General features: G+C 41.5%; 3 protein-coding genes across 4 annotated transcripts in view; 2 read left to right on the top strand and 1 right to left on the bottom strand.

Annotated features, from left to right (window-relative positions):
• stag1a (STAG1 cohesin complex component a) overlaps positions 1-28,246 on the top strand; it is a 190,770-nt gene extending 162,524 nt beyond the window's left edge. For both annotated transcript variants that reach the window (XM_070883373.1, XM_070883374.1), the window contains 21 exons: positions 600-714; positions 1,527-1,644; positions 2,291-2,394; positions 4,208-4,300; positions 4,434-4,523; positions 5,627-5,830; positions 6,256-6,326; positions 7,439-7,526; positions 7,976-8,056; positions 9,674-9,766; positions 10,092-10,266; positions 10,708-10,847; positions 11,575-11,676; positions 11,763-11,911; positions 12,622-12,750; positions 13,266-13,471; positions 21,875-22,049; positions 22,286-22,396; positions 23,578-23,698; positions 24,839-24,919; positions 26,078-28,246. In XM_070883373.1, the coding sequence (XP_070739474.1) occupies positions 600-714; positions 1,527-1,644; positions 2,291-2,394; positions 4,208-4,300; positions 4,434-4,523; positions 5,627-5,830; positions 6,256-6,326; positions 7,439-7,526; positions 7,976-8,056; positions 9,674-9,766; positions 10,092-10,266; positions 10,708-10,847; positions 11,575-11,676; positions 11,763-11,911; positions 12,622-12,750; positions 13,266-13,471; positions 21,875-22,049; positions 22,286-22,396; positions 23,578-23,698; positions 24,839-24,919; positions 26,078-26,101 (2,470 nt within the window). In that variant the 3' untranslated portion in view covers positions 26,102-28,246. The remainder of the gene's footprint in view (positions 1-599; positions 715-1,526; positions 1,645-2,290; positions 2,395-4,207; positions 4,301-4,433; positions 4,524-5,626; positions 5,831-6,255; positions 6,327-7,438; positions 7,527-7,975; positions 8,057-9,673; positions 9,767-10,091; positions 10,267-10,707; positions 10,848-11,574; positions 11,677-11,762; positions 11,912-12,621; positions 12,751-13,265; positions 13,472-21,874; positions 22,050-22,285; positions 22,397-23,577; positions 23,699-24,838; positions 24,920-26,077) is intronic.
• An 11,463-nt stretch (positions 28,247-39,709) lies between these two features.
• On the bottom strand, positions 39,710-122,982 carry pccb (propionyl-CoA carboxylase subunit beta). Its single transcript, XM_070883372.1, has 15 exons — positions 122,705-122,982; positions 98,753-98,872; positions 90,116-90,184; positions 88,662-88,718; positions 82,638-82,751; positions 76,207-76,317; positions 74,488-74,596; positions 70,840-70,960; positions 64,986-65,067; positions 51,275-51,398; positions 48,102-48,209; positions 46,118-46,218; positions 42,182-42,280; positions 40,806-40,905; positions 39,710-39,984 (listed from the first exon to the last, which is right to left on the bottom strand). Exons 1-15 carry the CDS (start codon positions 122,924-122,926, stop codon positions 39,863-39,865), a joined length of 1,659 nt encoding a protein of 552 aa, XP_070739473.1. The 5' UTR covers positions 122,927-122,982; the 3' UTR covers positions 39,710-39,862.
• A 635-nt stretch (positions 122,983-123,617) lies between these two features.
• Positions 123,618-136,048, top strand: LOC139265856 (E3 ubiquitin-protein ligase MSL2-like). Its single transcript, XM_070883371.1, has 2 exons — positions 123,618-124,559; positions 132,223-136,048. The coding sequence occupies exons 1-2, from the start codon at positions 124,304-124,306 to the stop codon at positions 133,851-133,853; spliced, it is 1,887 nt and encodes a 628-aa protein (XP_070739472.1). The 5' UTR covers positions 123,618-124,303; the 3' UTR covers positions 133,854-136,048.
• Positions 136,049-144,179: the final 8,131 nt, after the last annotated feature.

The raw sequence follows: 144,179 nt of genomic DNA, 5'->3' as shown, positions 1-144,179 counted from the left end.
TATTTTGCATGCACCTATGCAGCATTCCTGGAAGTTTAGCAGCAACACAGAGCACTCATTGATTCCAGCAGCTGATTTCTTCCACAGTACTCCTCACAGCACTCCTTCAGGCACCAAAAATGAATGAGAAGGCTTTCCCTTTAAAAATGACCGATGGCCAATGTTAATCCCCTATTGCAACGCTGCCAGCACTCTTAGACGCTGGGCCCTAGCCCTGCCCTCCCGCCGGCTCGGTTTCAGCAGCACGGCCCTAGCTCTGCCCCCCCACTGTGCTTGCCACGCCACGCCAAGACCTAGGACGGCCCACGGAGTAGGGAGAATACAGAGCTACATTTTCACCGCCGTTTTGGGAGGGAGCAGAAAGTTGGTGTACCTCAGGTAAGTGCGCCGAAAAAACCGGAGGGCCAAATTTGGGCCCAAAAAAGGGCTGTAGTTAAAGCCAAATTTGTCTATGTAGAACAAGGAAAAATATTATTTGAGCTGTTAGAAGCAATGTGCCATAGATCCCTTTAATTGCTTTTTAAATGGACGAATTATAATCTGCCTATTGTGAAGCACATGAGACTAGTTTACGACATCTCAAAATGTTTAATTTTTAGATTGTTCAGCAGACATGATCCACAAGCAGAAGAAGCCTACGCTAAGAGTAGAGGAAGGCATAGTGCAAATGGAAATCTTATTAAAATGCTGGTACTTTTCTTCCTAGAAAGTGAGGTAAGATTCTGAAATTATGGAATAAAATACTCAACAGAAAAGTGACCTATTCATGGCAAGGAATACAGCAGTTGTGAGAAAGTATCCAAAAAATGATGTCACTGCAAAGCTGTGTTTATACTTTGCTTCTCCCATTAGTCGGTAACTTGGTGCCTTTGTGGCTGGAGGATGGGGAGTTTAGGATCAGCCAGCAAAAGGAATAATGGTGGCTAAGATGAACAGAGAGGGGATACCATGAGATAAATACACAACCTGATCACTAATACTGCAGTGATTAAATCCAAAAATGTGTCATAACATCAGGTCTGCAAATTGTTTAAGTACCATGTTATAGTGGACTACGTTCACTGTAAATGCAGAAAAATTTGGACCCTTTTAATTTCTATTTGTTTACTTCAGCAAAGACGATAGAATCTAACGCAATGTCTGACATTAGTTTCATGGAACAAAAACTTGACGAGAAATGTAGTTTTACACAATTCATAGGGACAAAACACTTCGTGTTTCTCAATCTCATTTGCTTGTCCCTCCTGCCCTCCCTGAAATGAATAAACTTTTAGTTTTTGATTACTTATTTGTGTGCATTTAAGGATTATGGAAAATATTGATTATATTTTTTATACATGGAAGTATATATATTGTGTCTATTTAAAAAAAAATATATATGAAATTGTGGTCTCTCCCCAATTTTGCTGCTTAACCCAGATGTAACACCTCTTATTTAAAAGTGGAATTTGGGAACTCGTGTTTTCTAATCCTGCAGTGTAGTCCAATTAATAATGCCCTTTATTTTCCAAATTGTAACATTTCAGTTGCATGAACATGCAGCCTATCTGGTGGATAGTCTGTGGGAAAGTTCCCAAGAACTTCTCAAGGATTGGGAGTGCATGGTAGAACTGCTGCTGGAAGAGTCTATACAAGGAGAGGAAGGTAACTTTAGGAATGCTTAACTATGAAAAAAATGATCTTACTGTATTAGAGTTTAATAGTGCAGTGGACTTTTTAGCTTCTCTCAATACAATATAGAGTTGATTTTCAGTATTCTAATTTGAGAACGCACTTTACAAGTTTTTACTTTCACGTGAATAATCAAGCAGTCTACCAGTGGTTTCTGGAAAATTACAGTACGCAGAACAATTTGAATCCTTATTCATCTAATACTTTGTCAGAAATACTTGGTAGCACTGAGGTGGAGAAACATGAAACCCCTGATTCACAACTCTGAGAGTGATGTGCTCTGCAAGGTACATCAGTCCAAACAGTGATTTACTTCCTGAGATTGAACTGGGAACATTTCTCCAATGATTTGATCTCCATTCCTGGCCTATTGTGCTTGCAAATCCCACCGTATTTATAGTTGTCACATAACCACAAATGCCTCACTAAAAGGTACATAATGGTCACACCAGTTGGAAAAAACCAGCCATTACTAGATAATATATTGAAAGCATAAGATATAATATATTTACAAAATAAAATAGCAATTTTTAATTGTTTCTGTTATGTTTTTAGCTAGTCCCCATCCAGATGATTAACAAGACATTTTGTAATTTTGAAACTGTTTAATCTTTACTAGTTATGACTGACAGGCAGGAGACTGCACTTATAGAGCTTATGGTCTGTACAATTCGACAAGCTGCAGAGGCACACCCTCCAGTTGGAAGAGGAACAGGCAAAAGGGTACGTATTACTACTCTACCAGCTAAAGAGGAACAATTGGGAAAAAAATCAGGTTGATATAAAAAAAAATGTCAGATTACTGTTTCCTATTTATTTAATGCAAAATATCTAATATTTTTATATTATAGAAACTAAGTGAGTTCCATTATTGGTGACTAGCAGTGGTCCTGTTTAAAATAATAAAACTGCATTTCTAAGTTGTAATTAATGAAAAGCAGAACTCTGGGCATAAGCATCTGTTTTAAATCATTTTGTTAGATTAATCATGAATGAGAAGAAAGGATTATACCAATCGAAACAATTTCCTTGCTTTTTGTGTCATACCTCCTGCTACTAAAGTTTGGCATAAAATCTTCGGCCTTTCTTTTGGAGTAGATTAGATTCAACAGAATATCTAAGCAAGCTTGTCTAGGTTTTGGAATTTTTTTTCCTGCATGACAGTTCATCTGCTGCTGAAACCCTCATTTATGCCTTTGTTGCCTCTTGAGGTCATCCAAAACTCTGCTGCCCATGTCCTAACTCGCACCAAGTCCTGTTCACCCATCACCCCTGTGCTCGCTGTTGACTTCCGGTTAAGCAATATGTTGATTTTAAAATTCTCATCCTTGTTTTCAAATCCCTCCACCCCTCCCCATGAGCTCAATTCTTCCCAGAAATTTGTGCTGTTTTTTTGGCGCAGCCTGCTCTTTTTAGCCTAAGTAGGGAAACTGTTTTTTCAAATCAATTTGCACCAGTGTAAATCAGTTAGTTACGATTTTTTTAGGTCAGTTTTTTTTCAGCCAAAGGGGGCGTAATCTGTCACCTACGCCAATTAGGGAAGTCTGGCCACTGAGAGTTACTCCAGTTGTGCGTAGGCCAGTGTATGTGGCCTCTGCTGAAAAACCTTCCGGAGAGTTAAAGAAATCGGCACAGCAGATGCCCGGACACACTAAAAGAATTGAAAAACACATAGCAGCAAATTACCTCCAACCCCACCCGAAGGCTGTCTGTTCCCATTATCGGTCCCTGGTTCTCACACACATACACACGTGTGTGTGTGTATGTATGTGTGTGTCCGGTGATGGAGAACGGGACCGGACCGGCAAGCCTTTCGGATGGGGTTGGAGGTAAGTTGCTGCTATTTGTTTTTCAATTCTTTTAATGTGTTGGGAGCTGACTGTATGCTTCACTTTGCAGCCTCTGCTCGCATTGTGTCCCTGGTTACCATGGCAGCCCGATCTTTTTGGCGCAGATCAAGGCTCCACCCCCAAAACTAAAGGTCGGGATACGCTACGCAAAAATGAAGAAATCCAAAGGGAAAACTTAGAATATTTTTTTTGCCGTACTTAGGCCCCCAAAAATCGGGCGTAACTCTTCAAGTACGCCAAAAAAAATGCTTTGGGAAAAATTGAGCCCCATATCTGTGATCTCTTCCATCCCTATAACCCTCTGAGATATCTGTGCTCCTCCATTCTAGCCTACGCCTCCCTGCCTCTCTTTTGATGCTCCTTAAAACTGACCAAGCTTTTGGTCATCTGCCCCATTATTTCCTTATGTGGCTCGGTGTCAACTTTTGTTTGATAAAACACCTCTGAAGAGCCTTGGGACATTTTACTATGTTAAAGGTGTTATATAAATAGAAGTTGTCATTGTTGTTGATGTATGACTTGCTTGCCCCTCCTACCTCCCTGAAATGAATAAACTTTTAGTTTTTGATTACTTCTCATTTTGATTACTTCATCCTAGACATTTAACTGTGCCACAACTGCCTATGTGAACATAAATTCTTGCTCATGAATTAGATTTGAAATGTTGCAATGCAATCTTGTTACAGGTCTTGACTGCAAAGGAGAGAAAAGTACAGATAGATGACAGGACTAAATTAACAGAACAGTTCATTGTGGCACTTCCTATGATGTTGGGAAAGGTAACTCATTTGTGACATTTTTGTGCAGTGTCCTTGTAGTGAGTGTTCAGATGCGAATTAATATGCTTTATGATGATCATATTATCTTGCAGTGTAAATGGCATTGAATTCAGACATTTATTCTGTGTTCTAGTACTCAGCTGATTCTGAGAAAGTGGCAAACTTATTGCAAATCCCTCAGTTCTTTGACTTGGAACTCTACAGTACAGGAAGAATGGAAAAGGTAAGTGATGACTAGAAATGGCTTGTAATACATTTTGTCTTCTATTTTATCAGAGTCACATATGGAATAATAGCTGCCTGTGAGTGACTTACAAGGCAGCAATTCCATCTCTAGATTCAGGTGAGATATCATAAACTGAGAGTGTGAAGCTAGAACATTTCATTTGTGTTTTCTCAATTCCAAGATAGACTTACAACCTTAAAATCCCCTCCATCTAGTACATTATGTATTGTAAGCTGTTGGTGTTGAGTCAGCACTAGCACAAAATGACTGCTCTGCAGTGGTAGGCACAAAACTTAACAAAAAGATTTCCTTTAGTGTACTGTGAAATTCAGCCAGATATCAAAGTTTTACTTCAGTGTAGGAAAATGTGTACAACATGGAGAGATTGTTTGCAGTTTACTATAAATGAAGCTAGGCAGTAATTTCACTTTTTACATTTCATAGTATGTGCAATGAAGCTGAACATTAAATTTTGAAGATAATGTCTTTGAAAAGAAAAAATGGATAGGTCTCTCTGCTGCAAATGAAGCTTACTGTCTCTCAGTCATTGAATGCTACTTAGAATGTTTGAAGTAATTTCTGGCCCAAAATATCCCATTTACCCAGCTGAAGAAGGTTGTATGGTAAGTGCACGGTTGATGAAGTTTAGGTTATGTTCTTTAAGATGATGTAGCAATGCTGCGCATTGGAGCTGCACTGAGTGGCAGGATGCGGTTTCACTTCTCAACCATACCAGCAGAGGGAGATGCTGAATAGAGGCCAGGCATTTCCTCAAAGAGGGGGAGTCACAGAGAGTGAGTGAGGCAGACATGTTATCCCGGGAAAAGTACTTCCAGAGAACTTGAAAGAAAAGAAGGATTTGCATTTATATAGCACCTTTCACAACCACTGGACGTCTCAAAGCGCTTTACAGCCAGTGAAGTGCTTTTTGGATTGCAGGCACTGTCTAAACTTGCTACCAAAGCAGAAGAAATGTGATAACTGTGAGTCCTGCATGAGAACTTGAATAACTAGATGGGTGGAAAGAAAACGTACCTTATTAAGAACAAATTGAATTTTAATGAAAAATGACTGTTTATTTAACTTTTTTCTCCTCCCAGCACCTAGATGCATTGTTGAAACAAACCAAGTTTGTTGTTGAAAAACACATAGAGTCAGATGTCTTAGAATCATGCAGCAAAACATATAACATCCTGTGCAGTGAAGAATACACAATCCAGAACCGCGTTAACATTGCACGCAGTCAGATGATTGATGAGCTGGTAGATCGATTTAGCCAATCAGTTGAAGACTTATTACAGGAGGTTAGTGCAAACCGTATCAATAAATAAATCACCTGCTTAGAGTGGTAAAAATGTAAAGACTACCACCTGTATCCAATCCATTGTAGAGGTTTGCTTTACATGCCTGCGTTTTTACCAGTAATGTGCAATGATCTTGCTTGATATGACCATATGTTATGTAAGTAAAAGTAGTACATTGACAGTATATTGATTGTAACAAACTATTCTAACGGATGATGATTAAAAATTCTGTGAAGGTTTTCACCTCATAATTACATTTTCTTCTAATTTAATAAAAACTCCTTTGTATCGATATGAACTTGAAATATGACTTTAGTATCTGTTAAATTATAGTATGATTTTATTTTACTGTCGTTCTTGTTTTTTGTTTGGCTATATTATATAAGATATTTTTAATACTGCATCAATTTTATCTATCTTCATAGGGAGAAGAAGCAGATGATGATGACATTTATAATGTTCTCTCTACTTTGAAGAGGTTAACCGCCTTCCACAAGTATGCAAAAATCAGTTTCTTCTACATATTAAGCCCTTTGTTTTTTAGGATGACATGGTGCCACAGTGCATTGGAGCTGTTTTGCACTATGCTGTAGAGTGGTAGAATGTAGGTTTGTTCATACGGTTCTCCAAATGGTGAGCACTCATCTTAACTGTATTGCCTTGGAGAGGTGTTGGGCAAAAGCTAGGTTCCCCACAGAAAGGGAAGAAAAATTGGAGGGGCAAATGTTAGGGGCTGCTTTCAGACCACTTGGTATCTGGCACCAGAATGGTATTACTTGGACCCCCGAAAGAAAGATCTTAGCCCAGAATTTCAGCTGGAGAAGATAGGTGGTGTGGGAAGGTTTTAATAAAATAAGTGGAAATCTGGAGTATTCAGTGTTGGGGTAAAAGGATGACTTCCATAAGTGAGTTTTACATAATCGGTCAATATTACAATTCATACCATAACACAGAGAAACTCCCGATTCCTCAGAATCTCCTAATTCCTTTATGCTTCTTACTCAAGTAGACTTTTTACCCCCTTACATTCAGTAACAAAATTAACATTAAGGACATAGTTGTCTGAAACACTTAGTCTGAAATGAGCAAATATTTAGAGACAATTTTATATAGAAGGAGTATTCAAATAATGAAGTTGCAGGTTATAGAGGTCTGAAATAAATGGAATAAATTATACATTTTACACTTACTCATTCTGAGATTTGTTTGTACTTCGTTTGGAGTAAGTATGTCTTGTGTGTTTACTTCCTAAAGCACTGATTTGAAAATGTACGGCCGCATTTTGTGATGGAAGTAGTTCAGCGTGATTTTATTTCCCTTTTGTTTATGTTAATTGATGTAATTTGTAGTTTATTAGAAGTGAAATGGCTAGTAAGTTACTTACATGTTTGGTGTTTTTTTAACTCCAACCCTGGTATATTGAATGACAGATCACAATTGATATTTGTAAGCTGCAAAAGCCTAGAGATGAGATTTTTCCATTGTAAAATAGTGTGTGTTTATTTTTAACCTTTTTTGTTGCATGAAACATTAATAGAGAACTACTGAACCTGAAAACCCTGTTTCAAGAGAGAATTTTGTCATAACTTAAAATTCTCTTTTTATTAGTGCTCATGATCTTACAAAATGGGAACTGTTTGGAAACTGCTACAGGCTTCTAAAAAGTGGGATCGAACTTGGATCTATGCCAGAACAGGTAAGAATTTTTCCAAAACATTTTTTTTTTTAAATTACCCTTGCTCTTAATTTATCAAAGTTAATGTATTTTCCCCTTGCACATTTATTTCAGATCATTTAAAATAGTTCAATGTTTATCTGCTGATTGTTTTTCATAAGCTTAAAAAATGTTCAAGTGTAAAGACATATGCAGCATCTCATTTGACTAATCGTCAGCAAAAAAAATAGCAGAAATGTTCTTGTAACACTTTTAAACAGTATGCCTTTTTGTTCATCCTTTAAGACGCTGAGTTTAATGAGTCCTCTGTTTATATAGACTTCTATGCCCCCATATATTTTTCCTATGTAGTCCATCATTCAATTTTTTAATGGGGAAATTCTTAAGATGTTCTTGATGCTGTTTTGCTTCCTGTCCATTGGGCTGCGAATATTCAAGCATAATTGCTACTCGTTATTTTACTGGTCTAGATAGTGGTCCAGGCACTCCAATGCTGTCACTACTCAATTCTGTGGCAGCTCGTTAAGACAGCAGAAGGTTCTCCAACTAAGGTGAGAAACAATCTAATGGTCAGCAATATTAATGCTGTTTTAAAAAAAATCTTTGCAAATTTAAAAGAATTGGAATTGTGCCAAAAATAAGAGCTTGGAAGGTATGGCAAATTTTTCAATTAAGTTTAGCCTGTCAAAAGTTATCTCTGGTAATTAAAATTTGCACATGTGCCCCACTTACACAGGGTCTTAACCAGGTAACTTCTTAAAATGTAGCACTAATCATGCTCAAGTCATATTGGGACAAAAGCAGTTTTAGAAGTGACTATAGCCATACAGTGATAGTCTGCAATTTATGTTATTCCGTTATGTTATGGCAGAGTCACTGAGATTCTTCCTTTAGAGGATAACAAGTCATTACAGTCTTCTTTGTGTTGAGAATTCAGCCATAAGAGAACACCTGAAGGATTAGGGATTTTTTTTGAGAAATCAATATTAAGGGGCAAGACCCAAAGAGCAACACACCACCAAGATTGAAAACAGTAAAAAGCAAGATAGTCTAAGTCAAGAAATAGCAATTAAGCGGTTGAGGGCTTGCGTTTTAAAAGCCGAATGAAGGAAAGACTGGGTGCTGGGAAGGAAAGTAATTCCTAATTTGTGTCTGTTCTTTTTTCATTGCCTTCTACTTGCTCAAGGAATGGAAAACTTAGACCCTGTTTCACTGGAGTTCAACTGTGGTATAAGTCGATTGTGGTCAGTGGTGTACCTGACTTCCTGCACATGTGCACGGTTAAAGTTTTAAATTATATGCTCCCTGTGACTCCAAAGCTGTAATATTTATATGGCAGCACTGCAGTCCCTTCTTCCATCGCAGGCTTAAATTCTTCTCTTCCTGTGTCTCTTTGTGCTTGACTATTTCAAGTTTAAGTCAACAGCTGGAGCCTGGACTGAAGTTGGAAGCAAGAGATTCCATTTAAATACCACAACGCTGGAAGAGCAGAGTGGAACAATACCAAGTACAACAGCTGGTACTAAATGCAGTCTGCTTCTCCAGTGCCGTGATTAGTTAAATAGCAATTCTCATTGCCGGCTTCAGTCCTGGCTGTCGTTGCTGATTTAAAATGGGAGACAGACCAGCAGGATAGACAGGAGATTTAAAATCAGGAGGGAGTGATTTAAAACTAGCAGGGAGAGCGCTAGAGGAGCAGAATGAACAGCAACTAACAGAAATATGTTCTGGGATGCATATGCTTCAGGAGAGAGGGGAAACACAGCACTTTTTTGTTCCTGTAACTGTTGAGCAATTTTTTTTGTGGTAGTTTTTCTTAATTATTTGGTATGCCCTGCCAAGGCATTCTCATACTTGTGCTACTGGAGGATAAAATGGAAACAGACGGAGGAGTGGGGGAGGTAAGCAAGAACGGAATATAAGAGGAGAAATCTTTGAATAAAATGTTTAGTTGCTAACAATTTGTGTTTTCTGTATTGGTAGGGACTTGACAGTCATGTGGAATATGAAATTTCAATGTAATATAACTAGCAAAATAGAAAGAATAGACTTAATGTTATTTTTGTTGGTCTTTAGCTGTAGCTGTTTTGCACAAATGAATATCTCTACATTTCATTAGAAATTAATAAATACAGCTGTTTAAAAAAAAAAAAAATTATCTCTTTCAGGATGAACTACTCAGTTTGAGAAAAACACTGAAAGCATTTTGTATTGTCTGTCAGCACTGTTTGACAAATGTCAACCCTTCTGTCAAAGAGCAGGTAGATAATTCCATTAAATACTTGTGTGCAAGACATTTTATCAGTCGGTAATAATAATAGTAAATTGGTGGATGATTCAACATAGATCAAATCACACTTCCCCTGAAGTTCTCTAGCAAAAAGTAAAATAAGTGCTTAGAAAACGACTTCAGTTTTAAATTGTGAAGACTTTTGTTTAAGTTAACTCTTTTGCCGAAATTTTCAACAGAAATCAATGAAGTTTTGAGATGTGTTGAATCTAGCAAAAATGTTGATTCCAAACAATATCATTTGAACAGGAACTATACAACTCTGTATTTTCAAGATTTATTTTGTTACATTCTAGGCATTCATGTTGCTTTGTGATCTCCTAATGATATTCAGTCACCAATTGACCACTGGTGGTAGGGATGGGCTCAAGCCACTTGTTTACAGCCCTGACACTGGACTACAATCAGAGTTGCTCAGCTTTGTAATGGATCACGTATTTATTGATCAAGATGAGGAGAACCAGAGCATGGGTAAGGCTGTCCGCGTGAAAGTAAATTTCTGCACTCACCTAAAGTAAGTAAGTTAATTTGGTGTGTTGGAAGTGTTCAGGGTTTTATGGTAGTCAGTTACCCAAATCAGCATACTTTAGGTATACTTCAATCTCTCTAATCTCAATTCAGCAGTATTTAGATTATAACGTTGTGTGGGTGCCAGTATTTTATTTTTTAACATAGATGACATTTAAAAAATAATCTGCATCAACAACATTAGCAGTGGGAGTGTTGCAATAGATTTCAAGTGAGTTAAAATTTTAATTTGGGAAGGTCTATGGTGGCTGTACTGTTAACTGTGTGGTTGTAATAGGTGGCTCCTCTCCAGCAATGATGAGGCTGCAGCCCTAATGAAGACTATTTTTGAAGGCACCATTATAAATACAATGTCAATTTTAATCATGCTTTTCTTATGTACAGAAGGAGATGAGGAGGATGAAGCCAATAAGATTGAGGCCCTCCACAAAAGAAGAAACCTCCTGGCAGGTTTTTGCAAGCTTATAATTTATGATGTTGTGGATATGAATGCTGCTGCAGATATTTTCAAGCACTATATGAAGGTAATTTCAGAGAAAATTACTTTTTTTCCCCAAAGTAGAATTAAATGAATTTAACTTAATTTTTTTCAGCTTCACTGCATGCTGAGTTGTGAAGAACGATTTTTCTTTTTTATTCCCTTTTGCTCCCTTGTAGGCATTTATTTCTGCTTGGGGTATGTTCCAAGGCAATGGATACCCTCCTGTGCCTTGCCCAAGCACCATTCTTCATATGCGAGCCTAGACAATGGGTGTTTTCAGGACCTTCAACCATGAGGGCATCACAGCTATCCTGATCCTGGCCTAACCTCTCATCGCCTATGCGCATTTTCCAACAGAACTCACTGGATAGCAGGCAGGAGCAGGAACTCTGACTGTTCCCTCTCTAGCCCAGGAACATTGAGGCCAATTGCTACCCTGATTGAGATCAACTAACACTGCACAGACTGAGAATAGACCCTGTGGCCACTTAGTCTCACACTGTGCCTTTACCCAGTAGACTTCAGGGGGGCTATCTTGTACAATTGTACAATTTATACAACTTGTACAATTTATACAAAGCATGTTGCATTAACAGTCAGATCCACTTGGTAATGCAATATTAGTCTATGAGATGCTATTGAAGAAAGGTAAGTGCTGGGTTTATTGAAATTTTGAAATTAAATATATCCCAGAGAAAAATTTAGTAATAATTAAAGGACTGCATTCAAGAAAACAGCATGTCATCATGTTTATGTATTTCTTAAAACAGTATTACAATGACTACGGTGACATCATAAAGGAGACATTAAGTAAAACCAGACAAATTGACAAAATTCAGTGTGCCAAGACACTTATTCTCAGCTTACAGCAGGTGAGAAATTTCTGATGTTCAACAATAGCAACTTATTTTTGAGCAAAATTGAGTTGTGAAATTCTAATGTTCCATTTTTTTTTAAGCTCTTTAATGAGCTTGTCCAGGAGCAAGGTCCTAATCTTGATAGGTCATCAGCCCATGTCAGTGGTATTAAAGAGCTTGCTCGTCGATTTGCTCTTACGTTTGGTCTGGATCAGATCAAGACAAGAGAAGCTGTTGCTACCTTACACAAGTGAGTAGCAGCACAACATTACAAGTACTGTAATTATCGACAAGAGTCATACATCACAAAAACACTGCCAGAATGTGACATTTTTGAAGCTATTTGTAGCAAGTTTAGTTTTCTATGTGATCCTGAATCTGCATCCCCTTCATTCTGATTTGCCAACTAGTGGAAACAGTCTTTCACTGTTTATTTTCTTATTCATACTTTGAAAATCCCCTTTAAGCCCTGGTTTTGAGCCTTTCTTCATAACCTCTTATTCCTGGTTTAATTTTGATAAATCTTCCCTGTTCACATTGCATGCTGTAATATCTTTCCTATAATGGGGTGCATGATACGCCAAAAATGACAAGTGTTTTGCAAATTCAACATCTCTTCCTTTTTAAAATTGCATTCCCCGATGTATAAAACCCAGAATCCCATTTGACTTTTTAAAATGCCCTTTTTTACCTGAACTGCCACCTTTTAAAGATCTGTGTATCTGCAGCCCGAAAACACTCAATAATTTTATCCATTAGGGTATACTTCTTTTCAATGTTCTTTTTCCCCAAAATGTACTCTGCATACTTTGCAAAATGGGCATTTGGTGGAAAGCAGAAAAGTCCTCTAACGGTTTCTCATAGAGGTGATTTGCTTGAATTATGGGACCTGGTTTTAATTGCTTCAAAACTGAGTCCTGTGCAGTGTCTCTAACACGTGTTTGTGTATTCTTATAACAGGGATGGCATAGAATTTGCTTTTAAATATCAAAACCCAAATGGACCAGAATATCCTCCGCCAAATCTTGCCTTCCTTGAGATTCTCGGTGAATTCTCGTCTAAGCTTCTGCGACAAGACAAAAAAACTGTGTAAGTAAATATTGATAAAATTCTAAACTAGTCCAATAGATAACTTGCATTTAGTTTCTGTAATCTTGTTTTTAATTTTTTTAAGAATAAAAAAGTTTGAGAAATCAAGGTGCCACAAATGCATTATTTCAAGTAAAATTATTATTTTTTCTGTCAAAATTATATACTGAGTTATATATTCATAGATACTGCATAGTATTCATATACCTGTACAACAAACATGGAATAGCAACATTAATATTTCAGTTGTGAAGGTTATAGCAGGGAATGTTTTGACTAGATGGGAAGAGTGGTTGGCCAGGAGGTTTGAGAATAGTCCAGAGTCTGTGTGGAGATCAGAGAGTCCAGAGTCTGTGTAGTAGAGTAGATCAGGGTCTGCATGAAGATAATACTAAGGAAATTTATTCTCGGTGTCCTTCTGCATGGATGTGCAATATTGTCAGAAATAGAATTTTTCATGTTTTCCTTATTTAGTTGTGTGATCAGTTGTTACAGTATTGTTTGTTTTTCTTTAGTCATGCATACCTGGAGAAATTCATGACTGAACAAATGATGGAGCGAAGAGAAGATATCTGGCTGCCCCTGATCTCCTATCGCAACTCGTTGCTTACTGGTGGTGATGATGATAGGATGTCAGTGATCAGTGGAGGCAGCAGCAGCAAAGCTTCCACGATACGTAGTAAGAAAGGGCGTCCACCACTTAATAAGAGGCGGACAGAAGGTAAGTAACAAACCTGTTTAGCATTGGCACTCTTAGTCCAATTATTGAGGAAATTTACTTTATATATTCTAAATGGAAAGTGATCTCAGTGTAGTTTTAATAGTTTATTTCTTTATTATAATCTCTACATAGCCGAGAAGGCAGCTTCACAATACTTTTGTAGTCTGTGTATATACTGCACAGTTGACTGTCCAGCTCCAACTCTCTCATTAAGGCTACCAATGAGCACACATTTTGCAAATGCTAAACAAGACAATTTATGCATATTTTGTAAACATTTTTTGAAGTTTTGGCTTTGTATTTTGACTTATTCTGGGGAAAAAATTATTTAGAGCAGTAATTTTTTTTAACTAATATATAGACTGCAGCAATCAGTCATATTGTGTTCCTAACACAGATGAGGTTGCACACAGGGAGGTTAAAGTAACAGTGACCTCAGTCTTTAATAAGACACTCCAGAGCGAGGTACAGGCCTTAGGGGCTGGCTTATATACATTGCTCCCAAGAGATGCTGGGATCCCTTGGGACTTCAGGGGATGAGCTTCCCTGGTGGCGGAACATGGGAGTGCATGCTTTACAGATACACATCATTCCCCCGCCCAAAGTCAAAGTGAAAACTATTTACAAGGTAAGGCGGTCAGGAGCCTTTCTTTCCCTGGTGGACCGCCTTGGTACAAATGTCTGTTCTGGTGTGTTGGCTGTGCCTTTGCTGGGCTGGCGTGTTGTTGGCCCTGCAGGGCTGCTAGGTGAGCCTGGTCTTGCTGGGCTGTTGGGCGTGATGGGTTCGATTTCCTGGTCTGGCAGGGTGTCGATTCTTTGGGTGTGTGTTGTGGGCTCGAAAAAGGTGGTGTCTGCTGTGGGTTGTTCAGGGCAGTCTGTGAACCGCAGCCTCGTTTGGTCCAGGTGCTTTCTGCAAATTTTTCCATTGTCTAGTTTGACTACAAACACCCTATTCCCTTCTTTAGCTATCACCGTGCCCGCGATCCACTTGGGATCATGTCCATAGTTTAGCACATACATGGGGTCATTCAGATCAATTTCCCGTGACACAGTGGAGCGACCATCGTTTACATTTTGTTGCTGCTGCCTGCTCTCTACCTGATCATGCAGGTTGGGGTGAACCAGCGAGAGTCTGGTTTTAAGTGCCCTTTTTATGAGTAGCTCAGCCGGAGGCACCCTTGCGAGCTCGTGCGGTAGCTGAGCAGTACTCGGGACAGGCGAGTTTGGAGTGAGCCTTCTGTGACTCGTTTAAGACTCTGTGTGATGGTTTGTGCTGCCCGCTCTGCCTGCCCATTGGAGACTGGTTTAAACGGGGCCGAGGTGACATGTTTGATCCCATTGCGGGTCATGAATTCTTTAAATTCGGCACTGGTGAAACATGGCCTGTTGTCACTGACCAGTACGTCAGGCACGCCATGGGTGGCAAACATGGCCCTCAGGCTTTCAATGGTGGCGGTGGCAGTGCTTCCCGACATTATTTCACATTCAATCCATTTTGAAAAAGCATCCACCACCACCAGGAACATTTTACCGAGAAACGAGCCCGCATAGTCGACATGGATCCTCGACCATGGTCTGGAGGGCCAGGACCACAAACTTAGTGGTGCCTCTCTGGGCGCGTTGCTCAACTGAGCACATACGCTGCATTGCCGTACACGGGACTCTTTAAGTCAGAGTCAATACCGGGCCACCACACGTGGATCTGGCTATCGCTTTCATCATTACTATACCCGGGTGTGTGCTGTGGAGATCCGAGATGAACGTCTCCCTGCCCTTTTTTGGTAGCACTACGCGGTTACCCCACAACAGGCAGTCTGCCTGAATGGACAGCTCGTCCTTTCGCCGCTGGAATGGCTTGATTGGCTCTTGCATTTCAACGGGGATGCTGGCCCAGCTCCCATGCAGTACACAGTTTTTTACTCGGGACAGCAGAGGATCTTGGCTGGTCCAAGTCCTAATCTGGTGGACTGTGACAGGTGATTTATCATTTTCAAACGTTTCCATGACCATCAACAAGTCTGCGGGCTGCGCCACCATCAACAAGTTTGCAGGCTGCGCCATTTCCACCCCCGTGGTGGGCAATGGTAACCGACTGAGTGCATCTGCACAGTTCTCGGTGCCTGGCCTGTGGCGGATGGTATAGTTATACGCTGATAGCGCGAGTGCCCATATTTGTATGCGGGCTGAGGCATTGGTATTTATCACCTTGTTTTCAGCGAACAGGGATATGAGGGGCTTGTGATCGGTTTCCAACTCAAATTTGAGGCCAAACAGGTACTGATGCATTTTCTTTACCCCGAACACACACGCTAATGCCTCTTTCTCAATCATGTTGTAGGCCGTCTCGGCCTTAGACAAGCTCCTGGAGGCATAGGCGACAGGTTGCAACTTCCCCACAACGTTAGCTGCTTGTAATACACACCCGACTCCGTACGACGACGCGTCACGTGCTAGCACAAGTCTTTTACACGGGTTATACAATACAAGCAGCTTGTTGGAGCATAAAATGTTTCTGGCTTTCTCAAAAGCAATTACTTGTTTTTTTCCCCATACCCAGTTCTCACCTTTGCGCAATAGCACATGTAGGGGCTCTAAAAGGGTGCTTAACCCTGGTCGGAAGTTACCAAAATAGTTGAGGAGTCCGAGGAACAACCGCAGCTCCGTGACGTTCTGTGGCCTGGGCGCGTTCCTGATAGCCTCTGTCTTGGAATCTGTGGGCCGAATGCCATCTGCCGCGATCTTTCTCCCCAAAAACTCCACTTCTGTTGCCATGAAGACGCATTTCGACCTCTTCAGCCGCAGCCCTACGCGATCCAGTCACTGGAGGACCTCCTCCAGGTTTTGTAGGTGCTCGGCGGTGTCCCGACCCGTGACCAATATGTCGTCCTGAAAAACCACCGTGCGTGGTACTGACTTGAGTCGGCTCTCCATGTTTCTCTGGAAGATCGCTGCAGCCGACCGAATTCTGTTGTAGATGAACAGTCCCTTGTACGTGTTGATACAGGTGAGGTCCTTCGAAGACTCCTCCACCCCCTGCGTCATGTAAGCCGAAGTCAGGTCGAGCTTGGTGAACGTCTTGCCTCCTGCCAGCGTCGCAAATAGGTCGTCTGCCTTAGGTAGCGGGTATTGGTCCTGTAGCGAGAAACGATTAAAAGTTACTTTATAATCGCCGCAAATCCTGACCGTGCCATCACTTTTGAGTACTGGAACAATCGGGCTGGCCCACTCGCTGAATTCCACTGGGGAGATGATACCCTCGCGTTGCAGCCTGTCCAACTCGATTTCCACTCTCTCTCATCATGTGAGGTACCGCTCGCGCCTTGTGGTGAATGGGTCGTGCCTCTGGGACCAAGTGGATCCACACCTTCGCCCTGGAAAAGTTTCCAATGCCTAGCTCAAAAAGGGAAGGAAATTTGTTAAGAACCTGGGTACATGAAGCCTCATCGACATGTGATAGCGCTCGGATATCATCCCAGTTCCAGCGGATTTTGCCCAGCCAGTTCCTTCCGAGCAGTGTGGGGCCATCGCCAGGGACAATCCAGAGTGGCAGTTCGTGCACCGTGCCCTCGTAGGTGACCTTGACCATGGCGCTGACCAGGACAGTGATAAGCTCTTTGGTGTACGTTCTCAGTTTTGTGTGGATGGGGTTCAGGGCTGGTCTGAATGCCTTGTTGCACCACAGTCTCTCAAACATCTTTTTACTCATGATGGATTGGCTAGCGCCAGTGTCCAGTTCCATGGCTACGGGTAAGCCATTCAATGTTACGTTTAGCATTATAGGTGGACATTTCGTTGAAAATGTGTGCACCCCATGTATTTCAGCATCTGCCTCCTCTCGGGTTCGAAATTGCTTTGATCCACCATGGACCGATTTTCCTCTGCCACATGGTGGTTAGCAGATTTTGCAGAGCTTGCAGCTCGTTGGAGGTGCCCCATTGTTCCACAGCTGTTGCAAACATACCCTTTGAAGCGGCATGAATAGGCTGAATGGAAGCCTCCACAACACCAACAAGGTGTGAATTGCCATGGTCTCGTGGCCAATGCCCAGTACAAAAAAAGTCTCGTCGCCAGTTATTGTGTTCCTAACGCAGATGAGGCTGCACACAGTTTGCTGCATCTTTGCGAAGGAGCGGCAAGAGTTTGTAGAGGGAAGTGACTGGGGCCCAGGAGAGGCGTGAGTTTGGGGGCCCAGAAGAGGCAAGGGCCCAGGGGCAGCACGGGGCCAGCCACACTGCGATATGTGTGCGCGCTAGGTCCATGCAGCAGAGCTGGTCTCCAGTCGTCTTGGGTAATCCTTGTCATTGGACCAAGACCTAGCTCTGTTAAGCCCGTGTGGTGGCTGATGTGCAACGGCCACCACACATTTTTTTTTAAATCCACGCACAGGCATTTTTCACCTATGGAAGGCATGTTTGCGTATGAACACCTGAGGAATCAGGATCAGGCTTGGCTGTGATGATTTTAACAAGATGTAGTTCGGGATCTGGAGTATTCGGTCCTTCATTGAAACACCTGTGAACTCATCCCTTTTTGGTGTGGAAGCAAGACATCCTCGCTTTGAGGGACTGCCTATGATGATGATATTCTCAATATACACATACGTTATCTAGACTTAAGTATAGGAGACACAATATTCAAATTATCAGACAATACAAAAAAGGCAAAGTGTGGTGGACTGTAAGTGACGTCAAAGGATATGGTCATGTTTGCAGATTGAGCGCAAAAATCTCAGAAGAAATCTGATGTAGGCGAATTTTAGGTTGTACATTTTTGGAGGTAGAGTTAAGAGAGGACACAAACTAAATAGTAAACCTTTAAAAGGAGTAGAGGAGCAGAGAGACTTTGGATACACATCTTTAATAATGGGAAAAATATTTAATAAACATGTAGAAAAAGCATACAATCCTAGATTTTCTAAATAAGGGTAGAAAAACAACGGTAATGCTAAACCTAAAGAAATCATTTGTCATGTCACTGTTGGAATATTATATCTAGCTTTGTTCACCTTACTTTAGGTATTTCAGACTTTTGCCTCCGCCAAAAGCTCTTGACATGATTTAGATTAGGAAACTTAAATGTGCAGGGAATGGCAGGCACGTCTTTAGTTCCATTAAATAAAGAAGGGTGCAATATTTTTATACTATTGATGTTCTTGCTCTTTATATGTAACATTGTGCTTTGCATTTCAAAACATATTGTTGTGGAGCATGAAATTTCAGACTGCTGTCAACTTAGCTGAACATTTAACATTGAAATGACCTGTACAATATCAGCTTCCCCAGTTGGTAGAAGCAGCATGTAACATTTATGCAGGCCAGAATGTCTTGAGTTTGATTCCCAATCTGCTGTATTAGTTGATTTCAGCCAAAGCCACAGATGGTGCGTGCTCAGTGCTCCTGGCCTGGGAAGGGGGGCCGAAAGACAGCCAAAGTTCCTGCGCATAATTGCTTTCAAGTAGCCCTTATTGAAAAGTGCACACCTGTTGATTTTGAATGAGGACATAAAGTTCAGCTCTGATTTTCCCCCCTCCCCTTGCTTCACCTCCATAGTTAGATAGTCTGCTAACACACTATTAGCTCACAGATGAAGAATGGACACTGCGGCAAACTATTAGAGAGCGCCTATAGAATCGTATATCAGCCTTAGAAGAGGTAAACAGAAACAAAGCAGACATTTAGCATTTAAGGAATTAATACATAATTGACCACAAACATACATTTCTTTAAGGCACAAAAAACCCACAGGAAAAGTGGTCCAACCGTGGCTAACAAGAGAAGTTACAGATAGTATTGGATCAAAGGAAGAGGATTATAATGTTGTCAAAAAGAGGATTGGCAGGATTTTAGAATTCAGCAAAGGAGGACCAAGAAATGAATAAAGAAAGGGAAAACAGAATATGAGTGTAAATGAGTGAGAGACATAAAAACAGACTGTAAAAGCTTCCATTGGTATGCAAAAAGGAAAAGATTAGGGAAAGTAAATGTGGATCCCTTACAGGCTGAGACAGGAGAAATTATAATGGGGAATAAGGAAATGGCAGCGAAATTAAACAAATATTTTGTGTCTATCTTCACGGAAGAAGACATAAAAAAACTCCCAGAAATAGTGGAGAACCAAGGGTCTAGCGAGAATGAGGTACTGAAAGACATTAGTATTAGTAAAAAAATAATACAGGAGCAACAAATGGGACTGAAAGCCGATAAACCCCCTGGACCTGATGGCCTACATCCAAGGGTTTAGAAAGAGGTGGCTATAGAGAAAGTGGATGCATTGGTTGTCATCTTCCAAAATTCCATAGATTCTAGAAAAGTTCCCGTGGATTGAAAGGTAGAAAATGTAACCCCACAATTTAAAAAAGGAGGGAGAGAATTATTTTGGCCAGTTAGCCTGACATCAGTAGTAGGGAAAATGCTAGAATCTATTATTAAGGATGTGGTAACAGGGCACTTAGAAAAGAATAATGGCCCTGAAATTCCATGTTGGCCTTCCCACCGGGTATTTTAGAGAGAAAATACGCACCTACCTTAAGCTGCTGCCCACCGTACGATTTTCCAATGCTGTAGCCTGAGCTGACTGCGCATCGCAGCGCGTGCACGTCGGGATGTGCACAGGCCTGGAGCTGGAGTCACATGGCTCTGGGCAGCCAATCGGGTAAAGTATATACTCATTCATAGTAATAGGAGTTCCGTAGGGTCCTAAACTCCTATTACTATGAATGAGAAACAACCTCCCCCCCCCCCCCCCACCCCCCCCCCAAACACCCAAAACAGTAATAAAAAATATACACTACATTCATTTAAATTAGTTATTAATGTCTTAAAAATATATATATAATCCCGATTTTTTAAATAAGTTTTTAAAAATAAGCTTACCGTTGTGGGGAGGGTTTTTAATAAAATATATTTTAATAACTTTATTTTTATGTTTTTGTTTTTTTAAAACACTTGCGCATGTAAAAGTAGGCTATGCTCTTGCTTTTTCAGGCGCAAGATTTTTGAGGACATTTGTACGTGTAAACATTTGCACTTACAAATGTCCTCGCTCCCGACCTGCGGATGATCTGTCAAGCCAGAAACTTGACAGATCAGAAAAGCCGTTTTTCAGCGCATGCACATTGCGTGCCGAAAACCGACTTTTCCAATGCCTTCCTGGGTCTGTACAAACATCATACGGACCCGGGGAGGCCGGAATTTCAAGGCCAATAGGTTTTTAAGGTTCTAACTAGCAGAATAGATAAGGGGGAACCAGTGGATGTGGTGTATTTGGATTTTCAGAAGGCATTCGATAAGTTACCACACGAGGTTATTAAACAACATTAGGGTTCATGGGATTGGGGGTAATATATGAGCATGGATTGAGGATTGGTTAATGGACAGAAAACAGAGTAGGAATAACTGGATCATTTTCGGGTTGGCAGGTTGTAACTAGTGGGGCACCGCAAGGTTTGGTGCTTGGGCCCTAGCTGTTCATAATCTATATCAATGATTTGGATGAGGGGACCAAATGTAATATATCCAAGTTTGCTGATGATACAAAGTTAGGTGGGGATGCAAGTTGTGAGGAGGATGCAAAGAGGCTTCAAGGGGATATAGATAGTGGGCAAGAACATAGCAAATGGAATATAATGTGGAGAAATGTGAAGTTACCCATTTTGGTAGGAAAAATAGAAAAGCAGAGTATTGTTTAAATGGTGAGAGATTGGGGAATGTTGATGTTCAGAGGGACCTGGGTGTCCTTGTACACAAATCTTGTCCTTGTACACTATATTATCTAGTGTTTAGAAGAATGAGAGGTGATCTCATTGAAACATACAAAATTCTTACAGGGCTTGATAGGGTAGATGCAGGGTGGTTGTTTCATCTGGCTGGGGAGTCGAGAACCAGGAGTCAGAGTCTCAGAATAAGAGGGCGGCCATTTAGGACTGAGATGAGAAATTTCTTCACTCAGCAGATGGTAAATCTTTGTAATTCTCTACCCCAGAGGGCTGTGGATGATCAGTCATTGAGTATATTCAAGATAGAGATCGATAGATTTTTGTACTCTAGGGGAATTGAGGGCTATGGTGATAGTGCAGTTGAGTTAGAAGACCAGCCATATTATTGAATGACGAAACAGGCTCAAGAGGCCGAATGGCCTCCTCCTGCTCCTATTTCTCATGTTCTTACATACACAACATTTCTAGTACATTTTCTTAAAAATGATCTCTGTTGAAATATACCACTTCACTAAAAGCCTCTTGTAATCATCCCATGCACAATTTGTTCCCATGGCAATGTGTTTAACTTGCACTCCAAGTTGGCCTCCACAGTATTAATTCAGAATTGGACTATTCAAGACCAGAATACAGCAGAAACTTTAACTTTATTTCTTCATGGCAACATGTTCTTTTGCTTGGTTTTGTAGAAGAGAATGTGGACAGTTCATGGTTGAACAGGAATGACACCATTCAGACTCCAGGAGTCCTGCTTGCTCCACAATTAACTTCCACAGTCATGCGGGAAAACCCTCGGCAAGCAGCAGAACACAACATAGAAGATCAGGAATCTGAACGGGGATCTGAATCTGATTTTGTGCAAAAGTAAGTAAACTTTGCTTTTGTCCAAAACTAGTTCATCAGCAATATAGAGCACTAGAGGGGAAAGAATGATGCTGAGTGGTTCTAGTTCATGCTTTTAACAATTTGAATATAACTTAATGTTCTTGTTTTTCAATCCATCTGTAAATGATTTGGGAGATTATGTATTGGTATAGAATCTGACGGGTTTGGAACAGAATGTCAGTTTATTTTTTCAAGTAAAGCTCTTTTCTGTTTAGCCCTCAAATGCAAATGTCTTGGTTGGGCCAACACAAGCTGGAGGAAGCGCACCGAAAAGACAGAGTGGCCATGAACTACATGAAAGCGAGAGGTGGTGTAAGGCAATCAGTGTAAGTTCATAGACTGTATTTCGGCAAAGTTTACTTGCCATGTTGAGGTATGCAGGTATATGTTAATGGTGATCCCACAATGCCAGATGAATTGTGGTAATATCTGACAGTAACTATTGATACATTTTTCTTGTATTTGAACTGTTGCAATTAAGATTTTAATGAAATTCTGGTGTGATGTAAAATCAGGTGATTCCTTTTAAGTTGCAGTTTGAAGCTATGTGGGACAGTTGGGTGTCCTTTACACCAGCAAAGTCTCTAACATGGTCAATATATTTACCACAGTGGGTATATTAAACTAGACAGTATTCTGTAGAATCAGTCTCTGATTGAAGCTGTATTTATCATTGGTAGAAAACTGCTGGCAAATTGTTTGAATTTGGTAAGAAATACATGTGTATGGCAGCTCTTTAGAACAGCTGAAAAACTGACTCCTGACTAGAAAGTCATGACGTGTTTGAATGCCTGTCACTTGAATATGCTTGGCTCTGTTGCGTTTTATCTGTTCTCTGGCTCCTTGATAAGCAGAACTGGTAATTTCAACCATGAATGATAAATAATACAGTGGCAAAATGGTATCACTGAACTGACCCTTTGTGAATCTCTGAACCCCGCACTCAGCGTGGCTTACAGGTGACCTTTGAGAAATTCATACAGTATTTCCTTTCTTCTTGAAGAGGATCACATGGGGAGACCCCCATTAAAGAGAGATGTAACAGTATCTTGAAGTGGTGCAATTGTGTTCCTTGAGTTGTTGAGACATGTGAGATTTTAATTCAGTAGTCAAGTTTGTTTTTCCTAATTGTTTTTACATTTGCCACTATTATGGGAATTCCACTCGAAGATTAAAGCAAATATTAAGATAAGGAGTGGACTACTTTCAGTCACAGGTTCAAGACCTGAGGCTACCTGTTAATTTAAAAGAGGAACTTTCGGAATTAGTGCAGCAGTCCTTTCAAGAGCTATTTAAAATCAGTTACAAGGCTCATGGAATGTGTTGTGTTATAGGTTCTTTCATGGATTAGGGGCATGAGGATGACACCAAGCTTTGGGGTTTGCTGAAAATAATAATCCTTTTTTAAAATGGTTACGGCCATTGAATCTAAAAGGGAACGGTTGGACGTAGCCTGCCATTCTAACCTCTTGCTTAACTATTTAATCATCTTTGCCTGCCTCTACAGCCGCAGCCACAGTTTAATGGAGGATGACGCTGAACCAATTTTTGAAGATGTAATGATGTCATCGAGGGGTCAGTTGGAGGACATGAATGAAGAATTTGAAGACACTATGGTTATTGATCTGGTCAGTGGTCACATATATTCATCGTAAATTGGTGTGCGTTAAATATCTAATCGGGGAATAATATCGCATTGGGAATAGCCCATTTGAGGATTTCAGTGAGGAATGTAAGAAACCTTTAAGTCAATTTATGAGGAGTGGCTTATCGTTTGCTTTTGACAATTGAAAATGGCGTCATAACACAGTATCAGTGTTTTGATTTGTTACGGAGATTTGTATTTACACAGCATCTATATTAACTGCTTATAAGTGTAACAGCTATATACAAGTAATGTACATCCTTTTGCCAAATTGTGAAAATACTAATTGATTGTTTAATAGTGATTGTCTTAACTTTTATGATCAACTAGATAGCAATTTCAACTTGCATCACTATGAAGCTCAACTTTAAGACACTTTTGAAAGGTTTACAGTTAATTAATGTTGGCAGTGATACACTATCACACTGAGTTCACTGGAATATATTGGGAGCGAGGGAAACATTACTGGGAATTCACTAGGGTGGTGAGATTGAGTTCAAAACTATCATCGTTTATATGGTGGGATTGTTGCATAAATATGCTTGCCATTCTTGGAGGTGAAAATACACTTCAGTTTTAGCAAAAGCCATACTTGGCGATAGGACTATGCTTTGCTTCATAACCAGTCTTGCCTGTGAAGCATTGGAATTGTCCAAATTTTATGCAATTTTAATGAATTAAGATATTAATAATGTTGTTTGACTAAACAGCTGAATAGCTGTCATGGCAGAAAAAGCTTTTGTTGCTTTCTGCTAATTTATGTGGATGACATCAGGCATACAAATAAGTTTGTTGCTGGTGAAGGTGACAAAACCAAACACTGGATCATGCACTCAGCAGAATTGAACATCAATTTCCTATTCTCATTTAATTTGATCTACAGGATATAGTAAACTAAATATTGATGGAAATCTGACTATCATTGGTTAATTGTCCCCAGTCTTTAAGAAGTGTCTATACCATTACTCTTCCCAAATGTGCTCAATGTTTATGTTCTCTTGTTACAACTGAAGCGATTTGCATCTGCTTGTGTTTACGTTCTTGATCTCAAAGCGGGTTCATAGATTTTGAGAGTAGAAGTATTTGAGCAGCGATTACAATAACTAAGTGTATTGTTTTACAGCCTCCATCACGAAACAGACGTGAACGAGCTGAACTCAGACCAGATTTCTTCGACTCCACTGCCATAATGGAAGATGATTCGGTGTGTATCAAGGAATACTTCAGTCTATGATACATCCTCCAATAACCGCGATGAATTAAGCTTTTGAGTACTCATGCTCTTGTAGCTGTCAAAATATTTGTAACAGCTACAAAAAATTCTGAATACATAATATAATTGGAAAAGGTTAAAAATCTCAGGAATTTTTTTAATTCACATTACTTCTCAACTAAACTAAAAAGGTCAATTTTTTCTGATTTGGTGGTGAAATGCAATTGCAGTCCTCAAAGGATTAAATATTTAACAGCTGCAGCTGTCTAACAATGAATTAGTGAAGAGTTAGGCTTTTTGTAATATTTTCCTTTAACATTTCCTGTCACAATGTTAATATATTAAAGTGACTGAAACTGTTTTCTTAACTAATACTGTACACCATTTAAGTATATATTGTAATAATCCTGGGGGACAGGGCTATGAGAATCTGGATTTGTGCCTCTTCCCCTCCCCTTCCCCAGGGGTGGGAAGTGCCATAATTCCATCTTCCCAGAGCCAAGCATCTTGGAATCATTATGTTTTGTATATTCTATTTAAGTATGACGCAAGTCAGAATTCTTTCCTCTCCTCACTGTCTTTTAAAACTTGATTTTAACACCAGTTATGTAAACCAATAACAATTATTTCTGTGTTCACTGTGTACTTTTTTTTTTTAAATCTTAAATTTTACCATCTCTCTTTATTCCTCTGGTAGTCTATTCTGTAAAAAAAAAATAATCCTCGTGCACTCTTAAATGTACTTTGTCCAACTGTGGAGCTTCTTTCTTATATATAAACTTTAAACATCTTTATGTACTGTTTTGTTACGTATCGTGAAGATTTCTAAACATGGAGCTATTATATGGATCACATTTGAAACGCTAACATGTTAAATTGATGTGCTCAAGATTAACACTTCATTATTAACCAGCAATGGGGGTACAGTTAGTTATCCTGCATTGGAGGTTTATTATCTGTCCTGTATTAAATGTTGTAAATTTATAAGTGCATTTGTAAATTTAGTTTTTGTACTACATACTTCACTTGTACATGGATTATCACATCAAATGTTTTGAATTGATATGTTTGTGAAATGTTCTGTACTGCTTAGATATATTTCCTCCCACAAGTCTGAAGATGGATTTTTTTTTATTTTTTTTCCTTTAGGGCTTTGGAATGCCTATGTTCTGAGAGACTGCTGGAAGTTTTATATTTTTAACAACTCCATCGTCTAAAGAGAATCCAAGATCTAAATACTGTGACAGCAACTTTTAAATTAAATTTTACATATTCAAGATCTGATTTATTTTTTATCAAAGGATAAACTTGATGAAGATTTGATTATGATAAATGGGGAAGCCTGAAGGAGGAAGCACTATAATGTCTGTTACTGAGACAGATTATTCTTATGGACCGAAAAACGTGGCATCTTCTTGGGAAGAATTACCCCCGCCCCTAAAATTGATCTGACTCACAGACTGTACCACTGCTGAGGAGTGCAAACAGTAGGATTTTAAAAAATATTATATATATCAACCAGGAATAAATTGTATTAAAATCATGAAGGCATATTTAAAAAGATAGGGTGGCACACACAGCAGATGACACCAAAAGTACAGATTAGTTCCCTATGAGTTTTTGTAATTTTTTTCTGCTGTACAGTTTAATATAAAGAAGAACTTTTGAGATCAGCAGTTTATGTTATGTTTTTTAATTCAAGCTTATAAATTTTTCAGAAGGCAGCGATGCTGAAAAACTAGGTTAGGAGCAAGGCAATTTTCTCACACTGGAGTTTGGTTTCTTTGTGGTACGCATTTATTTTATTGAGGGGGTGGGGTGGGTAACTGGAAATCAATTGCAAAAACTTATATACAGTACATGTATAAATGGGTAGTAGGTTCTGCGGGGGCTTTTTAGAAATGTGAAATATTGCTGCCGCAAATCACAGGTAACAGTGATCCAGAGGTTTCCTTTTTATTACTAAGGTCTTATACGTACATCTACAGCAAGCTACTTCCTTTCATAATAAAAGCTGCCTTATTTACTGTGAAGACTACTCGTTAGCTGCTTTAAGTTTGACTTCAGCAGAGAGTTGAGATGTACACTCTTATCATAGTCCTGTGCATTTTGCTTTTAGTTTTAATGCTCAGAACCCAACAGGTGAAATTTAGAAGCTTTCTAAAATTCAGTTGGTTGAGAGGTGTTCGTTTTTAGACGACACTTCACAATACAGTGCATTTTATTGAAAATAAGTTGTATAAATCAATGCTGTACACTCCCAGAAGTGTAAAAATTAGGTCGAGAGCACATTTCATAGTTAAATTTTGGTGCGCAGTTGCCCTTGATTCCAGATTTACTGTATACAGTAGTAAGGAATGCCCACTTTTGACTTTCACAATTGTCTAAATGTACTTTTACAGATAATGTTAATTTTATACAAAACAGAGTTCAGTAATTGACTAATTGGAGGATTAGCCCAGTGCTAGAATGTGTGTTCCATCTGTCTTGCTTCTGATTAGTTACCTGCAGAACTGAAATGTTCTTTTAATGCCATTTTTTTCCATCTAATCATATATTTAAGATAATATCAGAAACATTAATTTCATAAACTACAATTTTAACATTTTAACCATCTTAATTTAGCTGTTCAACGGACAGTTTCCAATGTAAAAATTGACAATTTGACACCTGAAATTTCACAAAACAAAAACTAATCAAAAAATGTTGCGTGAAATTGTTCGCAGAAAATATTTGAAAGCTACTGTAGTAAATGGAAATAATATTGCATTATAAATTTTAACTTTTGCTCACATTTTGAAAGTAGTAATAACTTTAGATTTTAAGTTCTACGGTCATACGAGTCATTTACTAATCTACCAATAAGTAACTTAGATGAACGGAAAATCTGATTTTAAAGGTCTTGACTTTTTGGTAGTGCGAGTAAGCAGTTGTGAAAATATGCGATATTGGTTAGTTTTGTACAATTTTCAGACTAAATTGTCAATGATCTGAAAATCGTTCTGTGGACTGAGTGGCGCGACGATAGGTACTGCATGGTTCGAACCATCTCTGCATCATCTTACGCTGTGCAGTCTACTATTTCAATCTGAATTCTTCGGCAGTATTGTAGCAGAATGTGAAACGATGGTTTCATGTCTGGGTACCTCCACGCTGGGCTTGAAATTGAGTTTGAAGTTAATAAGTTTTATATTTTGAGTGTTACCTTGATCGGTTTTACTAGTAATACTGTAAATTGTACATTTTCAGTATAAAATTTCTTTTTGTACATTTTAAAGCTGATGCTTCACCTTTCCTTTAATAAACTGTTTGAAAGAATTGGTTGCAAACCTTCTATGTTCTTTAAAACTGAAATATCTTTATATAGATTGATTCCCGACTGCTAATAATGGGTTCTTTAAACCGATAATTTGATTCACCTTTTTGAACCTCAGTTAGTGAAGGCCCGAGCTTCTTTTAAGTACAATATAAATGGATCCCCCAATTTTTCATAACAGTGGATTGGAGAATATCCCGCAAGAAGATCCATCCTTTTTTTAAAAATCTGAGTCTTAGCGCTACAATGTGTTGTTAATGGGTGAATGATCATTGGCAATGCAGCTTCCTTTTTTAAAGTAGTTTTCATTACACCAGACATAAGGAGGAACACACTATTACCTCCCACACCATTACCTCCCACACCATTACTTCTGGAGACCTTAGCCCCCTCTTATTTCTCATCTACATGCTTCCCCTCACGACATCATCCATAAACACGACGTCTGTTGCCACATGTGTGCTGATGACGCCCAGCTCTACCTCACCATCACTTCTCTTGATCTTCCACTGTCTCTAATTTGTCATGCTTGTCTGACATCCAGTACTGGACAAGCAGCAATTTCCTTTGACTATTGGGAAGACTGAAGCCATTGGGGCTAAAATTCCGGTCGGAGGCTTCCTTCGGACGAACGCCTTCAACCTGAACATTTTTTGCGAAAGTGCCTGGTGATCCCGGAGGCGCCTTCGATTCCGGTCGGACGCCCTATTTCGATGCGTAGCATACAGGGAGATGACTTCCCTGTACGCACGAAAAAGCTCGTGTCAAGTGGGCCTGGACCACCAATCACTCTGCAGCATTCTCATTGATAATAATGGAAACTCCATTTTTACGAGTTCCCATTATTATCAATGAGAATAAACCTCTAAGACAAGAAACACAACATCATAAATATATAAAAACCCTCACATATTTAAAATTAATTGAAATTAAAGTTAATTAAATGTTTTAGAGAAAAAAATGGAATTTTTTTAATGGACAGGGTTTTTAAACAAATGTGTTTTTAAATTTAATTTTTATATTTTAAAACTTACGCCGGTATAAGTAGGCTATTCGCCTGCTTTCACCAGGCGTAAGAGTTTGAAGGACTTTGTACAGACCCAGTAAGGCCAGAATTTTAGCTTCATTGTCTTCGGTCCCTGCCACAAATTGGCCAGCGACTCCATCCCTCTCCCTGGCAACTATTTAAGGCTGAACCAGACCACTCTCAACCTTAGTGACTTAGCTGACAGAGAAGAGCTTCCAACGACATATCCACCCCTTCACCAAGTCCGCCTACTTCCACCTCTAATATTGCCCAACTCCGCCCCTGTCTTGGCTCATCTGCTGAAACCCTCATCCATGTCTTTGTTACCTCTAGAATTGACTGTTTCAATGTTCTCCTGGCTGGCCTCCCATCTTCCATCCTACATAAACTTGAGCACTTCCAAATCTCTGCTGCCTGTATCGAACTTCCAAATCTCTGCTGCCTGTATCAAAACCCCTGTGCTTGCTGGCTCCAGGTTCAGCAACGCCTTGATTTTAAAATTCACATTCTTGTTTTCAAATCCTCCTCCCTATCTCTAACCTTCTCCAGCCCTATAAGCCTTTGAGATCTCTGCGCTCGTCCAAATCTGGCCTCTTGAGCATCCCCGATTGTAATTGCACCACAATTGGCATTGGCTGCCAATGGCCCTAAGCTCTGGAATTCCCTCCCTAAACCTCTGCCTCTCTATCCTTTAAGTCGCTCCTTAAAATCTATCTCTGACCAAGCTTTTGGTCATTTGTGCTAATATCTCCTTATGTGGCTTGGTGTCACTTTTTTGTCTGATAATTGCTCCTGTAAAGTCCCTTGGAATGTTTATCTACATTAAAGGCGCTATATAAATGCAAGTTGTTTTGATGCAGCTGTTAAATATTCCAGTCACTTTAAACCTACAGATTGCTTAATTTGGAAATCCCTATTACATGTTATTTGGGCAAATTGATAATAGATATTAAAGTACTTCAGTTAATATCAAGTAAATCTTTCAATAACTTTGTGTCAGAACTGAATTTAAACTTAAGTTCAATTTTGCCAAATCTACAGAAGATATGACTATATTTTTTAAATAAAAAATCACTGCCTAATTTAACCTGATTCATGCCATTTATATGGGCTGGCCTTTAATACAAAAATATGTAAAAGGACAGAAAAAGACCAGCTGGTCCATCCCAACCCAATATGATGCAACTTACACCACCAGCGCATTCCCCCAATCCACAGTCATCATCTTTTGGGAGAGGTAAACAAAAAATAACAGCGGAAAAATCTTAGGGCAATTTAGGAAGAGAGTCAGGAAATTCCTCTCCAACCCCTTAAGACAGTCATGTCCACTCCAGGAGATCAAGGTGACTGATATCACTAGTAAACTTTGGAATGAAATTTCATTTTTTATTCTGGCAACCAACATTTGACTTCAATTACTCTTTTATTTCTAAAATCTTTAGTAAAATATTTCCAAAATAAGCAGGTTTTTAATTGCAGAATTACACAACCTATCATATGGATACAACTCTCAGATGTGGCAGGTAAGTGACTCTCAGATTTACCTGAAAATGATTTGTGTGTTATTAAGCTATGACATCTTTTACATATCTAAAGTTACTCAGGAAAAATAGCATGGTTCAGTTTGGATATGCTTTGTACCTCCTGGGAGCCAGTAGCTGTGGAGTTTTGAAGCAGTGTGCATTATGCAGCTGTAAATCCTTACGATGTGGGAAAGAAAGTGAAAGCAGTCAGGGGTTAGAGTCGGAAAAGACAAACTGAATTGTAATGAAGTTTTCTTTAACTTTGTAATAGGCCAACTAGGAATGAGTGCTCAGAAGGAACAGTACAAAGGCCGGAAAGATGGCAGTATTCCTGTTATGTCAAGCAAGTTTTTCAATGCTGCTATCAGTGTGGATTAACTTCACTTAACAGTTATAGCAGATATTTATTAAAAATAAATGAATGAATTTGTTGAGTAAATGTACTGTGTCTCCCCTGGAATCGAACTGTAAAACTTATAGCACTGAGAGAAGCCATTCGGCCCATTGTACCTGTGCTGGTACTAGCTCATCACTGCAGCTGCCTAATGAAATATTATTTCTCTGTCCTTCCCCTGTATCCTTTTATCTACTTCCCAAATATTTCTTTAATTCCCATTTAAATTATGTATTGTCTCTGCCTCAGTAGCCACTTGTGGCAAGAAATTTCATGGTCTATTAATTCTCTGTTTTAAAATATTCTTGGTATCAATTTAGTGATTCTTCACCGTACTTTCTTCATTAATAATATCCTTTCTATAGTGAGGCACAGACTATCGGTTGCTGTTACTGTTAGCATACAGAAATATTACATGGTTGTAAGACTGTTCTTAAATCTCTGCTTAAATCTGTTAATATATTTTATAAAATTTTCACAATTCCTCCCTGCCCCCAACTTCCCAGCTTCATATTTCACACCAAGGAAAACAACTGAATAAATGCCACAAGTGAAAATAAGGTAGCTCAATAACATGCCAACAGTCGGGCAGTAAAGCTGAAGGTCACAGGATACATCCTACATTGAAGACGATGGGGATTCTTGCTGAGAAGTGGTTTCACAGGTACTATCAGATCTTGCCCAACTGTGTAATTGAACTGTATGTTCCAATTCCTCTCAATAACTGCCTCAGTAAACCCTCTGACCATTGCTCTGAAAAGAATGTCGGTGTTGTCAGCTATGGCTCAGTGGGTAGCACCCTCACCTCTTAGTCAAGGTTGTGGGTTCAAGTCCTGCTCCAGAGAATTGAGCACAAAAAAATCTAGGCTGACACTCCAGTGCAGTACAGAGGGAATGCTGCACTGTCAGAGGTGCCGACTTTCAGATGAGATGTTAAACCAAGGCCCTTGCTGCCCTCTCGGGTGAATGTAAAAATCCCATGGCACTATTCGAAGAAGAGCAGGGGTATTCTCCCCGGTGTCTTGGCCAATATTTATCCCTCAATCAACATCACTTTAAAAAAAAACATCTGGTCATTATCACATTACTGTTCGTGGGAGCTTGCTGAGTGCAAATTGACTGCCATGTTGCCTACATTACAACAGTGACTACACTTCAAAAAGTACTTCATTGGCTGTAACGTGCTTTGGGAAATCCGGTGGTCATGAAAGGCACTATATAAATGCAAGTCTTTTTCTTTCTGACATTCAAACTCAGCTCAACTCTTAATAAAATCAAATTCCACTTTATGGGAGTCTCCTCATGTATTCCTACCAAGTTAAATTAAGATAATGTATTAACTTTACTGGTTTTTTTCTATTTCAGTTGATTTATTGGAGAAAGAAATAATGAAGCATTGAGCCTGACGTCATCCAGAGAAGTAACTTGGAAATATTGTGCAGCAGTGCATTGCCCATGGAAATGAGAAAGATAAGTGCTAAAAAAAAATCTCCTGACCTCAAACATGTCTGTTGCATAATTGAAAGTGATTGAAACTCGTGACAATTCATAGAGCTTTTCTAAACCAGGAGTGGCCAACCCACAAGCAGCGTGTGGTTGCTGCATTTCTGAGGTTTTTTCCCTTTGTATTCAAATTGCCTAATTAGTTGAATGGGTTAATGTGACCTGTGGTTTGACTGGACGAAGAACTGACGGCAGTGGCTGGGAAAAAGTGGCATGGAGAGAGCAGCGGGAAATGGTGTCCAGTGTGCAGGTAGCAGTTAGCGTTTGGTCCACCAACGAGCCAACTAATGAGTAAGAGACACACACAGTTTAAAAAAACATGTTGACAAGTAACGAGGGAAAGCAAATATTTATTGACAATTTTATTAATTAAAAATGCAGAACTGATCGAATAGAAAGATTAAAAACAGAAAAATAACTGACTTCAAGGTGAGTCCCAGGCCCCTGCAAAGGCTGTCCATGCAGGTGATTTAAATAGAACCTTTAAGTCCATTTTTCTTCTGGTTTAGACACTATGTACAGTCTCTCTCTGCTAGTACATTCTAGTGATGTGAATTATGGGGAGTACTCAAAGGCTCCAATGTAAACACCAGGTGGCATGACTTCAATTTGGCCCGAGGGCTGCTGTGGAACTGCTCAATCATTGGAAGTTTTTCTTTTTGATCTATTTAATTATTTGCTTCTCTCTATTTAGCAGCATATGGGGTTAAAACCAGATTCAGTTTGAAGAAATGATCCCGTCTAGCTGGAACAGAGATGATATATCTGTGTATAGGTTGCTGCAATATAACAAAATGTGGGTTTTTATGGGCCCAAGTTTCCACATGATTTGCGGCTGATTTTTAGGAGCAACTGGTGGAGAACGGACTATCTTAGAAATCGCAATTCTCCACATTTTTTTTTCTGCAGTTCTAGTCAGGTAGAACAGTTCTACTTTGGAACAGAATTTTTTCTTCAAAAGGGGGCGTGTCCGGCCACTGACGCCTGATTTCAAAGTTTCCACAGTGAAAACGTACTCCAAACTAAAGTAGAATGGAGCAAGTGAAGATTTTTGTAGAACTGAAAAAACTTGTTCTACACATTAAAAAATCAGGCGCAGGTTACAAATTAGGCGTCCAGAACGAGGTGGGGTGGGGGAGGGGGGGGAAGGGAAGTCATTAAATTCTACAATCAATCCTTATTTATACTTCTACAAATATACAAATAAATCCAACCTGAATAAACATTTATAAGCAAAGAAAAGATTAAATAAACCATCTTCCTATCTGTGTGAAAATGCTTCAGCCATCGTTCGTTCCCGCGGGAGGAAACCGCCGTTTGTTGCCGCGGAGGGGAGGGAGGGGAAGGAGACAGCGGTTTGTTGCCGGGGAGGGAGGGGGAGGAAACCGCCGTTTGTTGCCGTGGAGGGGAGGGAGGGGAAGGAGACAGCGGTTTGTTGCTGCCGTGGAGGGGAGGGAGGGGGAGGAAACCGCCGTTTGTTGCCGTGGAGGGGAGGGAGGGGGAGGAAACCGCCGTTTGTTGCCGTGGAGGGAAGGGAGAGGAAGGAAACCGCCGTTTGTTGCCGTGGAGGGTGGGGAGGGGAAGGAGACAGTGAGAAGGGTAGCCTCAGTGCTGATGGCAATGTGCTTTTATTAAAAAATGTGCAAAAATTAAACAGATACAAAGAACTACAAAAATGGCCGAGTGCCAATGTTTCCTTCACACTGCGCGTGCGCGAACGCTCCAACGCGCACGCGCAGCGTTGCCGGCAGGAAAAAAACTAATTTAAATAGTACCCGCCCCCTCCCACTTACAAAATTGTCGCGAGTGTAGGCTCCGCCCCCCTGGGCACCGCGCCAAACAGACAAGGAGCTGCAAAGTGCTCGAGAATAGCGCGTTTTTTTTCTGGCGCTGTTTTAGGCGCGAAAAACGGGCGCCCAGCTCGGAGGGGCGCCTGTTTTTTTATCCTGTGGAAACTTGGGCCCTATATGCTAATGCCCATTAAGTGCAAAACCATTGGTGTTCTGTTCAGAAGCACCGCTCATATCTATTGGCACAGGTATTGGTATCTGGCATTGTAGGCATGAGTTCAGAGAGGGGCTGCTACAACTGGGTGACAATTTGATTGTTGCAGCCGCTGTTAGCTGGATGATGGTCCATCCTGGCTCTTTTAATTAAGTGACATTTGTATGCATTTTTGGTTGTCTGTTTACAAGCAGGCTGTCACATTTCAGCACTTGAGTTATCAACTTGGAGACATGTTCCTCGGAAGCTTAGCCCCATTTAGCTTTTTAACACTGTTGATATTTGTCAGTCTGACATAATCATGAGAAATACATGTTTGAATTGCTTTGTTCCGGTCAGAATGAAACTTCAAAAACAGTGTCTGAGTTTGACTTGCTCCAATTCAGCAGTCTTTCTGAAGCCATTAGAGAAAAAGGACACGAGGCTCTGTGGAAGGTGAGCAGGAAACCGCCAGCCAACATTATGATTAAGATCCAGTAGTGCTGAGTTTTAGTGGAGAAGGCATAACTGTTTTCCATATCCCAAGGTGGAATAGCTATATTTTGTACATTTATGTAAATCTGTTTTGTTTGCTTATATATCTATTCTGGGGGTGTCAAGACACACTCCAGGCCAGTCCATAATGCTGATTAGGTGAAAAATATGATGTAAATGTGCAAAAAATTAACAGCCATGGAAATTCAAGGCATTTTTATCTTGGCGTGTTGTTAGCTGACGTGCTTCTTGTGCCATAGGCTGCATCATTCCTGAACAGAAATGACCTGGCTTATTCCTTGCTAGATACAATTTATTTTTCTGACTCTTCGACTTTGAAAGGTTGCCACCCCCAATGTGAATAATATTGTGAGTGCTCAAAGATAATGCGGTCTTTAACTCAAATCAGCACTTTTCAAGACCAACTGGCTATTTTTATTATGCATTTATATGGGAGACAGCAGTTAATTACATTTGGTGAACCTGAGGGATGTTTCTGACTTTAATATTGTTTTTATAATCGTTGACTGGAAGAAAAATCACAGAAACCTAGAAAATAGGTGCAGGAGTAGGCCATTCGGCCCTTCGAGCCTGCACCACCATTCAATAAGATCATGGCTGATCATTCCTTCAGTACCCCTTTCCTGCTTTCTCTCCATACCCCTTGATCCCCTTAACCGTAAAGGCCATATCTAACTCCCTCTTGAATATATCCAATGAACTGGCATCAACAACTCTCTGCGGCAGGGAATTCCACAGGTCAACAACTTTCTGAGTGAAGAAGCTTCTCCTCATCTCAGTCCTAAATGGCCTACCCCTTATCCTAAGACTATGTCCCCTGGTTCTGGACTTCCCCAACATCGAGAACATTCTTCCCGCATCTAACCTGTCCAGTCCCGTCAGAATCTTATATGTTTCTATGAGATCCCCTCTCATCCTTTTAAACGCCAGTGAATAAAGGCCCAGTTGATCCAGTCTCTCCTCATATGACAGCCCAGCCATCCCTGGAATCAGTCTGGTGAACCTTCGCTGTACTCCCTCAATAGCAAGAACGTCCTTCCTAAGACTAGGAGACCAAAACTGAACACACTATTCCAGGTGAGGCCTCACTAAGGCCCTGTACAACTGCAGTAAGGCCCTGCTCCTATATTCAAATCCCCTAGCTATGAAGGCCAACATACCATTTGCCTTCTTTACTGCCTGCTGTACCTGCGTGCCCACTTTCAGTGACTGATGAACCGTGACACCCAGGTCTCGTTGCACCTCCCGTTTTTCTTGTCTGCCGCCATTCAGATAATATTCTTCCTTCGTGTTTTTGCCCCCAAAACAGATAACCTCACATTTATCCACATTATACTGCATCTGTTATTTGCCCACTCACCTAATCTGTCCAAGTCACCCTGCAGCCTCTTAGCGTCCTTCTCACAGCTCACACCGCCACCCAATTTAGTGTCATCCGCAAACTTGGAGATATTACACTCTACAATATACATTAACGATTTGGATGAAGGAATAAAGAGCTGGGGTCCCAGCACTGAGCCCTGCGGCACCCCACTAGTAACTGCCTGCCATTCTGAAAAGGACCCGTTTATCCCGATTCTCTGCTTCCTGTCTGCTAACCAGTTCTCTATCCACGTCAGTACATTACCACCAATCTCTTGTGCAGGACCTTGTCAAAAGCCTTTTGAAAGTCCAAATACACCACATCCACTGGTTCTCCCTTGTCCACTCTACTAGTTACATCCTCAAAAAATTTCAGAAGATTCGTCAAGCATGATTTCCCTTTCATAAATCCATGCTGACTCGGTCTGATCCTGTCACTGCTTTCCAAATGGGCTGCTATTTCATCCTTAATGATTGATTCCAACATTTTCCCCACTACTGATGTCAGGCTAACCGGCCTATAATTACCCGCTTTTTTTCTCCCTCCTTTTTTAAAAAAGTGGCGTTACATTAGCTACCCTCTAGTCCATAGGAATTGATCCAGAGTTGATAGATTGTTGGAAAATGATCACCAATGCATCCACTATTTTTAGGGCCACTTCCTTAAGTACTCTGGGATGCAGACTATCAGGACCCAGGGATTTATCGTTCTTTAATCCCATCAATTTCCCGCCTAATAAGGATATCTTTCAGTTCCTCATTCTTACTCGACCCACTGTCCCCTAGTACATTCGGAAGGTTATTTGTATCTTCCTTTGTGAAGACAGAACCGAAGTATTGGTTCAATTAGTCTGCCATTTCTTTGTTCCCCATTATAAATTCACTTGAATCCGACTGCAAGGGACCTACGTTTGCCTTTACTAATCTTTTTCTCTAATGTTGCCTACTTAATGTGACAAGACTGGGACCCCATACTCTGACTATACATATTTAATATTTTGTTGAGTACTTGCAGCATAACATGGCCATAATGACTGAACATCAGTCACCATACCACACTACTCAAATCAAATGGTTTATGAACAACTTCCAGTGACCACCAACAGGCTGAGATTATTATCTGAATCTATCGGTATCCTAACTGAGATGTCCTTGTGTCTTCCCTTAAATCTCTGCACCAATTGACTTCTTATCCTGTGATTTCAACCTACACTTAATCAACTCCTTTTATCCCCCTCATCTGCCCTGAGGACATTTCTGCTCTCTACTCTTACCTTCACGTAAACCCTCCTACGCAAATTCAGTCACATCCTTGAGCTCGAACCTTTCGTGGCTCACGCTGTTGAGGTCTCGATCACTGAGGCTATCTCTGACCATTTCCAGATCCTCTTACCTTCCCATGACTACTTCTGTGCTGTCAGGTTGCTTGTCCAAAATTGTCGTGATGAGTTGAAATTCTCCGAGAAGGGGCAGAGAGAATGGTTATGTTAAGTAGCTTTTGGGAAAGTGATGTATTAGACCTATTGAATATTGATAACCCCTAATTGTCACTTATTTTTCCCATTAATGTATTTTAGGTTAAAAGTTTTTCTAAAATTGATCAGTGCACCATTTTAATGTAAAATGTTGGAAATTTTCCCTTGATGGGTGCTCCCAGACCAACTCCCTTAGAAGGCGATAATAGGTTTTGGAGGGGGAATAGAGACAGCATTTGGAAGTGTATTCGGTTCTAAATTTGCTACTTTCATCCCTCAGTGCAGGTGTGAGAGATATAATTTAAAACTTTTATTAATTTCCTGAGTTAATTTTCATTCTCCAGGTCTAATTATTGGCATCTAATAGGAAAATGCTCTATTGAGGCTCTCTGTATTCACCAGGCTGTCTCATTGAGGAACCAATATACAGAATGGTCAGCAGTTTGTAGGTCAATATGTAGAGCCCCTGAAATTCCTTTCACCTCCACAATGGACTGCAGAACAGAGGAATAACTTTCATTGTAGCGCCTTTCGAGAACTCAGGATGTCCCAAAGTGCTTACACTTTTGAAGTATCATTGTTGCAATGTAGGGGAAACACGCAGCCAATTTGCACACAGAAATAAGATAACAATCAGTTAATCTGTTTGTGATGTTGGTTGAGGGATAAATATCGGCCAGGAGAACTCCACTGCTCTTTGAATAGTGGCATGGGGATCTTTTACATTAGAGGGCAAAAAGAGCCTTGGTTCAATGTTTCATCCTAAATAGGGCACCTGTAAAGCACTTCCCTGAAGTGTCAGCCTGGCTTATGCACCAATGTCTCTGAACTGGGATTTCAACCTACAACCCATGAAATGAGAATGCTGCCACTGAGCCAAGGCTGACTGCTTGGTACAGAAAAGATAAACGAAACTTGAAAATGTAGTATTAAGATTAAAAGAATTAATGTTTAATCTGTTTTCAATTAAAATTTTAGTTTTACAGCTTGGGGCTACTGTCAGCTGCTCCAGTTATCTGTGCTTATTTAATACTACAATGTTAGTACGGGGTTTTTTTTGTAGCATCATACTGACCTGAAACTGTCTGGGCCAGGGAGACAGTTATTTTTCTGGAGCTACTGGCAGTTTTAAGTATAATCGGACAAATTGAAAGCGAATGCTGTGATTTGAAAAGGCATAAAAGCACTTGAGGTGAACATTGCTATTTTGAACTGTTTAATAAAAAGTAAAATTCCCATTAACTGCATAATAATAGTGACAAAATTGATGAATGGACCTTTCAGAATAATGGTATGGTGTGTTGCTACCTAATTTAGCCTAACTCACGTGACGGGAACAGGATTTAGGTCGGATGTCTATTTTACACCGCGCCTGAAGTCAATGAAGTGTAAAACGGACGTCCCGTCAGATGGGTTAGGTTAAAATTGGGGCTTAAATATCTGCATTCAAGACTTTAGTCAAATTTACTGGCGTCTCCTCCTTGTCACCATTCTCGTAATATTTTGTCTATCCCCCTATTGATCATGATTTATTCCTGGAGGTGGTTAGATAGAGATTTTAGTAAAGTGTTAATCAATGAACTAAAATGGCTTTGACAATGGTGTAATTACATTTTTAGTACTGCAGATATTTACCATACATTCTCAATGAAATGCAGCTCTATCAATGAAGGCAAGGAAAATAAAGACTTCACAAAAGATTTTAATACTCAGTAATTTGCAAATTTAATCCTAAAATAAATCTTTATAGTTCTTGCTGAGCAATGTGAGGATGGCATTGTGATTTGTTTAGAGTGAAAAAAAAATTTTTCCAAGTCTTTTGAAAGGTTTGTGTTTTACAGGGGAATATTGCCGTGTTTTTTCCAAGGATTAGTCTGTTTCTTGTTTGCCAGCATCTCTAGGTCTCGACAAATACGCATTCTAGTGGTTGCCGGTTCGATTATGTCATCAACAAAACCTGCGTGGAACAGAGAAGCAGGTTAGATCAGTCTTGAAGTATATGCAGGCTGAAGCCACCTCATTCAAGTACAACAGCTTCCTGATACATTAACTGTCAAAAACCTGGGAAGGGGAGAAAACTATGGTAAAGTAACTAATGACGATATGATTAGTACTGTTTTTTTAATAAGAGTAATTTAGCTTTGGTTTCTTTTAGGAGTTGTGAACCATTGCTGGATACTGCACATTAACACTAGACAGAATACATGGAGGAAAACAAAAAATGGATTACAGCAGAAACTTAAGCAATATAAAAGGTATTTATTTACAGTAGCTCGGTGTAAAGGTTAGTGTTGTACATTTAGTTTTGACTCTTAGTGATCAGTGCTCCAAATCCAGGTTCAGGCCATGGTGCGAATCCCCATTTACCCTGCCTTATATTATTAGCTTTCTGGTTTTATGTTTAATCTTTTCCCAATAAGGTAAAGCTTACCCATGCGCTTGAGCATTGAGAAAAGTGCTCTATAAAATTGATAGTTCCTGTAATGCTACAATCAAACATTTCCTACCATTACTGGATCTCAAGCTCTCCTCCCATCAACAACAGAGCTCGGCCTTAGCTCAGACAAGTGACGAAACATGGGGCGTCGTAGGTGTAATTATTGCATTGTGCCACAGTACTGCTGCTTCTAATTGTCTATTATGCTTAAGATCCTGAATTTTAAATGAGGCTTCATAGTGCTCAGCAGAATAAGTAATTTTAAAAATTGATACTCCAGAACTTAAAAGGAAACAATAAAAAATAATTATTTTAGAAAATGCACAACATTTGCCACTTGCCTCTCACAGCTGCTGGGAATGGATTTGCAAAGGTCTCCACATATTCTGCCTCTGCCTCGACCTCATTCCCCTTCCCTTTAAATATAATCTGCACAGCACCCTTTAAAAGAAAAATGTGAAACAATGATAAAGATCCAAATTTACAATAATATCGGCCTATATGGGAATGTTTGACCAATTTCACAGAACCAAAAGACTAATTATAATCAGTCGAAGGGATCCTTCTCTTTGTGGGTATCCAAGTAGTTCTTTATAAAATAAGAGACTACTAAAAAAAACTCAAAATAAATCTGTAATCCCTTATCTTTTGTGAAATCCTTTGGTATTCACATTTTTTCTACTTAAATGCCAGGAGCTTCAAGAAAGATATAATCACTCTCTCAAAACCCTCAATGAAAACCAGTAACTCCCAATTCTGGACATGTCACAGGACATATTTCCAGCTTCTTGGGATAAAAATTATAAACTTGAGTCCTCCCGAGCGTAAGCTAACTAATTGTACAATGTATCTAAACAATTCATCTTTCACAGTATGTTATCATCATAGGCAGTCTCTCGGAATCGAGGAAGACTTGCTTCCATTCTTAACATGAGTTTTAAGGTGGCTGAACAGTCCAATACGTGAACAACAGTCCCTGTCACAGGTAGGACAGATAGTCATTGAGGTGATGGGTTTGCCACATGCTCTCGGCGATGAGACTCAAGTTGGTCAGCACCCTCCCATATGGTATATTGCTCATTTAAACACTGTTCCCTGGCTGATGAATACATGGTCATGTAGGCCTGAGTTGGTATGATGCACTTTTTAAATAAAATTTAACAAAAGTAATCCAACAGAGAGCTGACCAGGTCGGGGATCAAATCTGCACCTGCTGCAGTGCTGGTAAGGAAAACAGAGGGCCGAGGTATGGAGCCTGAAGGGGAATCTTTTCCTAACATTTCTTTATTGGCCACCATAGAACTGAGAAAAAAAATAGTTGGGGCTTGGCTGGCCCTTGCTCCACCTTGATTTTCACACATTTTGAAGAAAGAACCTGAATTCCGATTTAGATTGATCAAATGCCAATTACCTTCAGGATAATGATGGGGGGAGGAAATCTACCATCTAGAGTAGAAGATAAGTCATTAGTAGTTCATGCCACTATCATGGGTTTGTCCCAACTTCAACTGATTTAAATTTCGCATCACTAAGCCACACAGTCTCTGCAAATTGCTCTCTTTCCTGTTCCTTTCCTCCCTCAAAAAAAGCTTGCTTGTGTACAGGAGAACTGGTTGATCTCATGTAAAGAAAGACCAGTCAGTTATCGAACATCTAGAATGTACATTCATCTCGTTAGAAATATGAATATGATCAGTAATGCAGAGGTGTCACTTGCCTTAGCCCCCATAACTGCAACCTCAGCTGTTGGCCAAGCATAGTTCAAATCTCCTCTTAAGTGTTTGGAGCTCATCACATCATATGCACCGCCATAGGCCTACCAAAGAAAGCACATTACGTACAACAGTCAATAGAAGTCAGTAATTTTCTTCACTATAACTATAACCATCCAAAAATAATATGCAGTGCCAAGTACTTTGTTACTGTGTCGGGCTGGCTTGGAAAGGACAAGTGGCAGTAAGCCCAATATATAATATATATATATATATATTCATAGTGAATATTATCCACAGGTTAGAGTAGCAATCTCCAGCTGAGATAGTCAGACAATTATAAGAAATAGGAGCAGAAGTAGGCCACCTGGCCCCTCGAGTCTGCTCCGCCATTTATTAAGATCATGGACTCAGGCCCGCTCCCCCATAACCCTTCACTCCCTTATCGCTCAAAAATCTGTATCTCCACCTTAAATATATTCAGTGACCCAGCCTCCACAACTCTCTGGGGCAGAGAATTCCACAGATTTACAACCCTCAAAAGAAATTCCTCCTCCTCCTCAGTTTTAAATGGGCGGCTCCTTATTCTGTGACTGTTTCCCCTATGAGTGGAAATATCCTCTCTGCATCCACTTTGTTGAGCCCCCTCATTATCTTATATGTTTCGATAAGATCACCTCTCATTCTTCTGAACTCCAATGAGTAGAGGCCCAACCAACTCAACTTTTCCTCATAAGTCAACCCCCCTCATCTCTAGAATCAACCTAGTGAACCTTCTCTGAACAGCCTCCAATGCAAGTATATCCTTCCTTAAATATGGAGACCAAAACTGTACACAGTACTCTCGGTGTGGCCTCACCAATACCCTGTACAGTTGTAGCAGGACTTCTCTGCTTTTATATTCTCTCCCCTTTGCAATAAAGGCCAACATTCCATTTGCCTTCTGATTACTTGTGTTTCATGCATCTATGGCATTCTCTACCCCAGAGAGTTGTGGAGGCAGAGATAGACAGATTTTTGAGCGATAAGGGAATAAAGGGAACGGACAGGGAAGTGGAGCTAAGTCTATGATCAGATCATATTAAATGGCGGGGCAAAGTGGCCTACTCCTGTTCTTACAAGGACCCCTTGGGTCCCTCTGTACTGAAGCACTTTGCAATTTTTCTCCACCTCTAACAATGTTCAAAATTTAAATGATGTGTTTGATTACTTTACAGCATTTGTATTAATTTTATATTTTTTTCAGGGTGAAGGTATTAATGCTGAAGAAGGCACGTTGAAGAGTAAAGTTGCACCTACTCTGCCTCAGCAATGTACATCAGCCCCAACTTAAAGAAAAACCCTCTACTGCAGAGGTCCAGCTTTCTGGAGGAAGGAGCCATGTATCATAACTAGTGAATGGACCACAAATAATTAGATACTGCAATTGGATTAAAAAGAAAGACTTACATTTATATAGTGCCTTTCACGACCACCGGATGTCTCAAAGCACTTTACGGCCAATGAAGTACTTTTTGGACACTTGTAATGTAGGAAACGCAGCAGCCAATTTGCGCACAAAAATGTGATAATGACCAGATAATCTGTTTTTGCTATGTTGATTGAGGGATAAATATTTGCCAGGATACCAGGGATAGCTCCCCTTTGAAATAGTGCCATGGAATCTTTTACATCCACCTGAGATGGCAGACGGGGCCTCCGTTTAACGTCTGATCCAAAAGATGGCACCTCCAACAGTGCAGTACTCCCTCAGCACTGCATTGGAGTGTCAGCCTAGATTTGTGTGATTGGAGTGGGACTTGAACCTACAGCCTTTGACTCCGAGGTGAGTGTGCTACCCACTGAGCCACAGCTGACACTACCAGAATCAGTGTTAAACATGTTTAGAGTAGGATGTTTTTACAGGAACATTTCCTTGCAAGATTTGTGCAGACAGGTCAGAAATCCTCTTTCCATGGCACTTCTATTGAGAATGCAAAATTATATGGAACCAATCTTGCTTCAGCTTTTCCAGCATTTGCGCTCTATGCAAGAATTACATTTTTCATTTGTTTAAAAAAACATTCACATATGTAGAAAACCAAGTTTCAATTTCTAGCTTGTGAGCATTCAAATTTTTTTTTTGCACATTAGTAACACACATTTTAACTATATAAGGACAAAGATTACAACTGCTGTAAAAGTGTACGTTATGTTATTACTATTTGGCAGCTAAAAGCCCAAACCAAGACAGAGTATAGTGTTATTTTTACCATCTTAAGACAAGAAGAATAATCGAGGAAGGGCTTTCTGTTTCGTACTTGGAATTTATGTAACTATTAGGTTAAATAGAAGCCTACTTTAGCATATGAGGCTCACATGAGCGTTTGGTAGCCAAAAATATTCAAAAGGCAGAAGAAACCCACACCATGACATTGATACTTGTAAGGAACACAGATGGAAAATAAATTGGGCGATTGTATTCACACAGACATACTGGTAAATAATTCACAGTGTTGCTTTATTTACTGACATTAAGCTAGCCAATGTGGGTGCATGGAACACTCCCGGTTCCAATTTGATCCATTCCCTGCACTCACTGTGCCAAACTCCATCTAAATATACCAGATTTTAAATTACTTTGCAGGGATCGCTGAATACGGTAACAGAACTGTCACTATAAGCTTGCTTTGCCTTTTTCCATGGCAACCACATACTGGAAGGGCACTGAGCACCAAATGAAATCCCAATTTGGACCCCATCCATGTGGACGCTCCAATGTGAAATTCTTCCTTTTTTCCCAAATGGGGTAGTTTTCTGTTTGGGGCTAATGCCCACTTAACGTCACATAGAAAATAGGTGCAGGAGTAGGCCCTTCGAGCCTGCACCACATTCAATAAGATCATGGCTGATCATTCCCTCAGTACCCCTTGATTCCCTTAGCCGTATGGGCCATATCTAACTCCCTCTTGAATATATCCAATGAACTGGCATCAATAACTCTCTGCAGCAGGGAATTCCACAGGTTAACAACTCTCTGAGTGAAGAAGTTTCTCCTCATCTTAGTCCTAAATGGCTTACCCCTTATCCTAAGAGTATGTTCCCTGGTTCTGGACTTCCCCAACATCGGGAACATTCTTCCCGCATCTCCTGTCTAGTCCCGACAGAATCTTATACGTTTCTATGAGATCCCCTCTCATCCTTCCAAACTCCAGTGAATAAATGCCCAGTTGATCCAGCTTCTCCTCATATGACAGTCCAGCCATCCCTGGAATTAGTCTGATGAACCTTCGCTGCACTCCCTTAATAGCAAATTAGAAGACCAAAGCTTGAACACACTATTCCAGGTGAGGCCTCACTAAGGCACTGTACAACAGCAGTAAGACCTCCCCTGCTCCTGTACTCAAATCCCCTAGCTATGAAGGCCAACATACCATTTTCCGCCTTCAGCGTCTATTGTACCTACATGCCAACCTTCAATGACTGATGAACGATGAGACCTAGGTCTCGTTGCACCTCCCCCTTTTCCTAATCTGCCGCCATTCAGATAATATTCTGCCTTCGTGTTTTTTCCCCCAAAATGGATAACCTCACATTTATCCACATTATACTGCATCGGCCATGCATTTGCCCACTCACCTAACCTGTCCAAGTTCCCCTCACAGCTCACCGCCACCCAGTTTAGTGTCATCTGCAAACTTGGAGGTATTACACTTAATTCAATCATCCAAATCGTTAATCTACCCACCTGATTTGAACCCAAGCCCCAGAGGTATGGGGGGAAAGGTCTAACTCACCCCCACCTAGTCTATTTTATTGCATTTCTATAGGAATGATACAGAAACACAGCATTCTTTCAGACTTCACTTAAAACTCTTGGGATTGCACTTCTGCTTTGGCGCAGTAACTGCAGCCTAGACTGACCAGGCTGGGTTTATTTCAAGGAGTCCCACTTCTCTTACCTTTCGTGTGATGATTGTAATTTTGGGTACCGTAGCCTCAGCGAAGGCATAGAGCAACTTTGCACCATGTCTGATGATTCCACCGTATTCCTGGCTAGTTCCTGTATTCAAATAAAATACATCAGAAAAATAAATTACAGTTGTTATAACTTAAGAACAAATACAGCAGATAATTCGTCTAATAGAGAAAGGATAATGGCGTGGATTTGCGGTCAGCGGTGAAGGAACAGCGCCGGCTTTTGCACTGTAACTTGCGGTTATTAGAAATCCATTTCGGCACAGCGCCTTCTACGAACAGGGCAAGCAACTGTGTATCTCCTAACCAATCAGACTGAGGCGTGTAAGTTTGAATTAAATATTCTATGCCAAATCATGTACAGAAAGCAAAATAAAGGGAAAGGTAAAGAAAACAATTTTTAAAATCAGATGAGACTACCCTTTTAATTTTCAGTGCCAGAAAGGTTATTTAGCAATAATTAAGACATCTCACAGCACTAAAATGGATAAACCATAACTTTTTCTGGCAAGTTTAGTGTATCTAGTGAGTAAATACAGCAACTTTACAGGTTCCATGTATTTCAATGGGGAGCAACTTCCTGATTTCCATGTTTAACTGCGCATGTGCGGTCATCGGATGTTGCTGTCCAATTAACAGTGAGCCTCACCTTTACTTTTACTACAGAATCCAGGCCAATGTTTCAGGTAAAGAACCTTATTCAGAAGTGCCAAAGGATTTCACCCAAAAATATTCATCCTTTTCTCTCTCTCATTCAGATGCTGATGGGCAGGCTGTGCATTTCCACTTTATAATATAAGAAAAAAATACCAGGCAAGTGGGGGAAGAAAAATTCCAAAGACAAGAGGAAGGGCTCCATGTGAACCAGTTGCAAAGTAGATAGATCTCCATACATAGACTTGCTGCAAGTTTGACCAGCACACTTGCACCAAATATTGATGTCACAACGGGGATTGAGCTGCCACCAGAACAGCAGATTTAAAGAGTGGTCCTGACTAAGAGTTAGAAAAAAAAATCTGACAGCATATGACCTGGCATACAAGAGGATAGGAGCAGTTTAACTTCAAGTTGGTCCAGTACAAATGGTGTAGTAATATAGAACTTTTTTTTTTACTGGAATAAGTTTTATTTACACATTTCCATCATAAACTGTTTACTTCAGAGGGATGAACCTGGAGGAGTGAGTGGCACCGATACCAAGTCTGCCGTGCTTGTAGGTGATGGAAAACTCGCCAAAATAATGGCCACTAATTTCAGGCTTGATTTCAACCTGTTTAAAAGGTTTTGCCATTGTACACACCAACCATACTGCTAACCATCTCAGGGAGGATGACCATGTAATGTAGTACCTTACTGGTATGTTAGGCCATGGGTTCATACACATTAATTCTACAGATAGTGAGTTGCCCAGGGCTGTTGTGTTACTGCAGGTAAGCAACCCATGACCGGTGTGGGACTAGTGCAGGCTGCCCAATGGCAGCCGCTGGCCTGCAGCCTGGGGAGAAAGGTACCTTTGAATAAAAAAATCTTTGTACAATCTGTCCACAATTCTTCGAGGTTACATTGTCTAAGCATAACAATAACACAACTTACTGGAGCAGTGCTCAAAGTAAAGTTACTACATGTCCAAATTATTTCTAACTGAAAAGTAAAATTAGTTACCTCCTCAAGTGCTACAATACAAGCAAGGTAGTTCTTCCCAAACTTGTAATTACAACAAAAAGTCATTGCTGAGAAGCCAGAGCTTTTATGCTGGGTAATAAAACTGGGCTATGTAATTAGCTAATTATCAAGTACAAAAAGTGTTGCGCTCTGACTCGCCCCAACAAATGCATGTGCACAAATTAGAATTTAAATACTGCAGCACATTACGATTTTGGCATTTACAGAATGCAAGTGTGCTCATTTGTAACCACTGTTGAATACGGACTCTTAACAATTTAAACTGCTGCCATTTTTGGGTTCTACCTGGCAAGAATCCAGGCACATCCACGAATGTAATGATAGGAATATTAAATGCATCGCAGAATCTGACAAACCGAGCTCCTTTTACTGAAGAGTTGATGTCCAGACAACCTAAAAAAGGCAAAATAAAATTGCAACTCAGTCCTACATGAATCAGATTATTCTCATTACTTTTGTATTCGTTAAAATTGAAAATCCTTGGTGAAGGGCAGGAATAGCACCAAGACTGAAAGGAGTTCACAAAAGAGTAAAACAGGAAGCAATGATAAGCTTGGGTTTTAAAGCCCAATGGATATGGTAGACAAGACTGAGGGAAGCTCCAGCTTTGTGCCCTTCGTTGAATTTGTTTCAATGTATTACAACAGTGTTACTGTATGAATATTGTACTCGGCCCCTTGAAGGGTAACTACACTGAAGTTACTGAAAATCAAATATTCTTCAAAGTAACCTAAATAAGTAGCGCCTTCCCACAGCACTTGGTTACAAGAAGTCCTCACCTTATATAAAAACACTATTCATCAGATTTTCACTGGAGTCCTCAGAGGACAAAATATTCTCCAGCCCATTGTCAGACACACAAGGTCTAAAGAGTCATAATCGTAACCCCCACTGATCTGCATGTATCCAAGGTATGACATCTCTTAGCTCGGCCCCATTTTTTTCTTCCAATGCAGTACCTGCATCTGCTGCAACTGAGTATGCAAGAAAGCAACCTGCCCTCAAGCCTCTCTTAATAATGCTCTTTAGCCTGCTGCAAGGAAGCATGCAACAGTAGCTGAGCTTCCTCCCCGCTGAAATGCAGCCAAGATTGGGAACTCGAAGGAATAAAAAACCAAAATAAACCTTGATGCTTTAAACAGTGCCATGCCATACTGTTTTACAGAACTGATCATTTTTTTCTTTATCAGTGTCCACAATTCAGACTCCCATCCATCCCCTCACCCTCAATCAGTTCCACAATACATGCTTGTGTTCTTTCAGCTGGTGCTGGCACAAAGATACTTGAAAACAAATACAATTTTAAAGAACTTGCCCCATACTGCAAAAGGCAACAAAAGCTGCTATCAGAGCGGCCAAAGGTCAGTGGAGAAGATGATGGTGGATAACTGCAGTAGCAATTGTAAAATTGTCTTAGCTATGATCGGAGTCAGAGGGTGATCGAGAACATTAAAGGATTCCTCAGGACAGATTCGGGTGTACTCCCAGGACATGGCAGAAGTTTTAAATGGCTAATTTGCATCAGTCTTCACTCCAGTAGACTGCTCAGTTACCATTAATGCAGTGTAAAGTTGACTGTTAAAGTAGATGCAAATGTAATCCTAGAAAGAATAAGGGCCCACAAATCAGATGGAGCTACTGGTTCTGACAGCATTCAGCTGAGCTACTTAAAGAAATGGGATCTGTGCTAAGTGCTTATATATTTACTAACTCGTTTGAGTCAAGGATTGTTCCCATGGACTGGAGGGAGGCTCCTGTGCAGATACTCAAAACAAGTCGAAACTGGGAAATTATAGGACCATTAGCTTGAACTTCAGTTCTAGTCAAGTTGCTAGAATGGATCATTAGAGACACTCTGTATGACCACCTAGGCAGAGGTGGTGTTATTAGAGACTCTCGATATGGCTTCTGGAAAAGGTCACGTTTCCTGTTGCATTTCTTGAGGAAGTTACTATTATACATCGTATACTTGGATTTTCAAAAAGTTTTTGACAAGGTGCCACACAATAGGCTACCTTTTAAGATCCTGTGAGATTAGAGGGTAGATCCAGGGTGGGATAAGGAATTGTTTGCATTCTCATAGACATAGGGCTGTTAGTGATGGTAGTAGTTCTGAGTGGAGACCAGCTACAATAGAGTCTCTCAGGGATTGTTGTTGGGACCATTCACAATCTACATTTATCAATCAAATCTCCCTGAAGTCAATGCTTCTGGAGTATGAAGACCAGTTCTCTTAAGCCTTTTGTAGTCTAACCTTGCTTGGTATACATATGCGGGTGGTGGTGGGAGAACTGTCCACAAGTTTGCGTTTGACACACAGATTTGCGCCAGTGTTAGAACCTTACAAAAATGATTATGATCATATCTAGATGCGAAAGGAGAACAGGCAGCAACTGCCATCTAATGTAAATAAATGTAGTGTAATACACGTGGGTAGTGCTAAATGCCAAGCATATGTATACCATGTAGGGCGCCAAACTAAAGTCTGTTGAGTGGGAAAGAGATCTTGGTATTACAGTGCATGGGTCTCTAAAAGGCTCATGACTAATGTCACAAGGCTATAGCAAAGGCAAAAAGTATTAGAAGTCATTGCTAGGGTGATTCAGTATAAAGTGAACAGCACTATAGTATTTTTATTGTAGATGAGGCCTAACCACGGTCTTGTATACTGTGTCCAGCTTTAGTCCCCTCACATGGCAGGTGAGAGGCCTTGGAAAAGGTTCAGAGAAGGGCCACGAGATAGATACCTACTTTAAAAGACATCAATTACCACAAAAGGCTTAAGAGAGCTGGTCTTCATACTCCAGAAGCATGGACTTCAGGGAGATTTGACTGACTGGTTTAAAATAATATAGGGACTAGACTGTCTCCATTTGGATAGACTATTTGAATTTGATAGGTTAAAGAGAACCACGGGACATGCATACAAGTTACGCAAGACAAGAACTAGGTTAGATGTCAGGAAGGATTTATTTTTGCAGAGAAGATCATCAACTTTTGGAACAAGTTGCTTAGCTCAAGTAGAGAGTGCGGGTTCCCTACAACCGTTCAAAAGGGAGCTGAACAAGTTGCTGGCTGTGGTGAATACATGTACAAAAGGTAGCTGAGATGGTAGATCATGTGTCTCATGGGCACTGGTCTCTTGGAATTTGTTTTGATAACCTTCAGGGGCCAGACAGGGATTTTCCTGAGAATTGGCCTAGTTTTTTTTTTTACTGCTCCCAGGAGCTGCTGGTGGATAGGGAGCATTGGGATTTGATGCAGTTACAACATGACTGTAGGGGACAGGCTCAATGGACCAACCATTCCTTTCCATCCATCATCCTGTTATGTTTGTATGTCTTAAATTAATTGAGATGCAGGATATATTCGCTTTGGTCTAGCCTTATGTGTTTTATTTGACAATATTGTAATCTCATCACTATGAATTTTCTGGAACAGTGAAATTAAACACTCACCTGAAGCCACTTTAGGTTGATTACCCACAATTCCCACTGTGCAGCCATTCATCCTGGCAAATCCAATAATGATGTTCTTCGCATAATTAGGCATGAGTTCAAAAAATTCCCTTTCATCCACAATCTAAAACAGAGTTTCGAAGGCATTTTTTGAAATGTGCTATATAAAGTCAAATGGATCTACATTAACTGGCTCACTTTGGCTCTGTAGAAAGAGCCTCAAATTACAAGTGAATCCCAAAATAAGGCCATGTGTTGAGAACAGAATGGTTCATCACAGGGATTACCCTAAACACTCAAGGGATAATTCAATGGGAGCGGTAGCCAAGAAATTGTAGACCACAAAGCCTGATTAAACGTCCATTTAAATTAATGTCCAATGCTCTTCCAAAATTCTAAAAGGACCACCCAATGTGAAACATAGAAAGTAGGTGCAGGAGTACACCATTCGGCCCTTCGAGTCTGCACCACCATTCAATATGATCATGGCTGATCATGCAACTTCAGTACCCCATTCCTGCTTTCTCTCCATACCCCTTGATCCCTTTAGCCGTAAGGGCCACATCTAACTCCCTTTTAAATATATAACGAACTGGCTTCAACAACTTTCTGTGGTAGAGAATTCCACAGGTTCACAATTCTCCCTGAAGTCTGAAAAACAGTGACGAGTTCCATTATAAATAGATTTAGAAATATCTATTTGCTAAATGGCTTAAAGCTAGGAACTGTGGATGAGCAGAGTCTCTTATCCGGCACCCTCTGGACCTGGCCTGTGCCGAATAAGGGATTTTGCCGGATGAGGGGAGGTCAGCGGCCCGGGGGCGGGGGGGGCCTGAAATGTCGGCACCGCCCTAAAGTCGGGGCGGAGGTCGGCCGCGTTCTGCGCATGCACCCCGGGCCGCTGGAATCATGCCGGATGAGGGGTGGTGCCGGATAAGGGAGGTCCAATCTGTACAACAATCACTAAAAGCTAGTGAGCAGGTACAAAAATTAATTAAAAACGCTAATGGAATGTTGCCCTTTATCTCATGAGGACTAGAAGTTATGTTACAGCTGTACAGAGCTCTGGTTAGACCCCATCTGATGTACTGTTTTCAGTTCTCAGGAAAGATACAGTGGCCTTAGAAGCAAGTACAGCACAGATACACCAGAATACAAGCAGGGCTAAAAAGGTTCATAGAATGATACATCACAGAAGGCAGCCATTCGGCCCACCGTGCCTGTGCCAGCTCTTTGAAAGAGCTATCCAGCTCTCTTTTACTGTAGCCTTGCAAATTCTTGCAAGTATTTATCCAATTCCCTTTTGAAAGTTATTATTGAATCTGCTTCCTCCACCCGTTCAGGCAGTGCATTCCAGATCATCATAACTCATTAAAAGAAATCCTCGTCGCCGCTGGTTCTTTTACCAATTGCTGTGTCCTCTGGTTACTGACCCTTCTGCCACTGGAAATAGTTTCTCCTTATTTACTCTCAGAACTCTTCTTAATTTTGAACACCTCGATCAAATCTCCCCTTAACACAGAAATATAGAAAATAGGTGCAGGAGCAGGCCATTCGGTCCTTCGAGCCTGCACCATCATTCAATATGATCATGGCTGAACATGCAACTTCAGTACCCCACTCCTGCTTTCTCTCCATACCCCTGATCCCTTTAGCCATAAGGGCCACATCTAACTCCCTTTTGAATATATCTAACGAACTGGACTCAACAACTTTCTGTGGCAGGGAATTCCACAGGTTAACCTTCCCTTCTCCAACGAGAGCCACCCCAGATTCTCTAGTCTCTCCACAGAACTGAAGTATTGCATCCATGGTGATGTTCTAGTAAATATCCTTTGCATCCTCTTTAAGGCCTGGACATCCCTCCTAAAGTGCAGTGCCCAGAATTGGACACAGTCCTGCAGCTGGGGGCAAACCAGTGTTTTATAAAGGTTCAGCATAACTTCCTTGCTTTTGAACTCTATGCCCCTATTTATAAAGCCAGGGATCCCATATGCCTTTTTTAAAAAGCCTTCTCAACTTCTCCTGCCACAGTCAAAGACTTATGTATATAATACCTCCAGGTCCCTCTGTTTCCACACCCGCTTTAAAATTTGTACCATTTAGTTCATATTCCTCTCATTATACCTACCAAAATAAATCACTTCACACTTCTCAGTTTTGAATTTCATCTGCCATGTGTCTGCCCATTTCACCGGTATGTCTATATCCTCCTGAAGTTTGTTACTATCCTTCTCACTGTTTACTACATTTCCGAGTCCCATGCCATCTGCAAACTTTAAAATTATGCCCACGTTATTAATATATTTCAAAAACAGCAGTGGTCCCAACCCTTGGGGGACATCAGTGCACACATCTCCAACATGAAAAACCGTTCACCACTAATCTGCTCTCTTTTGCCAATTTTGTATCCATGCTGCCACTGTCCCTTTAATCCCTTGGGCTTCATTTTCATTAGCAAGTCTATTATGTGGTACTTTACTAAGCACCTTTTGAAAGTCCATGTGCACATCAACTGCACTACCCTCATCAACCCTCTCAGTCGTCAAAGAACTCAATCAAGTTAGTCAAACAGGACTTGCCTTTAACAAATCCGTGTTATCTTTCATTTATTAACCTATATTTTTCCAAGTGCCAATTAATTTTGTCCCACATTGATCATCGAAATTTATGGCACAGAAGGAGAAGATTTCACCAATCATGTCTGTATCTCTAAAAAAAATTTTCGCCACTTTAGACTGACTGGCCTGTAGTTGCCGGGTTTATCCCTCTCCCATTTTTCTGAACGGGTGTATTTCAATCCTCTAGTCGTCTGGCACCACTCCCATACCCAAGGAGGATTGGAAGATAGTGGCCAGAGCCTCTGCAATTTCCACCTTTACTTCTCTCAGTAACCTAGGATGCATCTCATCCAGACCGGGTGACTTTCTGATTTGAGCACTGCCAACCTTTTAAGTATCTCCTCTATCCATTTTTATCCTATCCAATTTCTCTACTACACCCTCCTTTATGGTGACATGGGCAGCATTCTCTTTAGTGAAGACAGATGCAAAGTGCTCATTTAGTACTTCAGCTATGCCCTGTGCCTCCACAAGATCTCCTTTTTGGTCCATAAGTGGCCCCACCCTTCCTTTGATGACCGTTTTACTATTTATATGTTTATAAAAGACTTGGGTTGCCTTTTATGTTACCCACTAATCTATTCTCATACACGCTCTTTGCCCCTCTTATTTCCTTTTTCAGTTCTCCCTTGTACTTTTTGTATTCAGCTTAGTTCTCTACTGAATTATGAGCCTGTAATTTATCATAAACCTTTTTGTTTCATTTTAATCTTTATATCTTTATTCATCCAGGGAGCTCTAGCTTTGGATGCCTTTCCTTTCCTCCTTATGGGAATGTGTCTAGTCTGTATTCAAACTATCTCCTCTTTGAAGGCCTCCCAGCGCTCACTTATTGTTTGACCTGCCAATCTTTGATTCCGATCCACCTGCGCCAGATCCCTTTTCAACTCACTATTAGCCTTCCTCCAGTTGTGCATTTCCATATTTGAATTTTCCTCATCCTTTTCCATAACTACTCTAAACCCAACGGCCCGGATTTTGCTGTGAGTGGCGAAGGAATGGCTTTCACCGTTCACCTAGCATGTAGTCGGCCAGAGACTTTTCACAGGTTTGTCATTGGGAGACTTCTAGTAAACGGGAGTCTAATCCAGTGCAGCGCCCTCTACAGGAGATCTGAGAGCAGGAAAAACAGCAGGGAGGCTCTTCAACTAATCAGAATGAAGAATCCTCAGACATGCAGACTGCAAAGCAGGAAGTAAAATATAAATTACATTTAAATCCTTGTACAGGAAATGAAATGAAGATTCGGACATACAAATGGAATTATGGGAGACTCGGAAGAAAAATATATCCCAATGAGAAGGAAAGACCGTAACAGAAGGGATAACCATCCGTGGCTAACAAAGGAAATAAGGGATGGTATCAAATTGAAAACAAGGGCATACAATGGGGCCAAGATTAGTGGGAAGCCAGAGGATTGGTAAACTTTTAAAAGCCAGCAAAGAATGACATTTTTTTTTTAAAAGGGAAGATAAATTATGAAAGTAAACTAGCACGAAATATAAAAGAGTTTCTACAGGTAAATAAAAAGAAAAAGAGTGGCTAAAATAAATGTTGGTCCCGTCGAGGATGAGACTGGGGAATTAATAATGGAGAACAGGGAAATGGCAGAGATGTTGAACAAATATTTTGTATTGGTCTTCACCGTAGAAGACACTAAAAACATCCCAATTGTGGATAATCAAGGGGCTATAGGGAGGGAGGAACTTAATACAATCACTAATGAAGTCGTACTCGGTAAAATAGTGGGACTAAAGGTGGATAAATCCGCTGGACCTGATGGCTTACATCCTAGAGTCTTAAAAGTGGCTTCAAAGATAGTGGATGCATAAGTTGTAATTCCCTGGATTCTGGGGCGGTCCCAGCGGATTGGAAAACTGCAAATGTAACACTCCTATTTAAAAAAGGAGGCAGACAAAAAGCAGGAAACTATAAACCAGTTAGCATAACATCTGTCATTGGGAAAATGCTGGAGTCCATGATTTATCATAGGCAGTCCCTCGAAACGAGAATAACGGATGAGTTCACGGGTGTTTCAATAATATTCCGGATCCCGAACTTCATCCTGAAGGGTGAAAGACGCTTGTGCATGGATTTAAAAAAAAAAGTGTGGCGGCCGTTGCACCCCAACCGCCACACGGGCTTGACAGAACTAGGTCTTGCGCCAGTGGCAAGGATTAACCAAGATGGCTGGAGACCAGCTCTGCTGCATGGACCTAGTGCGCAATCGCAGTGTGGGCTAACCCATGCTGCCCCTGGGCCCCAATCACATCCCTCTACGAACTTTTGCCGCTCCTTCGCTCCGACCTCGCCGCTCCTGCTGTACCTGCCCACACTGCAATCAGCCGTCACCCTCCTGCAGCAGCATGCGCTGCTCCCTGCAGTGGCATGCCGCCGCACGCTGCTTCCTCTAATGGCCCCAGCCTGCTGATTATTAAGTCCATTATTAAGGAAGCATTAGGGGGACATTTGGAAAAGCATAATTCAATCAAGCTGAGCCAGCATGGTTTTATGTAAGGGAAATCATGTTTGACAAATTTGCTGGAGTTCTTTGAGGGTGGATATGTGAGGTTATCCACTTTGGTAGAAAAAAATAGAAAAGCAAATTATAATTTAAATGGAGAAAAATTGCAAAGTGCTGCAATACAGAGGGACCTAGGGGTCACGAAACACAAAAAGTTAGTATGCAGGTACAGCAAGTAATCAGGAAGGCAAATGGAATGTTGGCCTTTATTGCAAGGGGGATAGAGTATAGAAGCACAGAAATCTTGCTACAACTGTACAGGGTATTGGTGAGGCCACATCTGGAGTACTGCGTACAGTTTTGGTCTCTATATTTAAGGAAGGATATACTTGCATTGGAGACTGTTCAGAGAAGGTTCACTAGGTGGATTCCAGAGACAAGTTGGGCTAGACTTTCCACTAGGTGGCTAAGGCCCAAAAAATGGGCCACGTCCCAGCGATGTGGGACGTCTCAGCCGTGCTGATCGGCAGCACATCGCCCATTTTTATTTTTTGCGATTTTCCACTCTGCCTTACCCCGGCGATGTCAAATGGGCGATCTGATTTTTCGGCGATCTCACGATCGCCCAAAGAAACCAGAAATCAAACAGAAGCCATAGGGAAAAAAAAGCTTCCCTAGCAACGCTATTGTGCGCATGTGTGGGATTTTTTTTTGGTTGCGTTTTTGCCGCGTTTTGAGAGGTCAGGGGTCATCGCACATGCTCAGAAGCACAGGGAGGGTCAGAGAGCGCGGGAGAGAGAGAAGGAGAGAGGCTTGTGTGTTTCTTCTGTGGTTAGTAGTTATATTTGAAGGAAAAAATCTGAGAAATCTGATAGATCTTTTCATTTCATTTCTTAAAATGGCAAAGCAGGGAGAAAGTGAAAGGAGAAGGGCCAAAGCCTTTAGCGAGGAGGCCAACGAGGCCCTTGTAAATGTTCTAAGTACAAGGTGGGAGGACTTGACACTGGTTGGGCATGGGAAACCTTCACCCCGGGCATATCGGAGAATATGGATTGAGATTGCCAATGTAGTAACATCAGCATCAAATGAAGTGCAAACTCCAGACCAGTGCTGTAAGAGATGGAATAGCCTGCTGGCAGCAGCCAGACTTAAGTTGCATTTTATATTTAAAATCATGTATTATTTAAATGATAAATTTTAATTAGAATCTTCAATGACATTTCTTTATAATATAAAATCATTAAATTAGTAATTAATTTATGCATCCTAACACTAAGTTGAATCTTATAGTATGAAAAATTATTCATATGCAATACAATGTTAATTATTGAACATTTAAATCTGTCAGTCTTAAATGTTTGTTGTCAAGTCCATTAGCTTATGCCGTGCAATGTTATCTTATCATTTACAGAAGATGATATCTATCAACCGTGCGGAGCAAAGGAGGACGGGCAGGGGCTCCGCTACGGTACATGTGCTGAATCAATATGAGGAGCTTGTGGTGGCCTTGGAGGGGCCTGAAAGCCGTTCGGTCATGACCCGTGGTGTGGCCGAACCCACCCTTGAGTCTCGTGAGTAATGGGAACTGTGCACTCTGCAATGTGTCATACATTACTAAATACACACTCAAAATATCGTAGTTATGCATGTAATGTTATGCAATTATAATTCAATAATTTTGATGTACTCTTGATCTATGAATGAGGCCATATTAGCCCTGGTGAACCTTTGCAATACTTTTCAAAACCCCATATGCACAATGTTTTGGGTTATTGAAATAGTGATCTGTATTGTTATAAGTTGTTTTGAAATTTCATTCGTCTTTCTAAGGTCAAGTGTCCGTTGAAAAGACGGAAGAGGAGGAAGTTATTACTCAAGTTGAGCAGGAAGACGATGAGATTGTTTTTGGTGGGTGGGGAAGAAACAACCTGCAGCCATCTCTATTGAGATGGATGATGCACCGGATCCAAGTGGTGTGCAGGTGGTGACGCCAAGGCGCGTAATGTTGCAAACGCCGACCCCACGGAGGTCCGGTCAGCGGGGTGAACAATCGCCTACCATGGAGGGCCAGACTGAGAGCTGCTTATCCCTGTGCAAGGAGATGGTCGCGACCTTATCCAGGGTTTCGCGAGATTCTCTGCAACCTGGAGCGAGTTCTGCACGAACTTCTCCAACTGGTCTTCTGAGCAAGCACAGACTGCAAGGAAGACGTTGGAGGGAATTCGGCAGCAGACAGCTGCAACCAATGCCCTACGGCATGCGTTGTTGGCTGGACACGGCGCTGCACCCCAAGGTGTCGTGTCAGCTCGTAGCGAGACCCCTAGCACGCAAGTGAATAACACAGTTAGTACACAGTTCCTCCTGACTCGGAAGTGGAGCCTCAGGCTTGTGCTTCCACTCCGTCCCACACTGCACGACGTCTTGGCGTCGGTCTGCGTAGACCAAAACGGGCGGGTGGGGTACGAACACTGGGTGGGACAGGACCTGGAGGGAAACAGGACCACAGGTGGGAGTGTTTCCAAAAGTTTATTCGTTCAAAGTTCAATGTTCTTATTTTGTTAATTGGTTAACGTTTTGGGGATTTGAGGGAAGGGTGGGTTGGTGCGGGGGTTTAGGGGGAGGGTATAGTTAAAAAGTTTATTAAAAATTCATTTTTTTTATCTTTTAATAAAAAATCTTTAATTCAACAAATTTTGTGTCTTTGTTACATTAGTTATCAACTTTACAGTTGTTAATCCATATTTGTTCTTTTACTATACCAGTACTTTACTTAAACTTAAACTTTATTTAAACTGCATAAATTCTGATGATGGGCAAGTGCAGGCAAGACACCAAGACGCAAATGAAACTTTTGATTAACCCTAATTGTAAATCAACATTTGAATATCCACATTTAGTGAGTGGAACCCTTTTCTGTTACAAAAGACCTCTGCATTCTTTAAGGGTGCTTTGAGGACAATGTGCATACAGTCTATTGCTCCCTGCACCTTGGGGAAGTTTGCTATTCTTGAGAAACCCAAAGTCCTCTCGGTCTGTGCCTCTCTGGTCATTGTGAAGCTTATGAAGTCCCTCCACAAGCATAAAGAGCTTCAGTCACCTGTCAAATGCAGCAGTGTGTAGCGTGCTGAGAGATATGGCAGATGTCAACAGCTGAAGCCTGAAAAGATCCTGATGCGTAGAAGGCTAGGGCAGCAGTAACTTTCACCTCAACGGACAGTGCAGTTCTGATGGTGCTGGAAGGCTGCAGATCACCCTCGACGAGTTGACACATCTCATCGATGACCTCCTTCCAGAATCGCAGCCTCCTAAGACAAGCTTAGGTAAGATAGCTTTTCCTAGTATCTTCGTTGGCTATACGGTCTCCTCCTCTCGTCTTCGTCTCCATCTACATATTACTGTGCCAGCTCTTGGATTGATCTTTTCAGTAACCAGTGTGTGAGCAGTTGCAATTAAAGGCAGGGAAAGCATAGGCCCCATATCACTATTAATAATTACTTTCACTAATTTTAATAATCTCTCTACTCTATACTCTCATCACTGTACTCTGCATTCTCTACGCTGTATACCAATCAGTTTGATAGGCCCCAACAATATCAGTAAAAACTTGACTATGTAAAAGCTATTTATAAAATAATTTCAATATATAAATGGATAATACCTCTTTATATTCCCTGTTCCAATATTCTGAGTACAATTATCTCTAAATTAAATCTCTAAATAACTCACAACTAATCCTCCACCCTTCCTCCTACGTTCAAAATGGCGTCCTTAGTGCTCATTATCCTTCTCTTAGGCCCAGAAAAAGCAACCATTTCTCAGCACTCTTTTGGGCCTTGCATCGGCCCAGCGAAGTGCACGCTAGGTGCTGAAACTTGGGATGGGCCTTGTTTGGGCTATCGTTTCGGCGATCAAAGTAAAAACTGAGGCACCTGTGATGTTTTGGGCCTAGTTTCCACTTTTTGCTCAAAATGGGCAATAGAAATCCGTTTTGGGCCATAGAGGGGCGATGTGAAGTGGAAAGTCTAGCCCAAGGGGTTTGACTTATGAAGGAGGTTGAGTAGGTTGGGCCTATACACATTAGAGTTCAGAAGAATGAGAGGTGATCTTATCAAAACATATAAGATAATGAGGGGGCTCGACAAGGTGGATGCAGAGAGGATATTTCCACTCAGGGGAAACTAAAACTAGGGGACATCGTCTCAGAATAAGGGGCCGCCCATTTAAACCTGAGATGAGGAATTTCTTCTCTGAGGGTTGTAAATCTATAGAATTCTCTGCCCCAGAGAGCTGTGGAGGCTGGGTCATTGAATAAATTTAATGCTGAGATAGACAGATTTTTGAGTGATAAGGGAGTAAAGGGTTATGAGGAGCGGGCAGGGAAGTGGAGCTGAGTCCATAATCAGATCAGCCATGATCTTATTAAACGGCGGAACAGGCTCGAGGGGCCAGGTGGCCGACTCCTGCTCCTAGTTCTTATGTTGACATAAAAGAAAAACAAAAACTAAAAACAATCTTTTTATATAAATCTGCAGCATTACTTTTCTTCTGAGGGAATAAGATTTCACACTTTTAAAATTATTTTTTCAGGGCCAGGCAGTAATTATCACTTATTACGCTGTTAAAAACAGTTACTCCCGACTGCTCTAGCCAAAACATTTTTTGGCCATCTTTAGTACCAGACTAGTGGGTAATTATCCTTCGTTCATACCATTAGTGATATCTGTGCAGATTCCATCGGCGAAGACTACAACCACGCAGCCTGTGGAGGAGCAGGGTTTCACTGACAGCAATTTCCAAGTTTAACTGCACATGTGTGGAGGCCACAGGTTGCTGTCACTCTTACCCAGTAATAACGGTGAGCGCCAATTGCCTCGCCAATATTAGTACAGCAAAATCCGGGCCAATGATATGGTGATCACTGGTTCCCAAATGCCCTCCCATTGAAACATGCTCCACTTCATTCCCCATAACCAGATCCAGCACTGCTTCCTTCCTCATTGGGCTGGAAACATACACATCAAGGAAGTTCTCTTGTACATGTTTCAGGAATTCCTTCCCCTCTTTGCCCTTTACACTGTTATTTTTCCAGTCTATATTAAGATAATTAAAGCCCCTATTCTAAAGTTCTTGCATTTTTCGACAATTTGCATGGAAATTTGCTCCTCCTATCTCCTTCCCACTATTGGGTAGCCTTATACACGCAGCAGCATAGTAGCTCCTCTATTGTTTCTTAATTCTAACCAAATAGATCTGTCTTTAAACTCAAATACATCATTCCCTTCTGCTGTAATAGTATCTTTGATCAATACTGTCACCCACCACCTCATCTTTTTTCCTTCCCCATCTTTCCTGAATACATTGTTGCCAGGAATATTAAGTGCCCATTCGTCCCCTTGTTTGAGTCAATATATCATAATCCCATGTGGCTACTTGTGCCTGCAGCTACTAAGAGAGTCTCATTTACCATATTCTGCACTTACACACTAAGTTAAATCATGAGGTCAGGTTACAAAGACTCGGCTTGTATTCCCTTAAATAGAGAAGATTAAGGGGTGATTGAAGTGTTTAAGATGACGAAAGGATTTGATCGAGTAGATAGAAACTATTTCCTCTGGTGGGTGCATTTTGAACAAGGAGGCATAACCTTAAAATTAGAGCTAGGCCGTATAGGGGCGAGGTCAGGAAGCACTGCTTCATACAAAAGGTCGTGGAAATCCGTCCCCTAAAAAGCAGTTGAGCTTAATTGAAAATTTCAAAACCGAGGCAGATAGATTTTTGTTAGGCAAGGGTATTAAGTCTATAGAACCAAGGCGGCTAGATGGAGTTAAGATACAGATCAGCCGTGATCAAATTGAAAAGCAGAACAGGCTCGAGAGGCTGAATGGCCCATACACCAGCACCTGTTTTACAAAGTGCATCCTCTCGAAAACCAAGTTTGACAGTTTTCTGAAATAAGCTAATGTGAAGAAATGGTAGTGGCTGTGCACTTCCCTCTCTCTCGGTTTGAAGTGTTTCTGGCAATGTGTCCAATCACATCAACAAACAGCCCTGCACGCTGCTTTCAGTGTAGATTCTGTGGGCCCAAATTTGGCCCACCCGTTTTTTCGGCACACTCAGCGGAGATGCGCCGACTTCCTCGGGTGAAAATGGCACCGAAAAGATCTCTCTGGATTCTGGCCACTCTGTAGCCCCTACCATGGCTTGGCACGTAGTTGTCAGTCCATTAGGGAGCGGAGCTAGGGCCCTATGCGAAAAACAGTGCTGGCAGCTCAACGCATGTGCACTGGAGGTTTCGAGCATGCGCAGTAGCCCCTGCCCCCAGCCGTGCTGCAGCGTGGGACCCGATGTGTCCCGCCCCATCCCAGGCCGAGTGGCCTCCCAACGCGCGCCGGGAGGGTCGAGTCGGAGGGTCGGGTCGAGTCGGAGGGAGGGAGAGTCGGGTCGAGTCGGAGGGAGGGAGAGTCGGGTCGAGTCGGAGGGAGGGAGAGTCGGGTCGAGTCGGAGGGAGGGAGAGTCGGGTCGAGTCGGAGGGAGGGACAGTCGGGTCGAGTCGGAGGGAGGGACAGTCGGGTCGAGTCGGAGGGAGGGACAAGTCGGAGGGAGGGAGGGAGGGAGGGAGGGTCGAGTCGAGAGGGAGAGTCGGAGGCGGCCTTCTGACTTCCCGACCGAGTTAAGAAGGTAGGACTTAAGTTTTATTTTTTATTGATGGTTTTTATGCTTCTTGAATGTTGTTGTGAAGGTGTTTAGTGCTTTGCAAGGTCCCCGCCGCTTCCCTTCCCTCCCCCCCGAGGAACTGAGCAGCTCCTGGGCAATTTTGGGCCCATAGAGACATAGAAAATAGGTGCAGGAGCAGGCCATTCGGCCCCTCGAGCCTGCACCACCATTCAATATGATCATGACTGATCATGCAGCTTCAGTACCCCATTCCTGCCTTTTCTCCATAACCCCTGATCCTTTTAGCCGTAAGGGCCATATCTAACTCCCTTTTGAATATATCCAACAAACTGGACTCAACTTTCTGTGGTAGAGAATTCCATAGGTTCACAATTCTCTGGGTGAAAAAGTTTCTCTTCATCTCGGTTCTATATGGCTTACCCCTTATCCTTAAGACTGCGACCCCTGGTTCTGGACTTCCCCAACATCGGGAACATTCTCCCTGCATCTAACCTGTCCAATCCCGTCAGAATTTTATAAGCTTCTATGAGATACCCTCTCATTCTTCTAAATTCCAGTGAATATAAGTCTAGTCGATCCAGTCTTTCTTCATATGTCAGTCCTGCTATCCCGGGAATCAGTCTGGTAAACCTTTGTTACACTCCCTTAACAGCAAAAATGTACTTACTCAGATTGGGAGACCAAAACTGCACACAATGCTCAAGGTGTGGTCTCACCAAGGCCCTGTATAACTGCAGCATAACCTCCCTGCTCCTATACTCAAATCCTCTCGCTATGAATGCCAACATGCCATTTGTTTTCCTAAATGCCTACTTTCAATGACTAATGTACCAGGATTAACCAGGTCTTGTTGCACCTCCCCTTTTACTAATCTGTCACCATTCAGATAATCTGCCTTCCTGTTTTTGCCACCAAAGTGGATAACCCCACACTTATCCACATTATACTGCATCTGCCATGCATTTGCCCACTCATCTAACCTGTCCAAATCACCCTGCACTCTCTTGGCATCCTCCTCACAGCTCACACCACCACCCAGCTTAGTGTCCTCTGCAAACTTGGAGATATTATATTCAATTCCTTCGTCTAAATCATTAATATATATTGTAAATAGCTGGGGTCCCAGAACTGAACCTTGTGGTACTCCACTCGTCACAGCCTGCCATTCTGAAAAGGACCCGTTTATTCCCACTCTTTGCCTCCTGTCTGCCAACCAGTTCTCTATCCACGTCAATACATTACCCCCAATACCATGTGCCTTAATTTTGCACACCAATCTCTTGTGTGGGACCTTGTCAAAAGCCTTTTGAAAGTCCAAATACACCACATCCACTGATTCTCCCTTATCCACTCTACTAGTTACATCCTCAAAAAATTCTAGAAAATTTGTCAAGAATGATTTCCCTTTCATAAATCCATGCTGACTTGGACCAATCCTGTCACTGCTTTCCAAATGCGCTGCTATTACATCTTTAATAACTGATTTCAGCATTTTCCCCACTACTGATGACAGGCTAACGGGTCTATAATTCCGTTTTCTCTCTCCATCCTTTTTTTAAAAAGTGGGGTTACATTAGCTACCCTCCAATCCATAGGAACTGATCCAGGTCCATGGAAAATGACCACCAATGCATCTACTATTTCTAGGGCCACTTCCTTAAGTACTCTGGGATGCAGACTATCAGGCCCTGGGGATTTATCAGCCTTCAATCCCATCAATTTTCCTAACACCATTTCCTGACTAATAAGGATTTCCCTCAGTTCCTCCTTCTCGCTAGACCCTCGGTCCCCTAGTATTTTCGGGAGGTTATTTGTGTCTTCCTTAGTGAAGACAGAACCAAAGTAGTTGTTCAAATGGTCTGCCATCTCCTTGTTCCCCATTATGAATTCCCCTGATTCTGACTGCATAGTCAGGGAAATATCAAGAAATTAAAACCATACATCTCCTTACCGCATTGATAATATCCAACATATCATACGCTTTTGTGGATTCCAGAGGAACCATTGTATCCAGGCTCGGCACCAACCGGTCACTTTATAAACAGAAAAAGGACAAAAGTTGAATTTTACTTTTTTTATAATTTGTCAATCATTTGTGTAGACAGTGAAATGTTAATTATTCATTCTCCGTTTATCCACCACAATTTTCACAGGACAAAGTCTTGTATTAGGGTTTTTCTCATTGCACAGCGTGCCAACAGCAATCTTGTCCTCGAGTCAGAGGTTTATATAGAAGGCCATTCAATCATGGCTGTACCGGCTCTTTGCTACAGCAATCTAAAACTAATCACCCCCTCACACCCACCGTCCCAGTATCTTGGTCTGTCAAATATTTTTCCAATTTTCCCTCAAAAGTTGCAATGATCTCTGACTGAACCACTCCGTGGCAAGTATTTCATGCTCCAACAATACTGTAAATAAAACTTCTAACCCCCCTCCCCGCAACCCCCCCTCAATCTCTTAGGGGTCATTTTGAATTAATGACCCTCCTGCCACCCTAACCAGAGAAATTATGTTTCCCCATTCACTATTATAATCCTTTATAGCCACCTAAAAACTCATGCTAAGTCTTCCTTGATTCCGAGGGACTGCCTATGATGATGATGATAATCCTTTATAATTTTTTTTAAAACTCCGCTCAATTTTCTCATTGACTTCTCTGTTCCAATAGAAATAGTTCCAGTATCTCTTTTCATAGTGTACCACCCTGCTGGATCTACACTGTACACTCTATTCGCCTGTAATCAGCTTTAATCACTTTTCTACAAGGGGCAGCCAAAACTGCACACAGTACTCTAACTGGCCTAACCGATGGTTTGTATAAATTTGCCATTACTTCTTCACTCTTGGACTCGATGTGAATCCCAAAATGTTGTTGGTCTTTTTTTAATAAATAGCTTTATCTATCTACACTTCCACTTTCAGAAAATTATGTACTTTAACCCCAGGTCTCGCTGTAAAGTGGGTTTCCATTGTCGAATCCCAATCCTCGTTTTTCCCTCAGGCTTATCTACATTAAATTGCATCGTCCACCTGTTTGCCCATTCTACTAACCTGTCCACGTCTTTCAGCGTTCTTGCTGTTTTCCAAATCTCCTATTTTTGTGTTGGCAGCAGATTTCAAGATTGTGTTATCTATACCAAAGTCCAAATGATCTATATATACGAAGAACAAACGTGGACCCAGTATTTATTCCTGAGGTACAGCACTTCCAACCCTTCTCCAATCCGACCAACACCGTAACGCTTTTCCTTTCTGTTAACCAACTTTCTAACCATGCTGATAGATTTCCTATTACACCATGCGTCTGAATTTTTCTAACAGGCTTTTTAACACACACCTTATCGAATGCCTTCTAAACATCCATTTTAACCTTTATCTATCCGATTGGTAATTTCTTTTTTTTTTAAAGTGTCAACACAACTTTTAACAAATCCATGCTGGCTGTTCTTGATTGGCCCATGCATTTTTATATTGAATTATGGATTCTAAGAGTTTGCCTTCAACAACAATTTTTATAAAAACAAATTCAGATCTTTAAAAAGTGGTCAGGGAAAGCTCAAGATAATGATTTTTGCTAATTCGTTCTTCATTTGTTTCATCAAGACATTCAATGTTCCCCTCCAAAATTGAACTACATATTAGATTCAACTAGAAAAGGGAAAGATCGGATTTGACACTGATGATGCTACATTTCTCACTTCATTCAAAAACAAGAGAAGCACCGCAACTTAGGAAGCACAGTAAAAGCAAACAGTGGTTCAATTATCACCCTGAACAAGCATTGTTGGATTAGGATTTAGAATGATTCTAGACCGTATCACATTTAGTGGAGACAATATATATTTGTTATATACACAAAAAAATATTTAAAAGAAAACACTTCAAAAAAAAAATTTTTACCACCTTACTTGCTTCATTGACACTTTAGTACCACAACATATTTACCAAATGGGAATAAAGTAGGTAATGGGCTTTGCATATATTTTTTACGGCAACTGTCACTCGATGTCTTTCAAAAGGGATCTACCAGATCAGGTTAAATCACATGCACAGTCAGAGCATTAACCTGTTCTAAAGGTTTTCCATTTCTCAAACTCGTTCTGGTTACAGGTTTTAAACAGCATAGCTGGTTGTGCCAGAATTCCAACAAGATTTGAAAACGAATGTATTTGTAAAGCTGAACAAATTACTCCTGAAGTTTACTGTCAGCATTACATTTTAAGGAGGGAATACTGTAATTGGGGAGAAATCACAGTATCTTGGTGACAAATTGAAATTTGTAAGCCTTACACATGGAAATACAGGTTCAAGAGTTTCTCCAAAACCATTTCACTGCCTGTATAAAAATGAGAGCTGTTACAACTAGCAAATGACCAGTCAAAATATGTATTCCTTTTATGTGAATAATTATTTTGCATCTATAGAACATCGAGGTTACAAAATCTTGTTTGTTTTTCATATGGAATGTTAAAAAGGATTCTCTACACAAATTCCAGCTACAACCTTTCAACAGTGTATAACTCAATATGGCCACGAGATGGCATCCTTTCCCTTTCAACTGGTGGGGAAGCACCACACCATCACATACCAGGGATATATTTTCCGCAGCAGCCACTAGAGGGCAACCTTTCACCATGGACCAGTCAGTTTCTAAAAAAAATACTCAAGTGCAGGACTTCTAACATGTTAACGTGAGTAAACATCAAGCGAAATCAGAGACAGTTAGGCACAGACCCACAGTGTTATACAAAATTTACTGGAATCATATAATTAATGAGTTACATAGAGCAGGACTAGACCATTCAACCCTTCGAGCCTGTTCTGCCATTTGGTTAGATCACAGGCAATCTGTGTCTCAATTCCATTTACCTGCCTTTCCTCCATATCCCTTACCTAACAAAAATCTATTGAGATTAGTCTTGAAAATTTCAACTGATCTGGTCATGTGGCGCAGTCCCTTATTATGATGAAGATCCAATCAGTGCTCGGATGTGTATTTATAAGTAACAAGAGATTTTAGTGGTAGAAACATAAAAAATAGGTGTACGAGTAGGCCATTCGGCCCTTCGAGCCTGCACCGCCATTCACTGAGTTCATGGCTGAACATGCAACTTCAGTACCCCATTCCTGCTTTCTCGCCATACCCCTTGATCCCCCTAGTAGTAAGGACTACATCGAACTTCTTTTTGAATATATTTAGTAAATTGGCCTCAACAACTTTCTGTGGCAGAGAATTCCACAGGTTCACCACTCTCTGGGTGAAGAAGTTTCTCCTCATCTCGGTCCTAAATGGCTTACCCTTTATCCTTAGACTGTGACCCCTGGTTCTGAACATTCTTCCTGCATCTAACCTGTCTAAACCCATCAGAATTTTAAACGTTTCTATGAGATCCCCTCTCATTCTTCTGAACTCCAGTGAATACAAGCCCAGTTGATCCAGTCTTTCTTGATAGGTCAGTCCCGCCATCCCAGGAATCAGTCTGGTGAACCTTCGCTGCACTCCCTCAATAGCAAGAATGTCCTTCCTCAAGTTAGGAGACCAAAACTGTACACAATACTCCAGGTGTGACCTCACCAATGCCCTGTACAACTGTAGTAACACCTCCCTGCCCCTGTACTCAAATCCCCTTGCTATGAAGGCCAACATGCCTTTTGCTTTCTTAACCGCCTGCTGTACCTGCATGCCAACCTTCAATGACTGATGTACCATGACACCCAGGTCTCGTTGCACCTCCCCTTTTCCTAATCTGTCACCGTTCAGATAATAGTCTGTGTCTCTGTTTTTGCCACCAAAGTGGATAACCTCACATTTATCCACATTATACTTCATCTGCCATGCATTTGCCCACTCACCTAACCTATCCAAGTCACTCTGCAGCCTCACAGCATCCTCCTCGCAGCTCACACTGCCACCCAACTTAGTGTCAATCGCAAATTTGGAGATACTACATTTAATCCCCTCGTCTAAATCATTAATGTATAATGTAAACAGCTGGGGCCCCAGAACAGAACCTTGTGGTACCCCACTAGTCACTGCCTGCCATTCTGAAAAGTACCCATTTACTCCTACTCTTTGCTTCCTGTCTGCCAACCAGTTCTCAATCCACGTCAGCACACTACCCCTAATCCCATGTGCTTTTACTTTGCACATTAATCCCTTGTGTGGGACCTTGTCGAAAGCCTTCTGAAAGTCCAAATATACCACATCAACTGGTGCTCCCTTGTCCACTCTACTGGAAACATCCTCAAAAAATTCCAGAAGATTTGTCAAGCATGATTTTCCTTTCAGAAATCCATGCTGTTTTGGACCTATCATGTCACCTCTTTCCAAATGCGCTGCTCTGACATCCTTAATAATTGATTCCATCATTTTACCCGCTACCGATGTCAGGCTGACCGGTCTATAATTCCGTTTTCTCTCTCCCTCCTCTTTTTAAAAAGTGGGGTTACTTTGGCTACCCTCCACTCCATAGGAACTGATCCAGAGTCTATGGAATGTTGGAAAATGACTTTCAATGCATCCGCTATTTCCAAGGCCACCTCCTTAAGTACTCTGGGATGAAGTACATCAGGCCCTGGGGATTTATCGGCCTTCAATCCCATCAATTTCCCCAACACAATTTCCCAACTAATAAGGATTTCCCTCAGTTCCTCCTTCTTACTGGACCCTCTGACCCCTTTTATATCCGGAAGGTTGTTTGTGTCCTCCTCAGTGAATGCCGAACCAAAGTACTTGTTCAATTGGTCAGCCATTTCTTTGTTCCCCGTTATGACTTCCCCTGATTCTGACTGCAGAGGACCTACGTTTGTCTTTACTAACCTTTTTCTCTTTACATATCTATAGAAACTTTTGCAGTCCGTCTTAATGTTCCCTGCAAGCTTCCTCTCATACTCTATTTTCCCTGCCCTAATCAAACTCTTTGTCCTCCTCTGCTGAGTTCTAAATTTCTCCCAGTCCCCGGGTTCACTGCTATTTCTGGCCAATTTGTATGCCACTTCCTTGGCTTTGGTGACTGAATAGGTAAGAGATAGTAGAATTGCTGTGCTATTAGTGACCTCTGCAGCCAGCCTCCCCGACTCAACATTTTTATTTTCCATATCTCACTTGAAATCTATTTTCTCTTTGGTCAGTCACATAGTTTACATCCTGGACAAAAACCTACACTAATGGCATTCCATGCCACATTAATGTGCTGAGGCCGGCCACCACAATGCTGCTTCCATTCTAATTTCACTGTGTGCATCATCTCATGGAGCTCTGAACATTGGTAAACAATATTAATATAGTGGCAAATCTCCCTATGGTGTTGCTCTCAGAGGAGTTGGATGATATGCTATTTTATTTTATAAAGGGCATAAGCATTATACCATGTAATGAACTATTCTGTTGCTAAAGGCCAATTGCTGTTTATATCTGAAACAAGTGTGGCATCTGGAAGGTGCAAAACCTTTATATATACTGTATATGCAAAGTAGTTAATAGAGGCGATATATGCAAATTGTATGGGCCGTGTGGAAGGAACCACTTGGAAGGTCTGTCAAAGGAAGGATATTTCTGCTCCGTGACAGCACAGCAGATCAAAGCTATAGTGTAAGGTTTAGTATAACTTGTATTCAGTGAGGGGCATTTTGTAGAGTCGCCATCAGAAAATGAGCCATAATCAATATTCAGGACATCAGAGAATTATGTGGAGAATTGTTGTAATTAAAATGCTGGGAAATCAGTTTGAGAAACCAATATAATGTGCTAAATCTTATACTGGAGCATAGGGTATCTTGTGAAGCTTGAATCGTTTACTTACCCTGGATCCTGACATTCCCTGATAGGAGCTGGGTCTTTGTTATTCAGCGGTATGTAATTAAAGAAGTCTCTCAGGTTCAATAAGGCATCAATATCATTTTCAAAAGCCTTGTGTGCAACACCTGCAGCATAAACACACCTCAACATTATTAAGAATCCAGTATCTTCAAACTAAAGAATTAGTAATGATGACTACAAAGTTGAATTAAATAGTTACAGGAATTAAATCATATAATATGGTTTTTGTGATACTTCATACAGGTTATTACTGTACCATCAAGATATTCTAGCACAGATACAATAATGCCAGAGTTTGTAATTGAACATTTCATCTATTACTGACCAACCTAACCAGTTACATCAAACCAGGACAAAATTGATGCTGCATCAATCCCACTGATTCTTTAGGAATCACCATCTGTTAATTTTGAGGCGCACATTATGTGGATGTGTGTTTTACATTGTTTCTCAATTACAGAAAGAGCTATGATCAGCATGTGTGATGGTTCACAGAATGCTTCATCAGTTCAATGAATCAGGTCAGTGTACCTTTCGGCTCTGAAATTGTTGAGCTCAGTGTTGAGTCTGGAAGGATGCTGCCCAACCTGGTGAGTATTTCCAGCACTATTTTTTTTAAATAACTGATAAGAACTGCTTTTACTATTAATGAAATAATCTAAATCTTGCCATTCTTTTTTGGCAATGATTATAACACAGGGTAATTAAACCCAGTTTGGATATATCATACAGAACTATGAAAGTACAGCTATTTTCATTTTTAATGCCTGTAATTTTTCCAGTCTCACACTCTATTTTATTTGAAAGAAAAACCTAAGTAAAAAATTATACACCTCCATCCCGAACAGTTTTCTCCCCTGCTTTAGACCAGTGTTGTTTGATACATTAGCCACTGGCTAAGTGGGAGTCCAAATTACATTTTTGATTAGTAAATAGATTGATTATGTACAGAGTCAAATATGACAAACAATAACATTTTCATAGATTAAAAGTAGGGAATTCCCAGGAAGCCAAAGCCATGGAACATGCACAATTATAGGTATGAAAAGAGGATGGTGGACAATTGTGGTAGCCATGGGAAAAGCCTTTTTCACTATGATAGGAGTCAAAGGGACAAAGACTATTAGGCCATTGAAAGATTAGCATCTGCTTCGAAAGAATTCAGGTATGGCAGAGATACTAAACGAGCACTTTGCATCAGTCTCTCAACTGACAGCAATAAATTATGCTATTAACAGTACAACTGTAATAATATAGATGATACTGTTCTGATCAAATAAGGAACATTAAAATAGATCAGATTGCCAGCCCAGATAATATCCACCCAAGGGTCCTTAAAAAAAAAAACAAACATGTGCTATGCAAACCTCTTGCCCCTATCTTTAATAGCTCGGAGTTGGGGACTATTCTCTGACTGCAAGGATGTGATTATAGTTCACATTTTTCTGGGCAATAAGGCAGTGCCAGGTAACTATAAGCCCATTAGTTTGACTTCAGTAATACAAAAGACGCTCGAAGGCATCATTAGAAATACCCTACATGACCACTTAGATAGAGGGCGTCAACATGGTTTCTGCAAAAGTAGGTGATTTACTAATTTTATCAAATTGTTTGCAGAAGTTACTAAGTTAATGGATATAGGTAACCTCACTCATCGTCTACCTGGACCTTCAGAAAGCTTCTGATTAGGTACCTCACAAGAGGCTACTCTACACGATTGAATGGTATGGAATTAGTAGTAATCTACTACGATATATTAAGAATTGGCTGAATGCCCGCAGGCAAAAAGCTGTCAATGGATTTGGATCTGCTTGCAGAGCGGTTACCAGTGGTGTCCCGCAGTAATCAACGTTATGATCTTTGCTCTTTACTATCTTCATTGATGACCTAAATTTAGTCGTTGGGGGAAATAATCCACAAGTTTGCAGATAATACAAAACTATGTTTGACTGTAGAGGAAGCTAAACTACTGCAAGCAGATCTCAAGGTGTTGGGGAAAAGGACCCATGTTTGCCAAATGATGTTTATCTTCGGAAAGTGTAGTGTTATGCATTTGGGCAGGTCTAATGCTAAATATACATACACCCTGCAGGAGCAGAACTGAAGCCAATGGTGAAAGATGAGGTTTTGGGTGTTATAGTGCTTCACTCTCTAAAGGTTCATGACCACTGCTGAAAAGTTATACCTCAATCAGCGTACTAGACTGCATTCAGAGGTCACGACAAAATAAAACATACTATTTTGTCCTTGTACAAGACCTTGCTTAGGCCTTATTTAGAATTGTGTATCCAGTTTTGGTCCCTTCAAATGGTAGGGGATACTGAGACTTTGGAAAAGGTATAGACGAGCACTGCAGAATTGAGTCCTAGTTTAAAACACCTAAGTTACCCAGAAAGGCTGAAAGGGCTGGTTCTCTATACTTTAAAGTGTAGGCTCGGGCAATTTGATCGAGATTTGTAAAATAATGAAGGGACTAGATTGTGTTTATGTGGACAAATTATTTCAACTGGATAGGTAAAGGAGAACCAGAAATCATGCTTCCATGTTCCGCAAGGGCAGGACTAGGTTGGATATTAATCGAATCATCTTTTCCCAGAGAATAGTAGACCTGTGGAACAGATTGCCGGCTTATGCGCTGATTCATTGTATATATTCACAAGAGCTAAATATGTTTCTGGCTGGGGCAGAGATCACAAAGAGGTAGGGACCTTGTAACACAAGTCAGGGTTAAATGTGGGGTCTCGGATTAATTTTGATCTCCCAGAAGTCAGAGAGGAATTTTCCAGATTTGTTCCCCATAGATATTTTCACCTGTTTTTTCACCTCTCTCAAGAGATTACATGGCTCCGGGTGGATTGGGCTGGCTGTATTGTGATGCACAAGGCATCATGACTGTATGGGACAGGCTAGATGGACCAGCTGGTCTTTTCCAATCTGACATGTTTGTGAATAAAAAAATGAATAGACACAGTCGTTGAGCATGTGATCATGTTGGAGACCCCTACAAATGCTGACACACTCCTGTAGTCACTCATCATAAGGTCCAAACGACAATAGCAGCTACTCAAGGGAAAACTGTGCTATTATTATAGAAAAAAAGTGACTAGTTTGCAGTAACATGCTTGTAAGACAACAAATATCGAAATCTGACATCCTTATGATTCTCCTCGTGGATGCCTAAAATCAGAAAGCCCCAGTTTGAAAACCTATTGCAATCAGCAGTAGCTGAATGCCCCACCCACTAAAATCCAGTGACAAAGGCTAATTATAACAATACCACCACCATCCTCCTGAGATTGCAGGACCTTTGTGATTTGTATGATTCAATACCATATCATATGGTCTATTTATTCACTGGGCAAATTGTATCAAAATCAAAACCAGATTCTAAATCCAGCTGAAATAAAATCAAATAGTTTCTTCATGTATGATTTTACTTCTATAGAGGCACTGTACCCGGCAACATGGCAGCGGATGTGACAACCCCAACACCCGAGTGAAATAAATGATAACCAAGAATTCAGCATATTTCAGATCCAAAATATAGATCACCCAGTGTCAGGTTGACACTTTACAGAGAACACTATACACCCGGTAAAAATATTTCCTTTGTAAATGAATGGCATCTAACCTGAGATTGCAGTGTGCGTCTTAGCACCACCGAGATCTTCCTGAGTCACATCCTCATTTGTAACAGATTTCACCACATCAGGGCCGGTGATGAACAAGTAAGAGGTATCCTGCAACATGAAACCACAACACATTATTAGCAACTCTGATAAAGGGAAAAGTAGCATGAATATACCGACAGTTTTTAAAAACAGAGGCAAGGGGTAACAGCACCTTCTTCTCACACAGTATTATCAAACGTTTTACTTTCTGCTCAAAAAAGCACTTCTGATTTGGCAACACAAAACAATCTTGGAGGGTAGACTCAAACTGTAAACTAATAACTCAGCACCACCAGACCGTAAATGCAGCAAACCCATATTAACATTTATGTGGAAATCAGCATTCTAAGAGGATTCTGGAGTCTAAATATAAAAAGCTGGGAGAAGCATTTCACTAATGCAAGTCGGTAGAGGCAGGAATAACCCCAGATCCTGCTTTTGCTCTCGATCAAATACTATGGCAATTGTTGAAAGGGGATTGCAAGTTTTTCTGCATCTTCACAAAACATTGCTGGTCCTTGTATCTCTTTGCTTCATCTGCTATTTAAACTAGATTCTTGTTGGATTAATTAAATTATGCAAACATAGGAAAACCAGTACTTTACCCAAGATTTTTTTGTATCTGTTGAAACCGTTCAAGATCGATTTATAAATCTCTGAAACTGGGAAAATACAAGTAATTTATTTATATTAACCTTTCATGCTTTTATTTCATAAAAAAAAAGAGTTGAGGTAGGAGCTGAGGCAATTTTATCTGTGACCCTTAACTCGCCTGTTCCTCCACTCTTCATCCCTTCTCATCTTAGGGCAGTGTTTCATGCTGGACTACAGCTGCACAGGCAGCAGCAGCGTGTAACCTAGCCCAGTAATAACTATTCTTCACGTGTGAACGTGGACATTGTTAAGTCAAGGCTGTGTTTGCTAATTTAATTCAGCTCCTTCACCAACATTATCCTCACGTGAAAGTTTGGTACAAATAAATTATTTGTATTTTCTTTGGCATCAAAGATTTACAAAGGTTTTGAATAGTTTTAGCAAATACAAATAATTACTGACCGTTTAAATAAAGCTATACACCCATCTGAAGGGAGGGGGGAAATCAGCTACATTTTCTTCACTGGCTCTCCACTGATTTTTTTGTTAAGTCTTTTTCTTGCTCCGACATGAGTTTCCACCAATTCAAATAACTTCGTCTTTCTTTCAAAGGGTAATGTGATGGAGGGCTACTGCAGATAATTTCTTGATCTAAAGTACACTTATTTCAACAATCCTTCCTTTGAACCACTTAGCATGTTCTAGCACACACAATGGAGCCAGCGCAGTTTACAGAAAAATAAAATCAGCTACAATGCAGATATTCTTTTCCCTTCAGACTGCTGAGCTGCATGCTCAATATCATTGTGGTTCATTGTTGGGCATAATTTCACACAAAAAGACATTTTTTAAATTGCATATCCCAAACTGACTCTCTGTAATCATCTTGGCATGCCTTGAAAATACATTGTAGCAAGGAGTGTGTTCTACAAATATCTGATGATTTCTTAGCTACTAGGAACATTAGGAGCAGGAATTAGGCCATTTGGCCCCTCAAGCCTGCTCCGCCATTCAATACGAAAATGGCTAAAAGGCACATTAAACAATTGATTTCTGTAGTTCAATCACCAACGAATGCACATTACCTTCACCATGAACGTAAAGTCTGTTAAAGCAGGTGAATAGACAGCACCACCAGCACAAGGACCCATAATAAGGGAGATCTGAGGAATGACTCCTGAGGTCAGTACGTTTCTCTGTAACATGTTAAAAACACACACATTACTATTGTGCTACAATAGGAAACATGTCCAAAAATAAGCCAAGCCATCTTTCTTGCAGGAAGATAAACTAAGCACTACCCATCCCACAGCCATTAACACTTCTGGAAAAAATATTTCACTGCTGCAGTTGATAAATCAATTTTATCTATCCATAAACTTTATTATGTTAAATGCACCCACCAGCACATGAAAAGTAACCAATCAGAACTGCTGTCTTATTTGTGTTTTAAAAAAAATGGTTGCAAATTCTAACGTGATACTTTTTATAAATTGAATAAATCAAAAAAGTGTCGTAATTTCATAGACACCAAAGACAGGCGAGTATGGTGTAGGTCAAAGCTCATCAAAACCAAACCATGACCATACATTACTGTACATGGTCAGTTTGTCAGCCTCATCAGTCACTTGACAGAGGGAAAGAGAATGGTCAAAAGAAAGTCCCTTCTTGCAAGATCAACCATGGAGCAGCACTGGCAATCGCCTCCGCAGACAGGCTGCGCCACTCCACACACAATTTTGTGTGGGGGGGGAAGAAGAAAGAAGGAAGAGCGACAGGCTAAAATTATTATAACGTGTGGAGAGGTCGGTAGTTCGAGAGGTCGGTGAGTCAAGAGTTCAGAGGCCCCCGAGGCCGGTGGGTTGTGAGGCCCCAGAGGCCGGTGGGTAGGGAGGTCGGTGAGGTGAGTTGAGTTGGTAAGTATCTCTCTTTTCTTTATTTCTTTTTAAGTACGTCGGGAGTTCGGAGGCCGGCAGCTCGGAGGTAGGGAGGCCACAGAGGCCGGTGAGGTGAGTTGGTGAGTAGCTCTCTCTTCTCTCTTTCTTTTTAAGTAGATTTTAAACTAGATAAGGCTAACTAGAGGGATGGTAGTGCAGCTCAGTCCTGTGGAGTGCACATCCTGCAGCATGTGGGAAGTCCTGGACGCTTCGCGCAGCCGAGACAACCACGTGTGTAGATGACGACTCGAGCTTCAACTGCTCGAGCTCCGCGGTTTGGAGCTGGAGCAGCTGGTGGAGTCAATAAGATGCATCCGCGAGACTGAGAACTACATGGATAGCATGTTTCAGGAGATGGTCACCTCGCAGCTTAAAGGCGTGCAGGTGGAGAAGTGGGTGACCACCAGACGTAGTAAGTGTGCTAGGCAGGTAGTGCAGGAGTCCCCCCATGAGTACATCTCGCTTTCAAACCAATATTCAATTCTGAATATTGGTAAGGACGATGGTGCCTCTGGGGAGTGCGCCAGAGCCAATTCCAAGGCACCACGGGTGGCTCAGCTGCACAGGGGGGAGGGATGAAGAACAAAAGAGCCCTAGTGATAGGGGATTCTATAGTTAGGGGAACAGACAGGCATTTCTGCAGCCGTAGACGTAACTCCCGAATGGTTTTGTGCCTCCCTGGTGCCAGGGTCAAGGATGTCACAGAGCGGACGCAGCGAATCCTGGGGGTGGGGGGGTGGGGGGGTGGGAGGAGAGGGTAAACAGCTAGAGGTTGTGGTCCATATTGGGACGAACGACATAGGTAAAACGAGGGATGAGGTCCTACAGGAAGAATTTAGGGAGCTAAGAAGAAAATTAAAGGGTAGGACCTCAAAGGTAGTAATTTCCGAGTTACTACCGGTGCCACATGCGAATGAGTATAAGAATAGAAGGATAGAGAGGATGAACACGTGGCTGGAAAATTGGTGTAGGAGGGAGGGCTTTAAATTCTTGAGGCATTGGGACCGCTTCTGGGAGAGATGGAACCTGTACAAACCGGACGAGTTGCACCTGAACAGCGCCGGGACCAATATCCTCGCGGGGAGTTTTGCTGGTGCTGTTGGAGAGAGTTTAAACTAGCTTGGCAGGGGGATGGGAACCTGAACGAATTCAAAAGGGAGGGAAGAAAAGCAGAAGTTGGATAGCAAAAATGTAGAAAACGAATCTGTAAGACAGAGGAAATGGGGCTTAGTGTGTAGTGAGCAAGGAGGTCTTCCTCTGCTGAATGGTATATCCTTTAATGTAAGGAGTATAGCGAATAAGGTGGATGAGCTAAGAGCACAGGTAGACACTTGGGAGTATGACATTATCGCCATTACAGAAACATGGCTGAAAGAGGGCAGGTTTGGCAGATCAATATTCCTGGCTACAGAATTTTTAGACAAGATAGAGAGGGGGGCGGGGTTGCGGTACTGATTACAGAAACTATTACAGCAGTGAGGAGGGATGATATATGTTAAAGGGATCATCAAATGAGGCCATGTGAGTCGAATTGAAAAATAAAAAAGGGGCGATCACACTGCTGGGCATGTATTACAGACCCCCAAACAGTGGGAGGGAGATAGAGGAGCAAATATGTAGCAAATTGCTGTGAAGTCTAAAAACCATCGGGTTGTAATAGTAGGGGATTTTAACTATCCAAATATTGATTGGGACGAATTTAATGTGAGGGGTATCGAGGGTGCGGAATTCTTGAGATGCATTCAAGAGAATTTTTTTTAATCAGTATGTAGTACGCCCAACATGAGAGGGGGCGGTCTTGGATTTAGTTTTGGGGAATGAAGCTGGGCAAGTTGAAGGGGTATTAGTGGGGGAGCACTTGAGTGCCAGTGACCATAATTCAGTCAGATTCAAGTTGGTTATGGATAAGGACAATAGGCCTGGAATAAAAGTTCTGAATTGGGGAAAAGCTAATTTTGCTAAGTTAAGGAATGATTTGGCCATAGTGGACTGGAAACAGCTACTTGTTGGTAAATCAGTGTCGGAACAATGGGAGGCATTCAAGGAGGAGATCCAGAATGCTCAGGCCAAACATGTGCTCTTAAAGAAAAAAGGCTGGGAAAAATAATTCTAGAGCCCCTGGATGTCTAGGGACTTACAGGGGAGGATAAAGAAAAAAGGACGCTTATGTCATATATCAACGGCTAAATACTTTAGAATCTTTAGAGGAATATAGAAAGTTAAGAGGCAAAATTATAAAGGATATTAGGAATGCTAAGAGAGAGCACGAGAAATTCTTGGCCAGTAAAATTAAGGAAAACCCTTAGATGTTCTATAAATATATTAAGAGTAAGAGGGTAACTAAAGAAAGGGTAGGGCCTATTAAAGACCATGAGGGTAATCTTTGTGTGGAGGTGGAAGATGTTGGTAGGGTTCTTAACGAATATTTTGCATCTGTTTTCACAAAGGAAAGAGGTAATGCAGATACTGCTATAGAGGAGGAGTGTGATATTCTGGATGAACTAAATATATAGAGAGGGGAAGTATTAAGGGGTTTAGCAGCTTTGAAAGTAGATAAGTCCCCAGGCCCGGATGAAATTCATCCCAGGCTGTTGAGCAAAGTAAGTGTGGAAATAGCAGAGGCCTTGATCATCATTTTCCAGTCCTCTTTGAATATGGGCATGGAGGATTGGAGGACTGTTAATGTAGTACCCTTGTTTAAGAAGGAAAAAAGGGATAGGCCGAGTAATTACAGGCCTATCAGCTTAACCTCAGTGGTGGGAAAACTATTGGGATAAATCTGTATTTGAATAGGCAAGGATTAATTGGAGACAGTCAGCATGGATTTGTTAAGGAAAGATCGTGTTTGACAAACCGGATTGAATTTTTTGAGGAGGTAATCAAGAGGGTCGATGAGGGTAGTGCGTACGATGTAGTATATATGGACTTTAGCAAGGCTTTTGATAAGGACCCGCATGGTAGACTGGTCATGAAGGTTAAAGTCCATGGGATCCAGCACAAAGTGGCAAGTTGGATCCAAAATTGGCTCGGAGGTAGGAAGCAAAGGGTAATGATTGATGGATGTTTTTGTGACTGGAAAGATGCTTCCAGTGGGGTTCCACAGGGCTCAGTACTGGGTCCCTTGCTTTTTGTGGTATATATCAACGATTTAAATTTGCATATAGGAAGTATGATTAAGAAGTTTGCAGACGACACTAAAATTGGCTGTGTGGTTGATAATGAAGAAGAGGAAAGTCATGGGCTGCAGAAGGATATCAATCTACTGGTCAGGTGGGCAGAGCAGTGGCAAATGGAATTTAATTCAGAGAAGTGCGAGGTGATGCACTTTGGGAGGACTTAATAAGGAAAGGATATACACATTAAGCGATAGGCCACTTAATAGTGTAAATGAACAAAGGGACCCTGGAGTGCTTGTCCACAATTCCCGCAAAGTAGCCGGCCAGGTAGATAAGGTGGTTAAGAAGGCATAAGGAATGCAAGAGCAGGGAGGTTATGCTTAAACTGTAAAATACTTTGGTTAGGCCACAGTTGGAGTACTGCGTGCAGTTCTGGTCGCCATATTATAGGAAGGACGTGATTGCACGAGAGAGGATGCAGAGCAGATTTACTAGGATGCTGCCTGGAATGGAGAATCTTAGTTATGAGGACAGATTGGATAGGCTGGGTTTGTTCTCATTGGAACAGAAGAGGTTACGAGGAGACCTCATTGAAGTGTACAAAATATTGAGGGGCCTGGACATAGTGGATAGTAAGGATCTATTGCCATTGGTGGAGGGGTCTATTACGAGGGGGCATAGTTTTAAGGTAGTTGGTGGAAGGTTTACAGGGGATTTGAGGGGGTCTTTATGCAGAGGGTTGTGGGGATCTGGAACTCGCTGCGTCGAAGAGTGGTGGATGCAGAAACCCTCACCACTTTTCAGAGATGGTTGGATGGGCACTTGAAGTGCCGTAACCTGTAGGGTTACGGACCTAGAGCTGGTAATTGGGATTGGACTGGATGACCTTTTGTTGGACAGCGTAGATATAATGGTACGTACTGCAGGGAATACAATACAGCCAAGGTGATCTCCTAGACTAGTTTCGATCATCTAGATAGGTCGGAGAGGAATTTTCCCAGATCTTTTTTTTCCCCTAAATTGGCCTGGGTCTTTACCTAGTTTTTGCCTCTCCCAGGATATCACATGGCTCCGGTTGGGGTGGAGTATAGATGTTTTCAGTATACGGGGTGTCGCAGTTGTGTGGGCTGGGTGCTCTTTGCCTTTCTGTCATTGTTCATAGGTTTATATGTAACCTTTAGGGCTGCTGACCAAGGGCCGTGCGGCTCTTTGTCGGCCGGCGCGGACACGATGGGCCGAAATGGCCTCCTTCTGCACTGTAAATTTCTATGTTTCTATTATTACAGAATTAAGTATATTCATTTATATTTTGAAAGTTATATGTCGGCATATGTAGGCATCACACTTTGTTGGAGACAAGACAATCTTAAAATACTCGACTTCTTACCTGGAGCCTGAATGTTACAAGCACATTCCAATTTGCAAAGTTCCTGGACCAAACCGGCTCTGTAATTTTCTGACTTAATAATTAAATTCTAAATCGCCCAAGGCTCTATTTTTTAAAATTTAACATTTGGACTTTATAGTGTAAAGGGACATAGATCCACATTACTAGCAGTATACATTCTATATTACATTACAGAACATAACATTTCTGTCCTTATTGAACCGCATATCTAACTTAGTGCAAACAATGCCATGGGGCATACACTGCTGAGCGCTAAATTTCACACCCTAAAATAACTCTGCACTAGTAGCAGAGTAGTCCTCATTACAATATTTGCAAAAAGATTCTGAAAATATGACATGCAGAGATATCAAAGTGGTAGTATTCCCACGTCACCATTCCCTCCCGGCCATTTCGCGTAGGCTTGGCTTTTATTCATAGGAACAAAAAGCAAAAGTCACCCAGGCCACTCTTGTGGCAAGAAACCTGCAAGCACATCACCTACTTATCCTTAGCAAGGGACTTCAACAAGAAACGAGCAGTAGCATTTAAAAATGCCCACCATCTTTTCAAGGGCAATTAGGGATGGTTTTGCCAATGACGACCACATCCTGAGAATTAATTTTTTTTTTTAAATGAGCTCAGAGAATGGGAACTGAAAGTAGGTTATTAGCTCTAAATACAAGGCTGCTATTTGATCAATGGGTATGGAGTGAAAGCAGGAAAGGGGTACTGAGGTGAATGATCAGCCATGATCTTACTGAATGGTGGTGCAGGCTCGAGGAGCCGAATGGCCTACTCCTGCACCTATTTTCTAAGAAGCTATCAGAACTGTCGGTAAACACAACCTGCATGCACATGCCTTCTATTGTACACTTAAAATGGTTCAAAGTGTATTTTTCAAGGTGGAAAAACCAATCAAAAAAGCACCTAGCTTCTTAGAAATATAATAAATACAAGTTATTTTTCTTTTTCCCCCCCTCTAAGTAAAAGTGGAAACCAGATTAAAAACCTAGAAAAGTACAACAATGGGACTTCTCCATCTTCAAAATATTTTTTCATACTCGTAATCTCACCAGAAAAATGTCAGCATAACCAGCCAAGGACTCCACACCTTCCTGAATACGTGCTCCTCCTGAATCATTCAGGCCGATAACAGGAGCTCCCACCAACAGAGCCTGGTCCATAATCTAGAAAGTCACATACATAACACTGAATAAATCAGTATGTTTAAAATTGGTAGTCAAATATTCCCATCCTCTTGTATTCAATGGTTATACCAGAGCAATGTATTTATTAATCTAGGTACAAGAAATCTCAGTAGGAGACAATTCCCATGGAACTTTCCTGCTTCCCTCCCATATTACATAGGACAGCTTAACTACATCAAGCCTTTTAAAAACAAAGTGTAGAAATGTGTTGCAGCTATATTAAGTAAGTGGATGTGGGCTACCTTAGAGAATGGTGGTTGGGAACAGGAAGGAACTGTAAATAAGACAACTAAAGAATGAGGCTAAAAGATCAAGGGGGAGAAATGTGTTAATCGAGGTGCAGCGATACTTTTAGCGCCTTGAAAATGTTTGCGCCTCTCGCCCAGAAATTAGTCAGAATCGGTCGAAGTGCTGACAGGAGCGCTAAGTCAACTGTTGCACACCAGAGCTGGGGGGACACTAACAAAAATGCTGCCACTAAATTTAACCGAGCCACTGCGCATGCGCCAAACTCCAATTCAGATCCTCTCCCGTCCTGTGACAGTTTGAACTGGTGCTCTCCACTCTCCGTCCTGTGACAGTTTGAACTGGTGCTCTCCACTCTCTCTCCTGTGACAGTTGGAACTGGTGCTCTCCACTCTCCCGTCCTGTGACAGTTGGAACTGGTGCTCTCCACTCTCTCTCCTGTGACAGTTGGAGCTGGTACTCTCCACTCTCTCTCCTGTGACAGTTTGAACTGGTGCTCTCCACTCTCTGTCCTGTGACAGTTGGAACTGGTGCTCTCCACTCTCCCGTTGGTGTAGGAGGGAGGGCTTTCGTTTCTTGAACAATTGGGACCGCTTCTGGGGTAGGTGGAACCTGTACAAGTCGGACAGGTTACACCTCAACAGAGACGGGACCAATGTTCTCGCGGGTGATTTTGATAGTACAGTTGGGAGGGCTTTAAACTAGTTTGGCAGGGGGATGGGAACCCAGGAGAGGGCTCGGAGCTAGTCAGAGTGGGTGAGCGCTCAGATGAACAGAACCCCAAGAAAGAATGCAAAAGGCAGGAGGCAACAGAGCAGAGTAGCACTGGGGCAATATGTATGAATATAAAAGGGCTGCAGGAGGGGTCAAAACTAAAAATCATGGTTTAAAAACTAGTATTAAAACACTTTACCTAAACGCTGCAGCATTCAAAACAAAGTAAATGAGTTGATGGCACAAATCATTACAAATGGGTATGATTTGGTGGCCATTACTGAAACGTGGTTGCAGGGTGGCCAAGACTGGGAATTAAACATACAGGGGTATCTGACAATTCGGAAAGATAGACAAGAAGGGAAAGGAGGTGGGGTAGCTCTGTTAATAAAGGATGATATCAGGGCAGTTGTGAGAGACAATATTGGCTCTAATGAACAAAATGTTGAATCATTGTGGGTGGAGATTAGAGATAGTAAGGGGAAAAAGTCACTGGTGGGCGTAGTTTATAGGCCCCCAAATAATAACTTCACGGTGGGGCGGACAATAATCAGGGGAATAATGGAGGCATGTGAAAAAGGAACGGCAGTAATCATGGGGGATTTTAACCTACATATCGATTGGTCAAATCAAATTGCACGGGATAGCCTGGAGGAGGAATTCAAAGAATGCATACGGGATTGTTTCTTAGAACAGTATGTTACAGAACCTACAAGGGAGCAAGCTATCTTAGATCTGGTCCTGTGTAATGAGACAGGAATAATAAACGATCTCCTAGTAAAAGATCCTCTCAATGAGTGATCGCAGTATGGTTGAATTTGTAACAGATTGAGGGTGAGGAAGTAGTGTCTCAAACGAGCGTACTATGCTTAAACAAAGGGGACTACAGTGGGATGAGGGCAGAATTGGCTAAAGTAGACTGGGAACACAGACTAAAGAGTGGCACAATTGAGGAACAGTGGAGGACTTTTACGGAGCTCTTTCATAGTGCTCAACAAAAATATATTCCAGTGAAAAAGAAGGACGGTAAGAGAAGGGATAACCAGCCGTGGATAACCAAGGAAATAAAGGAGAGTATCAAATTAAAAACCAATGCGTATAAGGTGGCCAAGGTTAGTGGGAAACTAGAAGATTGGGAACATTTTAAACAACAGCAAAGAATGACTAAGAAAGCAATAAAGAAAGGATAGATAGATTACGAAAGTAAACTTGTGCAAAACATAAAAACAGATAGTAAAAGCTTTTACAGATATATAAAACGGAAAGGAGTGACTAAAGTAAATGTTGGTCCCTTAGAAGATGAGAAAGGGGATTTAATAATGGGAAATGTGGAAATGGCTGAGACCTTAAACAATTATTTTGCTTCCGTCTTCACAGTGGAAGACACAAAAACCATGCCAAAAATTGCTGGTCACGGGAATGTGGGAAGGGAAGACCTTGAGATAATCACTATCACTAGGGGGGTAGTGCTGGACAGGCTAATGGGACTCAAGGTAGACAAGTCCCCTGGTCCGGATGAAATGCATCCTAGAGTATTAAAAGAGATGGCGGAAGTTATAGCAGATGCATTCGTTATAATCTACCAAAATTCTCTGGACTCTAGGGAGGTACCATCAGATTGGAAAGCAGCTAATGTAACGCCTCTGTTTAAAAAAAGGGGGCAGACAAAAGGCAGGTAACTATAGGCCGGTTAGTTTAACATCTGTAGTGGGGAAAATGCTTGAAGCTATCATTAAGGAAGAAATAGCGGGACATTTAGATAGAAATAGTGCAATCAAGCAGACGCAACATGGATTCATGAAGGGGAAATCATGTTTAACTAATTTACTGGAATTCTTTGAGGATATAACGAGCATGGTGGATAGAGGTGTACTGATGGATGTGGTGTATTTAGATTTCGATAAGGTGCCACACAAAAGGTTACTGCAGAAGATAGAGGTACATGGGGTCAGAGGAAATGTATTAGCATGGATAGAGAATTGGCTGGCTAACAGAAATCAGAGAGTCGGGATAAATGGGTCCTTTTCAGGTTGGAAATCGGTGATCAGTGGTGTGCCACAGGGTTTGGTGCTGGGACCACAACTGTTTACAATATACATAGATGACCTGGAAGAGGGGACAGAGTAGATTATAACAAAATTTGCAGATGACACAAAGATTAGTGGGAAAGCGGATTGTGTAGAGGACACAGAGGGGCTGCAAAGAGATTTAGATAGGTTAAGTGAATGGGCTACGGTTTGGCAGATGGAATACAATGTCGGAAAATGTGAGGTCATCCACCTTGGGGAAAAAAAAACATTAAAATGGAGTATTATTTGAATGGGGAGAAATTACAACATGCTGCGGTGCAGAGGGACCTGGGGGTCCTTGTGCATGAAACCCAAAAAGTTAGTTTGCAGGTGCAGCAGTTAATCAGGAAGGTGAATGGAATGTTGGCCTTCATTGCGAGAGGGATGGAATACAAAAGCAGGGAGGTCCTGCTGCAACTGTACAGGGTATTGGTGAGGCCGCACCTGGAGTACTGCATGCAGTTTTGGTCACCTTAAGGAAGGATATACTAGCTTTGGAGGGGGTACAGAGACGATTCACTCGGCTGATTCCGGAGATGAGGGGGTTACCTTATGATGATAGATTGAGTAGACTGGGTCTTTACTCGTTGGAGTTCAGAAGGATGAGGGGTAATCTTATAGAAACATTTAAAATAATGAAAGGGATAGACGGGATAGATAGAGGTAGAGAGATTGTTTCCACTGGTCAGGGAGACTAGAACTAGGGGACACAGCCTCAAAATACAGGGGAGCCAATTTAAAACCGAGTTGAGAGGAAATTTCTTCTCCCAGAGGGATGTGAATCTGTGGAATGCTCTGCCCAAGGAAGCAGTTGAGGCTAGCTCATTTAATGTATTCAAGTCACAGATAGATAGATTTTTAACCAATAGGGAATTAAGGGTTATGGGGAGCGGGCGGGTAAGTGGAGCTGAGTCCACGGCCAGATCAGCCATGATCTTGTTGAATGGCGGAGCAGGCTCGAGGGGCTGGATGGCCTACTCCTGTTCCTAATTCTTATGTTCTTACGGCTAAGGGGATCAAGGGCCATGGAGAGAAAGCAGGAAATGGGTACTGAGGGAATGATCAGCCTTGATCTTATTGAATGGCGGTGCAGGCTCGAAGGGCCGAATGGCCTACTCCTGCACCTATTTTCTATGGCCCCAAGTTTCCACATGATTTGCTCCTGATTTTTAGGAGCAACTGGTGGAGAACGGAGTATCTTAGAAATCGGAATTCTCCACATTTAAGTTTTCTGCAGTTCTAGTCAGGTAGAACAGTTTTACTTTTGAACAGAATTTTTTTTTCAAAAGGGGGCATGTCCGGCCACTGGCGCCTGATTTGAAAGTTTCCACAGTGAAAACCTACTCCAAACTAACTTAGAATGGAGCAAGTGAAGATTTTTGTAGGCTTGAAAAAACCTTGTCTACACATTAAAAATCAGACGCAGGTTACAAATTAGGCGTCGGGAACGAGGTGGGGGGGGGAAAGGGTTCATTAAATTCTACAATAAATCCTTAGTTATACTTATACAAATATTATATAAATAAATCCAACCTGAATAAAAATTTATAAGCAAAGAAAAGATTAAATAAACCATCTTCCTACTTGTGTGAAAGTGCTTCAGGCAGGCCTTTCAGGCCCGACCGACGGCAGGGGGAGAAAGCTGCAAGAAGCCTCAGTGCTGATCATGGAAGGGCAGTGTGGTTTTATTAAAAAATGTTAAAAATTGAACAGCTACAAAGAATTTGAATAGTCTCAAACAAGTGCATGTGTCCCGTTTATCACAGTCTATCTTTAATTACAGAATGCACTCCTTCACCCTCACACACAGAAATATCAAGAAAATTAAAATGCAAGCATTTGCAAGGGTTCAATAAACAAATTTTCACTTTTTCTGCAGCACTTTTTAAAATGGCCGAGTGCCAATGTTTACTTCAGACTGCGCGTGCACGAACGCTCCAACGCGCACGCGCAGGGTTGCCGGCACGAAAAAAACTCATTTAAATTGTACCCGCCTCCTCCTACTTACAAAATCGGCGCGAGTGGTAGGCTCCGCCCTCTGTGCGCCGCGCCAAGCAGACATCGAACTGCAAAGTGCTCGAGAATAGTGCGTTTTTTTCAGGCGCGAAAAACGGGCGCCCAGCTCGGAGGGGCGCCCGTTTTGCCGCATGTGGAAACTTGGGCCTAGGTTTCTATGAAAAGCAGAGTCATAGAAATGCACCCATTAAAGTTTTCAAAATCACTTTTTCTCAAGCTGAACTTTTTTATTTCTGTCTGCCGCTGCAAACTCAGAGGCTCACACTCAGTGCAACGCTTACACAGAGCACGAACTGTGACCTCCGAGGGAAGCGCTTCCTCATCCTTTTAAATAGCCACCGGTTAACGACTCTGCAAGCCTGTACCGACTGTCTTTCCCCCAGACATTATTGGTGGGCGATCAATGAGGCACACGCACTGAATTTAGCGACTGGGGCACAAGCGTGGTCAATGCACCAGGAATAAGTCATGATCAGCAGCCAGGCACTACTGATTTGCGCCTCATGAGCCTCTAATGAATTTTCGATCGGGGCACAAAACACTGTGCTCCCGGTCAGTAACCTCTTATGCTCCCATTACCGCCCCCTCTGGCCGTTATGCAACTGAAAATCCAGCCCCATATCTGCTACGCCACCCTTAATTTAACAAGACTGCTATCCTATTAAACCATAAAGCATTAGTGTATTTTGCTCTGATAAGTCTAACTACTAAGTTTAAAAGATAACCATCCTGTATGTGTAGCACCTCTACCCTCCATTCAAATGCAGCTCTAAGTTACGTTTCCATCAACAAGGGCCCACACTCGGGCATGACTGAATGTCACCTCCACACATTTATCCTTTACCTTACAGATCTTCTGTGCATGAGCTCCTGATAAGCTTCCCCCAAACACTGTAAAATCCTGCAAAAAGGAAACAAAATCATACTGTGAACAACATGCAATATGTATCAGCTTTGTGCAAAAATCTGAAGTTGCTTTGTTTTTCACATTGTATAACTAGCCGGTCTGGATACTGCAGCACTTTCACCCCACATTTAAAAAGAAAAACACTACTTTAAAAAAAAAAATCGCCCTTATGCAGTAGCTTCCATAACCTAAAAAGCGTACCAAGGCACTTCATAAGTGGAGGTCAGATCCAAACAGGGGCAAGGAAGAGGTTAAGGATGCATCAGTAAGGCAGAACGGTTTAAGAGTCATAATTTATCTGTGTGGGGGCATGATGGGTTAATGTATTTTAAAATAAACAGATCATTATTCCACAATATATATTTTGGTTGCCAATCTATCTTTTCCATTGGAAGCTGGCAACAGAAAAGTTTCACCAGCGGATTAACTGGTCAATTTTCAAAATACTTCAGCAAAATGTACATTTCTCTCATTTGTCATATATCCTCTACTCTTACTCAAACTTATTGAATTCTCAGAGAAGAATTTTCATTTATTTTGAATCTGCAAGGTTCAAGATGTCAAAAAGGTCAAAGCTTTGTGATCTAAAATCAGAAAATGCTGGAAATACTCAGATCAGGCAGTATCTGGAGAGAGAAACAGAGTTAACATTTCAGGTCGATGACCTTTCGCCAAAACCTTTCTTTCAGCATCTGCAGTATTTTGCTTTTGTGTAAGCTTTGAGATCATTCAGGTCCAGGTTAGAGAAATTAGCCTAAAGTACTGGAAGAATATTAAAATCTTAACAATAAGGTACCGGATGTTTTCAATTATCTCAATTCAAAGGAAATGAAGGCAGACAAAAAGGAGAAACAGTGATCACCTTGATCTCCAAACAAAAGCGAGACACTTTTGCTGACCTTTCCAATTGAGATCCAATGGTAACATTGAGATTATTTATTTTAGGTCTATCCATTGTCATTCTTCAAATTAAGTTAAATGCGACATTCCATGTCACTGATGCAACCAAAAAATAAAGGATTACCAGTCTTTGCTTTGAGATTTAAAGCAAAAATTTTGTGGAGGTTCTCTATTTTGAATTATACTGCGAATTGCTGCGAATGGAATACATTTTCTATTATACATTATGTGGCAACAATTCCCATTTCTTCATGACCCCCAGATATATTATTGTGAAGAAAGGTCACCGAGGAGCGGGGCCACCCTGAAATGGACAGTGCCTCCTGGTAGGGCAACCAGGCAACTGGTTGGTATGTTCCACCGGCCAACTGCCCATATACTGTTCTGGGGGGAAATCCACCCCCAGTGTTTTGGCCCATAAGGGAGTGGTACTTCCAGTAACTCAATCCTTTAAGTAGAGAAACTTCAAATTCAAACATAAATCTTATTACCTGGCTGAAGACATAAACGAGTCGCCCATTAATTCGGCCCTGGCCAGTCACCACACTGTCACCGGGAAACTATGAAATGGTTTCAAAGCAACAAGAAATGAATAAACAGTGAAGTCACATTCAAAACATGCATCATGAATTTAGAAGTTTGACAACCAAACTATCTTGTAAAGGCTCATGGGGTTCAGGCTGAGCTGAGATAGCACCCACCCTGATTCTTCAATCCTCCAGATCCTGTTTCGGGATCTGATTGGCCATGGTAAAGAAAAGAATAAAAACAATTACACATTACAAAGAGCTCCTGCAGAGTGATGGATTTATTAATTATTATACACTACACTGCATTTTGTGTTCACCAAGCTGAAGGATGTCATTGCTGCGAATGGAATACATTTTCTATATGCTCGCCCTACATCAGCATTAAGCAATTCAATTTCAGGAAAAGGACTGTTGGATGCAGAAATAAAATTCCCTTCTACTTTACCCCAATAACAGGTCATAAGCCCAGCATCAGAAGAGCACCCCCTATCAATGTCACTTTAAAAAAAATTCTCATGCCAGTCATATATTTCAGTGTTAATTTGTGGGCAACTTTGTGTTTTATGGCCCTGCCACCCAGATGCTGGATTGATCCTGCTTGAACTGATTCTCCAGAGGAGCCTTATCCACTAGTCACAGTTTGAGAAGAGAGAGAGCATTATATTAACTCATTATAACCTCCCCCCACAACTTTTTTTGTTGAAGAAGTGCAGGTCTTCCTTCAAAGATACTGGGAATTGGGAAAAGCACTTAAGAAAGTTCTTTTGTCGACCCATCGAAGATGTATTTCAATCTTCACGTATTTGGTTGCACTTTAAAATTTCTTACAATTACAGTGAACAAAGGCTTTGAATGTCCTATTTTATCCAACTGTAATGGGTATCTTAATTTACATTAATGTATTCAGCCATTAAAAAGTTTTTTTTTTAAATGCAGTCGAGCATTAAATTATCATTTTAAACCTAAACTTTTAAAAATATTCAAACGGGAAGTTCCTACTTGTATGCAAGGAGAACCATCACTAACTTTCACAATGACTGCTTTGAGTTAGAATGTTTAGACGTAATAATTAAAATGAATTGGTGTTGAATGTATTTTTTTTTTTAAGAATGGTCAAAAGATTCCCCCACAGTTACCCATAATGCATGATATCTCAGAAGATGAGATATTAAAAAACAGAATACAAGTTTAGAAAAAAAAATAAATTAGATAAAGGATGGGGCTTTTAATTAAATGCCAAGTTTCCCCACAATAGCACACACTGTTCTTAGCTCCAAAAGATAAACGATAAACCATAAACTTTGGTAGAATATGATTTTTGTATAGCTCCAAAATGCAGCTTTACAGAAAAAGGCTAGTGAATTATTCAATTCTCAGTTTTCAGTAATCATTGCTTTACTGTCAGTCATTGATGGTAAAGAAAATCAATGTAAATACGATGAGAATCTCAAGTGCCAGTGCTCCGTCCTCCCAAGTAGAATGTGGAGCCATTCTGTTCTGAAATACCCCGTAAACACACGCTAACGCTTCTTTATCGATCATATTGTATGCCCTCTCGGCCTTAGACAGACTTCTGGATGCATAAGCAACCGGTTGCAATTTCCCAAATTCATTAGCTTGTTGCAATACACACCCAACCCTGTACGACGACACATCACATGCTAGTACCAAACGTTTACATGGATTGTACAACAAGCAATTTGTTTGAACACAACTGCTTCCTAGCTTTATCAAAAGCATTTTCTTGGCTTTTACCCCATACCCATTCATCAACTTTACGCAGTAAAGAGTGCAGGGGTTCTAACAATGTGCTAAGACCTGGTAAGAAGTTCCCAAAATAGTTCAAGAATCATCGAAACAACCGCAGCTCCGTCACGTTCTGTGGTCTTGGTGCGTTTTTGATTGCCTCCGTCTTCGAATCGGTGGGACTGATGCCGTCCGCCACAATTCTTCTTCCCAGGAACTCCATTTCAGGCGCTAGGAAAACACACTTCGAGCGTATTAACCTGAGCCCTACACGATTAAGCCGACTAAGAACCTCCACCAGGTTCTGCAGGTGCTCGACGGTGTCCCGATCTGTAACCAAGATGTCGTCCTGGAAGACCATGGTGCGCGGGACAAACTTCAGCAAGCTTTCCATGTTCCTCTGGAATATCGCCGCAGCCAATCGAATCCCAAACGGGCATTTGTTGTAAATGAAAAGACCTTTGTGGGTGTTGATGCAAGTGAGGCCTTTCGAAGATTCCTCCAGCTTCTGCGTCATATAGGCCAAGATCAAGTCCAGCTTCGTGAATGTTTTCCCTTACGCCAGCGTCACAAATAGGTCGTCTGCCTTTGGTAGCGGGTATTGATCCTGCAGTGAGAAACGATTTATAGTTACTTTGTAATCACCAGATTCTTACGGTACCGTCTCCCTTGAGGACTGGAACAATCGGACTGGCCCACTCATTGAATTCGATCGGCGAAATGATACCCTCTCGTTGCAGCCTGTCCAGTTCGATCTCCACCCACTCTCTCATCATGTAAGGTACCGCTCTCGCCCCCGGAATCAAATGGATCTGCACTTTTGCTCCTTGAAACTTCCCGATGCCTGGTTCGAACAGCGAGGGGATCTTGCTTAAGACCTGGGCACGAGGGGTCGTCGACTGACGAAAGCGTTCGGATGTCATCCCAGTTCCAGCGTATCTTTCCCAGCCAGGTCCCGGTACCACCCAGAGTGGCAAATCGTGCATCGCTCCATCGTAGGAGACCTTTATGGTAGCACTGCCAACTACGGGAATCAGTGCCTTTGTGTACGTTCTCAGTTTGGTAGTCAGGACTGGCCTTGAAGCCTCGTTGCACCACAACTTATCGGAAGTCTTTTTACTCATTAGGGACTGGCTTGCGCCAGTGTCCAGCTCCATGGACATCGGGAGTCCATTTAATTCAACCTTCAGCATTATCAGGGGACACTCTGTGGTAAATGTGTGCACCCCATATACCTCTGCCTCCTCGGTCTGAGGCTCTGGCTCATCATGATCCACCGTGGATCTGTCCTCCTCTGCAACATGGTAGTTTGCAGGATTAGCAGGGTTTGCAGCTCGCCTGCACATACGTTGGAGGTGTCCCATTGTTCCACAGCCCTTGCAAACGTATCCTTTGAAGCGGCATGAATAAAATCGATGATCACCCCCGCAGTGCCAACAAGGTGTTAATTGCCTTGTATTCACCACCCTTGATGGCAGACTCTGAGCCATCTGCGGATGTACAAGCCCTGCGATGCACATTTTGATTCGAAAACAACGTTACTTTGTTCACAGTACTTGCAGCAGCACTAGTGTGCTAGGAAATTTGTTTGGTATTGTCACTGGTGGAGATAAACACCTGGGTTATCGCTATGGTTTTACTAAAGGTTGGGGTCTCTACAGTCAAAAGTTTGCGAAGTATTACTTCATGGCCAATGCCAAGTACAAAGAAGTCCCTGAGCATATGCTCCAAGTGTCCTTCAAATTTGCAATGTCCTGCAAGGTGCCTTAGCTCGGCGACGTAGCTCGCCACTTCTTGGCCTTCAGACCTCTTGTACGTGTAGAACCGATACCTCACCATCAGAACGCTTTCCTTCGGGTTTAGATGCTCCTGGACCAGTGTGCACAACTCATCGTATGACTTGTCTGTGGGTTTTTCTGGAGTGAGCAGGTTTTTCATGAGGCCATACGTTGGTGCCCCGCAAACGATGAGGAGGATCGCCCTTCGTTTGGCAGCGTTCCCTTCTCCTTCCAGCTCATTGACCACGAAGTATTGGTCAAGTCGCTCCATGAAAGTTTCCCAATCATCTCCCTCCAAAAATTTCTCCAGGATGCCCACAGTTCTCTGCATTGTTGCATTGGGGTTCGTCATCTGTATCTCGTCTTGGATAAGGAGTCAGACTAGATACTGCAAGCTCAAAGTAAGTGTGACTGTAGTCCTTTACTACAGATCTCAGAGTGCCTCTCCAGCCTGTGGGGCCTCCTTATATACAGGTGCTGCCAAGGGATTGTGGGATCTTTTGGGACTCCAGGGGATAAGCCCTCTGGTGGTTAGACATGGTAATTACAGGTTTACATGCACAACAGTGACATTGCAGGAAAGCAAGAAAGTGATTGGTCAGTATTTCTCTTTGTTGGGCATTGATTTAAATGAAGAGCCGGGATTAAAAACTGAATATTAGTAACTTCAAAACTTACTTAATTAAATAAAATATCTTTGAGCTGGCAGAGCAGGCGATGTGTTACTGCTGCAACATGTGGGAGCTGGTGGACACCTTTTAAGGTCCATCGCGACCACACCTGCAGCAAGTGTCTACAGCTCGAGGAACTGCGGCTCTGTGTTGATGAGCTGGAGTCCGAGCTTCAGGGAGGGGGAAGAGTTACCCTGGATGCTGTGTTCCTGCAGACAGTCACACCTCTGAAGTTAAATAATTCAAATTTGGTCCATGGTCAGGGACAGGAGGGTGTGACTACGAGCTAGGCAGGTATGGGGACCCAGGACATAGTGATAGAGGAGCCTCAGCCAACAGGTTCGAGGCTCTAACTCCCTGTGTGGACGAGAGCAGGGACTGCAGGGAGGATGAGCAAACTGACCACAGCACCGTGGTACAGGGGGCCATTCAAGTTGGGGAGTAAAAATAAATGTGGTAGTGGTCGGGGACAGTATAGTTAGGGGGATAGATACTGTTCTCTGCAGCCGAGAGCGTGAGTCCCGAAGGCTATGTTGCCTGCCCGGTGCCAGGTTAAGGACATCTCCTCTGGGCTGGAGAGGAAGTTGAAGTGGGAGGGGAAAGATCCAGTTGTTGTGGTCCACGTAGGTACCAATGACAAACAAAGCGGTTCTGCTGAGGGAGTATGAGCAGCTAGGGACTAAATTTAAAAGCAGGACCATAAAGATAATCATCTCTGGATTGCTAACTGAGCCACGAGCAAAGTTGCATAGGGTAAATAGGATCAGAGAAATGAACGTGTGGCTCAAAGATTGGTGTGGGATGAATAGGTTTCAATTCATGGGGCATTGGCACTAGTACTGGGATGGGAGGGAGCTGTTCCATCGGGATGGACTTCATTTGAACCAGGCTGGGCCAGTGTCCCGGCGAATCGAATAACTCGGACTTTAAACTAAATAGTAGGAGGGGACGGGCGGGGAAGGGATCCGGAGAGCGTAAATTTAAAACGTCAAAGGGAAAGACAACAAAAATGCAATAGGGGTAATGACAATCAGAGTATGACAGAAAGGGACAAAGCGTGTACACACAAGACAAAATTAAAAGCTATATATCCGAATGCACGATGCATTCGTAATAAGACAGATGATATGATGGCACAAATAGAAATCAATGGGTATGATCTGATTGCCATTCCAGAGATGTGGTTGCAAGGTGACCAAGGCTGAGAACTGAATATTCAGGGGTATCTGCCATTTCGTAAGGATAGGCAGAAAGGAAAAGGAGGTGGGGTAGCTCTGTTAATAAGGGATGAGATCAATGCAGTCGTGAGAAATGATATTGGTTCAGAAGATCAAGATGTAGAATCAGTTTGGGTAGAATTAAGAAATAATAAGGGAAAGAAGTCACTGGTAGGAGTGGTCTACAGGCCCTCAAACAGTAGCCACACTGTAGGACAGTATAAAGCAAGAAATAATGGAGGCTTGTAAGAAAGGTATGGCAATAATCATATTGATTGGACAAATCAAATTGGCAAAGGTAGCCTTGAGGAAGAGTTCAGAGAGTGTATGTGGGATGGTTTCTTGGGACAATACGTTGTAGAACCAACCAGGGAGCAGACTATTCTCGATCTGGTTGTGTGTAATGAGTCTGGATTAATTAATGATTTCTTAGTGAAGGATCCTCTTGGGAAGAGTGATCATAGCACAGTAGAATTTCAAATTCAGTTTGTGGGTAAGAAAGCCAGGTCTCAAACTAGTGTCCTGAACTTAAATAAAGGTAAATACAAAGATCTGAAGGCAGAGTTATTTAAAGTGGACTGGGAAAATATATTAAACGGTAAGCCTGTAGAAGGGATGTGGCAAACATTGAAGGAGATATTTCATAACCCTCAGCAAAGATATATTCCAGTGAGAAACAAAGACTAAGAGAAGGATGGATCATTCCTGGCTAACTAAGGAAGCAAAGAAAACAAAGGCATACAATGTTGCGAAGAACAGTGGAAGGCTAGAGGATTGGGAAATTTTTAGAAACCAGCAAAGGACGACAAAAAAAATGGTAAAGGCAGAGAAGATAGCAAGAAACATAAAAACAGATAGTAAGAACTTCAACAGGTATATAAAAAGGAAGCAAGTAGCTAAAGTAAATGTTGGTCCCTTAGAGGATGAGACTGGGGAATTAATAATGGGTAACAAGGAAATGGCGGAGACTTTGAACAAATATTTTGTATCGGTCTTCACGGTAGAAGACACTAAAAACATCCCAATCACTGATAATCAAGGAGCTAGTAGTGGGGGCATTAAAACAATCACTATCACTAGAGATAAAGTACTAGGCAAACTAATGGGACTAAAGGTGGACATGTCTCCTGGACCTGATGGCTGCAGAGATAGTAGATGCATTGGTTGTAATCTACCAAAAGTCCGTGGGTTGGAAAACCGCAAAGTATTGCTCCTATTTAAAAAAGGAGGCAGACAGAAAGCAGGAAAATATAGACCGGTTAGCCTAACATCTGTCATTGCAAAAATGCTGGAATCCATCATTAAGGAAGTAGTAGCAGGACATTTAGAAAATCAAAATGCAGTCAAGCAGAGTAAGCATGGGTTTATGAAAGGGAAATCATGTTTGACAAATTTGCTGGCATTCTTTGAGGATGTAACGAGCAGGGTGGATAAAGGGGGAACCAGTAGCTGTCATGTATTTGGATTTCCAGAAAGTCTTTGATAAGGTGCCACATAAAAGGTTACTGCACAAGATAAGAGCTCACGGGTTTGGAGTAATATATTCGCGTGGAGAGAGGATTGGCTAACTAACAGAAAACAGAGTATCGGGATAAATGGGTCATTTTCAGGTTGCCAAATTATAACTAGTGGGGTGCCACAGGGATCAGTGCTGGGGCCTCAACTATTTACAATTTATATTAAATGATTTTTCTGAAGTGACCGAGTGTAACGTAGCCAAATTTGCTGATGATACAAAGATAGGTGGGAAAGCAAGTTGTGAGGATGCTGTAAAGAATCTACAAAGGGATATAGATAGGCTCAGTGAGTGGGCAAAAATTTGGAAGATGGAGTATAATGTGGGAAATGTGAGGTTATCCACTTTGGTAGGAAAAATAAAAAAGCAAATTACTATTTAAATGGGGAGAGATTACAAAATGCTGCAGTACAGAGGGATCTACATGAAACACAAAATGTTAGCATGCAAGTACAGCAAGTAATTAGGAAGGTAAATGGAATGTTGGCCTTTATTGCAAGGGGGATCGAGTATAAAAGCAGGGATATCGTGCTCCAACCGTACAGGGTGTTGGGAAGACCACATCTGGAGTTCTGCATACAGTTTTGGTCTCCTTATTTAAGGAAGAATATACTTGCATTGGAGGCAGTTCAGAGAACGTTCACGAGGTTGATTCCTCAGATGAAGGGGTTGTCATATGAAGAAAGGTTGAGCAGGTTGGGCCTATACTCATTGGAGTTTAGAAGAATGAGAGGTGATCTTATTGAAACATATAAGGTTCTGAGGGGGCTTGACAGGGTAGATGTAGAGAGGATGTTTCTCCTCATGGGGGAATCTAGAACTAGGGGGCATAGTGTCAGAATAAGAGGTCGCCCATTTAAAACGGAAATGAGGAGGAATTTCTTCTCTGAGGGTCGTGAATCTTTGGAATTCTCTACTCCAGGGAGCTATGGAGACTGGTCATTGAATATATTTGCGGTGGAGATAGACAGATTTTTGAATGGTAAGGGAGTCAGGGGTTATGGAGAGCGGGCAGGGAAGTGGAGTTGAGGCCAGGATCAGATCAGCCGTGATCTTATTAATTGGTGGAGCAGGCTCAAGGGGCCAAATGGCTGACTCCTATTTCTTATGTTCGAATTCATTTGCCAAAGCGACATTTTAGAAGGGGATTGTTTCAGCACTTTTCATAAGTGCAGTTCCCTCTTGCTCTCCAAGGAGATAACAAATGGAATTTTAAAAATAAAGCCTGAATCAACAGGTTTACATTAACTTAAAGCAGAAAGAAAGTCTGGAGGGAGTTGGAGGAGGGGCAGGAGTACTTTTTTGTTCAAGGTATTCAAATTTTTTTTGAAGAAGAAAATTATATTCTTGCCATGAATGTGATTTTTTTTTTTTTAAATCCTCAATTTTTCTGATGCTCTGAAGACAGGACTGTGAAAAATCTGCATCTTCAGGCCAGTTTGAAGTTTTCCTGGGGCCAGGCAGCTCGTGGACAACCTTCAGGCCAGTTTGAAGCTATAGCCACTGCTTCTTTTGGACCGAATCTGTAATTGGCATCACCCAAGTGGCCAGGTGGGGAAGAGGACGCTACTTAATGTTAGCAAGAAGACTGTTTAAAACCAAAATTTATGGCTGGACTGTTGTTTCTGCTATAAAAAAGGCCATGCCATATCCACACACCCTGATGTTACCTTATTGTCTTCTGTGCCCATACCAAAATCCGAACATCTATGTTCCACAAACTTGTCATATTCTACAAAGGAGTCAGAATCCAGGAGCAGCTGGACACGTTCCCTGGCAGTCAGCTTTCCCTAGGTAGACACAAACATAGATATCAATGACAGTCATTCGTCTAGATTAATTAAAGTCATGACTATTTCCAGGAATGCAAAAAAGGGGAAGAGGAAAAGAAAAGAAAGAACTACTGTATCCAATGGGCTTTTAATGAGCAACAAAAAGTTACATGTGTTTGTTGTATATATAGAAGCTACAAAGAATTTGGCATGTCTTAAGATCCACTTTGAAGCCTTTTTAAAAGTACTGTAATATTTGTAATATTTTTCCCAAGCTTCCTAAACAGAAAAGGTACAGTTTATCAGCTCACATTCGGTACTATTGGCAACTAAATGCTACTCCTGAAGCCCTTCCTCCACAGAAGTGTCTGCAACAGTTTCATGAACTACTGTATCTATCTTTCAGATGAGACATTAATCTCAGGTGGACGTAAAAGATCCTATGGCAGCACTAGTTTGAAGAGCAGGGTAGTTCTCTTCGGTGTCCTGGCCAATATTTATCCCTCAAATCAGCATTACAAAAACAGATGATCTGGTCATCATCACATTGTTGTTTGTGAGAGCTTGCTATGCACAAATTGGTTGCCACGTTTCCCACAGCGATCACACTCCAAAAGTACTTTATTGGTTGTAAAACGCTTTGAGACGTCCAGTGGTCGTGAAAGGCACTATCTAAATGCAAGTCTTTCTTTCTAACCTTCATGTATTCCGAAAACTGCCCATCTAATTTAACTAGACAATTGAACAGTAAAACTTACAGAATTATTAGTATGTTTTATGAATTACATGGCTTTGGATAACAATACGACAACAACAATTTCTATTTATATAGCACCTTTAACGTAGTGAAACGTCCCAAGACACTTCACATGAGTTTTATGAGATAAAAAATTTGACACTGAGCCGCACAAAGAGAAATTAGGGCAGGTGACCAAAAGCTTGGCCAAAGAGGTAGGTTTTAAGGAGCGCCTTGAAGGATGACGAGAGATAAGAGAAGCGGAGCGGTTTACATAAGAACATAAATAGGAGCAGCAGGCCATTTGGCCCCTCAAGCCTGCTCCGCCATTCAATAAGATCATGGCTGATCTGATCTTGGCCTTAACTCCGCTCCTAGGCCTAGACTCCCTTGTCGTTCAAAAATCTGTCTATCTCCATCTTAAATATACTCAATGACCCAGCCTCCACAGCTCTCTGGAGCAGAGAATTCCAAAGATTCACGACCCTCAGAGAAGAAATTCCTCATTTCTGTTTTAAATGGACGAACCCTTATTCTGAAACTATGCCCCCTAGTTCTAGATTCCCCCAGAAGGTGAAACATCCTCTCTGCATCTACCCTGTCAAGCCCCCTCATAATCTTATACGTTTCAATAAGATCACCTCACATTCTTCTAAACGGCAATGCATATAGGCCCAACCTTTCTTCATAAGACAACCCATTCTTCTCAGGAATCAACCTAGTGAACCTTCTCTGAACTGTCTCCAATGCAAGTATATCCTTCCTTAAATGAGACCAAAACTGTATGCAGTACTCTACGTATAGTCTCACCAACACCCTTTACAGTTGGAGCAAGACTTCCCTACTTTTATACTCTATTCCCCTTGCAATAAAGACCAACATTCCATTTGCCTTCCTAATTACTTGCTATACTGGCATGCTAACATTTTGTGTTTCATGTACAAGGACCCCCAGGTCCCTCTGTACTACAGCATTTTTGTAATCTCTCCATTTAAATAATAATTTGCTTTATTATTTTTAAAGCAGATAACCTCACATTTTCCCACATTATACTCCATCTGCCAAATTTTTGCCCACTCACTTAGGCTATCTATATCCCTTTGCAGGTTCTTTGTCTCCTCTTCACAACTTGCTTTCCCACCTATCTTTGTATCCGCAACTTTTTCTACATTACTCTCGGTCCCTTCATCCAAGTCATTAATTATAGACTGTAAATAGTTGAGGCCACAGCACTGTGGCACCCCCACTAGTTACAGTTTACCAACTTCAAAATAACCCATTCATCCCGAATATCTCTTTTCTGCTTGTTAGCCAATCTTCTAGCCATGCATATTACCCCCAATTCCGTGAGCTCTTATCTTGCACAGTAAACTTTTATGTGGCACCTTATCGAATGCTTTCTGGAAATCCAAATGTACTACATCTGCTGGTTCTCCCTTATCCATCCTGCTCGTTATATCCTCAAAGAACTCCAGCAAATTGTCAAACATGATTTCCCTTTCAAAAAGCCATGCTGATGCTGCTTGACTGTATTATGATTTTCTAAATGTACTGCTACAATTTCCTTAATAATGGACTCCAGCATTTTCTCAACAAGAGATGTTAGGCTAACTGGTCTATAGTTTCCTGCTTTCTGTCTCCCTCCTTTCTTAAATAGGAGGCAATACATTTGCAGTTTTCCAATCCACTGAGATCGCTCCAGAATCCAGGGAATGTTGGTAGATTACAACCAATGCATCTACTATCTCTGCAGCCATTTCTTTTAAGATCCCAGGATGCAGGCCATCAGGTCCAGGGGACTTGTCCACCTTTAGTCCCATTAATTTGCCTAGTACTTTTTCTCAAGTGATAATGATTTGTTTTAAGTTCCCTCCCTCCCTATAGCCCCTTGATTATTGGGATGCTTATAATGTCTTCTACCGTGAAGACCGATACAAGGGAGTTTCAGAGCTTGGGGCCTAGACAACCAAGCATGGCCACCAATGGTTAAGCAATTATAATCAGGACTACTCAAGAAGGCAGAATTAGAGGAGCGGGTTGGAAGATTAGACATAGGGAGGGACGAGGCCATGGAGGGATTTGAAAACAAGGATGAGATTTTTGAAATCGAGGCATTGCTTAACCCGGAGTCAATGCAAGTCAATGAGCACAGGGGTGATGGGTGAGTGGGACTTGGTGCGAGTTAGGACATGCGCAGTCGAGTTTTGGATGATCTCAAGTTTACACAGGGTAGGATGTGGGAGGCCAGCCAGGAGTGCGTTGGAATAGTCAAGTCTAAAGGCATGGATGAGGGCTTCAACAGCGGATGAGCTGAGGCAAGGGCGGAGACAGGCGATGTAATGGAGGTGGAAATAGGTAGTCTTAGTTATGCTGCGGATATGTGGTCGCAAGCTCATTTTGGGATCAAATATGACACCAAGATTGTGAACTGAATGATTCAGCCTCACAGAAGTTGGGGAGATGGATGGAGTCAGTGGCTAGGGAACAGAGTTTGTGGCGGGGACCGAAAACAATGGCTTCGGTCTTCCCAATATTCAATTGAAGAAAATGTCTGCTCATTCAGAACTGGATGTCGGACAAGCAGTCTGATCATTTAGAAACCGTGGAGGGGTCGAGAGAAGTGGTAGTGAGGTAGAGCAGGGTGTCATCAGCATACATGTGGAAACTGACGCAGTGTTTTCAGATAATAATCGCCAAGGGGCAACATGTAGATGAGAAACAGAAGGGGGCCAAGGATAAATCCTTAGGGGCATCATAGAAAATTACGACACAGAAGGAGGCCATTCAGCCCATCGTGTCTGTGCCAGTCAAAAAAGGTTACCCAGCTTAATCCCACCTTCCAGCACTAAGTCCGTAGGTCTGTAGGTTACGACTCGTCAAGTGCACATCTAAGTACCTTGTAAATGTGATCAGCGTTTCTGCCTCTACCTCCTTTTCAGGCAGTGAGTTCCAGACTGGATGAAGAAATATTTCCTTATCTCCCCTCTAATCCTTCTACCAACTACTTTAAATCTATGCCCCCTGGTTATTGACCCTTCCTATACACTCTATCTAGGCCCCTCATAATTTTATACACCTCAATTAAATCTCCCCTCCGCCTCCTCTGTTCTAAGGAAAACAGCCCCAGCCTATCCAATCTTTCCACATAGCTAAAGTTTTCCAGTCCTGGCAACATCCTCGTAAATCTCCTCTGCACCCTTTCTACTGCAATCACATCCTTCCTGTAATGTGACCAGAACTGCTGCAGTACTACAGCTGTGGCTTAACTCTGTTCCTCCACAGGTAAAGCGGTGAGCGGTGGGGGGTGGGGGCGCGGAAAAGAGAAGCCGTTGCAGATGATTCTCTGGCTAGGATTAGATAGATAAGAATGGAACCAGGTGAGTGCAGTCCCACCCAGCTCAACAACGATGGAGAAGGATGGAGTGGTGAATTATGTCTAAGGCTGCAGACAAGTCAAGAAGGACGAGGAGAATAGTTTGCCTCTGTCACAGTCACAAAGGATGTCATTTGTGACTTTGATGAGAGCCGTTTCGGTACTGTGGCAGGGGCGGAAACTGGATTGGAGGGTTTCAAACATGGAATACAAGTATAAACATGCTAAACAACAACTTGCATTCATAAAGTGCTTTTAACAGAGACTTCTCAAGGCGCTTCAAAGACGTAATCAGACAAAAATGGATGCCAAAACAAAGAAGCAGATACTAGGAGGATGGCCAAAAGCTTGGTAAAGTGGCAGATTTTAAAGAAGACTTTAAAGGAGAGGACGGTGGAAAGGTGGAGAGCGTGGAGCCTGAAATACTAAAAGCATAGTCACGAAAGTTGTGTGTTGGGGGGGGGGGGGGGGCGGCGGGCGGAAGGCATGCAGAAAAAGTCACTGAAACAGTAAGGATGTAACTACACCAACTTTGAAATTTACAGCACAGAAGGAAGCCATTCGGCCCATCGTGTCTGTGGCGGCTGAAGCAGAGCTATCCAGCCTAATCCCACTTTCCAGCTCTTGGTCCGTAGTCCTGCAGTGCATATCCAAGTACTTTTTAAACACGTTGACGGTTTCTGCTTCTACCACCCTTTCAGGCAGTAAGTTCCAGACCCCCACCACCCTCTGGATGAAAAAAGTTCTCAACTCCACTCGAATCCTTCGATCAATTACTTTAAATCTATGCCCCCTGGTTATTGATGTCTCAGCTGAGGGAAATAGGTCCTTCCTGTCCACTCTATCTAAACCCTTAATTTTCTCCCCCCTCAGCTTCCTCTGTTCCAAAGAAAACAACCCCAGCCTATACAATCTTTCCTCAGCTAAAATTCTCCAGTCCAGGTAACATCCTCGTAAATCTCTTCTGTACCCAAGTGCAATCACAAATCATTAAAACGTTGGGAGTGCTCACAGAAAAGGGCATACAATGGCAAATGCTATTCTAGATTGTAAACATGGGGCATTGAAAATAAAAGACCTGGACGCCCGTTTTCGCGCCACAAAGTGCGCCTAAAAAAATTCTCGGTATTCTCCACCTCCCTGCAGGTCCTCTGGCCCTCAGCGCAGCACGAGCTGTGGGTGGGGGGGGGGGGGGCGGAGCCAGGTCCCTGCGCTGAAAACAGTGCCGGGACCTCTGCACATGCGCGCTACAGTGGGCACGCAAGTGCAGTAGCTCCAGGCGCCCAAAACTGTGTGGGAGGGGCCCGAAGCACGCAGCCCCTAGCCCTGGCCGAATGGCCTCACTGGGACTGCGTGAATAAGGCTCCTCCCACGGCCAGCTCCTGCTTCCCACCCCCCCAACCAGACCCGACACCCGCTTCCCCCCCCCCCCCCCCCGGACCCGACCTCCGCTCCCCCTCCGGATTGGACCCGACCCCTGTTCCCGCTCCGCCCCCCGACTGGACCCGACTCCTGCTCCCGCTCCTCTCCTCCCACCCCAACTGGACCCGACCCGCGCTCCCGACTCCCGCTCCGCCCGCCCCCCCTCCGACTGGACCCGACCCGACTCGACTCCCGCTCCCCCGGACTGGATCCGACCTGACCCTCCCCCTCTCCCTCTCCCTCTCCCTCTCCCTCTCCCTCTCCCTCTCTCCGACCCGAACCGAACCTCCCGACCCGACCCAACGCCACCTACCTGTAAATCTGGTGCTGGGGACGGGCCCTGCCCGAAGTCTCGGGCCGGCCCGTTCAGCCTTCGGTCCCGAAAGGCCTGCCTGAAGCACTTTCACACAGGTAGGAAGATGGTTTATTTAATCTTTTCTTTGCTTATAAATGTTTATTCAGGTTGGATTTATTTGTATAAGTATAAATAAGGATTTATTATAGAATTTAATGACTTCCCTTCCTCCCACCCACCTCATTCTGGACACCTAATTTGTAACCTGCGCCTGATTTTTTTTAATGTGTAGAACAGGTTTTTTCAGTTGTACAAAAATCTTCACTTGCTCCATTCTAAGTTAGTTTGGAGTACGTTTTCACTGTGGAAACTTTGAAATCAGGCGTCAGTGGCCGGACACGCCCCCTGTTGAAGAAAAAATTCTGTTCCAAAGTAGAACTGTTCTACCTGACTAGAACTGCAGAAAAAAAAATGTGGAGAATTGCGATTTCTAAGATAGTCCGTTCTCCACCAGTTGCTCCTAAAAATCAGGCGCAAATCATGTGGAAACTTGGGCCTATAGAAAGGGCACAGTGATGATTTCTGTTAGATGAAGTGTGCGCGTCTCTTGTGTTTCACACCCGATAAGCAGTACTTTACACCTACACTCCAATGGCTTAAATGTTCATAAAACAACAAACCACAACTGCAAGGGGAAGGGCACATGCTAATAAGCAATTAGCAAGCAGGAACAAATATCATCAATCAAAAATAGGCAGTCAACAAAGGGCTACCAATAGTAAGGGGCATAAGAGGAAACCAATGAAGTTGCTCCAAATTCTTTTTGAAAGTGCCTTCAATTGTTATCTTAGTTTCTCACTAAGATGAACAGCTTCATACTGGAAATAAGATTTATTACACAATAAAGACACAAATGAACAAAAAAAATATGAAATTATAACAGTAGTATTTTGTCTGTAATGTGTTCCACTGAAAGTTTGTCTCCATATAAGAAACCCAAAACTTGAGTTGAATGAAAAGGATCCACAAGATAATAAACTCCTAAAATTCTCTGCAAGCCATCTGCACCTAGAGATTTATTTTAATGATTTTACAGCAAAACTGGTCATTTATAGCCAGAATACGCTATTTGCAAAACCTGTCTGCTCCCCAGCATGTGATTAGGAACACTGGATTTGTTTTGTATAAAAACATTAAAAGAAGGTAAAGCATGAACTTTATTGAAGTAACTGTCAGGAAAATCAAAGTTAGTTACTAGATTCAAGGGACTATTTATTTAGCAAATGAAGCACAGTATATCTAAAGTGAAACTTGCACTTGTAGTGGTGAGGTAGAGCTGGGTGTCATCAGCGTACATGTGGAAACTGATGCCTTGTTTTTGGATGATGTCGCCGAGGGACAGCATTTGGATGAAAAATAGGAGGGGGGCCAAGGATAGATCCTTGGGGGACACTGGAGGTAATGATGCAGGAATGGGAAGAGAAGCCATTGATTTTCTGGCTACGATTAGATAAGAATGGAACCAGACGAGTGCAGTCCCGCCCACCTGGACGGTGGTGGAGAGGCGTTGGAGGAGGATGGAGTGGTCAACCGTCTCAAAGGCTGCAGACCAGTCGAGAAGGACGAGGAGGAATAGTTTACCTTTGTCACAGTCACAAAGGATGTCATTTGTGACTATGATGAGAACCGTTTCGGTACTGTGGCAAGGATAGAAACCGGATTGAAGGGATTCAAACACAGTTCCAGGAAAGATGGGCATGGATTTCGGAAGCGACAACACGTTCAAGAACTTTGGAGAGGAAAATGTTAGGGATGGGGTGCTCGCCCCATTTTATTTACAAATGAATCAACCAATCTCCTATTGGGGGAGTTAAGACCCAAGTTAAAGGGCAGGCGATTACTGGACTAGGTCATGTAGATGTAATTTTATTTCCATTTTAAAAACATAAATTCTGTCCTCATTTTTATATATAAATATTTTTGATTTTCTATTAGTCATTGCTAAATAGCAAAGTTACAGCAACTTGGGAAACAAGAGTAGTGTTGGATAGAACCTGTAATTTTTTTTTGGTCTTGTGTGACCCCTTCAAGGGGCTTCACAGACCATTCAAAATACCGAGCATGCACAGTTTTTACACTGAAATGCCAGCAAGCAGCCTGCATGGGTTCCTTGGAGCAGTGGTCATGTACCCGACAGGGAACACTGCTTAGAACATAGATTAACTGCACTGCAACTGAGAACTTAGTGCAACTAAATTGAAATACAACGTGTCCATTATAATTGTGGAAACAGGAATTTATAAACAGAAAACTTTAGCACAGAAGTATGATAAAAAACATCACAAGTAGTAAGGATTTATAGGCAGGGAGAACATTTGTTTTTAATTCCAAAATGCTCAACAAATTTATATTCCATTGAAAAATAAAAACTCCACGGGTAAAGTGATCTATCTGTGGCTAATTAAAAAAGTTAAGGCTAGTATTAGATTAAAAGAGGTTTATAATCTTGCGAAGAACAGTAGTAAGCCTGAGGATTTGGAAAAGGATGACCAACAAATTGAGAAAAAAGGAGAAAATAGAATGAGTAAACTAGCAAGAAATATAAAAACAGATTGTAAGAGATTCTACAAGTATGCAAGAAGGAAGAGAGCAGTAAAAGTAAGCGTTGGTCCCTTAGAGGCTGAGACAGGTGAAATTATAATGGGGAATAAGGAAATGACAGAGACTTTAAACAAATATTTCTGTCTTCAGTCAAAGATACAAAAAGCATACCAAAAATAGTGGGAAACCAAGGGACTAAGAAGAGTGAGGAACTTAAAGCAATTAATATCAGTAGAGAAAAATTACGAGAAATTAATGGGACTAAAAGCTAAGAGATAACAGATGCATTGGTTGTAATCTTCCAAATCTAGATCGATCCCAGCGGATTGGAAAATAGCAAATGCAATCTTGCTATTGAAGGAAGGAGGGAGAGAGAACACAGGGAACTACAGACTAGTTAGCCTGACATCAGTAGTCAGGAAATGCTGGAATCCATTATTAAGGAAGTGGTAACAGGGCACTTAGAAAATCACAATGCGATTAGGTAGAGTCAACATGATTTTATGAAAGGGAAATTGTATTTAACAAAACTATGAGTTTTTTGAGGATGTAACTAGCAGGGTAGATAATGGGAAACCAGTGGTGTCAAGATCCACGGCGTGGCCCTGGACAACGTGGACCACTTCCCCTATCTCGGGAGCCTCCCATCAACAAGAGCAGGCATTGATGACGAGATCCAACACTGCCTCCAGCGCACCAGTGCAGTCTTCGGCCACCCGAGGAAAAAAAGTGTGTTTGAAGATCAGTCCCTCAAAACTGTCACCAAGCTCATGGTCTACAGGGCCATAGTAATACCCGCCCTCCTGTATGGCTCAGAGACGTGGACCATGTACAGTAGACACCTCAAGTCGCTGGAGAAATACCACCAGCGATGTCTCCGCAAGATCCTGCAAATCCCCTGGGAGGACAGACGCACAAACATTAGCGTCCTCGTCCAGGCCAACATCCCCAGCATTGAAGCACTGACCACACTTGATCAGCTCTGCGGCGCAGGCCACAAAGTTTGCATGCCAGACACGAGACTCCCAAAGCAAGCGCTCTACTCGGAACTTGTCCACGGCAAACGAGCCAAAGGAAACGTTACAAGGACACCCTCAAAGCCTCCCTGATAAATTGTGACATCCCCACTGACACCTGGGAGTCCTTGGGCATAGACCGCCCTAAGTGGAGGAAGTGCATTCGGGAGGGCGCTGAGCTCCTCGAGTATCGTCGCCGAGAGCATGCAGAAATCTAGCGCAGGCAGCAGGAGCGTGCGGCAATCCAGGCTCCGTGCCCACCCTTTCCCTCAATGACTATCTGTCCCACCTGTGTCAGAAACTGTGGTTCTTGTATTGGACTGTACAGCCACCTAAGAACTTATGCTAAGAGTGAAAACAAGTCTTCCTCGATCCCAAGGGATTGCCTATGATGATGATGACATTTGAATTTCCAAAAGGCATTCGATAAGGTGCCACATAAAAGATTGCTTCGGGCTCATGGGGTTGGGGGCATTATATTAGCATGGATAGAGGATTAGTTAACAGGCAGAAAACAGAGTAGAAATAAACGGGTCATTTGCTGGTTGGCAGGCTGTAACTCGTGAAGTGCTGCAAGGATCAATTTTTGGGCCTCAGCGATTAACAATCTATATTAATGACTTAGATGAAAGGATCAAATGCAAAGGATCCAAGTTTGCTGATGACACTAAGTTCGGTGGCAAAGTAAGCTGTGAGGAGGACACAAGAAGGTGGCAGATGGAGTATAATGTGGGGAAATGTGAGGTTACTCACTTTGGTAGGAAGAATAAAAGAAACAATCTTTTTTAGATGGTGAGAAACTATTAAATGTTGGTGTTCGGGAAAGATTTTGGTATCTTCGTACAGGAAACACAAAGTTAGCATGCAGGTACAGCAAGCAATTAGGACGGTGAATGGCATGTTGGCTTTTATTGCAAGAGGGTTCAAATACAAGAATGAGGAAGTCTTACCACCACACACGGCTTTGGTGAGACCACACCTGAAGTACTGTGCACAGTTTCGATCTCATTAATCGGGGAAGGATATACTTGCCTTATAGGCGGTTCAATGAAGGTTCACTAGATTGATCCCTGAGATTGTCCTATGTGGAAAGATCAAGTAGATTGGGTCTATTCACTCTGGAGTTTAGAAAACTAAGCATTAATGAGACCGCCTATTTCCGTAACATTGCCCATCTCCGTCCTTGCCTCAGCTCATCTGCTGCTGAAACCCTCATCCATGCCTTTGTTACCTCTAGACTTGATTATTCCGATGCACTCCTGGCTGGCCTCCCACATTCTACCCAAGTAAACTTGGAGGCGATCCAAAACTCAGCTGTCCATGTCCTAACTCGCACCAAGTCCCGTTCACCCATCACCCCTGTGCTCGCTGACCTACACTGGCTCGCGGTTACGCAAGGCCTTGATTTCAAAATTCTCAATCTTGTTGTCAAATCCCTCCATGGCCTTGCCTCTTTCTATCTCTAATCTCTTTCAGCCCCAGAACCTGAGGACACCATCCACCGTGTTGTGTGGCACTACCACCATGCTAAATGGGATAGATGCAGAACACGGCATCCATGAGGCACTGTGAGGCATCAGCAGCAGCAGAACTGTATTCTACTACTATCTGTAACCTCATATCCTGGCATATTCCTCACTCTACCATCATCAAGCCAGGGGACCAATCCTAGTTCAATGAGGAGTACAGAAGAGCATGCCAGAAGTAGCACCAGGCACGCCTAAAAATGAAGTGCCAACCTGGGGAAGCTGCAACACAGAACTACATGCATGCTAAGCAGTGGAAGCAGCATGCTATAGACAGAGCTAAGCAATCCCACAACCAACGGATCAGATCAAAGATCCTGCCACATCCAGTCGTGAATGGTGGTGGACCATTAAACAACTAATGGGAAGAGGAGGCGCCATAAATTTACCCATCCTCAACACGTGAGTGCAAAAGACAAGGCTGAAGCATTTGCACCCATCTTCAGCCAGAAGTGCTGAGTAAATGATCCATATCGACCTCCTCCCAAGGTCCCCACCATCACAGCAGCCAGTCTTTAGCCAATTCGATTCACACCATGTGATATCAAGAAATGGCTGAGCATACTGGATACAGCAAAGGCTATGAGCCCCTACAACATCCAGGTTGTCATGCTGAAGACTTGTGCTCAAGAACTAGTCGTGCCTCTAGCCAAGCAGTTCCACAACAGCTACAACACTGGTATCTATCAGACAATGTGGAAAACTACCTAGGTATGTCCTGTCCACAAAAAGCAGGACAAATCCAACCTGGCCAATTACTACTCCATCAGTCTACTTTCAATTATCAGCAAAGTGATGAAAGTGTCGTCAACAGTGCTATCAAGTGTCACTTACTCATCAATAACCTGCTCATTGATGCCCCTTTGGGTTCCGCCAGGACCGCTCGGCTCCAGACCTCACTACAACCTTGGTCCAAACGTGGGCAAAATAGCTGAATTCCAGAGGTGTGGCGAGAGTGACTGCCCTTAATATCAAAGCAGCATTTGACGGAGTGTGGCATCAAGGAGCCCGAGTAAAATTGAAGTCAGTGGGAATCAGGGGGAACTATGTGGCCTGCCCAGCGGAGCTGATCAAGTGTGGTCAGTGCTTCAATGCTGAGGATGTTGGTCGAGGACGCTAACGTTGGTGCATCTGTCCTCCCAGGGGATTTGCAGGATCTTGCGGAGACATCGTTGGCGGTACTTCTCCAGCGACTTGGTGTCTACTGTACATGATCCATGTTTCTGAGCCATACAGGAGGGCGAGTATTACTGCAGCCCTGTAGACCATGAGCTTGGTGACAATTTTGAGGGCCTGGTCTTCAAACACTCTCTTTTCCTCAGGCGGCCGAAGGCTGCACTGGTGCACTGGAGGCGGTGTTGAATCTCATCGTCAATGACTGCTCTTGTTGATAGGAGGCTCCCGAGATAAGGGAAGTGGTCCACGTTGTCCAGGGCCGTGTTGTGGATCTTGATGACTGGGGGGCAGTGATGTGCGGCGAGGACAGGCTAGTGGAGGATCTTTGTCTTACTGATGTTTAGCATAAGGCTTATGCTTTCGTATGCCTCAGCAAATACATTGACTTTGTCCTGGAGTTCAGCCTCTGTGTGCGCGCAGACGCAGGCGTCGTCCGCGTATAGAAGCTCAACGACATAGGTTGGGGTGATCTTGGACCTGGCCTGGAGACGGCGAAGGTTGAACAGGTTCCCACTGGTTCGGTAGTTTAGTTCCACTCCAGCGGGGAACTTGTCGACTTGTGAGGTGGAGCATGGCAGCGAGGAAGATTAAGAAAAGGGTTGGGGCAATGACGCAGCCCTGCTCGACCCCAGTCCGGACATGGATTAGGTCTGTGATGGGGATGTTGCACTTTATCAGGGAGGCTTTGAGGGTATCCTTGTAACGTTTCCGCTGCCCACCTTTGGCTCGTTTGCCGTGAAGGAGCTCCGAGTAGAGCGCTTGCTTTGGGAGTCTCGTGTCTGGCATGTGAACTAAGCAACGCCACAGGAGATCCATTACTTAAAATAAAAGATAGTTCCTTGACCTTAATGTACTCTCAAAGAAAGGCAAGCATCTGAAGCTAAATCTGCTGCAAACTGGTAAAGAAGGTGGATTTGTGGCAGAATGCATATCACCCCGCTGTACTAAAAAAGGAAACCGATGACTCACAACAAGGTGAAAGTGGGTTGGTTTGAGAAAAGTTGCACAACCAAATTCAGCAATAGTAATCTATAAACTTGCTGTCTCGCTCAAAACAACCGAGGCAAAATAAAAACACAGTAATGTTGAAAAAGCACACAAGTATTAAATTTGTATTGCTGACAAATTGACAGCTGAGTTCCAGAACTTTGTTCAGCCATAAACATTTGGTAGGAATGACAACAACTTGGATGAATTAGTCCACATGGCTACTCATACAGGTTTGCATCTACCTTTACCACTGAACATTCAATCCAATTAACCTGGGATACAGCCAAATCAATTGTAACTTCAAGATTGTTGACACTAACATTCTCAAGGAGTGCACTACCAAAGTATTCTAAGCTGTTAGTCTGGTTAGATTAAATGTATCATCTCAATTGGAAATCAGTTTTGGAAGTTTGATGTTCTTACAAATACTTTCACACAACGCAAGATTGACATTGGAAACAGCTCCAATGCATCCACTTCTAAAGAATGACTAGAAGAGACCTGCTTTGACTTGAATGCGCCAACAAGAGATCACTCATCACTTGCGAAATCATGGTTCTGTTTAGTAGACCCATTGTAAATCTGTAGCTTGTCCCTTGGGATCCCACTACAATTTCTGCAAAACACAGTGCTCCCAGGAAAGACCAGTTCAAAGTTACAAAGACATCTACATTTGGTACACTTGTCTCCAGATATTAAAAGAATCATGTATTTAAGTAGAGTCTGATTCCAGTCCAATGGACCTCAATGGAAAGTTAGAAAAACAATGATGAAAATTTTCACCATTGCATTTAAAAAAAGTCAAATACATCTGGGAGTTATTTAACTTCAGCCCATGATTTGTGTGCTCAAAATCGTGAGCATGAACCACACTGTATCTTGTAAAACAGAAAACAAAAGGCACAAGAACAAAGCAACACATAAAAGGAGATAAGGACTTCACATACAAGGACAAATGATAATGTCAGGACACAAAGTCAATGTAAGAACATATGGTAATACAAGGACACTAAGAGTATCATGAACCGAAAACAATGGGGAATTTTAATAAAATGTTTAAGAGAATCAGATTAGCTCCGAGGCATGGAAATTTAAAGTGCTTTGTAAAGTAGAATAAAAACTCAACCGACAAGTGATCACATCAGACAAATGTCAGGATGACACCGCACTTGGATTTCCAGTTGCTGGTGAATATTGTGGGGATTATTTTGTACAGTGGAAAATTTCTGGAAAATATTTTGCCAAATCATAAATGAAAATGGACCTACGAAGATGCAAGAAAGGACTCAAGAACATTCCCTACAGAAAACAACTTTTATAAACAATGCAAGAAACAGATCAACAGTACAAAACATCAGTGCACGCCACAATAAAACAATGGGACAATGGTTAACCCCAGGGTCTTCACACAGTAAGATGCAGATCTTACATTTTTGATTGCAATATGTTTTGTGTACACTATATGAACATAATATACAAGATCATACAATAAGGAGAATATAAGGAAGAGTGGAACAAAAAATATCTACTTAACATTTGTTTATTTTAAGCCCCAGTCCCATTTCTGCACTCAGTCTACAGCCTGTTTATATGTTATTTTTATTATCTACATCTTTCATTATCTTAAATCTTATGCACCTCTAGTTCTTCCTCTCCCCATTCTATTCTCAAAAGAAAAAAGAACCCAAAAGGATTTAATTTATTGGGTAATTAAAGTTTTAGGAACAGCAGTATTCGGCCCATCAAACCAGCTCCACTATTTTGTTACCCATGGCAGCTCCATTTTTGAATTCTAATTTCACACTTTCAGGTGTGACCCTTGGCTCAGCGGTTGGACTCTCACTGCTGAGTCCATGGACTGAGTGTTCAGGCCACTGCAAAGACCCAAATACATGTGGCTTACATATCAGAGCAATACTAAGTACATTGTCATACACCCAAGATCCCCAAAATGTCTTTGCCATTTAAAATAAAGGGTGTAGAAAAACAACCAAATTGATACTTGAATTGTGGAATAGTTCCAGTGACATCACAGTGCAGTCTGATCTCAACCGTACATTTATCAACATGAAATACAAACTATCTACTGGAAATTATCAGGTGTGCTGTAATATTTCATTGCTTCACATAGCCCTCCATTACTCTCCCATAAACTCATTTTTATTAGCACACCATTGCTAGTTCTCTTATTTATTTCCATTACTGTAAATGAGAAGTGAACAGGAAAAGGCCAGTCGATCCATTAAACTATTCCCTTTTCACTGATTCAATGCCATCTACCCACCCTCTCACCGTATCCACCAAACGCTCCCTCTCCAGAAAAATATCTAATTCCCTCTTAAAACTCCTTATACTATCCACTTCAAATGTTGTGCGTGTTTTCTCCATTTCTCATTTGCAACTTTATTTTTCTTTAGCCACCTAAAAATGTAAACAATTTGACATTTCTGCAAGGAATCTTCAGCACGAAGATAACAGAAGCTGACCAGCAACAGCACACAAACTCTCTCCTAGGAACATACACAACATTGCAAAAAAGGATAAGAGGGAAGAATCACTAAACACACATGTACCCAAGTGGAGAAATTGTTAGTGGATGATGATAAAAGCAATATGCACATTATGAAATGATTGTCACACCTCTCCTACTTTGTTACAGTGATTGATTCACACATCAAAGTAAAGATGGTCTGGTTGGCTACATTGAAGAGAGGGTGTGCTGTGAAAACTTCAAAAACTGTTGGAATATTAATTACCCGAGTTGTAATGTCAGTGTTTGAAAAATGTCCCTGTAATATGGTCTATTCAATTGTTAAGCATTCAACCGAATATTATAGGAAATTCATTATTCATTAAAGAGTTTCTATGCATTAATAATAAATAGTTAAATAGATACAGAGAGGAAATACAAGGTGTTATGAATCAGAGAAGATGAGAAATGACTATTATACTATATATAAAAACTATTTAAATCCTTGTATGGAAAGTTATTTACCTTTACTGCCACAAAAATATACCTTTTTATGTTAGTGGTTCACAGGCTAAAAAGCTATGCACAAACTGAATTGTTAAACTTTTAAAGTACTGCACACTCACCCAAGGTTTGCTTGTCCCAGCATTGATAAGCTGCCAATTTCAACTACATTTTTTGCTTGGGTACATTCTTCAGGTTTGCTTTTCATTGGGAAGTTGCATTGGTGGAAAATCAAAGTGACAGTGAGGCAAACAATCTAAAAGTATGTAAATTACTTTCAAGTTAAAAGTAAAAAGGAGTTTGAATAAGTAGAAAGCGTTACAGTTGATTTTATTAGAAAATAGGAAGAGAATGAAATGAATAAGATCATTTTGTAAATTATATTGTTTTGGTGTTTGATTTAATAATTTAGTGTTAATAGGGCCAAGTTTTGGGCCACGCCTAGAACGGCACAGTCCCGACATGGACGCCCGTTTTTCGCACCTAAAAGCGCGACAAAAATGTACCTTGCAATTCTCGGGCTCCCTGCTGGTCCCTCGGAGCTCGACACGGCGCACAGACATCAGCGGGGGGGGGCGGAACTACAGAGTCGCGCCAATTCTGCAAGTGCAGTGGGGGGGGCTAAATCAAATGAGAGAACGTCGTGTCGGCAGCCCTGCGCATGCGCGTTGGAGCACGCGCAGTAGCCCATAAACATTGGCACTCGGCCATTTTTAAAGGAACTTGAAGAAAAGTGCTGATTTGTCTCATGGACCTCTGGAAAGGCATGGGATTGAATTTTGGAGATTTTTTGGTGTCTGAAAGAGTGCTTTTACCAGCACTGTTGAATAAATCACCTGCTGAAATCAGTGAGTGCTGCTTTTCACTGCTAAACTTCCAGAACATGTGCTGCATAGGTGCATGCAAAATAAGGACTGTGTGTTTTGAAAAATAAGAGTGTCAATACAATACAGCAATGGAACAACGTCCACCAAGAACAAAGAATTACTTGCATGAGGAAGTGGAGATATTAGTCAACGTCATTGAGCAGAGATGGCAGGAGCTAAATACCAGCAACAGAGGTCGCATAAAAGTGCCACCTAAAGAAATGAAGAAACGTTGGAACCAAGTTGCAGAAGATTACTGCGCAGTAGTGCATACCATGAGATCTGGAAGCCAGTGTAAAAAGAAATGGCACGACCTTGGTCAAGTAGTTAGTATAAGTAATATTTTCATTTTTTAATGTAATCGTAATTGTAATGTGATTATCTGTATGTCCCACCCTGCAGAAAGACGCACTCAGTAAAGTTATATTTTACTCTTTGAAGAAATTGGCCCACAAAAGGGAAGCAACTCGAACAGGAGGAGGCACGCCCAATCTGCATCCACTGACACCCTTGGAACAAAGGGTAGCTGCTATGATGAGTCGTACATGGAGAAAAGCAATCGGTATAGCACAAGCTGGGCCCGCACGCAAGGAAGAGGGCAAGTCCTGAAAATGCACCGTGGCCCTTCAAATCAACCTGCTGCCTGGCCTGCTATGTGTGAGAGTACTCATGCCACCCATCCTGCCCCCTCCCTTGCTGTTAAACATTTGACTGTTCTGATGTATTTGGCAGAACATGATGATGATGATGCTGATGCCAACCCTGAGGATCCTGAAGATACAGAACAAGAACCAGTACAACCAAATGCGGACGATCCAGACTGGATGACGGCGGCGATGACTGAAATGTCTACGGGGAGAGCATCTAAATTAATGTTTATAAGCCCCCATTAAGAGGCATCAGAGTTTCAACCTCTTGCATAGGTTCTGGTTCCACCTTCCATGGTTTTGATTCCAATGTTGCGGGTCCCAGTGGTGCTGCTGGTGTAATGCAGAAGTTTACAGCCAGTGCACCATCGTCCGAGCCTGCACCTCCCACTCGCATAGGTTCTGGTTCCACCTTCCATGGTTTTGATTCCGACGTTGCGGGTCCCAGTGGTGCTGGTGATATAATGGAGCAATTTACACCCATTCACCCACCATCCCAGCCCGCACCTCTCTCCCTAGTACTGGCGTCTGTAACACCGAGCGTCCCACCGTCCCAGCCCGCGCCCCACTGTGTAGTGGTGCCGTTTGGAACACCGAGCGACCCGCCGTCCCTGCCTGCGCCTCCCTGTGTAGTGGTGCCATGAGGCAGATCCAGGCAAAGGAGGAGAAGATTGGAGACATGCTCTCCTGAGATGCAGCGTGCAACAGATGCGGCTCAGGTTGTGGCATTGGGTATGGAGACCAATGAGCTTAACCGATCACTCATCGGTAGCGTCAATGCAGTGGGTGAAGAGCTGACGGTCCTGACGGGAGAAATAGCAGTAATGACACGGGAACTTAGGGAGGGAATGTCCGAGGGAGTGCAATCGACGGCACGAGCCCTCATGGAGATAGCTGCTGCAATAAGGGCACACAGCCCCACCAATCAAATGACACCCCCATGAAGAAGTGAACATTCACTGAGATATGGATGAGACATGGTTGCAGCCTTTCTTTGCTGCTTTTGTTCTTGTTCTTGATGTAGCTGTAGTAGCGTTTTTCAAATTGAAATTGTTTTGTAAGTTTTGTAAATTTACAACTTATAAGTGATCTTAGAGTTTTTAAGTGATCTTATAGTGTAAATGGTCTCACATTTTGTATCTTATTTAATGTTGCACCTAAAAAGTGATCCTGAAGTCTAAGTGATCTTAAGAGTGCAAGATTTTTCACATTGAAATTATTTTGTAACTTTACAAGTTTATAAGTGATCTTCAAGAGTCATATTAAAAAGTAAAGTTTGATACAACAAATATTTTATTAGTGACATTAACTTTTCAATAAAATATTTTTTCATTAAAACAACACAACGTAGGAACAACTCCAAAGAATAAACATATCCATGCACAACAGTGGTCACAAAGCCCTTAGGCATCAGTAATTGAAGCGTTCACGGATGAGCTGCTGGCGCAGGGCTTGTGCAATCGTTAAAGGAGCACGATGGACGGCCCTCCTCCGACCTCGTGCTCCGGCATCAGGCACTTGCATGCTTTCCTGATCGTCATCATCGTCATCATCATCCTCATCCTACTCTTCCAAAATACTATCATCAGGCACTGGACCCTCACGTGGGTCTTCTGGTTCGACTACCAGCTCCTGCTGCCTCATGATGGCGAAGTTATGGAGCATGCAGCACACAACAGTGAACATAAGAACATAAGAACATAAGAATTGGGAACAGGAGTAGGCCATCTAGCCCCTCGAGCCTGCTCCGCCATTCAACAAGATCATGGTTGATCTGGCCGTGGACTCAGCTCCCCATAACCCTTAATTCCCTTATTGGTTAAAAATCTATCTGTGACTTGAATACATTCAATGAGCTAGCCTCAACTCCTTCCTTGGGCAGAGAATTCCACAGATTCACAACCCTCTGGGAGAAGAAATTCCTTCTCAACTCGGTTTTAAATTGGCTCCCCCGTATTTTGAGGCTGTGCCCCTTAGTTCTAGTCTCCCCGACCAGTGGAAACAACCTCTCTGCCTCTATCTTGCCTATCCTTTTCATTATTTTAAATGTTTCTATAAGATCACCCTCTTATCCTTCTGAACTCCAACGAGTAAAGACCCAGTCTACTCAATCTATCATCATGTGACCCCCTCATCTCCGGAATCAGCCTAGTGAATCATCTCTGTACCCCCTCCAAAGTGACCGACAATCTGAGGAGAGTATTGCAAGTGGCCTCCAGAATGGTCCAGGCAACGGAAACGCTGTTTCAATATGCCAATGGTCTTCTCAATGATGCTGCGCGTCGCAATGTGTGCCATTGTATTGACGGTCAGCTTCCGTCCATGTCACGCGTAGGGGCGTCATGAGCCAGGTGGTCAGGCCGTACCCTTTGTCTCCCAGTAGCCAGCTCTGCCCTTCTGGCTGCTGCTCAAACATGTCAGATATAATGCTGTCGCGTAGGATGAACGCATCATGGGTGCTGCCAGGGTATCTCGCATCGACTGGCATGATACGTTGCTTGTCGTCACACATGAGCTGCACATTGATGGAGTGGAAACCTTTTCTATTCCTGTACTGCTTGGAATCCTCCACAGGTGCTCGCAAGGCTATGTGGGTACAATCAATGCAACCCCGTACCTTTGGGAAGCCAGCAATCCTGAAGAAGCCCACATGGATCGCTTTTGCGGTCATTGGGAAATTGATGAAGTCATTCCTCCGTGCATACAGTGCAGCCATGATCTGGTAAACGCAGGCGTGTATTGCACGTTGAGAGATGGCGCACACATCTCCAGTTGTGGCCTGAAATGATCCCGAGGCATAGAAGGCAAGTGCAGCTGTTACCTTCACTTCAACAGACAAGGCAGTTGGCGTTCTGCTTCTGGGCTGCAAATCTGCTCTCAGCATATCACAGATCTCAACAACAACTTCACTGCGGAAACGCAGCCTTTTGACACAATCAGCCTCGCTCATGTCCAGGTACGAGCACCTGGCTTGACATTGCCGATGTGGGTAAGGTCTCCTGCCCATCAGCCTACGGGCTATGACGTTCCTGGTGCGGTGAGCTCTAGTCAATTCTCTCCTATGCAGTGAATTGCTGGCAAACCATTGCATAATCTGTGGCGTTGACAATGCAGCACCCATTCTGCAATTACAAATTTAAGTTTCAAACTGGCTATCTGGCTGCCTCTCCTTGTCCCCTGGAAGGCTGCTTGCTATGTCTTCGGCCGCCGTCAGCCACTGCCGCCGCCCCTATCCCGTGGCTGAATGGCCTCAGCTTCCCTCACAGCTTGAAGGCTGCTTGCTGTTTCTTCGACTGCCGTCGAGTCACTGACACCGTGCCGTGCCGCCCCTGTCTCCGACATGGAAGGAAGGCCTGCCTGAAGCACTGCAGCTCGAAGGAACATTGAATATTTTGTATTTGCTTTGTTTATAATTTTTTTAATTCAGGATGGCTCTTTATTTGTATAAGCAAGACTGTTGAATGCTTGTAGAATTGAATTACTTCCCTTCCCCCACCCCCCTACACCTGATTTGTAACCTATGCCTGATTTGTAAAGTATAGGCAAGATTTTTCTGAGCGTACAAAAATCTACACTTACTCCATTCTAAGTTAGTTTGGAGTAAGTTTTCATTGTCTAAACTTTCAAAACAGGCGTAAGTGGCCGGACACGCCCCCTTTGCGGAAAAAAAATCTGTTCCAAAATAAAACTGTTCTAACTGACTGGAACTGGAGCAAACTAAATGCCGAGAATTGCAATTTTTAAGATATTCCATTCTAAACCAGTTGCTCAAAAAAAAATAGGAGCAACTCAGGCCGAAACTTGACCCCAATATTACAGTAATGCTACTCCTGGTGTTTGTATTTTCAATGTTTATTTAAACCTGTTTATTTCAGCAGTGAGAGCAGAGAACTTACATAACCAATTGACAGAGCTTTTCTGAACAGTTGCATTAAAAAGTATATTACAGGTACTGTAAGAGTCATTAAACTGCAGCACTGTGAAATATCACAACTTGAAAGCAATCTATATACGGTTATAATTTCAAGGATCAGCAGCATTGCTTTTGGATTACGAACATCACTGCAGTATAATGAAAAGTTAACTGAAGTTTGAAGCACCGACAGATGTAAAAACAATATGAAAAAAGTTTGCGTTTAAACCTTGCTGATATTTACTGCGCCTTGTTTTAATTTCACATAAACCCCCTTTATAATTACAGCTGTCAAAGTAAATACATTCTGACACAGCACATAGTGCAGGGGGAGTATTGACAAAGTGAAATCATCCAAATGTGGTTTTACTAACTATGGGTACAGTAATGTGGTGCTTATGTTACTGGACCAGTAATCCAAAGCTGAAAAGAAATAATTCATAGACTGCAAGTTCAAATCCCACCATGGCAATAGAAAAATTTGAATTCATTTTTTTTTTTAAATCTAAACATTCTTGGTTGCATTCATCAGATCCTGTTACGTCAAACAAAAGAAAAGTCAAAAGATGAGAATATGCTATTTGGCTCATCGAAACTTATCTCAATGCTATCCTAACTCTTCCCACCTTAGCTCAAACTACATTTTGAATATTCCTAATATTTTTTCTCTCGACCTGCTTGGCCTATTATTCCAAACATTTATAAGTGTTTAAGTGCTCCAATAAGTTACAATTCCTACAAGTACCATAAAACAGGCTATTTTACAACTGTTCCTCAATATTTACCAAATATATCCTCCCAAAAACTTAATTTACCTTAATAACTCTTACAATTTGTTTTCTAATTTTCACTTCATTTTCCACTTTGTCATTCAATTCTTCCTCGCTCACAAACTTTAAATAGCAAATGATTTGCCATTGAGTATCCTTCATAAAGCAGCCAAAAGTAACTTGTAGTTGCTTAAAAACTATTAGATTCTACATTACAGAACTAAGAAAAGTGCTATTTTTGAATCATGCAGATGTGGAAATTTTTTGCCAAGCTGTGGTTCTTTAAAATTAGCTACATCATACACAACCAATGGTTCAGACAAAGGATCATTGACCTGAAACATTAACTCTGTTTCTCTCTCCACAGATACTGCCTGACCTGCTGAGTATTTCCAGCGTTTTCTGTTTTTATTACAGGTACAATGAAAAACAGTGACTGAACATAGCACCCATTTTTTTTTAAATCCATAGCGTTAATAATGAATAGATGCTTAAATGTATTTATTATATGTCAATACAGACACACAATAGAAAACTGCAGTGTGAAAAGAAATATAAAGTACCACCCAACCCATTTTTTCCCAATTGCAGGAGACTGCATCCTTACTTTTTGCAAGGAATGCCGGTCTTGTATGAATTGACATTATCGGAGTCAGTATTAGGAGCAACCAGAAGCAAATAAACGCTCAGCATGATAGCACGTTCTCGTTAGTTACCTTACTGCCTTTACAAAACAATTTTTTTAAACTTGTATTTCCGTTTTGAATTTGAAATGTGTGAATTTAATATATGTACATAAGTTACAGTAAACAATTGCTCTAGTTGTAATAAAGAGAATTCAAACTAGTTTAACAACCACCTTGTGATTGCACTAGAGAGGGTACAGAGATTTACGAGGATGTTGCCAGGACTCGAGAATGCTAGCTATGAGGAATGACTGGATAGGCAGGGGTTGTTTCCTTTGGCACAGAGGAGAGCTGAGGGGAGACTGGATTGAGGTGTATACAATTATGATGGGCCTAGATAGAGTGACTAGGAAGGACCTATTTCTCTTAGAGAGAGCAAAATCAGGGGCTTTAAAAGCAATTGGTAGAAGGATTAGAGAAAAGTTGAGAACTTTTTTTCATCCAGAAGGTGGTGGGTATCTGGACCTCACTGCCTGGAAGGTTTGTAGAGAAACCCCTCATTGCATTTTAGAAGTACTTGCGATGCACTTGAAATGCCGTAACCTGCAAGGCCATGGGAAAAAAGAGAGCAGAAAAGTGGGATTGCTCTTTTTCGGCTGGCACAGATACAATGGGCCGAATCGCCTCCTTCTGTACCGTAAATTACAATGATTCTAACCGGGATTCGTGACCCTGCTGGCCAGCCGGTGGGACCAGGACTCTTACCAGATTGGAAACGGATCGCTGCTCCTCGTGATGGGGAGGTTCACAGATTAAATAACAGTGACAATTACACAGAAGATAAAAGTTGAACTGATGTCTTTATTGTCTAATAGTTTCAAGCCGGTAAAACACTGCCACGGGTGATAATCAAACGTACCCGCTTGTGCTGGGCATCTATCCTGTGCTGACCTCCTCCCAGCATCGCCCTTTGAGACTTCCTCTCGATTCTCTCCTGCACGGTCAAGTTACTAACTGAACACCATTGCCTGGGCTGCTCGGTAGCTCTGGTCGCCGCAGAAACAGGTGAAATATATTTGCTGAGTCGCCACCCGCCTGTCAGTAGCCGGGAACACGACAACACCATTAACCCCACCGCCATGATCCTCAAAGGAGTTTCAGGCTCCCGGCGAGTCAAACTCACCCGAGAGCTGCGGCGCGTCGGTTGATTGGCACCCCAGGCAACCAATCGGTTTCTCAGCCGCGACGCTAGCAACGATCTCAGCCAATGAAATCGAGGAAGGCGGGTTCAAATACAGCAGGCTCGATTGCGGGCGTGTTGAATCGTACATGCGCAATGCGTTTTTTGTAAAGATCGCAGCTTGTCTTCTGGGAGTTGTGGTTCTCAGGGAAGCATTAAAATGAAGGCACGAGCCGTCATCCCCCCCAGTCAAAACTACAGATCCCGGCGTGCCTCAGCAGCGAGCTCCGCCCGTTGACGAAGGACCTCGGCGGGTGCCTTTATTATTGGCTGAGCGGGCTGTGCGCCATCCGAGCAACCTCCCGTATAAAAAGGGACTCACTCGCCCTCGCACGCAGAAAATCCCCTTCAAAAAAAAGCATTGCGAGCGCGGACAACGGGAGACGGTTTCAAAACATATCCTTATCGAGACCAAAGCAGGCAAAATAAAACTTAAACCGAAGGCAATTATTTGGTACCTCAATCTGCATTAAAAAGGATATAATTAGTGGCAGGAAGGGGCTTTTTTTCCACCCCTCCCCTCAAAAAAAAATGAAAGCGATCAGGCATTTGGAAAGGCGCTTCGTCTTACCTTCTTTTTTCTTCCAGTCACGTGACTGGCGCTCGAGCTCTTTCCGTTTTTTCCTCTTTAAACGAACGTTTCCACCATTTAAAAAAAACCTCGCGCACCCCCCGCCCGCCTGCCTGCCGCCTCTCGCGCTTACTCCCCAACCCGGGCAGAATTTAAACAGGGGGCGGGATATAACCGTCAGCGGGGCAGCCTGCGGGAGAAGGAGCGAAGCGGCCGCCGCCAGCGCGGGGAGGATGAGGATGAGGATGGTGTCGATGTCGGGGCGGGTTGCGAGGGGTTGAGCTCTGTCGTTCGCACGCTCTTTTTTCCCCCCCTTTCCCTTTCCCTTGCCCCTTGGCTTTTCTTTGCCCTCCCTCGCAAAGCCGAGGACTCTGAGGAGGAGAGGAGGGTGTGTGTGTTGTTGGGGGTTTGTCGAGGGGGCTGCGGGAGGGAGACGGGGGGTGAGTTCTGGCGAATGGCGAGAGGTGCGCGGCCCAGGCCCCCCGCGCTCGAGTTCAGCGGTAGGTGCCGATCGCCAGAGGGACGCGGAGCCCGCAGCCAGCGCGGCTCGGATGGGGACGCCGCCCGCGGGTAGTCGGCTCGACGCCACCGCCGCCGCTGTTGTTGTTATGGCTCTGGGCGAGGAACCGAGCCGCCAGAGACTGCAACACGCCGAGCAGGGAAACGGCAGCAGCAGCGGCCCCGCCGCTGACACCTCGCTCTATTAAATGGACGTTGGAAACGCCGCCGCAACTGGGCGTCGGAGAAAGAGGAATCGGAAATCTTCTCGCCGGCGGCAGCAGCAGCATCGACAGAACGGCCTGGCCCGCGCCGCCGCCGCCATGAATCCGGTCAACGCCACCAGCCTGTACGTGTCGACCTGCCGCTACATCATGCAGTGCGAGCCGCAGGAGCCCGGCTCCTTCTCCGAGCTCTACAAACTGCTGCCCTACCTGCGCCAGTCCCTCTCCTGCTGCGTCTGCGGTGAGTGTTTTAGAAGCGCCAGAAAAAATAATGACTGCCTCACAAAAAAAAAGCACACGCTGTCTTTATTTTGCAAAAGGAGGAGAGGGGCGGTGGAGATCTGTGCAGTTATATAACGAGCAGACGCTCCTCTCTGTTATATTTTTGAGCCTGATTTTCCCCCCCTCTCTTTCTCCATGTGTATTCTGTATGGAGGATTTGTGCATTGCACCAGAGGCCTGTTCTGCTCACCACCATTAACTGCATCTGATTTTTTTCCCCAAAGCTTTTCGATGCACATTGCAAATTGTGCATGTTCAGTTGTAAATTTGTGTGTGTGTTTTTCTTTTACCTTTTTCTCCTTGAGTGCAAGTGGCGTAGTTTCCTCCTCCGCTTGTGTTGAGATGTATCCTTTGCATTGCACCAAGAAGCCTGCACTGTTTACAGTATTAGGACAGCAATTCTGCATTTCTTATAGCACAAACCTGACTGAGTTATACATTTTAAGCACAACAGTTAGAACAACGTTGTTGTGTAATTGGATAGTGATGTTTAGGAAAATATTTTTCCATACCTAGCTGGCTTAAGATTTATCTAGCATTGCAGCTGAGGTCTGCACTGAAGTGTTTGTTTTTATCTTGGCCGAAGACTGGGGTTTTTTCGCGATTAATTTAATACAGTATTTGAAGTGATCTTTGTATAATCGGGTCTTTTTCAGAATAACAAGAGGGCTGCAAATTGCACGTTTGTACAATGTGTTTTCCTGTTTACATTGCAGCAGAAGCCTGTAGTGTTGTCAAAGCTGTGGAGCTCCGTTGAATTTAGGGTTTTCACCCATAACTCGACCGTATTAAAGTACGGCTTAAACACTTACTGTACTGATTTACTGTTTTTCGTTGCAACAGGTCTGTGCTTTTTATAATATAGATCACAAACACAATTTGTAATTTTCCTACAAGCCTGTAAGTACAAAGATGACAACATTATTTTAATGTCCTGTATTCACCGAATGCTCGATTCATTTGTTCCGGTTCTTTGTGCATTTCTCTGTTGTAATCCGAGATCTCAAGAAATAAGCTTGATGGCTTGCAATTTGCATTTCTCTGTCTTGAAAACAAAAGTTACCACGTGTTCGGGGAGATCGATGGTTTTATTACCACGTAACAGTATGTGTTTCTAGACAGATGATTTCAATTCATCTATGATTCATTTCATTTTTAATGTGGAACAGTATTATTAAATGGAATGAGTCTGTGGGTAGTGACAGAGAATGTTTCTTTTAAAATTTGTTCCCGCTTTTTCTTTGCAATTGACCAGCTAGTTTTGTATTAATGTGAATGGGAAGCCTAGTAGTTTGAAATCCCCGCTCCGTTGCGTAGGCGAGTGTAAACCCCTTTTTTAAAATCTGGTTACAAAATTGGGAAATCTTTTATAAAGTAATTCACTGCTAGTTGTTACCAATTGTGGATATAGACTTGATCTTGTTTTATTAAAAGTTGTAATTTTGCATTAGTTGACCCAAGAGGAATAGGTCCACTATACCAGGACGCTTTTGTATTCTGCCCAAAAGTAAACACGCGCACGTGTTTGCTCTGAGGCTTCGATCTGGAGACGCAGCAAGTTCACCCAATGAGCACCTCGGCTTCTATCGGAATCCATTACTTTGTCATCCTTCTCCTTTTAGATTATTACACTTTTCATATATTCGATTTAATTCCAAAAATTACATCAAAACCTATCTTATCCGTAGTTATATATTTTTTTATAAAGTTTAGACAACTTTGCGTGGAATGGTTAATCTGACGTTTTTTGAGGAACTTAAGTATGGTTTGGTAAATGTCACTCTCGGCTTCCATAAGATGGTACATTTACTGATCTTTTGAAGTGATTGAGGTATAGGAAAATTGTTCCTCCGTGTATATTGATAAAAGGTTCTATTCATTTTCCTGCATTCTTTCAGGGTATCCTTTTGTATTGTCGATGGAAATTCTCCCATTTTATGATGCAGTTTAATTTTAAGTCCTGTTTAAATTTGTATTTTTTTCCAAATATCTTTTATATTTTGGCCCCCCAGTAACCTTTTACCTGTTCTTCACCCCCTGTGACCTTTTTAGAGTAGCCAAGGATGACAGGCCTTCTGCTTAAAACATTTTTGTTCTCTTTGTAGGGAATCCTCTACTTGGCACTCTACTGATAGCACAACAAAAGTTGGGATTGGTTGTGGGAATCTTGGGTATACACCTGAACCCTGACAACCAGTGGCTGTTGAATTGCTAACTTGCTACACTGCCTAATGTTGGCTGATTCCTTGTTGGGCACTTTTAAGACACAACATTATTTCTTTTTAAGCCATAGGAAGGTATGTTTAAATGTGGATTTGAGTAAAGGCCACGCAGAGTAACAATGCTGTTTTGAAGTTTTCTACATGGGTGATCCCTTTAGTGTTTTTTTATCTTGCCTTATGGCTCTTGCAGTTAAATCGAAAGATAATTTCAATACACTTTCTTGAGGTAAACAGTGCAAGTAGTGTTTAAGGTCTCACTTGGGAATTTTATTTATATGTAGAATGCTATGTAGTCTTTATTAACTAAAATTTCAAATAGTAGTAAAATACCTTTTTATCAGCATTTAAGAGTCCATGGTGATAAATACTCCCTAGTGTTTGTTGTTTCTGCTAAATATGGAAAGGAGAAAGCATGTTGATATATAGTTTTGTTGTGGTATCATAACACTCAATTACCACAATAGTAGTTTTGATAAATGGTTATGGTAAAATACAAATTATTGAACAAAGATAAAAGGTCATCCAAATGTGTGTTTTAAATGGCTTTTACTGAAGGGGTGAAGATCAAAAATGGCATTAAAGAAGAAATACTAGTCCTTTTAATGTTGGTAATTGATTTGAGCTCCCCGAGTGTGTTTCCAGTGTTTGTATGTTTGTGTGTGAATAGTTTTGTTTTATTTTTAGACTGTGGCTTTTGGGATGCAGGCTTGTGGAGCGTAGAGTTTGAATGAAGCCAGTGATTCCTTCCCGATTGTCAGTTTTGTTCCCTTTACCCTTGGATCCATCATAGTGAACAGTTGTCTTGCTAAATCCTCAATGAGATCCCTGGCTATAGCTCTGATCTCTGGGCCTGTGCATATAAAGTATCTGAAATAACACTTTGGATAACTGTTTATGTTGCAGTATGCTTGATTTAGTTTAGTTCAGCAACTTGCTATATTCATGAAAGTATTAAGAGAGCAATTTTTGGTGGTGGGGGTGCCATGATGAGGTAATACCTGGTTCAGCTGTTGGGGATTGCAGAAAAGCTACAGCTTGAGGCCCTGTTTCCAACTCTCCAATCACTTGAGGGACAGACTGTTGGATGGGAGAGGGAGAGATGCCACTTTACATGGACTTGCAAGGAAAGAGAGAGAGACCCTCTTGCAGTGTTTGGGGATATTTTATATTTTTACCTTTTCTTCTCCTCTTTCTTTCCTCCCCCCCCCCCCCACCCCCCACCCCCACCCCCCACTCCCTCGAGGTGCCACAGCTAATTGTGAGGTTGATTTATACAGCTTGGTACAGGTCCAGGGAAGGGCTTCAGCCCCAAAGTCAAACTATGGGAGAGATACCAGACTTCTGAATTGAGATACATGAGGTGAGCACATTGTGCCCTGAAGGGAGGAAGGAGAACCTGATGAGGTGCTTCATTCCTGCATACTTACACCCTTTATATATGTGATCAGTGTCGGGGACAACACTGATTTTTCTTAATATAAAGTGTGGTAAGAAACTTCATCTTGATACAGTATCTTGCTGGGGTTGAGGAAGTGCAGTCAAATATTTTAAGAGAATGTTATTTTTTTAATTAAAAACTCAGAATTCCCACCTTTACTCATTCATACATTGGATAAGCCGTTTTGTAAGAGATGGCTAGTTGGTTGGTGCCTGATATGGTTTATATGTCTGCCTCATTGTTTGGGCGCCGAACTCTGGGCAAAGTGCCAAGAGTCAGGTCATTTAGTATGCATTAGGGAAAATAGCAAGGATAATCTGCAAAATGTGTATGCAATTAGTCCAAATCAGAAATGACAGAGAAAATGTATCCAGATTTACTTCCTGCAGTTATCTTTTTTTTTTAAGTAATCTTATTACATTTCCCAGTATTCTATTCTGTAAAAAAAAATGTGCAGGACTATGGGAAAAGAGCTGGGGAGTGGAATTAATTGGATAGCTCTACTTAAGAGCCAGCACAGGACTGATGGGCCAAATGGACTCTTGTGCTGTATAATTCTATGATTTACCTAATAATTTTAGTGCTCATTTTAAGAATCTTGGGATGTAATAGGCAGTCTTGACATTTCATCTAAATAAATGTGGGTAATTTGGTGATATCTTCAGTCCAATTTAAGATTGAGTACAAATTTGAGATTTTAAAAGTTGAAAACAAAGTAAAACCTTCAATGCTATTTACATGGTACTCGCAATTACAGGATAGTGACAGCTGTATCAAATGTAAAATAGAACTCCCTTAACATTAATTTAATACCGGAGAATAGTTCATATTAATATTGTTTTGGCAATCCTGTAAGATTTGCAGTAGACTTCCAGTAGATCAGCTTGTTGCAATTTTAATTGAGATCTCTTAACACAAATACTTAGTACCATATTAACGAGGCTGTCTTGTATGCCATTAGAAAAAAAAAGGTGTTTTATTTTTTTATATAGCGATTCCAGATTTCGACTACTCTTTGCGTTAACTAGTGCTTCCTGATTTCACTCCCAAATGCCAAGCTCTAATTTTAAGAATATGCCCTCTTGTTCTGGATTCCGCCACCAGAGGAAATAGTTCACTATCTACCCTATCGAATCCCGTTATAATTTAAAAAAAATGATTAGATCATCCCTCAACTGTCTAAGATCAAAGCAACACCAGCCAAATTTATGTAACCTGTCCTGGTATTTTAACCCTTTAAGCTCTGGTATCATTCTGGTTTGTAACCTCTGGTATCATTCTGTGTTGTAACCTCTCCAAGGCCAATATATCTTGCCTGAGTTTTGGTATCCAAAACTGAATGCAGTACTCATTGATTATTTGTGATTTGCAATTGCTATTTTAGAGTTGAGAAAACAAAAGTTTTTAATCCAAAATTGGATGGTATTCTGTCAGTGTTCACTGACACCTGAGAATTGAGTTATAGTTTATAGTTGTTGATTGTAATAATTACCATTTTTTTAAATTGTGTTGGATTTAGTTGTGGTGAACAGCCTACTACCGAAATGTTGATGTGTTTCTTTGCTTTTTATTACTTGGTTCAGAGGAACCTAGGGAGTTGTGAGGTTACTAACTCTTACTCTGTTGTACTCTGCCACCTGGTAGTGCAATAGAAAATTGTAGATGAAGGCAATTAAGGTGAAATTATATTGTTATGGTGGTTACTAGTTCAGCCATTTCACTGCAATAGTAGAATGTCTTCAGTTGTAATTACCGGTAAGTATTTCAGACAAAGCCAGCAGTACCAAGTTTTGGAAGATGTTACCTGTTGATGAGGGGGCAGAGATAGAAGAGTTAAAAGATGAGCATTGCTCATGATTTTATCACTAAGGATACAGAAGGGGAAACAATATGGTGCAGTAACAATTTGTTTACTAGCATGTTCACTACTATTGTAGGTTTCCATGTAAGATTGCTGCTGCAAAACAAAATGTATTTAACTGTCGGCCTATCTCCTGGTCTAAAATGTACCCAGCAAAGTTAATATCAATAGCAAAAATGTGTTTCATCAGTTGAGGAAAACATGCCTGCCCCATATGTTGTTTGCCTTATTTTAATGAAACAAAAATTCAGTTCAATGTCCCATCACCAAACAATTTTGTTACATCTTTAACAAGAAATGCATTTGTCTATACATTACTTTATAAAGTTAGCCTGTGATGTCCAGGAACACCAGCTTATTGGGTTAGTTTCAATATGTCAGCTTCCAAATATATTCTTTAAATTGCAGCAGATACTCCTTATTTTTTTTAACTTTATTTGAACCCTTGTACTATGGTCAGACATTGATTTATGTATCCCTGATGTGTTTACTCAAGAGGTTGATGTGGAAGTCCCAAGATGTTTTGGCTTATGCTTACTAGGCAGACAAGCAATAGCTTATTTCTGTCCCTTGTGAGGAACATTACATTTTAAGAAGAACATCATTTCAAATTTGATGTTTAAATCTTTTCTTGTAAAATAGCTAGTGTACTATTGGTTGACTGTGTTCTTATTGTATAACATTGCAGTCAATTTGTGCTTTGGATATGTTGCACATCATTACACATGTTTAAAGCTATTTTATTTTCTCTGACTTTTGTGTAAGTCCATATTCGATCAGTTTTGCAAGTGTTGAGAACTTAATTGTTGAGAACTGCAATTTAAATGATTTGTAGCAATCTTGGGCATTTTAGAATGGCAGTAAGTAATGGACAAGATACTAATCAACCAATTGGTCTCATTCTCTTTAATTGAATTGTTCGTTTGAGCACTCTCGTGGAAATTATCTATGACTGAAGCTGTTGGGGGCATGTCTTTTAAAATATATGTATACATGGTGCACGTTAATTGAATTGCTGCTGTTTTAGGCAGGTGACATTGAAAAGAAATGTACAAAACTGTTTAACATGGGCAAAAGTGAAGATCAGCTATTCACTTCAAATTGCTTTATTCACAAAATAATTGTTTATGCATTTAAATTGCCTATCTGTTTTCTCGTCCTCACTTTTTTTCTATGTTGTACCTAGCCTAATGCTGTTTGCATATTTTGTATGTGAGGATGCAAATAGAATGTTACTTAGTATTGTGTTGGTATGGTATTAGTTTCCACCCCTATGATTAAAATAATTTTTCACACACACACTTCTCCCATACAACAGTTTATCTCCCTAGGTCCAAAGTGATAGCATAGCTTCAGGAACAAAATACCAATTACTTGACATAGCAAACTTCAATAAGAGAGCTTTATTCACAATCAATGAAGGCATAACACGAGTGGAATATTAAGTAGGAAGTATCAGTATAGAGCAAGTTTATGAGCTCTTGCCACCCTATTAAAGAGGAATCTGATTGGCATTATAATTGTGGCTGTAAAAGCCCACTTATAAGACATTTACAATAGTTCTGGTAGAGGAAGCAGTTGCCTGAAGAACACACGTTCTCCAGTCTGCTCCACCACCCTACAAATCATTTACTAACAAATGGCATAATAAAACCATTAATTTTTGTGAATCTTTTTTTGCATGCACTGTAGTCACTATCATGCTGGTATTTGAAGGCTGTAATCTATAAATAGGAATAAAGTTGCGAATTACTTGCGACAAATTGTTCAAAAAGGTTTTTTTTGTATCAAACTATCAACTTTGTTTAATGGCAAAATGTAAATTAATACATTTCAGTAATTTTTTAATCTTTTCTCCTCTTCCTTCACCGTGGGAGAAAATATAGAATGGGCAGAGCCATTGTAGTGGGAATTGTTTCTGTGAGAAGTAATGTGTCAGCAATTTGCTTAAAAAAAATTACAAGATATAAATTGTCTTGAAAATGAATGGGAAACAAAACTGAAGAAAAAGCTTCAAACTTTTACATCTAATACATTACTGAAGTTTCAGTAATCTCATCAGCAGTACATTCCAGATATGAATACTTTTTTTCTTTTACAGGAAACCTACTGAAGGATCCAATTGCTCCGACAAACTCCACTTGCCAGCACTATGTCTGCAAAATGTGTAAAGGTAAAAAGATGATGATGAAGCCCTCCTGTAGTTGGTGCAAAGATTACGAACAGTTTGAGGAAAATAAACAGCTGAGCATCCTGGTGTGCTGCTACAAGAAACTATGTGAATATGTAGCTGAGTCCCCAATTTCACAGCATCTAGCTACGGTAATGGATGGTGCCCCTGACATCTTATCCCTGCTGCAAGAGGGGCTATCGTTGGATGAAGAGAGGCAAGGGACTTCCGCTATGGCCAGTGCTTTAAATATGTCAAGTTCGCCAACCCCGTCAACCTCAGAATGCGCCAGTGACTTGGAAATGGCAGCAACACCACGAATCATTGAAAATATTCAAGACAGTGAGCGAGTTTCAAGTAATACTGAACTGACCTGCTCTAGTTTCAATGGGTTGCCTGGTTGCAATGGACTTCCAACTGGTGAATTTACTGTAAATATTATTTCTTCGGAAAATTCAGAGAGGCTCAATGCATCCTGCACTGGGGAGGACTTTAAAAATAGGGATTTTTCTGACAGTTTGCAGACAGTCAACGAAGTAGTTTCTTGTGGTAATGTCGATGTAGTGGGAGTTGACATTTGTGGCTATGGTGAAGACATAAAGCCTATTGGTTCTTTGTTATTTACTGATGGACATGTATTTCAAGACTTGGAAACTGTTGCAAATAATCTTGAGGCCTGCAGCAATTATTCACAACCTGTTTCTGAGGAAAGTGCACCCAATGGACCTCTTATAGATGCCAAACCCATCTCCTTGCCTCCTAAAAGCAGTATTTTTGTTTCTAGCAATGTACCCCCTCACGGTATTCCCTGTGTAGCAGCAACACCTAAAATTGTACGGGGCAATCGCAAGCGATCTCGATCAGAGAGCGACAGTGAAAAAATTCAGCCCCTACCTATTTCCAGCATTATACATGGCCCACCATTAGGGGCTGCTGCTCCTGTTCCTGCCAAACGAGAGACCAAGTTGTCCGCAGAAACTGTAGCCACAGTGCCAAATGGTGGCACACTAAAAGTGGGCAAATCCTTGCTTGCGGCCAGTAAAAGTGTTAAAAAGCACGGAGAACATGGAGCAAAGAAATCGCACTCAAAAGTAAAGCAGGGAACAACCAAATCTAAAAATAAAGAGAAAGTTCATAGCAGTACTGTAATGCCTGGTAGCCCATCAAAAATAGCATACAAAAAGCCCCAAGAGAAGAAGGGGTGCAAGTGTGGACGTGCTACACAAAACCCAAGTGTTCTTACATGTCGTGGGCAACGTTGCCCTTGTTACTCAAATCGCAAGGCCTGTTTGGACTGCATTTGCCGTGGTTGCCAGAACTCATACATGGCCAACGGCGAGAAAAAGTTGGAGGCTTTTGCTGTGCCAGAAAAGGCCTTGGAGCAGACTAGGCTTACTGTGGGCATCAGCCTAACCAGCATCAGCAACGCGGTGCGGAATGCAAGCACGAGTGCAAGTGTCATCAATGTGACAACGGGGTCACCCATACCAACTTTCCTAGCTGCCAGTCCACACGACGACAAAAGCTTGGATGAAACTATTGACTATAGATATGACTGTTAGATTGGAATCGATCTGGTAGACCTTAGACTTGTCCCTGTTCATGGGGATGGCTACAACATTAAGGCAGCTATAGTTCTGTTGGGGAAAAAACGTAGTTGAACTTGCCGTAGTGCTTTGGGTATAGATCACTTGAAGTAAATGTAAATCATCAGGCTTGGTTCCAAAAAGGAGGAATAGGTTAATTGGTTGAATATGATGTAATTAATGAACTGTTACAAGTGGTTTATACTGAATGATCTTTGGCAAGAGAAATTTGACCTCATTGTTGCTGCTTATGCATTGTGCATAATCGCAAAAGGTTAAGGTGTAATTTAAAAAAGCAGAAAATGGTGAACTACAGTACGAACAGTTTAAAAATTACATGTAGAATATAATGTCACTTTTTTATATGCAGATTATTTTTGTGTTCTCTAAATCAAAAAAAACATTGGTTTTGTTTTATTTTGGTAATGTCATTAGATGACCCAAGAATATATTTAAAACAAAATGCCTCATTATTTTCTGATGACTGCATTAGCATGGATCAGTTGCACAAAGCAAAACACTCCCATTACACCTGTGTAGTTGCAGATTCAAGTAGAAATGAGGATGACACTTTAGAACGCACATGATATATTTTCTTCCCTCAGGTCTGCTTGCTGTTTCATTAGGAGAACCATCTGGTGCTCAATATGTAATTCTGTCATGAATGGTGGTTGCTGGAAGACCCCACCCCACCCTGCACATGCACTTAGATGCCTACAATTGGAGAGGGTGTCGGAGCCAACGAAAGTGTGTACAGATGAAGTTTATTGAGTCGGTTAAGTTGTGCACAAGTGTGCTAATCTGGCCAGAAATATTTTGTGCAAGCATTTCTCTTCACTATCTGAGGGGATTATTCTATTAAGAATTTACAGAGGTGTATAATAATTTGATATAATGCTGGATGCACGCCACTGTCTCCAGTGGTGATATGAAAAACAAAGTGGTGAAGAATTTACATTTATTCGCCTGAAATGTGCATGTTAAGGCAGTGCCTCTGCATTACTGGCTGTCTGCCATTGGGTAGCATAGCACTTATTGTGTAGTACTATATTTACAAAGTGCAGCCGTGCCTTCTAGTGCCAGATAGTTAGTACTGCAGCTGACAGATAATTGTCAGCATGTCTGACTAAAATAAATGCTATATGTTTTAGCCACATTGGCAAATTCCGGTTTCACATTTGCAAAAACCCAGCTGAGTAACAAAGCAACCAGCACCTGTGACATAATGTGCAATTTGGCCCACATGTTCATATAAAATTGAAAGGAATAAATACCATAATTTTTACTAAGGCACTTCAAAAAATGGGGACTAGTGCATGTGCTCTTCTCTTCCCCCTCATCCCTTTTTTAAAAAATCCAGTATTTTATCATTAATAATATCTCTCAATCCCGTTACATGTGTCCATGTGGCTGAACTGCTTGTACCACTGTCCACCATTGTAATGATGTATATGAAATTACTCCTCAGCCTCACTTCTGGTTTGGCACATAGCATGCAGAACAATGGTTACTCACATAGTGTAAATGTGCAGGAAAACTTTCACATGCAGAAAGAGATCAAATGGCACCTTTTGTTTTTATAGTGTAGCTGGTGTCATTTCCTGTGAATGTGGTCAAGTAGCGTTTTGAAGCCATAGGAATAATGTGATGTTTGTGTCCAGTCTGTACTTTAATTTTTTTGTTTTTTGTTTTTTTCTTTTTTGTTTTGCAAGAAGAATTGAAAACTATTTTTGATAATGAGAGTAAATGGTGGAAAATGCTTCTTCAGTTTTCTTGTCTTTTTTGGCACTTAAGGCACCTACATTTTTTTTAATTTTTTGACGTCCGTAGTAGATTAATGTCTTAGCAAAGCTATGTTTCTTTGTATTTGTGTAATGTGATTTCTGTATGCTGACCAAAAACTTCCATTAGTTGAGTAGGTGGTTGATCCTAACTCTCGCATGAACCCTATACTTGCTGTTCGAGCATTGAAAACAGAAATACTGGTATATCACCAAGAAAGTCCGCGGAACCATTTCATGACATTTCTGCAAAGCTGTGAAGCTGTATTAACACTGTTGTTTTCCTGTTACTCGTGGTAAAAGTTGGTGCAGATTCCATTGAGGAACCTAAAAAAAAAATTCCTTAAATTTTTTTTTTAATGCTGGTATACTCACTGCCACTTTTCCGGAACATGTATGAGAAAGTAATGAATAAATACATTAGTTTTATACTACTCTGGTTTAGCTATATTCAGGGTGCAATGGTTAAATTACTGTATTGGCCATAAGATGCAAAATATTTGTGTATTTTTACAGTATATCCAGTCAGTTTGGCTCTGATTTCAGCTTTGACAAGATTAAATGACTGGACTTGCAGTCTAGTACTTGCAAGTTTTTTATTTTGGATTGGCAGGAAACATAATTGTGTTGGTCAAAAAGAAGTATGGCAGAACAAAAATGTTTTAAAAAGGGGTTATCACCACCAGTGCTCCCAACTATTTGTGACAATGAAATTATTTTTTTCTTAATTATCCTGAAATAATTCTAAATTGAGTCTGATGGCGTTGATAGGAATGCTATTTTGAAGGAGTTAGAGTGCAATGGAGCTGAATTAATATTGGCAAGAGATGTAGTCATTAATTGAGGGTGCTTTACTGTCACTTCAATTAGGCTATATTAATTCAGCTTACGTACTGTCAGATTGAGTGGCTCCTCATAACAAGAGCCGATAGATATCATTAGCCCTTAATGTTGAGACAAAATAAAAAATGAGGAGACAGCCTGGAGCACTAGTCTGTTACGTCATGGCAGTGGGGGAGCATTTGGTTAACAATCTTCACTGCTGCTTGGGGTGGAGGTGCAAAGTTAATTGTCAGTTACATCCTTGTAGGGAAGAATGTATCAGAGTAGCTCCTTCCACCCCTTCAGTATATTGGTGGCTTCCTGTGACTAGTTTACCTGCTTCCTAGCCACGGGTTATACTTGGACACCAGAGGAAAAAAGATGCCCTGAAAAACAAAATGAATTAATATTTTCTTTCCTCTTCTGAAGTTGCTGACTTTTTCTGGAATATGATTCCACAAGGGCTGGACCCGTCTGGTATTTTATCCAGGCAGTCATTCTTGACATTTTGGTATCAGCAGTCTTTTTGCCTGCAACGGGCATAGCAGCTGAATCTAATATGCATGGTTTCACACACTTTCCGGCAGGGGCCCTGGATAGTGATGGGGATGGTATTCTCTTTTTCCTTCCTCCAGCCCAGACCATTGAGCTTTAATTGTGGTTTCCCAACTACTGCTTCAGCTGAGATCAGCTAACTTGGCACAAACTGGGGATTAAACTTGGGACCTTTTGATCTAGTGGTCCCTTTGCTCACTAGACCATCAGAGGAGTGTGGAGCCCCAAAAATCCTGGAAGTCTGCTCCATCAGCACATGTTGGAATGAACCCCCAACTCCAGCTCAGAGATCCCAAGGGCTAAATAACTAGAATGGGTGCATCAAAGACAACTGCCCTGATGTCAGGGCAGCACTCGACTGTTCTGACAGGTGGACCCTGAGACCCTTTCTGGGCCAAAGACAAATTACTGTTAAGTTCTCTTTTTCTGTCGGTGCAACTTGAAGGGTTTTTTTTTTTAAGTAATCGATCAACTCCGGGATTGTTAACTTTTTCTCTGGAGCTTCTAGGGCCACAGTGGGAGAGCCTTTTTAAGGGTTTGATTTCCCAGAGAAGCTTGGGCACTATCAACCCCTCTCTCAAACCTTCCAGCACACTTCCTTCACCGGGGAGGACAAGGACCAGTGCACACTGGGTGGAATCCCAACGTATCTGGGTCCTGCCCTAAATTCCTGCCTCCCCTACCATGGTGAGGGATGTGAACATCAAGCTTTCCACCCTCTCTGCCCCCAGGAATTTATGGGCCTGGATTTTTATCTTCATGTTTCATTTATAATAGTTTATAATTATAAAATGGGAAAATTCATCAAATATATTGTCACAGTACTTTACTTTGTTCACTGCTGTTTTGTATTTGAATGTTAGTGGAATACTATGTACTGAATTGGACCAAAAAGTTTTGTAAGTCTTGGGTGAAGTCCACATGTCATTTTGAATCTTGAGTTCAGGTTTGATTCAGATGCAACTTTGCCCATTTTATAAGGAGCTTGAAAAAGTGCAATCTACAAGTTGAGTGACTGTTCTAATTGCTTACTGTTTAAAGTGAAGTTGTGTTTAAAGTTCTACATTTAATTATAGAACTTATAATGTATTTGATTTTAAAGGAAACATATGCTATAAATTATTCCAGACTTCAAAAAGGTAGCTATTGAGCTTGTTAAATATAATTAGCTGCAGCTGCAGGTGTTTAAAGCCTTGATATTATGCCAGTAGCTTTTTTCTTTATGTACAGGAGAATGCAATGGCATTGTTCATGGATCATCCAGGACATGTCTCTATCTATGTGCTGGTAAATCTGTATGTACATGTTTATAAGGGACTTTGCCATGTTCAAATTGGTTACCGCGTTTACCTAAAAGATCATAAGCGATTACATTTTCTTTTAAGTAGTTAATTGGCCGTAAAGTTCTTTAGGACATCCTGAGGATGTGAAAGGTGCCATATAAATACAAGTTCCTTTTTATGCACTATATTCTGTTTCAACTGTCTCCAGCTGTTGGCCTTTCCCTTTTTCTCTCTCCTATTTTTGGAAGATGTGCATGAATGTCATTTTTCCGGTTGGCAAACAGAGACTAATGGGGTGCCGCAGGGATCGGTGCTGGGTCCTCAACTATTTACAATCTATATTAATGACTTGGATGAAGGGACTGAGTGTAATGTAGCCAAGTTTGCTGATGATACAAAGATTGGTGGGAAAGCAAATTGTAAGGTGGGGACACAAAATCTGCAAAGGGATATAGACAGGCTACGTGAGTAGGCAAAAATTTGGCAGATGGAGTATTAATGTGGGAAAATGTGAAGTTACCCACTTTGGCAGAAATAATAGAAAAGCAAATTATAATTTAAATGGAGAACAATTGCAAAGTGCTGCAGTACAGAGACCTGGGGGTCCTTATGCATGAAACATAAAAAGTTAGTATGCAGGTACAGCAAGTAATCAGGAAGGCAAATGGAATGTTGGCCTTTATTGCAAGGGGGATGGAGTATAAAAGCAGAGAAGTCCTGCTACAACTGTACCGGGCATTGGTGAGGTCACACCTGGAGTACTGCGTACAGTTTTGGTCTCCGTACTTAAGGAAGCATATACCTATATTGGAGGCTTCACTAGGTTGATTCCGGAGATGGGAGGTTGACTTATGAGGGTAGGTTGGGCCTATACATATTGGCGTTCAGAAGAATGAGAGGTGATCTTATTGAAACTCCTAAGATAATGAGGGGGATGCAGAGAGGATATTTCCACTCATAGGGGAAACTAAAACTAGAGGACATGGTCTTAGTTTTAAATGGGCGGCCCCTTATTCTGAGATAAGGAGGAATTTCTTCTCTGAGGGTTGTAAATCGATGTAATTCTCTGCCCCAGAGAGCTGTGGAGACTGGGTCATTGAAAATATTTAAGGCAGAGATAGATTTTTGAGCAATAAGGGAGTAAAGGGTTATGGGGAGCAGGCAGGGAAGTGGTGCTCAGTCCATGATCAGATCATGCATGATCTTATTGAATGGCGGAGCAGGCTCGAGGGCCCAAAATGGCCTACTCCTGCTCCTGTTTCTTATGTTATGTCAGCATCTATCATGCATGCTTGATCACGCAAATTCAAAGGCAGGATGGAGCAACACCATTGAGGAGATTTGTAGACCTCGATAACACTTCAAAATTAATGGATAGGGAGCCAATCGATAACTGAGCACACAGTCTATAGGTGAGTAGGATGGACTTCTCGTGACATAAATCTGGATGAATTACGATTTTTCAAGGGTAGAAGCTGGTGGTGAGGTTGGCACCACCAGGTTCAATTTCTCCAACAAAAACAAGAGAGTATTTCAGTGGCTGCGACAGTGAGGTAAGGATGGTTGTGATATCATGGAGATGGAAATAGGTGGTCTTGGTGGTGATATGTGGGGTTTGAAGATTCTGGGTTTTTCACCAATGCATCACACTGTAGTAAGCAGCTGGGGAGGGGAATGAAATGGGAGCTAGGGTCAGGTTTCTTGTGAGATCAAATGGGGTAGCTTCAGTATTGCCAAAGGTTGGTCTCTGGAAAGAAATATTTGTAAATGTACAATACCATAAATGGCCACATACAGCGCCCATGAATGTTTCACGTCGGTAGTATCTGGGAGCACAAACGGAACATTTTTTACTTCTAAAAGTGGGGACTGGAACCTGCCCACCTCAGTTCTGCTCCTACCTGAGTCGAACTGTAAATAGATAGGACCTGATACCTGGCCCTCAATGCTGCTTTTAATACTAATGACATGATTCTGACCACTAAACTGCAAATAGGAATTCTCACCAAACCGGGAATTCTCACCGACAGTATGCAGAGGCTGGAATCACTGCTATTCAGTTTAGGAGTGCTGCTAAAAAATTCTTGGTCCAGTCTATTAGCAGCCAAACTCCAGTAGGAGAGAGGAGGTCAACAGATGACAATGTAAGGGAGGGAGTGAAGCTGGGAGCAGTACTTTTGGGGTGAGAGGTGCTGAGTTGCTTTAGGGATGAGGAAGGAGAGTGCCAGTATTAACTGGGGGAGAAAAAAGTACTAGAAAGAATGGACCTGACTGGAAGAGAAGAATGCCAGGTTCAATTTAGTAAGGAGATGATGGAGAAAGGTGCCAGTATGGACCGGTAGGGTTGGAGAAGGAGAGTCTCTGTAAAAAGGTAATGTATTGAATGGGGTAGGGTGCCTTTAAATTAGGGTTGAGAAATTGAATGTGGAGGAGTCTGGTTGGTCATTTGAAAATTCAAATGTTGCATTATTTTTACATTAAATATTGTGAAATAGGAGTGTGCTTAAAATTAACTCGAATGTGTAATTATTAAAGATTCACATTTTCTGGGGAGTAAGCCCTTTGTATCCAGTCTTCCCCAGAAATGTACCCCCCCCCCCCCTCCCCATGCAAGTGAAGGGATATGTATATCTATAACATAAGTTACAAAATCTGTAACTAGTTTTGGTTTGTTCCTGAGTTCTCTGTTTGTTTTCTTTTGGCTGACTGCTTTATTGAAGCTGTTGGTCAGCTTTTGATTTTCTAGATTGGCATGTAAGTAAGACAACTGTAATGGTAAAAGCATTATTTATACAGCTGTATATTCAGCTGGTTGGAAACAATAGCCAGTTTGATTTGAAGTTGCGATCTTTCAAGTTGTGAATCTCATTTGAGTAAATCAGTATAGTAAAGTTACTTTTTGAAGTATGAGAAACTTAGGATATTTTTTCCTGCTACAACGAGATAAATATAAATGTACATGGAGCGCACAATTGGTTCAAAATTTCCATATGAATATCCCTATGGGAAAACACATCATAGGACCTGTCACAATTGTAGGTGGTACTGTGATTGAAGTTTTTACCTTGCCTGTCATGTACAATATATGGCCTGCATTTTCCTATATTCCAACAATTCAAAAGTACTTCATTGGGTGTAAGGCGCTTTGGGACATCCTGAGCTAGTGTAAGGTGCTTTATAAATGCAAGTCTTTCTTGAGGTTTTCTTTTATAATATTCATTTAAACTATGCTTTGGACTTTTAAAACTCTGTATACTAAATTGAACTTTTCTGTCCCAGCTCAAATACTATCTTGATTTTTCCTAAACTGATTTTGTTTTTCTCACAGGTAAGTTATTTAAAACTGTAATTTACTGCGTTGTCAAAGGCCAGTAGCACCCTTGATTGAAGTCCTGCTCTGGCTACCGCTCACTTGTTCTTTCTGGTCATATTAGACGATTGCATTCTACTGCAATTCTTTCAATCCTTTCATTATGAAATAATTTTTGTGTCCAGTCAGACGCACTCTTACAATTGGGTCGGTCTCGTGTGCATCTTAACTGCTGAGCTTCTGACTCTCATGATTCCTGCTGTAAATATCTGCTAGATGGTCCTTGCCATTTTTATTTTCTTAAGTTTCAATTCATAAATATATTTGTTTCAGCTAATTAAAAATATTAACCTGTTGCTTGGTTATATGAAATGGCTAATCATTTCTATTTTCCTGTAACATTCTGAAAACTTCCCATAATTTTACTCCATACTGTTAACTTTTAATATTTTACTGAGTCAGATTTGGTCAACTTTTTCAGTTTTTTGTATTGTATATAAATAACATCTTTAGTTTTTGAAGTTTGTATTTCAATTTTGTATTCTATATAACATTTAATTATTTCTATTTCAGAATGTTTCCAATTACAGGTAGCTTGATGTTTGAGGCAACGTGAGCTTCGCAGGCGAATAGTGCCACCTTGACTTCTGGACAGGACACAATGCAATGAACATCAAAAGGCTATCAGATACATGTGAATGATAAACTCTGTTCTTCGATTCACCTTGGGCAAGACCACTAGAGATTGAGTAGTAAATTCAGCAGCAGGAAAATGTCTACTTGGGGGACAGGTGTATATCCAGTGTATCTATGCCTAAGGTGTCGCTGCTTCCTGTTGCTTAACTGGAATTAGAACTATAAGCACAAAAAAAATAGTATTTTAACACAAATTAAAAGCTTTTTCGTTTAAAAATAAATCAGGAACTTCGACAATGGAATACATCTCAACAACAGATTGATTCCCAAATATACCACCTTATTTTTGTTGATTATTTGCCTTTCCAGTCTGCAAATACTACTATTTGTTTCAGGGTTTTCACCTGAGTGCCAACAAAGTAGACTACTGCAGATTTTAGGAACAAGGGTAGGCCATTTAGCCCTTGAGCCTGTTCCACTATTAAATGAGATTCTGGCTGATCTGCGACCTAACAGCATATCCTAATATCAATCTCAAATTTAAAATTAACAATTGATGTAGCATCAATTGCTGTTTGCAGAAGAGAGTTCCAAACTTCTACCATTCTTTGTGTCTAGAGATATTTCCTAATTTCACCCCTGAAAGATCTAACTCCTAAAATATACCCCCTAGTTCTAGACTCGCCAACCAGCAGAAATAGTTTATTTACCCTATCTGTTCAACTTACTATCTTTGAAAACTTTGATTCAATCACCTCTTAACCTACTAAACTCCGGGGAATGCAACCCTAGTTTGTGTAATCTTTCATAATTTAACCCTTTTTGAGTCTGGGTATCATTCTGGTAAACCTATGCTGCACTTCCTCCAAGACCTATCCCTCCTAAGGTGTGATGTCCAAAACTGCTTACAGTACTCCAGGTGTGGTCTAACCCGGGCTTTGTATAGCTGAAGCATGATTTCTAACCTTTTTGTATACTAGTCCTCAAGATATAAAGGCCAGCATTCCATTATTTTTGATTATTTCTGTATCCGTTCATGGAATTTTAATAACCTATGTACCAGAACCCTTGAGTCTCTGGACCTCCACTGTTAGCTTTTCCTGTTCCTGTTATATCCTTTTTTTAGATCCAAAGTGGATGACCTCACATTTGCCTACATTGAAATTCATTTGCCACAGTTTTGCCCATTCACATAATCTGTTAATACCTCTTTGTTATTTTATGCTTCCATCCACATTGCTATCTGTCATTGGCAAATTTTGATATATGGCTTTCTATCCCATCATCTAAGTCGTTGATAAAAACGGTGAATAGTTGAGGCCCCAACACAGATCCTTGCGGGACACCTAATGCCAATTAGAATATTTGCCCATGATCCCTTCACTCTGCCTCCTGCCGCTGAGCCAATTTCCTAACCAAGTCAATAATTTGCCTTCAATTCCACAGGCTTCAAGTTTAGTTAAGTCTCTTATGAGGGACATTATCAAGTGCTTTCTGGAAGTTCATATAAATAACATGTTATAAAAACTTAAACATTTCTATACACATTTATTGATTAGTTTTCTATTATATCTGCATATTCTTTGATGAACCTTTTTTTAAAAAGGACTTTTGGACCAGTTTTGCTCCATTTTCATTTCTTAACTTTGTATCTCCCAGTTAGGTTTCCTGTTCTGATACTGAAATGTTGGGGTGTCAAGTAGATAGAAAGGGGGTGCTAAATAGGTTGGTATCACTCAAAGTTAATAAGACACTAGGTTCGGATGGAATGCATCCTCGAATGCTGAGAGAAGCTAGGGTGCAGATAACAGAAGCTCTGACCACAATGTTTCAATCTTTGGATAGGGAGTGGTGCCAGAGGACTGGAGGATTGCAAATATTACATCTCTGTTCCAAAAAATTGGGAGCGGGTTAA

Source organism: Pristiophorus japonicus, chromosome 6 (assembly GCF_044704955.1).
Source record: "Pristiophorus japonicus isolate sPriJap1 chromosome 6, sPriJap1.hap1, whole genome shotgun sequence".
Classification (NCBI taxonomy): domain Eukaryota; kingdom Metazoa; phylum Chordata; class Chondrichthyes; family Pristiophoridae; genus Pristiophorus; species Pristiophorus japonicus.
This window is presented reverse-complemented; position numbering and strand designations above follow the sequence as displayed.

Excerpts from the sequence above, each read along its gene's own strand:
- pccb (XM_070883372.1), bottom strand. The coding sequence starts at position 122,926 with ATGGCGGTGGGGTTAATGGTGTTGTCGTGTTCCCGGCTACTGACAGGC. Across the intron at positions 98,873-122,704 it reads TAGATGCCCAGCACAAGCGG|GGAAAGCTGACTGCCAGGGA; the intron begins GTACGTTTGATT and ends GTGTCTACCTAG. Across the intron at positions 88,719-90,115 it reads TCGTTTATGTCTTCAGCCAG|GATTTTACAGTGTTTGGGGG; the intron begins GTAATAAGATTT and ends TCCTTTTTGCAG.
- LOC139265856 (XM_070883371.1), top strand. The coding sequence starts at position 124,304 with ATGGACGTTGGAAACGCCGCCGCAACTGGGCGTCGGAGAAAGAGGAAT. Across the intron at positions 124,560-132,222 it reads CCTCTCCTGCTGCGTCTGCG|GAAACCTACTGAAGGATCCA; the intron begins GTGAGTGTTTTA and ends TTTCTTTTACAG.